This window comes from Numida meleagris, unplaced genomic scaffold (genome assembly GCF_002078875.1).
Source record: "Numida meleagris isolate 19003 breed g44 Domestic line unplaced genomic scaffold, NumMel1.0 unplaced_Scaffold252, whole genome shotgun sequence".
Lineage (NCBI taxonomy): Eukaryota > Metazoa > Chordata > Aves > Galliformes > Numididae > Numida > Numida meleagris.
This window is the reverse complement of record NW_018364327.1, coordinates 150,813-294,991: the sequence shown is the minus strand read 5'-3', so window position 1 is coordinate 294,991 and position 144,179 is coordinate 150,813. Positions and strand designations below refer to the sequence as shown.

Below are 144,179 nucleotides of genomic sequence, written 5' to 3'. Positions count from 1 at the left end.
TTCCACTGCCCAAAATATCCCTGTAAGGTTGAAGCAACAGCCACAAACATCAGAGAAACATTCCCTCACTCACCAAAAGACCCAGTCAGTAAGGTCATTTCTTCTGTTGCTCTGGAGTGTTCAGTAGATTTAACCACTGACATGCGCTTATCTTCCATAACACATTAAATATATACAGGAAAAAAATGTTCCATGCAAAAAGTAAGTCACCCACACAATTATAACCAGCTGCTCAAAAATGTATAGATCTAACTCAGCCACACATTTGCACCCACACTGAGGAACTGCGTGGATAAATATGGATTTGTACTGACAAGTGTCACTGAATTAACTTGGATTTCTATAAAACTGGAGACTGCGCACATGGTTTCAGTTGTTTTCTTAAAGATTCATACAGGCTGGGCTCCCTCTCAGAGCTGACTCCTGGTCACCTTAGAGAGAAAAAAGAATCTGGAGGTGAAACAGGAGGATCTCCTGTTACATTAGACTCCTGTGCTTAAGGTAGAAACTGATAAACCCTAACCACACAACCCCAAGGTGTCCTCTAAGGATTGCCATCCCACTCATAGCACAGAGATGTTCCTAAAAACCTCCCAGCCAGAGAGTTCAGAACCAGCAACAGGGGTATTTATGCAAAGTAAGTTGGAGGACATTGTATACCCCGGGCAAAATCTGACCATAAGGCTGTTCTGCATCACAAAACTTCATATTGTATAGAAGGAGGAGATCTAATTATTCAGATGTAGCTTCTAAAAAATCTATCTCCTTCTGCCTGCAGGAACTCAAGAAGTAGGCCCATGGGCTCAAGAAAAGAAGGCATGAACATCCAAATGAGACAGATCCTAGGACTGTCCTGAGTATCTAGGTGTGCAGTCACTGCTCAAGGATAAACGTGAACTCCTGTGCTATATAGACACAGCCTATCTGTTTGTTTTTGTGTGTGGGAAGAGATGAGGACTGAGATGAAAAATGTGTGTGATAAGAAAATCCCTGCCTTTCCCTGACTCACGGCAGATCCCTGTGCTATAACACTTGCGTACAGTAAATGTGTTTTCTTATTGGTTTTCTTCTCCCGTACCCTCCCTTCCTTGTCTCTTTCTTTTTACCTTTTCCTTTTTTGTGGCACACTGCATTGTCCATTATGTTACACAAGAGTTTTCACAGAGGCTTTTCTGACCTGTTGCTCTGACTGATCTGAGCCAAAAAGTGAGCTTGGTTATACTTCAAGACACTGACTGCTAACTGAGAAGCAAGAGAACCCAGCTCACGCCAAAGTGTACTTTTACCCCAAAAGTAAACTTGTTGCAGAATTTTTTCCTTTCTCCAGTCTCTGCCTTTTTATTAACTCTGGTCAAAACCTCGTCTATGTGCAAGCCAGCCTGAGCACACAAGTAACATGGAGGTGTACCATCTCATACCCAGGATGATTTTGAATGGAAGTATCTCAACAAGTGAAACACTCATCTTTTGTAGTTCAAGACTTTGTTTGACAACAGTGAAGCTTGCTTTAGAAAAAAAAGTCAGCCTTGTGGGTCTGCAATGTATCTCTGCAGTCTGACGATCAACAGCAATGAGCATTTTCTCCATGGTTTGTTGTGGAAAGCTGCACTCTAATGCTCACCTGGTATGGAGAGGCACAGCATTTAAATAAACCTAGATATAATAGTATGAGACAGTTATTGGTTAAATAGCATCTGCTCTCAATACATTACCCTTATTACAGCTAATAGGAAATACGCACACAATTATGGGATAGATACATCATGCAAGAACAAACAGGTTTAATCTCCCATCATCAGTGCCAAAGATTTCCAGATTTATATCTAATAAGGCAGACCTCCCCATGAAGGAAAAAGCAACCCAACTCATCATGTTTTTCCATGAAGGAAAAAGCTACCCAGCTCTTCATGTTTCAGTATTTTCACAGCACCACAGAATCACAGAATGTCTGAATCTGGAAGGGACTTCTGGGTCTGTCTGGTTCAACTCCTGCTCAAGCAGAGTCACCCAGAGCAGGGTGCCCAGGACCATGCTCAGGCAGCTTCTGAAGCTCTCCAAAGAGGAGACTCCAAAGCCACTACAGGCAACCTGTGCCAGTGCTTCATCACCCACACAGTACAGAAGTGTCCATTAGGTCAAACAGAACATCTTGTGCTTCAATTTGTCCTCACTGCCTCTTGTCCTGACAGAGCCTGGCTGCATCTTTGCGTCTTCCCTTCAAGTATTTATGGATGTGACCCCCTCCACAAGCCTCCTCTTCTGCAGTATGAGCAGTCACGGGCGTCAACATCCCAGATATTCAACATCTTTTCCTGCTAAAGGATGAGCATAGGGATGCTCATGCTATGCCCAGTGGGCTCAGAAACACTTATTGGATCAAATGGATCAAAAAATAGCACTGTCAACAGTTACATCTGGAGACCAAATATAAGATATGCTTAAATTTATGATAAAGATATATCTGTGTCTTACAGAGATCTACTCTCCCATGGCTCATCATTGTTACTGCTTCCATGAGGGCAGCCTGCAAGAGCCATTTGGCACAAAAAAAAAAAAAAAAAAAAAAAGGAAAAAAAACCCTCAACAAATCAATTCAAAAAATTTCAGAACAAAACAAAATATTTAAAAAAAAGTGAGAAAAAAAGAGCTTATTTTTTCAAAAGCTAATCTTTAACTTGCACTAAGTCTCCATTCACTGCCAGTCATATGAATGGAAAAACGATCAACAGGCTTCAGTAGGATAAAATTTGGTATGTATAAAAAAGATGTAATAAGCAATACAGAGATTGTATTACAGGTGGGAGAAATACAGTTTTAAAGGTCTGCCATTTTTCCTTTTGCTGGATGAGCCTGGCTGCACCTACGCAGTCTGAGGTGCCTGTTACCCCCTCATTGCCACACTTCTGCAGAAGAGTCGCTAGGTTTGTGTTCCAAGATATATAATATACATATGGGAACTTTCTCTTTACATAAGTATTACATTGAGAAGGAGGAAAATCACAGTTTTTATAAACCTCTTCACTTGGCACATACTTTATAGGCAATGAAGTTGCATATCTCTGCTAGTTGAAGTTTGAATCTTTCGTTACTTTTTTTTCTGGTTAGTTCTTCAGAATTGGTTTTTGTTCTAGAGGAAAATTTATTTTTTTATTAGAGAGGGATTGTACTGTCACATTCCAGGCAACAATGAAACATCTTGAGCTGCCTACGAAAATGCATCAAATAGGGCTGTGCCTCTGAGAAGAATGACTAACTTTGCTTTGAAAGGCTGACCTAAATTTAAGAATGCAAAAAAGGGAGAGAAATATAGATCAGTGAATATTCAGAAACCTGAGGAGTTGTTTATACTGTGATAAAAGTGCCAAAATAATGACTTTGATGACCTTTTTTTCTCCTATCATATTTTTTCATGCTGTCTAGGAGTCAGAGGGAGGCTGTAATTCTGTGGCCTGATTTACTCAGTTCTCGAACTTTGTTATAAACTACAGTGCAGGGAAACTCATTTCTGTTAGAAGTCCATCATCAGAAAATGAGGATTTCAGTACAGTTAATTGATTCTGGTATAATCAGACTAGTTTTTCACCTCCCTTTCCTAATCCCACAAGGCTTTATTAAAATCCTTTTCATCAGCAGCATAAGGTGTACAGCACTGAGGCTCTAAAAAAAAAAGAAAGTTTATCTCCTAACCTCTCATTGTGTATGTGTTTAATGGTATCTTAAGGACTCTAATGCTGAGTTCACAACTTTTCTTGGGCAGTTCCCAACACAGTATTTGTTAATCCAAAGAACTAAAGAAATAGAGACAGACATACACATGCAGAGACACAAGAATGAGATAGATTTAAAAAGCTGCTTGCAAACCAAGGTTTAACTATGCACAAGTGAAAAAATAAATGGCCTACTGGCATGACAGACAACCTAGCAGCTTTTTATTGGATGGAAGATGAGATTAGCTCTGCAGAAATACAACTAGATGCACACAAAATGCTAGCCGGCTGTGTAGTGCTATATATTGATACAGACATATTTTCAAATCCATACACTTTATGAAGCCAGACACAGGATTATTATGTCTTGCTTGCAATAGAAAATAATAAATGTCAGTATATGTAGGTATATAAAGCATAAATAAATATGATCTTTGCACAGTTATACTCTGATTTCTTTATTACAATCCTCTATTTTAACAACAATTAACAGTGGAAAAAGCTTTAAGTCATATCCAGCCTCTGGCTGTCTCCAGTTCTTATCCATGCAAGGCCATCTTGCAAAACTGTGAGCACCATTTGCAAAAACATTAAAAGAATAAGTGGCTTCGATCTCATTCGCATAAGTACTTTTGCCTCACAGTCTTAATACTACTAATATCATTAAGCCAACACCTAACCTCCACGTTAACAAATCACTGAATTCTGCAACCTCAGGAGCCCTCTCTGATACTCCATCTCATCAGCAGAATACCTCCTGCCTCCCTCACATGTAGTGTTTTGGGGCCCTCTGAGGACCAAGTGTGAATGATTTTACAAGAATTAGTCAAAAAACACGGCAACTTTTTCATTGCTCCTAAAAGAAAGTAGTTTCATTAAAACCCACAGTTCTCACTCTAAAAGTACTCTTTCTAATTTTACTCTTTTCCCACTGAGAAATTATTTAATAATCCAAATGAGAATGTTTTGATTTATAAGAGAGTTCTTTCCCTCCCTTAGGACAAAGACTTTCACTTTTAAGCATTTAGCACATGAAAGTGTTTCATTTCCATATGTGATGTGCTGTCCCATAAGGAACACTGGTTTTAAAAACATGATTTGTCCTGTCCCCTCACTGTTGTGCATTTGCCTCCACTGTGATAACAGTGGGGTTTTACTTCCACAGCAGAAGTCTTTTCTCAGAACTGGACAAATGGCAATTTCAGATATAAAAATAACACATTCCAATTCAACAAGGCACAGTGACTAGTTAGGTGTGCTTCCTATTGTACAAATCATGGAAGGGGATTATATTCAAATACCATATTAAACTCACCTTTTCCTTCCAGAGAATCAGAGAATACCTGAATTTTCCCAGGTTCACCTAAAATAACACAACATGAGACAAGCTTAGAAGTGAAAATATGTTTGGGTGTTTTTTCTTTTTTTCTCCCAGAAAACCAAAGGATTATAAGTTTATAAACATTATTGAATTACTGTTTTCTCTTCAAAGAATCATAGAATCATAGAAACATTCAGTTTGGTAAAGAACACTAAGATCATCTAGACCAACCATCTACCTATCTCCACCGTGCCCACCAAACCATGTCCATCAGTGCCACATTTACACATTTCTTGAACACCTCCAGAGGCAGTGACTCCACCACTTCCCCAGGCAGCCTGCTCCAATGCCTCACGACTAGTTCTGATATGAAATTCTGTTTCACGCCTCACAGTTGCTCTTATCCATTTACCCTTAACTACCATGATACTAATGCAGAAAGCAGCTTTGGTATCTACAGAGGTCTTTCCAAACTGCCTTCTCAAACCCTCACACACCACTGTTTTTGCTAGTTAATAAAGACACTGTTTCACTAAGAAGCAAAAGTCAGCTGGCAGCAATGTTCTGGGAAAAAAATAAATCACGAATTTTGCAGCCCTGATCTCTGGCAACTTAAGCTCACTTAGTTTCAACTAAATTTCACCAAAAATCTGTCTGTGCCACGCAGTTGATTCTCACTGCCACACTGCAGTGATAAAGCTCTGATGTACCACTCATTTTTACTGCCTCATGTATAAGAGACCTATGTTCTCCCATGTTTTTATTTGGTTTAAGTGTTCCACTGCACTAAATGAGTTGAAAGTAAAAGAGAAAAAGTCTTGGGACAGTATGAAGCTTTTCATCATGCTGTCAGTGGGTGGATGTTAAAATAGTATGGAGTGTCCCACAGTGTACCCAACAGAACACTGCAAAGTTAATGTAGAATCAAACTCACAGAATGGCTGAGGTTGGAAGAGGCCTCTGGCTGCATGTGGTCTAACTCCTGCTCAAGGAGAGACACCCACAGCAGAGTGCCCAGGGCCACGTCCAGGTCCAAGGAGGAGACTCCACAGCCTTTGTGGGCAATGTGTGCCTGTGCTCAGCCGCTCATACACCACAGAGGTCCTTCCAGATAGAACCTCCTGTGTTTCACTGTGTGCCAGTTGCCTCTTGCCACTGACATCACTGAAAAGAGCCTGACTTCATCCTCTCTCCATCCTCCCTTCAGGTATTCAAAGACATTGATGGGATCCCTTGTGCCTCCTCTTCTCCAGACTGAACGGTCCCATCTCTCAGACTGTCCACATGTCTATGTCTCTCTTATACTAGGGAGTCCAGAACTGGAAACAATTTTCCACGATTGTCCTCATCAGCACTAAGTGGAAGGATCATCTCACTCAGTATGTTGCCAAAAACACTGTGATTTCCGTCCTGTGCACCCTGATTCAATCTTTCTGGAAACTCAGGGGCAAAATCCCAGATACAGAAATGTCAGTTGGAGCTTTGTGATTAAATGCCATAGAGAGAGGCTTCCCTGAAAATTCTGGGAGGATCACATTGGAACAATTTTGCTGAGTCCCCCACACAAAGGTGCAGGGCAGTGGTAGGAAAGTGTGCAACCAGCTGAGCTGTGATAATTCAACGGTGTCAGTGCTTAGCTGCCTTGAAAATCTCTAAGTTTTGTGATTAACAAATGTGCAGGTAACACTCCGTGAGTCTGAGAAAAGTTATATGAGTTCCTTCAAAAGAGTGTGCTAGAGGCACTCTTTAATTACTACCCTGTTACTGCTCCTAGCTCACTGCTTTGTTAAAGCAGTTATTGCAAGCTCTGCTTCTCTCTCTACACGTATTATAAATGAGAGTAAATCCAGCAAATCCAATCTGCCCAGTGCATGCAGGTGAGAAAAGAATTTGGTCCGTTTTTATTGCTCTTTTTTTTATATACATATGCATTCCTCTTAATTTTTAATTAGAGTGTAAAAAATAGAGTCTGTTTTTTATTAAATCCTTATTTATGAAAACTGCTGCAAACCATGCACAGAAAAGCTCTAAGTGATTCTTCATTTTATCATGGTTATAAATACATGATTAAATTAAATATGACACAGAGAATAGTCAGAAATTTTAACAAGTGATTTTTTAAACGGGCAAGAAAGGCAGTAGAAATGATAGAGGAAGCATGTGTTTGGGTATATGTTTGCATGCATACAACACCCAAAAAGTAGCGCAGAAAATAAAAAATTGAGCATTTGAAGAACAAAGCCCCGTGGTGGTTTCTGAACTGCACCACACCACTCTCAGTCCCCTCATCAAAGGAAGAGGGGGAGAAAACACGATGAAAAAGGGCTCAAGGATAGAGATAAGTAAAGGGACATAGCTCACTGATCACTGTCACAGGCAAAACAAACTGAGCATTGGGAGATTAATGTAATTTAATTGCCTATTACTAACAGACCAGAGAAGTGAGAAACTAAAAGCAAGCTAAAAACACCTTCCTCCCACCCACCCTCCTCTGTCTCCTCTCCCTGAGCAGCACAGGGTAACGGGGAATGGGGTTCGTCCACATCACTTTGTCTGTGTCACTTTGTCACATCACTCTCTGCCTCTGTTGCATGGGTCCCTCGCACGGGATGCCATGTTTCCTGAACTGATCCTATGTGAGCTTCCCACATGCTGCAGCTCTCCAAGCACTGCTCCAACATGGGTCTGTACCACTGGGCCCATCCTTCAGGAACTGCTCAAGTTCACACCGGTGGCAGCTCCCCTTGCTCTCCTCCCCCTCTGCAGGCTCCTCTCCATGGCTGCAGTTTTGGGCCAGAGCTGCTCCTGCGGGGGCTCTGCATGGCCTGCAACCTCCTCCAGGCCTCATCCACTGCTGCACTGTAGGCTCCTCCATGGCTGCTCGTGGAGATCTGCTCCATGTGGTGCCCATGGGCTGCAGCGGGACAACTTGCTCCAACATGGACCTCTCCTGGGCTGCCCGGAACTTCTGCTCTGCACATGGAACACCTTCTGCCCTCCTCCTGCATTCACCTTGTTGCCTGCAGGGCTGCTTCGCTCTCATCTCCCACTCCTCTCTCCCAGCTGTTGTTATGCAGCAGTTTTCCCCTTTCTTAAACCTTCTCTCCCAGAGCACGCCCAGCATCGCTCATGGCTTGGCTCTGCCCAGTGTTGTGTTCCTCTGGAGCACCTGGAACTGGTTCTGATCTGACATGGAGTACTGCTGGGCTCTGCTCACAGAGGCCTCCTCTGCAGACCCCCACCAAAATCTTGCCATGTAAACCCATTTATTTTCCTATTCTCTTCCACCATAAAGCCTCAAAACACAGCACAGCTAAAGAATCAATAAATATAACACACAGCACACATTCCAAAAGAGAAATATATGAAATAAAAAGTCTTGTGCAGCTTATCTTTAGGTTTAGAAAGACATTCCCCTACTTGGAAACTTTGAAAATCCTTCCTGAGAGCAATAAAACAGGTGGAGGTATAGACAATGTCTGTTCCATGCACATTTTGGCAGCTGTTTACAAAACAGCTGTCTTCCAAGGCTGTCAAATCTTTGGGGATTTTTTGCAGTCATCTTTTCATTTATGACTCTGCTAGTGGAGAGTTTGCCCTATGCTGGAAATTAAATAATAATCACATGAAAAAAAAAAAGAAAAAAGAAAAAAAAATCATTAAAAAGAAAAATAAAAAAGCTCCAAGATGTATGTATTAGAAAGAAACCATACTTGTACAGCCTCTGTTGATTCTCACTTGTTTTTTTTCCATAGTGAATGCATACATAAGAGCCCTCACTTTCTCTCAACACTGTTGACAAAAGCTGATCGCAATTCATCCAAGCAATTTACAGCCATAAATGCTTAATAGATCAGTTTCTTCTTGACCCAGGTATTAATTTATAATTTTGCAGCCTCTAATGTCAGAAAAAAAAATATATCCTTCTGATAATTAAATGTTAACTGCATACTCTGCTGACAAAAGATATTCAGCATGACAGGACAAAGGGTTAAGAAATAAGTGACAAAAGACATATGAAGCCTTCCAGAAAATTAAATTGAATCCCTCTTTGGAAGAAAAATAAGAAGATGACATCATTTCTGGATGCCCCTTAGAAGCACAGGAACTGAGTTAGAGCTAGTATTAATCAACATAGCTAAGACATAGAAAGATAGAAAACTCAATGCAAAACAGGCTCAAGTTTGTTACCAGATTACTGGTAGAAATTATCCATCACGTGGGTTTTATTTCACATAACAATTGTTGAATTGTAAGGTGTTTTAAGAACAATTTCAATAAAGGGGAAAAAAAAAAGCAACAATTCTTTTCAGATTATATAGGCACAGCTTTAGATGTTTCTCAGCTGTGGGAAGCTGCACAAATAATATACTGTTTGTATGAAAAACATGAAGCAAGCTACCTAACTTTGAAACATCAAGACTTTTTTGCAGAAAGTAAAGCATAAAGTATGTTCTTGTCTGGTGTGCGTATGTTTATATATTTACATGAAACTTGATTAAAAAAATCCACTGAGTTTTTTTCTTTGCTGCCCTTACCCAACATCAGCTATTGCAGAATGTCTTTCTGGTGAAAATATGAGGATACGTATGAAATTGATTTAATGCCATCTAAAGGGACATTAATCTAGCTGCAAATTTTCACTGCGAGGACATGGTGCAGTAAATTTCTGCTAGTCTAACACTAGAGTTGATATTGCATGATATATGACACTTTCATTTGGAAAAGAAAAGAAAACTTTTCTTGAAAACCTTAATTGACTCCTGTGTATTTCTGGTTACAAATTGTACAGATCATAAAGGCGGTAAGTATATCAAGCAAGCCTGTGTTTTTCAAACACTTTGAAAGATGTACAATTAAGCTATTCAGCTTACTGTATTCTCTTCATTCTGCTTATAATATCTGGGAATTTACAACCTTAATTCATAATGTTTTCCTGTATGGATTTGTTGGTACAAAGAGGAAAAAAGTAGTAATGCCTATTCTCCCGATACATCCTTAAAAGTGAAGTTGAGAATCGTACTGCTTCATTAGGAAGTTCTGCAGTGATTCCAGGTAAGGAAAGGACCCGGGATTGCATTAACATTCCTTAGCAAGAGCCTAATTGGGAGTGATTTTCTTTTACTTTGCTTACTTGAAGCTAAATATTTTCAGGTAAGCACAGAGAGTGACAACAGATTTCAGATGCTCTGGGTACACACAGGGATAAATATTTTATATGAAACCATTCACCAAAAAATGTGTTGGTTCCATCTCCACTGCACTCCACAGAGATCAGGGCTTGGATCAGTCGATGGCAGCACAATGCCGCTCTTCCAGAGCACACCACCAGGCAGGTCTCACTGCCAGAAGGTGATGGTTAAAAACAGCTTAGGGACTTTTTTTTAGCTCCACTATGCTGGCTACTATATAAATTAATTGAGTGCTCACTTCGAGGGTGAGACATCAAGGGTAAAAGTCTTTTTCTGCCTAATTCAGACCAGTGATCATTGATCTGAATTTGAACATTATCTTATGTCTTTAGGCAGTCACAACCCTATTTTCTTCATCAGGGTGTTTTTCTTACTGATAGAAAGAATTGTTCTGTACCTCATTATATTCCTTTTAAACACAGATGGGAAAAAGCAAGCATCTGCAGGAGAAGCCTCTCATGCTAAAAGATACTTAATGTTTTTAGAAAATGTACTGACTGTTTGGTCTGAGATTGCTTTAGATCTCTGTGACGGTGTAGCTAATGACCCTTATACACAATAACTCTCCAATTTCTATCAGCATTTCATCCATTCCAGCATGAGTTCTGCCTTTCTCTGCATTATGTGTACATGTACATACACACACCAGATACCTAAATTTACAGATGAGACATTTACAGCCAGCCAGGCTTGCAACAAGACATGTTTTATTCATCCAGACTACTAACACAAAAGAGAGCTCCTGCAGCCTCGCTCCCTGTTCTGTGCAGCTCTTAGTCATATCTTCAGCTGCTGCAGCCTGAGTGAAAGGTCCCTCTTCCTTTTAATGACTCATTGAGTCTTATGTGGGAAGGCTTTTTTTCACCTTTTTAATGAATTCCTGGTAGCAAGTCACTCTTTGGGTCTGACTTCTGCTAGGTTGAGCAATTGGGTTGGCTGCAAAGATACCTTGGAGTTTACAGAGGTAGAAGATTTTTGTGAAGAACACCCAACACAATGACTGTCTCCCAAGCCTGACATGCCTTCTACAATCCTGACATGCTGCATAATTGGATATTTTTACTGTGTCTCTCCAGATGGAACAGCTGATATGGAGTTTTTCAGTATTTCCAGTGGTAGCCATAAAGAGCCTGATGCTTTTTTGCAGGAAGGGGACGTGGCCATGCCAACCATACAAATAAAAAGTAAGAGCTGTGGTGTTCTGTAACACTTTATTGCAAACTGTAAAAGTGATCCCCTTTGCATTTGCTAATAAAAGCAGACCCATCTGCAGTCTCCGTTCAGCCATTCCAAAGTAATCTGTCCCATGGATTACCTGAGGTCGTGCATATGCCACCTCACGAACAAGCGATGGATGTTACAAATAGATGGACCCTTAGGTCTTTTTAGGACTCTGCTGGGAGCAGTCCATTCTGAAATCTAAACTACCCAAATTGTCTTGCAGGGATCAGAAGTATATTTCAGCAAGAACTGAAAATGAAAAGCTCAGAGGCATCTTAAATAGACACTAATTGGCCTTAGCTTAATGGAGAAAGGACAATAAAATGTAAAAATGTCCAATTTCAATCAAAGAGTTACACAGTTGTCCACATAGATGAAATCAAATGTTTGGATAAAAATAAACAATGGCAAAAGGAAGTGAAAATGGTTAAAAGCAGTGTGATGTTTTTACACAATCTTCATTTTGTGAACTTTCTTTAACAACCCACAAACTGTGACCTTCTTGCAAAGGATATACCTGAAAAATTTCACTCTAAGGATGGAGATTCAGAAGATAACAAGTGGCTGTAACCAACAGTGAACAAAGAAGCAACCTCAGTGTTCACTGCTCTTGCTCCACTGGTTCACCCAGTACACCTCTAAAGGTTTGAGGTGATTCCTGTTGCAGTGATCCCTGTGCTGTGCACACCCTCTAGCCAACTATCCTGTTATAATGAAAAATTTGTTCTACCTCGTATTTACAGATTATTCCTGACACTATGGATTAGATGGAAATGAAAAATTGGAACCAAAATATTTTCTCTTTGAAGACCAGAAAAACTGAATTCTAAGTCATATTTCACATTTTGAAATGCAAAGTGTCAAATAATCTCACTTTGATGTTTTCTGAAGAAAAAGTTTTCATTGACCTTATTTCTTCATTAACATTGGATATTTGGAGTTCCCTGAAAGCCTTTTATACTTTCAAAATAATTTAAAGCTTGTATTTTTGCTTATGTTTGGCACATTTTTGTTTTCTTTTCTTGTCCATGTAATGTTTGTTAATGGATTCCATTAACTGGTCATTAGTTTTTAGCCATTAACTTAACTTTAGCTAAATCTTTTTTTCTTTTTTACTTTTTACAAAGACATAAGGCATGTCTGTGGCAAGAGTTTCTACTAGATAATCTCTGGACTAAGTATTCCAGCTGGTGAAGAGAGTCATAACAGAGGTTGGAAAGGACCTCAGCAGGCCAACTGGTCTGACCCCTTGCTTAAAGAAAGGCCAGCCAAAATCAGATTGCTCAACACTTTATCCTGCTGATTTCTGAATTCACTAAGGTGAGATTTCACAGCCTCTTTGGGAGCCTGTTCAAAAATGTGACCATCTTCCTTGTGAAGTTTTTCTTAATAACCAGTCCTAACATCTGTCATCTGCAAGCCTTTCCCTGTACATTCTGAGGAATAATCTGTCTCCACATTCCCTATAGCCTCCCATAAGATGTCCTCTCAGCCTTCTCAGGCTGAACAACATAGCTGCCTCATCCTCTGCTCGCTGGGCAAGTGCTCCAGCCCCAGCCACCTTGGTTGCCCTCTGCTGAACTCCCTGCACTTTTTTGATGTCTTTTACAAACTGGGGATCCTGCACTGGACACAGCACTGCAAATGTGTTCTTGTAAGAAAATCCACACCAAGACTATCTGCAAACTGATCATTTTCAATTTGCTTTACACAGAACAGCAGGCAAAGGTATTCAGTACCTTCCAGGCTCAGTTTTTACCCTGACAGATCAGGAGTTGTTCATGCATTTGTTATGACAAGTGACCCTCAGATTTCTGGCAGCATGAGTTGCCAGCTTTCCAGTGTTGTAGTTTTCTAAGCTTCAAGACTATCAGGCTGTCAACACCATGGGCTGTTGACCTAACAGAATTGTCAGCAGATGTCCCCACTGAATGCCTCCCAATCGTTGTGACTTTCTATCACATTTTTCTTTGGCTTCAGGATGCTTAACAGAACTGCAGAAAACTTCTCCAAGTAACACAGGTAACAATGACAGTAACAACAGCAGCAGAAGGAAAAAAGACTCATGCAATCAGTCAGGGAGGAAATTAGGACACTGATGTTGGGAATAGGAGGTATGGAGGGATGCTGCAACTGACAGGAACGTAGATTAAGTTTGAAAAGATTTTTTTATGTGTGTATAAAGAGGACAGCAAGGATATGCCACTTGAGACTATCTGTGCGCTCACCTTCTGAGATGGCTTCACTGTCAGCACAAAACAGACAATGCTTTTGAAAACGAAGACTGTGCAAGCACAAAAACTCATGGTTACCCAACCAGGCAGAATTCTGGCTAAAAGAGAAAGAAACAAATATTTCTTAGACTATTTAAAAGAATTACGAAGAGCTAAGTGAAGTTCCTGCAATTTAGATGTAAGCCAGTGCAACCTAGATATTAAGAACCGGATAAAACTGATGTAGAACTGCACAATACTGATGCAGATAAATGGATTGGGAATGGCTAAGCCAAATTTCATTTTCTGCATAAAGCACATATGTAAAACAGATGGAAGCGTGAGAATTCCTGAATAGTGATTTGGGATTTGTTTTAGCATTATCTTTCCAAGCTTTAGTAGCTTGGAGCCTGCCTGAACAATGAAAGAAATTTTTTTCTGATGCTGTTGTTTCACACTCAGATTTGATCTCCCTCTAACAGCATGTTATTGCTATGCACTAAGCTAGCAAGCCATATGGTAATCTGGAAGCAGGAGATCAGAATTATTTTTCTTATTCTACTAGTGACTTGGATTTGGACATTGTTATTGTATCTTTCTGAGCATGTTCTTGAGTTTTCTGTTTTGATGTGTGAGTAGTGGGTATATGCTAGCTCCAAGAATGTTCATCAGGTCTTGCTTTGATCTGAGACCTCCAGATACTACTCCAACATAGCTGAACCAGAGTCTACAGATGCTATAAGACTGACACTCTCTCTTTGGCTACATCCAGAACAACGAAATGGGACCAGAAACAAAGTGCCAGCACTGCCTGTAATTACACATACCTTTAATTATCTGCAAACTCTCTAGCTCTTTTGCAGATCACAGTCACAGTAGTCCAGGGAACAGCGTAGAACCGAATCATTCTCATGGCAGTTAGGAAAAGGGAATTTAGCCATACAAAGATATATAAAGAAGATTGGCAGAGACAACCTTCCAGGTTTCACCTTGCATTCTAAAAGCATTAGTAGCATGCTCCATTCTAAGAATGCTGCTGCCTAGTTCTGACAGTCATGAAAGAGCTTACTATGAAGGAAGAGAATGGCTTCTTAGAACTTCTGTCTAGGAGACAAAACCCTTTTAAAAAATAGCTTGTAATTCCTAATAGCAGGAGAGGAGAATGGCCACTGCACTTTCCAGAGAAATCTTGTTCTCAAATCTTCTAGGCATATTTAAAAAGCACCCTTTATCTCTCTATGAGATCTTACCTGTGATTAATTGGGGACAGTCTCAGAATGAATTGAAAGGTCTTGAAAGTAAGTATGCAAAAGCAAAATATAATTATTATTGTGCAGCATTCAGACATTCCTTTAAATTCTTGGCTCTTTTACAAGAAGAGGTGGTGGGAGGGAGGAGTGGTACATAACACAGTACAGAAAAGACCTGCACTGACTTTATATCAGTGCTTCTCTGCTGAATTTGGCTGATCTATTTACAGAAGTATGAGAGAAGATCCTGGCTTAGAGATTCTGTCAACAACAAAACCAATTTACTAGGGAGAAAACTGTCATTTTGTTTTTCACTGGCTTTCCCAGTTTTTTTCTTAATAAAACTTCAGAGAATGAAATCACAATAAATACAGATAACTCAGTAAAAAGTACTCCTCTGTTCAATTCTAGACAATTACATTCTTAAAGTCATTTTGGATTCCCACCTCTTTTTAAGATGATACACTGCATGGTTAGCTTGTGTCAAATCTATAGTACAAACCATCTAAAAAGCTCATAAATCCATATTACATATTAAAATACGAATTCAGTTCAGGAACATAAACCAGACTATGGGAAAAATCCTCTTTGTCTTTCTCTTAAAATATCTTAAAGTCTTTACTGACAAGCATATTTTTTCTCCAATGGCTTTACTGACAACCAGTTTTCATAGGTTCTCTTTTTTACTAGTTTTCAATATTTTATGAGAGTTAGCAAGCCCGTGTTGACATAGTGATAGGATATGTTATGACCGCCAATACTTAAACGTAAAATTTATTTTAGAAGCAATAGCTCCCTTTACTTCAGGCAGAAATGCAGTCCTGCTACATTATACCTACCTTGCATTTGAGCAGCATACGATGCTGGGTAGCCACTGAAATTTTTTTCATGTTTTCCCTTGGGTCCCAGAGCAACCATGTTTTCCTTTCTTTGCTATGTATTTATTTATGTATTTCCCCAGTGCTACCATAAGAAGACAGACAGGAAATAACATGGCTGAAAACAATGTTCCATGAGAAGGTTTTGGGTGTTGTACAGCATCAGGAGCTCAGGGAAGACAAAGTAGGAGCCATCTGGAAGCGTAGTGTCTTCCTGGTCTTCATGGCCTGTCATCCTTGTGGGACACAAGAACTGGGAACTCCTAACAACAAGAAGCCACATACTATGTCTGAGAGAATCACCCCATGCAGGCCCAGTTTCCATTGCTATGCTTAAGGAAAGGAAAATACATTCTGGCACTCTCCTATGGAAATGTTGCCTACTCCCCACACAGCCTCATTTTATAAATGGGAAAATGCCATTTAACAGAGATGATGCCATCTGCCAAATGTCAAAAAGAAAGTCTGTGACTGAACTGAGAATGGGAGCAAGGGTCTTCAAGACATGGAGTCATTGTATTTATATTCTTCCGGGACCACCAGCAAGAAATGGGATCTCCATGGACACAGCAAATACTCGGCTGCTCTACATAAGCCTTTGCTCTCCTAAGTCTTCCCCTTTAAAATCGCTGTGGCAGAGAGGATTCCCATGAAGAAGGGAGATTTCTGCAAAAGAACTAAGGTATCCTTGGAAACAGATCTTCTGAACTACGTTATACCATAGGAGAAATTCCCAACTACTGGACAAAATTTTGAACAATCACCTATAGTTACTGTGCTCTACTGCTTCAGATTCCAGAGTACTTTCAGCTTTAGAAGAACACAATCCCATCCCGTGATAAAATTTGAACAACACAAAATTTTATTCCAAGAATACAGAATCTCAGCAGAAAGACTAGAGAAAACATTCAGGAATCTACAGCTAGTACAACTGTATTCAATAACTTGTCTAATCCAGGGCTGCAAATTTCTCACACACATAAAAGATTTTGTACAGTCAGACTACCTAGGGGTAGCACTTAAGATCATTTTATTGTGTTTCTTTGCACTCTGACATTGCGGTTCTGTACAGTCCATGCCAATGACAATAGAAGAGAGCAGATAAGCAACAATATTAAATTTGATTTTAAATAAATATATTTAAAACAGATAAAACCAGAATTCAGATTCTTCCCTTGTTTTCACTCTTAGTGATAGAAAAACCTAACTCTTCCATTTTACTCCAGTAGATTGATCTAAAGAATCCCAGAATCCCAGAATTGTTGAGGTAGAAAGACATCTCTGGGCCCATCTGGTTCAACTCCTGCTCAATCAAGGACATCCAGCGCAGAGTGCCCTGGACCATGTTGAGGCAGCTTTTGAAGATCTCCAAGGAGGGAAATTCCATAATCTCTCTGGGAAACTTATGCCAGTGTTCCATCACTCACGCAGCATAGAAGTGCTTTCAAATGTTCAGAGGGAGCCTCCAGCATTCCAGTTTGTGCCTATTGCCTCTTGTCCTGGCACTGTGCACCACCAAAAAGAGCCTGTCTTTGTCCTCTTTGCATGCTCCCAACTGCCATGTATACACATTGATTAGATCCTCTTTGAGCCTTCCCTTCTTTAGGCTGTATAGTCTCAGCTCTCTCAGCCTCTCCTCGTAGGAAATATGTTCCGGTCCTTACATCATCTTGGTAGACCTCTGTTGGACTCTCTCCAGTATGTGCATGTTTCTGTTATACTGGGGAGCCCAGAACTGGACTTCTGATGAGGGCTCACCAGTGCTGCATAGAGGGAATGTGATGGCTTTGCAATGGGACATAACAGCTGTCTTGAGTGTTGAGCTCCTTTAAGGTTTGAAAATGCAGCCAGCCCCATGGAATTTAGTTGTTGCAGAATCAAACAAGAAAACAATGCCTGTCTTTCGTGCTTCGCTAGAGCTGTGTCTTTAAAGCCATGTTCACTGCCCACTCTTTGCATGGTCAGCAATTTCCTGTGCCTGTAATCTCTTTAATGTTCCTCCTTTCATTACCACACAAGTGTAATCCCCGGTGAGCTAAAAACCCTCATTTCTATGATTTTATGAGATACCCATTAAGAAGAGGTCATGGGAAGGGGTTCTGGTGTTTATTATTAGTAACTGGAGATATTATTTTACTGCTGCTTTACCTCCTTTTGCAGCTCTTACCTTAAGTTTAACACAGCTGCTCTGGGAGGTCATCAGTCATGTGAATTATAACCTGACTTTGAGAAGGAGGTTTAAGTACATCATGTGAATCAGTTGATTGATGGCCTGTTTGATCAACTCTGCAGGCAGGGTCCTTGCTCTGCTGAAAACCTGACTGTACAGCCAATACTGCAGCATCCCAGGTTGGCATGAAGATTCAGGGTCAGTAGCTGTACTGTAGTAAAATCCGCATTACTGTATAGCTGGCATCCTCTGTCTTCCCCTTGGCTGTCTTTCATTGTTCTCGTAACATCCAAATCGAGGGTCTTTCATCTGTTCTCCAGCATTCGGCTCAGGCCAGTCTGTCACCCTGTAATTTGCAAAATTCCTGTGGTCTGTTGTATCCACTCAGTTAACCAAGACAAAGGTCTCTGTTGCACTGTTTCATTTTCACAGGAGCAGATCAGAGTTCAGGGAAAAAAATTAGCTTGAATGTAAGGGACAGTGGATATATTACCAAAGAGTCAGTGAGAAGTCTACTTTTGTTTTTTTTTTTCTTTGTTTGTTTTAATTTGCTTTTTTGAAAGACTAACCCTGAGACATTTTTTTTTTTTTTTTTCAGAAAGCAAAGTTAGAGAAGCTTCCCGATGCCCGGGGGAGGGCAGACTTCACATCACCTATAAGGAAAGTCAGGAGGATGGGTTCAGGGGACCTCCAGGTTTTTCATCCTCACCACAGTCCCTGTGGAGTAAGTCATCCTGGAAGCTATACCCAGGCACATGAAGAGTAAGAATGTGATCAGAAACAGCCAGTGTGGATTCACCACAGCCAAATCATGCCTTACAAAGCTCTTTGTCTTATATGAAGAGAACAGCTGTGTGGATAAGGGAGACGGATATATGTGTTGGCTGCCCATACCTCAGTGCTGTCTGGGGGCTCCAGTGTCTCTGTGGGCAGCAGCCAGGACTGCCCTGTGCTGGACACAACTGATTCCAGCCAGTTCCACCCGGCTTCAACAGCTCAACCACAGGGCACAGCTGAGCCCAGCACCAAGCTGGTGGTGCCTCATGGAGAACAGATTTCAGCATGGGCACGGCCAAGAAGGAATCATAGAATCACAAAATGGCTTGGGTTGGAAGTGACCTTAAATATCATCTAGCTCCAACCCCCTGCAATGGACAGGGCTGCCACTCACCAGCTCTGGCTGCCCAGGGCCCCATCCAACCTGGTCTTGAATGTCTCCAGGGATGGGGCATCCACAGCTTCTCTGGGCATCCTGTGCCAGTGCTTCACTGCCCTCTGAGTAAAGAATTTCCTCCTAATACCTAATCTAAATCTTCCCTCTTCTAGTTTAAAACCAAACCCCTTTTCATAGAACTGTAGAATCATGTGATTTCAGAGGGACCTTAAAGGTAATCTAGTCCAACTCACCTGTAATGGAAGAGGTTGCTCAGAGCCCCATCCTATCAGACCACAGTGGTCTGATAGTCAGCAGTCTCACTGCTGTTTAAAACCTCCCTTTAGGTACTGGTGGGCCACTGTAAGATCTCCCCAGAGCCTTCTCTTCTCCAGGCTGAACAATACCAGTTCTCTCAGCCTGTCTTCATAGGAGAGGTGCTCCAGTCCTGTGATCATACTGGTGGCCCTCCTCTGGACCCACTCGAACAGCTTTACATTTTTCTTGTGTTAATGGCCCCAGACCTGGATGCAGTACTCCATACAGGGCTTCACAAAAGCAGAGCAGAGGGGAACAATCCTCTCCCTCTCCCTGCTAGCCACCCCTCTTTTGATGCAGTCCGGGATACTGTTGGCCTTCTGGACTGCCAGTACCCACTGCTGGCTCATGACCAGCTTTTTGTCCACCAGAACCCCCAAGTCCTTCTCTGCAGAGCTGCTCTGAATTAGTTTTTCTCCCATTGTATATGTATACCTGGGATTGCTCTGACCCAAGTGCAACACCATACACTTGGGTCAGAGCAATCCTTTGCTGAATCTCATTAGGTTCACATAAGACCACTTCTCAAGCTTATCCAAGTCCTTTCAGATGGCATCCCTTCCTTGTGTTCTGTCAGCTGCACCACTCAGCTTAGTGTCATCAGCAAAATTGTTGAGGGTACACTCAATCCCACTATCCAGCTCATTGTCTTCAATAAATGACAGTGCTGAAGAGCATCAGTCTCAAGATGGATACCTGGATGACTCCACTCAGCACAGGCCTCCACCTGGACACAGAGCCATTGACAGCAACCCTCTGGTTGTGACCACACAACCAATTCCTTACCCACTGAACAATCCATCATTCAAGTCCGTATCTTTCCAATTTAGAGGTAAGCATGTAATACATATCAAAGACATGGCAGAAGTCTAGGTAGATGAGATCAGTTGCTCTTCCTTTGTTTACTGAAGCCATTGCTCAATCATAGAAGGTTACCATATTGGTCAGGTGTAATCTGCCCTTGATGAAACCATGCTGGCTGTCAAGGATCATGCATGTGCCTTAACATAGGTTCCTGGTGGATCTGTTCCATGATCTTCCCAGGTACAGATGTGACGCTAACAGGTTGGTAGTTTCCTAGCTCTTCATTTCTATCTTTGTTAAGAATGGGAGCGATGTTTTCCTTTTCACATTCACTGGAGACTTCACCTGACAGCCACAACCTTTAAAATAAGATAGACAGTGGCTGGCCAAAAGTTATGGAGAAGCAGCAGAGGGGCCCCAGGCCCAAAGAGGAGGTCAGAAGGAGCTCCAGGCCCACAGCAGGGATTCCCCTACAGCCCTGCAGAACCCACCTGAAGCAGATCCCCACCTTCAGCCTGAGGAGGGCCCATGCCACATCAGGGGGACATTTCCTGAAGGAGCTGCAGCTGTGGGGAGCCCCACAGGAGCATGGTGTTCCTAAAGGATTGTAGCCCTAGGCAGTGCCCTGTGGAGCAGGGCAGTGTGTGAGGAGGAAGGAGCAGCCGAGAGGGGCTGGGGTTGGATGAACACAACCCCATCCCACTCCCTGCAGTTCTTAGGGGAGAGGGGTTGGGAATGATGGGGGAACACTGGGCATAGGAAAGGGGTAGGAAGATGTGGTTTTGATGTACTCCTTTGCTTCTCATCTTTTTGTTTGTTTTGTTTTGTTTTAAATTGCCATTAAATTGAATTAGTTTTCACCAGATTTAATCATTTTCTTCCTTATTACTTGGTGAATAATCTCCCTATCCTTATCTCGACCCATGAGTGTTTCATCGTATATTTTTTTCCCCATCCTTTTCAGCTGCCAGAATTGAGTGTCTGGGAGGGCATTGAGCCACAATACAAAGTCAATTCACCACAAAGTTGTATATGCTGGCTTTCACAAGGCCTTTAATATCGTCTCTCTATATTGTACTTTTAGCCAAATAGGTAAGATACAGGCTGGATAAGTGGATGGTGAAGCTGACAGTATATTGGCAAGAGCTTCAGCCTCAAATAGCAACGATAAGTAATACAAAGTCCAACTGGCAGCCTGTAACTAGTAGCTTTCCTCGAGGAACAGTACTGTCAGATTATCTATTCAAAATCTAATCACCATAAATAATTTTCCTTCAAGGACTGGAATTTCTGTTTAGCAGTTGTTGAAGTAAAATTCAGACTAGACATCACAGTATTCTAAAAACCAGCCACTCTGGAAGAGCTTAAAACATGATATCCTCCCATTTTTTTTTCTGTTGTACACCAGCTTAAGGGCTTATTTACAGCCCTTTTGCAATATGTCCATATACATCCAATGCATTTTGGACTGTCTCTGCTTTTTTTGTTGTTGTTGTTATCTCTATAGCATTGAGGATATTCTTTCCAGGTTTATTCTTGGCATATACTCAAACCAGTAGAGCCATCACTCTGTAGCACCATTATTTCTTACCCTAGTTTTAACCTTATTACTTCTTTTGTTCTCTGCAGTCTTGAAACTCTCTACCTCCAGCCAGCTCTTTTTTATAGTCAATATCTGTCATCATCGGGTTTTGCTGTTCTCCAGCATTTCTATCCATATAACAATATAATACGATAGGTAGCCCATATATGCTGATTTCATTGTTATTCTTCCAGATGCACAGAAGCAGTATTCAGAAAAGAGGAAAATAAATCTCCCAAATGCATTAGATTCAGAGATGGAGGCTCAAAGAATTGTGAGGGCTTAGTTCCCAACAACAATCTGTGGGGAAGAACCTGCAGGAGAAAATGCTTCTGAATTTTTCATAGTAAAAAAGCTGCTGTGAAAGAAAAATAACAAAATAGACTATATCCATCTCCTTCCCTACTTCCCACACCTTTGAAGGCAAAGGTGTCTGCTGCTTGCATGCTCTCTGTCTGGTGAAATTACTCTTTATCTCTGTATAGTCGGTAGCTCAGCTTCAACAGGGGACTGAAGTTCGTCATTACTGTATCCCCTTCTCTGCCTTTCCATTGTGGAGATGACAGATCGTACCCAAAAGCACAGACTGGATACTCGAGTCCCTGGCAAGATCTGCTTCATCGATGGATCTTCCAATCAGTAGGGTTTTTTAGGTTTTATACTATATAGAACACACATATATAATATTGTGATTTTTATACAATTACAGAGAACAGTGGTTATTTAGTTTGTTGTGAATGATGCCTCACATGTATTGTGCTCTATGCATGGATGTAAGTTCCATGAAATTCATAGCAATTTATATGCAGACACTACTGAAAATGTTTTTTATAGATATTTATAAATGTGATAATGAAGTTGGGTATTACATAAAACTACCACCAACAGCTTCTTGAGGAACCCAGTTCTGTCACTGCGTGTTAGGTAAGATCTGAAACATTGTATGGAGCTCCTCAGGAGGCACCAGCCTCACTGTGCCTTGTTCCTGCTCCTAGATCACATTTAGACAGGAGGTAGTGGCTCATAGGAAAGGATGCCTTGAATGGTGCCTGAAAAAGTGTCGTGGGCGTGTGATTTTGGAGCTAGACGCATCAGTCTCACTTAGACCTTGTGCTAGTTGTTTGCATCCATGTCTGGATCAAGCCCCAAGGCCTGGAATAATTGTTTTGTTCCTAAATCTTTAACTGATGCATTGTACCCAGGATCAGTCCCATAATTTCTTTGAAGGTTGCATTTTTCCAAATATTGCCTAATGGGCATGTCTCAAGTCAAGTCTCAGTAGGCAGCTTCCTATGGAGCTTGGTGATGGTCACTGGATGAAGTATCTATTTCCAGAAACAGCATCCTTGTACCGAATCTCATTGTAATCACTAGAATCTGTCCCACTTGCTAATGCAGAACAGGGAGGCTTGAGTAACAGGAAAATTGTCTTAATATAACAGATTATTGCTCCATGGGGCAATTTGTCAGTAACAGTTGGAAAGGCTGTGATCCATACTCACTCCTGCACAATCACAGCAAGGGAAGGGATAAGAGACAGCAATTTCTGGAATGAGGAGCAGGGAAGGGTGCAAAGAGCAGGATAAGCAATTGTCAGAAGCTCTTTGGAAAAATATAAACAATCTGTTAAGGAGGAGGAGGTGTGGGAGCTGAGCAGAAGCAAATTAAAATGATAATTAGAAGAAAAAAAAATACTGAGTAGCTGAGTACATTTTAGCTGGTAGAGCCAGGGATTTTAGATGTATTCACAGCAGACAGATGGTAAAAAGGGGAAAAAAAAACAAAACAGTAACAGCATACCCTACGATCAGCTCCTTAACATGAATATTTGGGATTTGGTTAGGGGTGGGAAATAAGGATCTGGCAGCTTTATACACAATTACTATGTTTTGTATCTTTGCAGCAGTGGAAGAGGGATCAGAGCAACCAGAGGCAAAAGCCCCAGCCCTGGTTTATTGTGAGCATGAGCTGGAACAGTGAAATAATCCTCACCATTCATCTGAACTGATATTTTAACTGCAGTTTTCACATTTCCTTGTGTAAAAGGTTTGGATTTCCTGTTTGCTCAGATACCAATGTCCCTGGGCACCTGGAAGTTTAATTAAAGAACATATGGTTTAAATAGATAAGTCATTTTGCCATGTAAATTATCGATACATACTAAAGAAGAATGAATGAAAAAGAACTCTAACACCCCATTCCCCGACCTCCGATAAGATCAAATAACAGCTGCTGCAGTAAGCAAAACAAGAAAGAATGGAAATAGTCTTCCCAGTTCGATAAAGCAGTGCATGTCTTCCCAATGCATCAGAGGTGAAGTGCAGAGATTCCCATAGTAACTGACTGCTCAGTGCACCCTTGAGGGATAGAGCAGAGAGCAATGCAGCGAACTGCTTCAGCTCAGTACCAAAACTGTTATCTATTGTCTTGCTCAGGGTACACAAATGGCCCATACGAACCAGCCTGGATATCTCTGTGTAGTGGCTCTGGAGTCTGAGATCTACATCTCAGTCCTCCAGGACCAGGGACACCTCGAGGTGTCCCTGTGACAGATTCTTTGGTAGGCATGCTTATATTTGGTTTGGTTCTGTTTTTCAGTAGTTAAACAGAGATTCTTTATACGGTACCAGCTTTCTTGTGGGATGTACTTGTTTCACCTGTCTAGTCTAAAACTGAGCTCAACCTATTGCCACGGTGAAGTCATCCCACAGACTTGGAGATCCCCAGATATATGAAAAATTTCCCTAAAAAGTCCCATTCCATGTGAGAATTCCACTGTCAGAGCTTCCACTGATTCAGTTAAGAGAAGAATCACAGTGTTTATAGCCCCCAAACCTGCAAATCCATAAGGACATCTGACTCGTGAGGAAACTAACCAGAGGCAAGCTATTCACACACTTTATTATTTATGGAATCATGACTTTGGATAGCATAACTGTGACCAAATTGATTTTAAATAGAGAAGCATTTTTACTGAAGACCAAAACTTTTGGATATTTTTGCTGATTTCAACAATCTTTTCAATTTGTACTGCTTTGCTAATTGGAGTGGTTTACAGAAGAATAATTAATTTAAGAAAAATGAGTAAATGTTTGGGCTTTTTGATGTTTACTTTCAAAATGAAATGGAAATTAAATGGGAATGCAAGAAAAGAAAAACCTTTGATTTCCCAATGCAGTCTTCCCTATGAAGATGATGGTTAGATTCTGAAGTGTCGCACTGTGTGCATTTTTGGCACATATCTGAGAATTACATTGCTTTTTGTTTGTTTTGTTGCTGCTGAAATACTGTTTCTCTCATATATGGAATAAAAAGGGTTTTCATAAGTGTGTAAGTCACAAATAGGTGTGGGGTCAAGAGGGAGAGTTACCCTTCCTATCCACAATCCCCCATAATTTGCCTTAATCCATGCTCAAGCGCTGAGTCTTTGGACACAGTCATAGCCACAAAGACCACTAAGAGAGGGCTGTAGACCTCCTGGCCCTGGCTGAGGGGCATGCAGAGACCTAGCTGTTCCTCCATCAGTGGTCATTGTAGGCAAAATAAGTCTCTTTTTTTGCTACCTGAAGTAAGGAGTGGAATGGCCTGGAGGATCTAACACAGGAAGAAATGACAGAATACGGTGGGCACCATTGCATTTACCAGAGGAACAAGCTTACTTTCAGAAGAATCTCTGAAGAAAATAAAGGCTTCAATTTCCCCTTGGCATCAGGCCTGGTTTTGCAATAGCCATTTCCATATTTCACTTGTTTCAGCTTAGAGGCTGTGATTCCATGATAGATCAGAACTTGCATCACTTCATCTCCCACTTAACTAATTTGATGAGGAAAATGGAACTGCTACGGTGGCAATTTGTGTGTATTAAAGAAAAAAGCTAATGCAAAATTTTGATTCACCAAATTTAAAGTCCATTTCCATTACACTTAATAAGTTCAGCCTCTCTCAGTTCATCTGTACTTATCTTTAAGTCTGCATGGCTGGGTGGCATTAGAAATAAGAAGATTATTCATAGTAGGGTGCTCTGCCTATGAACTTTTTTTAGCTCTCAGTAGAGATAAAGAATTTTTCCTCAACTGTATATCATTCCAAAATCACATGTGCGGTCAGCTTTTCTGTTCTTATAAAATCACATCTCACACCATCAGCCACAGACCTTTCAAAAAATACCAAGAGGAGTATAGTTAATTCAAACGGAGTAATCATTAAAGTAAGAGGATAGTCTGGCACGTGATTTTTTTATTTCCCTATAAGAATACAGTTATGAAATCCAAACCATAGGTCTTATTCATGTATGTAAGAAGAGGATAGCAAAGGGAACTTGCTACCCGAGTTCTGCCCGATTGCTGCAAATCCAGGCACAAACCATTTGGAGCTAAAGGCCCAAATCATGATGTGCTAATGTGCTACACCAGATCAAGGAAAGTCGGTGAGGAAGTGAGCCCAAAGGGAAAAATCTAGTAACAATTGAGATTCACATGGGGAAGGAGCATGCTAAAAGGCTTCCTCAGGAGATGGCCGCTGGTGCTTAAATTTAAGGACTGACTGGTGAAAGAAAAAAAAACTAATCAAAAAACAAAAAGCAAAGAGTGATTTAAAAAAAAACAAAAAACTTCTAGGCAATCTTGCAGCAGCAGGAACAGCTGGAGCTTCTCTGTCTGAGGAGTCAAGGAGAGGGAGTGGAGCCCTTAGAGCTCGTGCAGAGCAGGTGGGAAGGTGCTGCTGTTCTTTGCAGATGTTCCTTAGCAACAACCTTGAGCAGATGGGAGCTGAGTACCACCACACTCAGGTGCTGGCAGCAGCCCTTGGCCCCCTCATGTCCTGCCTCAGGCAGAGGGAGGTAAGGAAGGACAGCAAAATCTACAAGACAGCTCTTATCCAGGTGAAATGAAAGAAATAAGGGGATCATCATCCGCTTATACTAAGTTGAATCCTAAAGAGACTTCAAAAAATTTCATTTAAAAAGTTTGATAAACACCAACAACAGTGTTGTATTACATCTACAGTAATTATAAGTAATTATAGGAGTATTACATATACATCTGTCCATCCAATCATTCATTTTCTGTGGCTGAGTTAAGCAGGTTATCTAGAAATGGACAGTTCACAGATGCAGAGGATTTCAAAGAAAGTACACCTTGACAGATGGATGTGTTATCAAATTAAAGAAAACAGGTACCTTCTACAGGTCAACTAATTGATCTAGCACAGGGGGAATATGAAGAATCACCAAAGTTGAACATAGCTAAAAGTAGCAATGGAGCTGCCTGTAGACAATGTCCATAAGAGTACAACAAACACCACCAAGTTACACAGTCACCCCTTTTCTTCAAAATCAGGTATGCAGAACCTAGCGCTCTGATATCCTGCAGCGTGTTACTGCTTATGTAAGCATTGTCTTATTATTATTAAAGGAAAATAAATTATACTGCCTGTGTTTGATCTGGCACCATGCCCTTGAGCCTTGGTTGTAATCTGCATGCAGAAGCGAGGGGGAATAAAAAAACAGAAGGGCCATAAAACTTCATGGTCAATAAAGCACCATAACTGTCTCTTGGGGGAAGGAGAAAAGCCCTCTTATGAGAGTTTGTGTGCAATAAGAAGTGGTTGGTTTTCTTGCACATTCACAGGGTCAATATTTTGTTTGAAACATGTCTATATCCAAATTAGGATTATGTAAATCGGATTTGTGTCCTCAACGCCTCTTTTCTACCAATATCACTACTTATGAAAATCTGACTGACTAATTGATTATCTTAGGTGATGACCTTGATTAATCAGGATCTAGGTGAATGTCTTAAAGACTCAGAGATAGCTTTGTAGCCAGGAAAAACAGACCAACACTTGATTATGTATTCTGGTGAGTCAAGCGCACCCATATGGGATCTCATCTCCTGCGTCTCTGTTTCCCTTCTGCTAATCTAACCTCTTAGCAACATTTTAGCAATTGCTGTGGGTGAAACAAGCAGTGAATAGAAATGGGAAAACTGCAGATGAATCTGAACTTAATTCCATCAAAGCTGATGGATGCTTTATTCTATAAACTTAAAGGACACCAGTTTGGGTGATAATGCCATTTAATATGAAGGCTGCTCCAGAAGTAATACCTCCCATTTTATTATGGTGGCCCATGACAGAGGTGGATGTTTGTGGTACGGCAGCAGAGGTTGAACCTTCCAAACAATATTCCATTACATTTTATTGCCATGTGACAGATGGCAGCAGAGGGGCAGTCTGACAAAGTGACATCTGACATGGAAGTGCGTATGAATCAAAGGTGTGTAACTGAATTCTTCCATGCAGTGAAAATTGCACCTGTTGATATTCATTAACACTTATAAACGTTTATGGATCCAAACAGTGGATGTGAGCACAATGAGGCGGTGTGTGGTGCATTTCAGCAGTGGCAACAGCAACAGTGGGGCACCTCCACTGGTGCAGATGTTTACAAGCACAGCATACAGGGCCTTGTTCATTGCTGGCAAAAATGTATAGCCACTGGTGGTGGCTGTGTTGAAGAATAGTGTTCCATAGCTGAGAGTTTTCTCTATCAAGTAGTGTTATTGTGTTCTTTGCATTTGTTGTAGTTTCCATGGAAATAAATTGGAGGCATTACTTTTGGAGCAACCTCCATACAAATCATGGTTTGGTCCAGTCTCCCTCATATTGCATAGAAATCAACCTAATGAGACAGTAACAGGAAACTGAGAAATGGCCACATCTGAAACCATGCAATAACACTTCTCTTGCTATGTGCTGAAGAAAACAATACCACTTTGCCCAACTACCAGACCTGGTTCAGCCAATTCCTGGATGCTGGACTAAGGAACATGAGCAGGAGAGTCCTTCACAGAAGATCTAACATTTAGATTATTCTCTTGTTTTTCAGAGGAGAGATACCAATTAAAATTTACCTTGAAAGAGGATTGATTTTTGACTTTGAAGAAGATGAACAAGAGTGGAAACTTCAGAGATCCTGACTGCATGCCAGCCTGCTAGCTAGCAGACTGAGTTTTGGCTCCTGAGGATTTAAAAGACCACTCCCTGCCCTTATATTGTCCCACACAGCAGGTGAGGTGTCAAGAAACTGTGAACAATCCGAAACTCTGCTAATCTGGTGGACCAGTGAGTGGGCTGAAATGTTTGAGATAGATAGGCAAAGTGTTAGGGAGCACATGGGAAACATTAAATTAACCGTCTCCTCAAAACTGCACAATTCTGCTGAATTGGTCAATTCTGATAAGAAAGAAAGCTTCAGGCTGCTGCTGGTTATAGTTTTTTGTTTTTCACCTACATGAAAAAGGAGTTCTCATTTTGCCAAAGATATACTGTGCTCCAAAAGTAATGCCTCCTATTTACTTTCATGGAAAATACAACAGATAGAAAGAGTGCAGGAACACTATTTGAGTGAGGAAATTCTCACCTACAAAACACTACTTTTCAACATAGTCACCGCCATTAGCTGTGCATTTTCACCAATGATGAACAAGAGTCTGCATGCCCTGCTCGTAAAATTCTGCGTGGGCATCTGGAATGTGGCTTGTCTCTCATGTTGCAGTCACCACAGCTGAAATACATCACCCACCATCACAGTGTGCTCACATCCACTGTTTGGTCTCCATAAATGTTCAGTAATCACTGATAAATGTCAGTGGGTGCAGTGCCACCATACCACCAACATCCACCTCTGACGTCGTGGGCTAAGATAATAAAATAGGAGGCATTACTTCTGGAGCACCCCTTGTATCTACATTGACTTCTTTACTGTAAAGTAAAACAGCAGTAATTGCATTTCACGAAAGATTATTCCTAGCCGCCTCAATGGGAAATAAGTTTGGTTTAAACTGATTTAGAGGCATCCAAGTAGGAATTTGCAGAGCTTTCTTCTGTTAATTAATATCTCTTATTCACTTAAACAATAGCAACAGTTCTCTAAATGCATTATGGGCAGGAGCTGGGAATAGCAGCCAGTGCCCATATACAGCAACTTTGTCTCACAGCAGCATGTCTGTTTTCCTTTTCTTCAGTTGGGTAATTTAATATAGCTTCTCTCACTCCTCTTCACACCCACAAAGCAAAAGCCACTATACTGACATTTCCAAGGCAAAAACATGTAGTTTCTTTTCTTCATCATTTTATACTCCATCGGGGTGATCCTTTTAACTAGTAGGAGAGCCAGCTTCACGTTTCATAGAATATGCCCTTTTTAATGCAAAGCGTTAGCTAGAATGACATTTCAGTGCTGATCCTGAGAAAGGGACGTTGCAAAGTGTCTTTATGGTGAGATAAATCCAGTGTAGCATGAATAAAAAAATTTCCAGTGCATTTCCATTCTGATTACATATCTACTTGGAAAACTAGATGTCTTGTTTAAATCACCAGTCTGCTGGGTTCAATGCCATGGAAATTGCAAAGAAGCTCTGTTTTGCAGGACCTTCCATACTGGATCCATTGAACAAATGTGAATGTTCCAGCATACAGAGCTGATAAAGTTCATTGTGACAGTTCTCTGTATGGATTATGTCATTCTTCATACTAAACTGGCTTTTTCAGTCTTCTGTTTGGCAGGTTATGTCACTTGAATACACTGTAATTATTTTGAAAAAGATTTATTTTTCATTCATTATTTTTTCATTCATTTCATTACTTCAATAGGAAATCTATTCTGTCTGGTTGTTGTTTTCTCCTTTTTGTTTGTTTGTTTGAAGGATGAATAGAATTCTTTTTTAAAGGAGCTTTATATTCCATTATATGCTACAGCAGCCTTATTGTGCAAATAGTGTTATTACTTCTATTTTCTACTAATAAAAGCAATAACATGGCAAACTTAACTACTTCCTTCATTTTGTGAAGATTCTTCCTTTCCTAGAAATTAAATTCCACATATTCCCTGAAGATAAAGTGGAAATTTTTCTGCCAATATTGCAGTCACCAAATGGAAAATGATGTTTGTGGTACAGTTATTGTCACCAATAAAACAGATGGTGATCTGTGGGACAGGGAAAATCTTGGTGCACATCTTTCTTTGACCAGACCTTTGATTTACGGGTTACCTTCCTTTTGACGTTGTTCAGATATTACACAATGTCACAGTCATTGCAGGACACGCATATACAATGCTGAGGCTGAAATGAACAATCGCAATACAAACTTGAAAACTTTTTACATTTAACTCTGATTTAGAGGGAGGAAGGAATATGATTACAGAATTGCTGTTTAAGAAAGACTGTCAAAGGAAAAGCAAGTCAAAAACAGAAGAGGTCATTACCAGACGGCTTAATTCTTTTTTTCCTTTTTTTAAAAAATGATTCTGACATTACATATTTATTTCAGTTACTTATGGTTTTGACAATGTACAATCTCATTATGTGAAGTTCCCAGTATTTCACTTACCCCTTAGGGTAGATAAAAATAGCAGATTTTTTTTTTTTTTTTTTTTTTTGCTATTTCTTCTGTTTTGTTTGATATAACTTTTCTCTGGTTTTACTTTTAAATGTTGCCTAGTTCTGAATATTTCAGATGTTTTGACATGGTCTTATTTCAAGCCTCCTCACCCATCTGCAGAACTACCTCCTGCAGGAGTGAAGTGCAGCTTTCATGCCAGACTGCCCCACAGTTTCCCAGAGATAACTGTCCCTCTCCCTGCTTACCTTTCTGAAGTGAGTGTAATAGCACCCTCATTGGCATCAAAATGAATTAACAGAAGACTCCTAAATCCTTGTGTGACAGCATCATAGAATCACAGAATCATAGAATCTTTAGAGTTGGTAGGGACCTTTAAAGGCCATCTAGTCCAACTCCCCTGCAATGAACGGGAACACCACATTTAGATCAGGTTGCCCAGGGCCTTATCCAGCCTTGCCTTGAAAGTTTCAAGGGATGGGGCATTATCTCTTGTGTAAGGTAGAGACAAGGACCACAATACAGCCAAGACATGGAGCGTGGGGGATGATCCACCTTTCTCTCTCCAGTCAGCTTGTGGCATGGCCTGGAAGGACAATTGCACATAAACATGGGACTCTCAGAAATTGCCGTGGTACCAAATTGGCTGGAGGTCCATTCTCATCTCTGTTCTGTGCTATTTAAATGTATGGAAGAGACAGCTCTCCCTATTCTTCACCCACATATATGGGTAGCACATGCTACCCATCTCTTCAGGCAAAGCTCCATACCTGTGTTCAAGCCTCCCACCATGTCAGACCTAGACATGTGTTCTAATGGACATGTATCTACAGTGATCACTTCCATCCCATTACTTTCCCCATATGTACTTGAAAAAAAAAATAAATGTTCCATGCTTCACCCTTCCTTAGCAGTTATTTCCCATCCATGCTCCCTGATATTAATGGCCAAGCAGGTATTTAGAAGGAAGTGCATGGGTTCTCATTCCTCAGCTCATGTATATCTCTTTGAAGAAGCCACCAGGAGTAGCTGCCTTCTTCCTTTTACATTTGCTTCTGTACTATCAATGGTATACACACCATGGGTGATAAACTCTTGCAGACTCCTGAGCTGCTCTTCACTAGCAGTTAAGTTCGTTCTTAAAGTAAAGAAATAAAACTTCTTATAAGTAGAAGGAAATGACCTTTATTTGTTGTATGTCTGAGTAAACTGCATAAAAATAACGTGAAGTCTGTGCCATGAGGTAAGCAAAGATGGTAAATTTAGGCTGACACTGTGTCCTTAATTTGAACTGTTCAACAAGAAAGTATAAAATAAAAGCAAAGAGTTGGCCTTAACTCAGGTTCTTTTGGGATTCTCATTCTTCTATATGCTTAATATATCTTCAGGTACTTCCAGAGCTGCCTATTATATGAGACAGAATTACTGGGAAAGCAGGAAAGCTGAAAGACTGTCGCTGGGGATCAGAGCCCCTTAGAACTAGACACTAAAAAGTGAAATCACAGAAGAGTCCTTGCCCAGACAACTCAGAAGTTAAATGCCAGAAGGGCTGCAATAGACGAGCCATTCAGACAGATGAAGGGGGGGGAAAGGAAAAGAAGATCTGGCTGAGTAGATCTGAGAATAAAAAGAACAGAGGTTATGAATTCCAATATAGAGGTTTTTCCCGCATGTGGGAGTGAAGGTAAGGAAAGCATCTGTAAGCTTGAAAAAGAGTGAGGGAAGTGAAAAACAAGCATGTGGATCTTCTGTTCTTAGTCTGGAATGGACGTTTGAGTGACTGTGGGTTTATGTAGTCCATTCAGTTTTAAGCTAAGCATTCTGATATTAAAACTATTAAACGAAACACCTTAAAATAGTGCTATCAAATAAAACTGACAGATGAGTAGTGGCCTCATTGATGCTGTAAGAGGGATAGAGTTACAGATTGATATACCCAAATTATATGTCTATCTTTGCAATAGGGCCCAGTGTTGTCAGTACTGAGTACAGAGAGCTAGACATTGATTCAGTTGTCTTAAAAGTAGGCATCTGCTTTTGTTTAAGAGACTCTAGAGCATCTTGCTTTTCCCTTAGACTGAGGAACAGGATATTGGTCGCCCAGCATAAATTGTGTGCTAGATCTACTAATCTCATCCACATATCTTGACAATATAGACACCTATGCTTAAGCAACGGAATGGAGAAACAGACAATACATTCAGGGGAACCTAGGGGGAAATTACAGTCTCTTAAACAGGGATTCAGCTTAGTTCCACAATTGGATAACCACACTTGACAGCTACCCAGCCTCCAATATTGCTCTAGATGGATGTAGAGCTCTAGCCAATGCTGTGTCATGGATATTTAGATTAGATGTTGGAGGAAATTTTTTACTAAGAGAGTATTGAGTTGCTGGAAAAGGCTGCCCAAAGAAGCTGTGGATGCCCTGTCCCTCAAGGTATTCAAGGCCAAGTTGGATGGGGTCCTGGGCAGCCTGACCTAGTGCCTGATTTAGTAGTTGGCAACCCTACCAGCAGCAGGGGGGTTGGAACTGAATGATCTTTGAGTTCCCTTCCAACACAAGCCATTCTATATTTCCATGATTCTATATCACGTGGATATGTGAAATACCGTAGGGCATCAAAACAAGGACTAGCTGTCTTTGGGACATCAACTGCAACCTCTGATGCTTGGTCAGTTCAATAATGCACTAGGTCTCTCTGTCATGACTTTGGTCTGGATTTAGTTGCCTACAGAGAGGCATCTACTATGGTCTGAGATTCCACAAGCTGTCCTACTTGGCCTCTACTGGCCTAGAACCTGCCTGGCCTAGATAAGCCTAGAACATCTTAAATGGCCTATGCTTTTGAGAGACTTAAGAGACAGCGATGATGATGAGAAATCTAGAACACCTGTCAGTGAACATTTATATTTAAACTAATAAATGTTTTCATTATTTGTGGAAATATGTAAAGGCAGGCCTAAATGAATGTACTCCCTTAGGAAAGGTGAACCCCGATCTTAGCTATAATTAAAAATGAAAGTCTCTGCATGTGAGGGGAATGTTACAAATTTTCCATCCATAGAAATAACGTTTAATGGAGATCAATTATCTTGACATGAGACTCCACAGCAGCAGACATCCCACTATGCAACTTGTTTTGCTGCACACATCTTTTTATAAAATAATAGAATCATATCCATCAGTATCTTTCTGATGTGTATTTGTATTCTTGTTAAAGCAAAAGAGAGAGATAACAGAAGCAAGCAAACAAACAAAACCCTCCTGCAGTCAATGCTTTTAATTACAATTCTCTGTGAGGGATGACTACTGATCGTGAGTTGTTGTGGGTTTTTTTTATGCTTCATGGCTGCATGACAGTTTCACTGCTACGCTACTAACCTAATTGTGCTCTCTTCCTCAGCAGAATGAGTCCCAGCTGAAAAGTCAAACATCTCTGATGAGAATTCACAAAACTCCTCATGACTTCCTCCTAGCATCAGTAAGAAAAAAAAAATCTGAATTATCTTTCAAGTTAACTGAATTTCTTTTTTATCTTATTTGGAATATGGAAAAAAAAATTACTGTACTGAATAAATGCTTTATTAAAGTCATTTTGGTAAGTGCATTTTAACAGTGTAAAAACTACTGACAGCTTAAACTTCTGTGTTAAAAAACAACACAAACTAAGCTTTAGATAAATTCCCTTAAGCTTACTAACACATAAAGGTTTTTTAATTTTTGATTTTTATTTATTATTTCATTTCAACGAGTTTTAGCAAGTAGTTTTCCATCCATTTAGTCCCAGCTCCAATTTCAAGGTAAGATGTTGGGAAATACAATGCAATTGTGTAAAAAAATATCAAAACTAAGTAGTAGTTCAGCATGACAAGACAACATATCACTGCCCAGCTGGGATGCCAAGAGGAAAATCAAAGCAAGCACTGATGTTCGTAGGCTCCTACACAACATGACAAATGTATGCTGTGATCTCAAGAGAAAGGAGGATGAGCTCAGGAAATGTGTAATGAATGGTGCTCTGTCTTTGAGAGTCAGCAGCACTGGGAGCAACTGCGGTTCCAGTAAAGCTCCACTTCCTACAATGTTTTTATATTGAGCTGTTGATAATCAATAGCAAAAAAAACTCCTGTTCCTATCTGTTCTACTGGAAAGACTCAACACAGATCTCGTACAACACGTTAGTGGCTGATGGAGCCTTGGAGCCCCTTCTGGGAGCCAGCAAGGAACAGCAGAACTTACAGGTGGGAATCCATCTTTCCTCATCTGTTAAGGAGATGCTGTGTATTCTGCAGTTTCATGATAAATGATTCCCCATTTACAGCAAAGGGAGGCAAGAGACATTTGGCAGCTGGGTAATCCCAACTAAGATGACTCCTAAGGGAATTTCTGAGACTGGGCACACCAGAGGGATGCAACTGTGGGTGACAAGGAGAAGAGTTCAGGAATGGGATGTGCAGAGAAGAGATAGAGATAGCGATGTGGTGGCAGGGTAGGTAGCTATCATCTTGCTGAAATTCAGATAGATGACGTCAGTGGGTCTTCCCTTGTCCACTGACACAGCTATAGTATCATAAAAGGCCACTAGGTTGGTCAGACAGGACTTACTCTTGGTGAAGCCATGCTGGTTACTCAGATGATGATCAGGGAGGGGGGCCTGAGGAGACTACCACTGATATTTACCCCAGAAAGAGGAAGAGGAGGTGGGGAAGTAGGTTGTACCCATCAAACAGTTGAGTTGGTCAACACCATTCTAAGCAGCAGCATGGCATTAACTCCTGTGATTAAATGGAGGCCTATGCACAGATATAAATAAATTAATACATAACCACCTTTTCCACAAACATGAAAGATGAGAGTGTTTAATTCAGGCTTGGCTGTTACTTTCTTCCCTGCATAAGGACTGTGCAGAGTGAGGACCACTGTGAGATATAAAGAAGCACTGACTCTATTAGCTTTTAGCTATTCACCGTATTAATCATAATCCACCTCACCTTTCAAAAAGTAAATAACATCTTTAAGATTATCAGAGTCAGTTTCAAGAAACATTTTTCTTATTAAGAAAGCACACAGGACTGGGAAAAATCAATAGAAGAGTTAGACTGGCCTCTGCGTAGAGGGTGTTTGTGATCACCCGTAAGTCACTGTAAAAGACGACAAAGCTGCCACATCATGGAGAAAAGTAATTTTACACAGCTCAGGTGAGTTGAAGTTTCTGTCTTCTCCACTCCGGTAATTCAGTGCACCACGTGTCTCCACCAGCTAAACGAATCTGCGAGCCTGCCAGAGACAGATGGTCACCACAGTGATGGAGCTCAGTGTGCTAATTTCCACTTTATGGGCCATGACTCCTTCTAGTTTCTTTTTAGCAATAAAGAAAGGAATCCTAACTCTTCCTGAGCTCTGCAAGTCAGTGTGTTTGAGCTGCAACAGCTCGATGTTGCAGGTGGTTGGCTGACTACATCCATCTGGGGAAAGGAGAGCATTCTTGTTTCAGCTGGTAGGAGGAGACTTGAGTGATCTCCATCGTATTCATCACCTGGCTGACACAGTCCACCTCCCTTACTTTCCCAGTCACCTCAAATAACTGCAAACAGCAATGGAAATTCAGTGAATTTGATATAGCTTAGACTAAAGATATCATGTGCAAAAATGTTTTAGTTTCCAGTATGATTTTTCTATGTAATTTCATAAATATGAGAATTTAAAAATTAATTAATTATGCTAAGTTCAGAGGTGATTTTGAGGGGGTTTTTACTTCACTGTTTATTGTTGAGGGAGGAAGTAGATTTTTATCAAAAAAGTAGCGAATCCTGAATTTTCTTAGTAGGTGTGTTATTCATTTGTATTACAACAGAGCTTTAGAGGTTGCAGATGTAATGGGAAGACCACTGGTTCTGAATAAGAAAAGGTAAGTAGCTATTCCAGCAAACTATTTGCAATGTAAGGGAAAGCTGATAAAAGGAACAACAGAAGCAGAAAAGTATCAAACAAGTTGCCTCTGGATTTACAGCCTATCTGTATTAGAGAATCCCTCCCTTTGCCTTCCATTTAGTGGATGCTTATAGTAGGAATTACAGTACCTCAATTAAAACAAATATATATGTGTTAGATGTTATGGACACTGAAAAAAAAATGCTTCTAAACAGGAAACAATGTGGGCTTGTAGAAGTATCAGTTATGATCCCAACTTCAAATATGTAGGAAAGCCACTACTTTTCCTTCTGTCTTCTGTATCTATTACGCAAATAGAATAAAGTGTTCTACCGGTGACTTTCAAATAGATGCCAAACTTCACCTAGATTAATGGGCTATTATTTTCTGTGTTTGTCTTTCTACTGTTGTTAATTCTGACTTGAAGTGTAGTTACTAATGATCAATAGGGCCTCTAATATGCAAATCTTTACATTATTAAAAGTAATGACATGCACAGAACACAGCATAGCTGAGACTCTACTTTGTTAGCTGTGTTCACCAGACAATTCCATAACCTTCATCTGTCCTCTGTGTGTATTTTGGTAACTAGCATTGAGTGACTATCTAAAGTGAATACTGTAACCTGTATTGTGAAATCAATCAATATTACTTGCAACCATTGATATTACATTCTGAGGATATTTAATTGTATATCTTTGGAGCACAGGGGTATTTATAGAACGTGTCAATACATTTAGCGGGCTGAAATGGAAAAATAAAATTTTATTCCATTTTTAGTGGTATAAAACTTTGTCATGCAGTGTAGTAGAACTTCTTTATCAATATCTATGCATTCCATGAAAATAGAATTCTGTTCAGAATCTTCCCAAATTTGAAGCAAAATTCCATGTATTGCTGCAAATTTCCTGCTGGTGAACCAAAACAAGGGTAGCATGCAATTAGAATAGGATTATTTTAAGCCAACTTCTGCATTTGCTGTAATCTGTATAATTAGATCAAGATCAATTTTCCTAGGCAGTGAAGCACTTTCAGTACACAGTCCTGATTCATCTGTGAAATGGGCCCAATATATATAATGACATCTTGGCTTGTATCAGAAATACTGTTGCCAGCAGGAGAATGGAGGTCATTGTCCCTCTGTACTCAGCTCTGGTGAGGCTGCACCTCAAGTATTGCGTTCAGCTTTGGGCCTTTCAGTACAAGAAAGACATCAAGACCTCGAAGCGTGTCCAGAGAAGGGCAACAAAGCTGGTGAGGGGTCTGGAGCACAAGTATTATGAGGAGCAGCTGAGGGAGCAGGGATTGTTTAGCCTGGAGAAGGAGACTCAGGAGTGATGTTATTGCTCCCTACAACTACCTGAAGGGAGGTTATGGCGAGGTGTGGGTTGGCGTCTTCTCTCAGGTAACTCAGGCTTGATGTTGCACTGGGGAGGTTCAGATTGGATATTAGGAAAATTTTCTTATCCAAAAGAGTGGTCCAAAGGTGTTGGAATGGGCTTCCCAGGGAGGTGGTTGATTCACCATCCCTGGAGGTGTTCAGGAAACATTTAGATGTTGTACTGAGGGATGTGGTTTAGTGGGAAATACTGGTGGTAGGTGGACAGTTGGATTGGATGATGTTGAAGGTCTTTTCCAGCCTTGATGATTCTATGATTCTTTGATTCTATATAATGTATAACATATAACATACATAACATATTAACACATTAATGTTATTTATAATTAATATGTGTACATATTTGCATAAACAATGTATAGAATATAATATTTATGAACAACACCAATTCTGGTAGCACAGACATTTTTTGTTCCAGTGTTTCCTATGCTATGTGTTATATACATTTAAAAAAACATTTAAGGTTTTTATGAACTAACAGCAAATAGGATTGTTTTTAGTGAAAGACTTTGCTTTTGGTTTTCAGTATGGTCAGACAGTTATGCTAGAAATGTATGTATGCCTGGGATCATTCTTTGGCACAGAGTGGCTTGTATTTGTACTGTTAAACTTTTCTAGCCTGCAAAACTGGGTGAGCACATCCAAACTGTTAACTGGGAATGGACTCTGGTCTGTGCTGATTCCCAAAATGTGTCCAGGATGTGTTCGGGAGAGCACCAGCTGGCTGCAGCCAAAACCATAACAGGAGCCATTTAACATGACTGGCGATCAAGTTCTCATCCCTGGGAATGTTCCCTGGCACTGTTCAATTAGCTAGGATAGATGTAGTCCAAAAGTCTAAACTAATTTCTGTGAAAAGAGACAGTAATTCAGTGGTGGTGTTTCATTGCCATATGCCGACACCTTTGGGGTCTGGAAAGGAAATAAAACCATCCTAAAGAAAGCTTCATTGAAGGAATGCTCTGAAAGACAATGGGGAAGCAATTTCAGGCATCACTTATGACATAGCAAGCTGCATGAACATGAGCAAAGGAAGGAAAGATGAGCCCATAGGAGTATGTCATGATGGAACTAAGCTTCCCTTACTTCCCCAGTTAAAGCAGACTTCTGGATCTGGTATCGTAAGCCTCTGTCCAGGACACAGTAGTAGTGAGGAACAGTACAAGAAACAGGAACATGTTATTTTTGGGAACATTAGCAAGTAAGGCAGGTGTACCACATACATGCTGAGGCCTTGTAAAAGCCAAGCTTTTCCAGTAAAAAGGCAATTGTAAATGATAAATCCCTCTTCAGATTGAACTACTTTCCTTACATACATATTTAAATATATGTTGTCTATAATGAAATGTCAACTAGTTCTACCCTCAGCGTGGATTTGCCAATGTAGTAAGTGAGCTGACTTAATCCATCTTCTTGTCACTGCTGTTTTAGGGTAGCACATGCACTGGATCATAAGAGAAGGAAGAAACTGTACTGGGACACTTCATTTTGTTATTGCCATTGCATCCTTAACTGCCAGGCCTCTAAGGCCAGCAAATGTCTGGATCAGGAGAAGATATTGCATCAGCAAGGAGGTAAACAGCTTGTGAAAAGACTATTTCTTGCACTAGGCCTCTCTAAGTTACGAAGTACTGAATGTCCTTTGAAAATGGACAGATCTGCAAAGATAGAGGCAGAGGGTAAATTCTTTTCATGTTTACTGGGACACAAGCTGGGATACGACAAATGTATTATCCTTCACCTGTTAAATGGGACAACCAAGTTTACTGACTTCCTCCAACACAGCTCAACAGTGAAGAGAGGACTAGTTTTATAACATTCTCACTGGATGGAAAACATATACGTAAGGCATGATGGACACAAAAGTAACCTGATGGCATCTCAACAAGTTCTCCTTTACCAGGACAAATTCAAAGTATGCTTAAAATTACTGCATCTCAGATGTGCCTCACTGCCCACTTGTGTATTGTTATTAGGAGAAGTTGTCAGAACATGATCTATATACCCCATTAGCTTTAACCAACTTCCATTCACTAAATTGCAGGAGATGGATAAAGGTCAATTGGTGGCTGAGAAAATTGAGTTTAATCACAGGCCACCTAAATGAGGAAAGACATTACCATCTGGTATTATATAGTAAATTAAATGGACTCTTCTCTGGCCTGTAAAGGTCATTATACATTGTAAGGCAAAGGTTGTGCTGTGGAAATGCTAATTGATTTTTAATATTGGCTGCTGACTTTCCTGTAGAGGGTGTTGAGTGCCTCTTGGGAGTGCTAGCTGACACTCATTCCCAATTCAGCCATAATTCCCGCTCCAAACCAGTGAAATCAGATAGACTTCCAGCTAAGCTGGAAAAGGACTAAGGACTCAGGTAATAAGCAAGACTCTGGCAATGACAAACTATTCAACTATTCAGCCTCTGTCCATGCTGGGTGATACCATTGCATCTCATCTAGAAAGCAAGCTAATTACTTCCTCTTACTCATGGGTTAAGAGATGGAAAGGGCAAGTTACTATCCATCACAGAACTGATCTGAGCACTTAGTGTCAAGTCCACAGAGTTTTAAGTATTTAATTCACATTACATTTCAAATCACTTAGATGTGAGTGAAATAGCTCAATACAGAAAAGTCAACAAACTAGAACAAGTTCAGTGGGGGCCACTGAGATGGTCAGGGCTACAACACTAGCTCAGGAGAGAGGCTGAGGGATAGAGGTTGTTCAGTTTAGACAATGGAGGAAAATGATCTGCGAGTGTTGGTCAGTGATTGGCTGAACATGAGCCAGCAGTGTGCTCAGTTGGCCAAGAAGGCAAGTGGCATCCTGGCTCATATCAGAAATAGTGTTGCCAGCAGCAGCAGGGAAGTGATTGTCCCTCTGTACTCAGCACTGGTGAGGCCGCACCTCGAGTACTGTGTTCAGTTTTGGGCCCCTCACTATAAATAAAACAGTGAGGCCCTGGAGCGTGTCCAGAGAAGCACAACAAAGCTGTGAAGTGTCTGAAGCACAAGTCATATGGGGAACGGCTGAGGGAACTCGGATTGTTTAGTCTGGAAAAGAGGAGGCTCAGGGGAGACCTTATTGCTCTCTACAACTCTCTGAAAGGAGTCTGTGGGGGTTGGCCTCTTCCCCCAGGTAACTAGTGATAGTACAAAAGGAAATGCACTCAAGTTGCACCAGGAGATGTTCAGATTGGATATTAGGAAAAACTTCTACAAAAGAGTGGTTGGGCACTGGAACAGCCTGCCCAGGGAAGACATGGAGTCACTGTCCCCGGAGCTATTTAAGGAAAGAGCTGATGTACTGATGGACGTGATTTAGTGGGCAATATTGGCAGTACGTGGATGTCTGGACTAGATCTTAGAGCTCTTTTCCAACATCAACGATTCTATGATTCTATGACAAGAGGTTTCTTTGGGCAAACCTTACAGCAGGCCCTGATGCCTGCGGGGAGACTGTCAAGGAGATGGACCAAGGGTCTTCACAGTGATATGCAGTAAGAGAAAACAGCAGGTTCAGACAAGATATAAGAAGCATGTTGTGTTTTGTTGTTGTTCTTTTTTTTCCAGTGAGGACAGTTATCCGGCAATGGAGCACGTTGTCAGGGGACATTGTTCTATCTCCATCCTCAGAGGCTTTCAAGATCTGCATGTATAAGGCCCCAAGAGATGTTGTTGGATCCCGCTGCTGGCCCTGTTTTGAGGAGGAGTTTGCAATAGAGACCTCCTGCGGTCAAAGGAAGCTCTTTCTAGGCAGCGCTGCTTTCCCGTCTGTAAAGAAGAACGTTGATAAACTTATTTAGTGTTTGCATACACCCAATAGCCTGCTTCTGACTGCTGTCTTCAACAGCAAGAAATGCTTTTGGAACATATATGGTTACTGAATGCATGCAAAGCCCAAATATTCTCAATGTCTTTTAATTAGTCAGCTTCCTTTCAAGGAAAACCTGAAAAATAAAGTACATTATTTGGAAGGATGTGTTTGCCAAGGCTCTGGTACAGCAGACTGCCTGGCTCATGGACATGAACTGTAATGACAGAGGAAACCTCTGGCAAAGCATTGGCAAATTCAGCCCTAAAATGAATTCTGGAAGGCTAATCATCATTTGTATTAGATCACTAGCATGTAGAAATAGACACAATCTGTGATAGAAGGAGGATAGAAGTTATTGATGAAGTCGTTTTGACAGAAAATAACAACAACAATAAAAAAAAAAAAACTTTGCTGTTTCAGAAGTGTATATTTCCAGGAGAAAAAAAAATAGCAGTGTTTCAGCTTTCAAACTGGAACTTCTTTAAATGACACTTCCTGTAGTTTAGACAGCATTACCATTTATGTTCAACTTGTCACAGCTTTGCACAAATGCTCAATATGAGGAAAAAAAAAAAGAAAAAAAAAAAAGGAAATGAAAAAGCACTACCAGGGCTTAAAAAGAAGAGAGGAGAACAAAAGACAGCTTATTCCCAGTGCAATCCAGGCTCCTTTTTGTCAGATTTAAAGAATTTTATCCAGTTTCCCCATTAATCAGCTGATAAAGGGGACCCACATTCTGACAAGAAGCATAAGATAATGTCAACATTATTTGCAAACTGCTACATTATAGTGACAGCCTAATGTTTATTACTGTCAAATTACTGTCATTTTATTAAAAGGACGAAAAGATCTGGCTTTGCTGAGCACAGCTCTCAGTCCCACTAGACTAGTGAAGCTGCTCCCTCTTCCCCCTTGCTGTTCTCTGTGATGGAGCACGGTATAAACATTCCTCTGTACAGACAAGACCGTGAGCATGGAAGTTAATGAACAATGTAGGGACTTTTAAATACCATGAAACCTTTTTATCTGAATCACTCTTTGTTTTTTTTGTATATATTTTTTTTTATCTCCTGGACTACAGTTTATTCTCTTAATAGCTATTCTCCCAGTAGCATTTGTGTACTATTAGGGCTACATTCTGCTAGCCTTACAACATTTGAAAAAACATTTTTCTGCTGTGTTCAGTTCTGGTTCTTGTGAATTGGCATGCTTCACAATTTTAGGAAGCATCTCCATGAGGTGCTGGCACAGGTTGCCAGAGAAGTCGTGAATGCCCCATTCCTGGAGGTGTACATCCAGGTTGGATGGAGCGCCGGGCAGCCTTATCCAGTCCTTGATTTAGTGTTTGGCAACCATGTCCACAGCACAGGAGTTAGAACTAGATGAGTTCTGAGTTCCCTTCCAACCCAAGCCATTACGTGATTCTGTGATAACCTTCTAGATTTGTGTCTACTATTGAAATAATGTCATATTCTCATTACCAACAATTTTCAAGTACAAAATAATAAGACTTGGTAACAAATCTGGGCTAATTCATTATGAAGGCTCAAATGAAAACATGTTAACTTTGTTTTGACTGTGTTAACAAGAGTGTAGCAGAAACTGAAAGCTGGACCAACCTCAGAATCAGTGGCAATTTCCTATAAGTCTTATTGCTAAGAACTGATACAATGCTTACACAAGGAAAGGAAGGGCAGATGCTGGCTCATGTGCTCTTCTTAAAAAGGTTTGAGATTCCTCTATCCATCTTTGAAAAGAATCATTGTATTTGCATGTTTTCAGAGAGGAAGGACAGATGAGTCTCCACTGTTGAATAGCCATGGGCACTGCTAGCAGGAATGGGATTTCTTATGCTGCCCTCAATGTATTTATAACAATATTTTAGTTAATATTTATTTCTTGCAGTTGAACTTCACGTCAGATTACCACCTTTGTAGGTTAGAAGAACTTTTTTTTCTTTCAACTACATACTTCAAAAAAGAGTGTCAGAAATACTTCTTGTTCTGTGCTTCACTGGTTTGTGTCCACAGAACCACTCTGCTTGGTGTGACCCTTGCCTCCAAAATTTGCTTTCACAGCTAATAATAAGCAGACTGCAATTAGAGTTGGTTCAAATGAGAGTTAAAATGATTAGTTAAAAATTTCAGGACAAAGAAAATAAACTCAGGACATGCCTCACTACACACAGGTGAATACAGTGCAGAAATACTTGTTGACTAGCAAGTCCCACAGATAGAGACTTTAATATGACAGGTGGGAAAGAGAAAGCATAGAAGTGAGCTGAGGGTTAAGAGTAATTGGCTTTGGCCGTCACTGGGAGACCTGTTAAGAAAGGACAGACTCTTTTGTAGGGACAAGGAGAAATGGTTTCAAACTAAAACAGGGGAGATTTAGATTGGAGAGAAGGCAAGAATTTTTTATAGTAACAGTGGTGAAGCAGAGGAAAAGGTTGCCCAGAGACACAGTGGATACACCATCCCTGGAGACACTCAAGGTCAGGCTGGACAGGGCTCTGAGCAACCTGCTCTAGCTGAAGGTGACCCTGTTCATTGCAGGGGAGTTGGACCAAATGACCTTCAAAGGCCCCTTCCAACTCAAATGATTCTATGGTTCTATGATTCTACAAAGTATTCCTAAGTTAAAATACTCTCAACCTCCTTTCTAGCTGGCTTTCCAAACCAGGCACTATTCATCCCATAGAGTTTAAGTAGCTAATTTACCAAGGAATTTCATGTTTGTGGAATCACCACAGCAAAACAGAAGCAAAAAGGACTTTGCTAGATACCTGCACACAAGCAACTCTTGCCTCTTTCCACCACTTCCTCAGGCCTGTTGCACTGTGAATCAGAGGATCCACACTGTGGAGACGCTAAAAAAGTAAGGCTGGTGAGATAACAGGGGCTACGGAGAAAACAGAATATGAAAGAGAATCTTACATGCATGGAGATTCTCTGTATGAAGAACTTTTCTTAAATGAGTTGTCTATACATACGGAGCTATCCCAAGGGCTGATACTGAAAACTAGAACCAGATCAGGTGGATTTTCCTCTGTGCCAAGGAGTTACCTTGTACATCTCACATGGCCAAGCTGGAATGGGCTACCAGCATCAAGAGGACTTCTCTGCTGTCTTCATTCCATGTTATGGGAAATGATCAAGATGGTGTTTTTTCGTTCTTGAGGAAAAAAATTTTTTTTTTTTGAACATCTCATTTGCCTTGTAGATTGCTTGCTTATTGCCTCATTTTACCAAAACATTTAGGTTTAGTTCTTCTTCTGGTGTAAACTGGCAGTCAGCTTAAAAGCTACAGCAGGAATAAGCACAAACTCAAACTAAATTTAACTAATTCCAAGAAAAAGCAAGGGAGCACATCTGACAAAATCTTCAGAGTTCTTTTTTTTATCAATATCATATACAAATGACCTCCAGAACATTGAAATTTAATTGCAAGCATTTAGTAAGCTTAAAAGTCTGTCTCTTCCAGATGAGATCAGTAAATTCTTCAGGGGATCAGGGGAGATTAAAAGAACCAGTCCTCTTCTCAGGTTTATAATAATTTAAGGACCAATATCCATATCAATATCTGAATCATTGCTCCTAAATTTGCAGATGTCTGAAAAAAGATATTAAAGTGAAATAAGGCAAAGGAGTAGGAGCTCTTCACTCCCAGGGAATTTCACATGCTTGAAGAACAGCATTTGCTTTGCCTGCTGCTGAAATGCAGCTGTCTCTGGGGCAGAGAGAAGCAGCTGTGTAACAACACATAGCAATGCCACACAGGAACTTGTCAGGAGAGGAAAAATTGCACATGAAAGTACAGTGGGATCAGGAATTTTGCTAGACAAACTGCACTGTCATTACCCATTCAGATTATCAGATTACTGGGACAGAGATGGGGATTAAGTTTCCTATACCACAGGGTCTTTAAACACTCCTGTGTGGCAAAGCTTGAAGTCTGATATCTTATTTGAAGGTTGGCAACCACCACCTCATAGGGCCCTTTGCTCTGATACTGCTGCTCTGCTGATGCTTATGCTGTACAAGTGTCATAACTACAGATATGTTTTCACTGAGGAGCAACATTTGGTTACAGATTGAGAGTGCTAATAACTTGAGCTGTTTCCAAAAAGGTTAAAAAAAATTTAAAAAAAAAAAAAAAAAAAGAAAGGAAAGGGAAGGCAGCCATCCAAACATCTATCAAAGCTGCGCAACCCGCCGAGTCAACAGGGACCTGAACTGAGATGATAAATAACTGGCTCTGGGTAGACATTAGAGGACTTAGCAACAAACTAATAGGAACAATACATTCATGGACACATTAAATGAGGCAATACTGCTCTAAAGAAAGTAAGTAATACATTGCAATTGGCTAGGATTTTGTTTGTTTGTTTTTAATATATACTAAGAAACTTTTTGAAAAACAAATGCTTGAGAATGTTGCCTGCTCTTGAAATGTATCCGTAGCAGAACAAAAGATCTGCAGGGATGATTAATAAGTAGCTCTGTTTCTCAAGCACTATCTGATTAACAGCATTCCCACTTACACAATACTCCACTTGAATTAGCAGAACAGGATTGTCAGTGAATGGCACTAATGGGACTGGTAGCAGAGCAGCATAAGGGAGTCAATTCTTTCCTGCAAGCATATTCTGATTATCAGGGACTTATTTGTAATCATCTCACTTACAGTCTGCATTTGTACAAGCGAGAAGGCAGAAGAGGGAACACAGACTTCATGTTAAGAGTGATTATTCATTATTAAATTAACTACTATTTTAACAACTGCAATTATTTCAACAGCAGTACGTGCAGGTTGGTAAGGAGGTGTCAGCTAACCTCAGACAACCAAATGAGGGCTCTAGCCTAGGAGGAGTGCTCCCACATTCCTTTGGCGAAGTCACACCTGGCAGGCCTGTTTCTCCCTTTCTTCCACTGCTCTCTCCCATAGCTGTCCATAGAGGAAGCAATAACAACCACAGGTCCAGACTTAAGAACACATTATGTGGGTCCAAAACCACCTGAAGCACATAAGCCTCTCTATAAAGTGGAGGAATTTACTTCCCCTGACATTGTAAATACCTTTGAAAACCTCACGGATTCTGATAGCATCCTACAAGAATCAATCAGAGGTGCTCTGAACAAAACGGTTATAATGGTCTTATGCCCGTTGGCTGGGGGAGAAAAAAAGATGTGATTGTTACTGACTTGATGAGAAAAAGCAGTAACAGGATGCTGTATATTTTTAACCTTCTTCTTGTGTATTTTTACAAAAGGGAAAGAAGGAAGAACCTCTCTAGTTTCAGATTCCTCTCAACTACCTTGGCTTGTGTAAAAGTCGAACAATTAGCCCAGTGTACTAGGTAATGAAGAACAGAGGAATATTTGAGTGAAGACGCATCTCCCTATCCCTCCCACTTTTTCCTATCTGGGGAACTGATGGAAAGGTTACGGAGTAAATCCATGCAAAGGCACATCTTCACAGAAGCATGTGATGGACAAGAAGGTGACGGGCAAGAGCAATTATGAATGTACCAAGCACAAATCACTTTTGGCCATCCTGGTTGCCTTCTGTGGTGAGATGACTGCCATGGTAGACTTGGGAAGGGCAGCTGATGTCATGCACTTTGATAAGAGTGGCAAACTTGTAGTCAAACCAGAGACAGAGTGGTTGAGTGGACTCCTCAATGATGGGAAAACTAGGCTGCACTGAAAAACAGCTGGTCATCTGCAGTTCAGGTGTAGTGGTCACTGGGTTAAGTTTTGGTGACAGCTAGTTCCTCATGGCACATCTCATTGGTGTGCCATACCAGAGCCATTAATGGACAGTAGCACAGAGTGCTCTGTAAGCACGTTGGTTTAGAATAAATTTGTGCCTTGGGATGGGGACCAGTTAAAACAATACAACGCAAGGCAAGGCACCTCTTCAGGTGGATCTTACTCACAATGACTTAATACATTACAGAATCACAGAACGGTTCAGGTTGGATGGGTCCTCTGTAAGTTATCTTGTCCAACACCCCTGCTCAAGCAAACTCTCTACAACAGGTTGCCCAGGACTGTGTTAATACAGAGAACTACAGTTCGTGCAAACATTAGGGAGTTGTGAGTCAGTGTCATGTTTTATTCTTTCTACATTTTTTTTCTGTTCTGTTTTTAATCGAATGATTTTTTTTTTTAAATTGGCCCAGGAAACACCAGGCTTGTCCTGAGGGAAAAAGCATACTTTCAAAATATGTATCTTTGGAAAAAGACTTAGGAATAAGTTTATTTTGAAATGAAATAGTAACTCTGTTCCAAACTCTGAAATAACTGTTTTTCTGGGAAAAGTTGAGTTTCTGAAGAATATCAAAATTAAAAATTTCAATAAAAATAAAAAACTTATTGGCACATACAGGATTATCCACTGAAAGCTGCATCAATGAAAAACTTTAAGCTTGTTTTGGCTCTTTTTCTGTACAGTGCAAAATGATCTACGTGCATTACCTCTTCCTTAACACAACAGAATTTGAAAGTCTGCAAATTCCTCAGATGTTAAGAACCATAGGAATATACAGCCTTGGATTTCCATTAGTGGAAGTGCTGCATGTTTTCTGTTTAGTTAAAAGATTTCCTACCCATATTCCACAGAAGAACTAATCTTATTTATACAGCTCTGGATAACTGGAAAAGTACAATGAAGGCTTTTATTTTCTTTCTATGAGGCATCTAATGGTTATTGCTGGGGGCTAGATACTAATATTTTAGCTACTAAGCTGAAACAGGAAATATTTTACTTTCTTTGTGCTAAGTTTTTATGCATAGAAATTCAACTACATTTTCTAGTCTCCAGTCTTCCCTGTAGCCAATCCTATTTAAATCTCTCCTTTAAGCAGCAACTAACATTTATACATAACCATAAATTTCCTCTTGTACAAGTTGATTCAGCCAATGTTGAAGCTAATCCTTAGATTTAAAGTGCTTATGAGCAAAGAAAAGTATGTAGCAATGTTTAACAGAAGGCTCTGGAAATGAACACTAGGTATGGAAACACTTTGATAAACACACAAGCCAAAAAGGCCACGTCACAAGCAGGTTTGAAGTGGAAGCCATCAAAAGACAAGTCTTTTTCCACTAAACCTTGGATAGAAGGAAGAGAGGACAGTGGGCAATAAACATGGTTATTACTCCTACTCTGTAAAATCCCCTCTATACTGTGTACCAAACCACATCTCCCACAAATTAATATGAGAGCTGTTTTCTGTGAATTTTCCCAAGTTTCTATTTATTTCCAAACCATATCAATGGCCATTATTTTCAGTGTATCAACAAATCTAGATTTGGAACTGAAATATAAGTGAGAATCACCATGCCTCACTTCAGACATCTAAAGTTTAAACATCCAAATGAGTCCAATCACCCACAAAATCATGGGGAAAGAGCCTGTTGCTTTCAGAGGATGAGACACCTGATCCCAATGTACTTCTGTGTCAAAAAAGATGAGTTATCATTTGAGCTGGTTTCTCTTGGTTGACTAAGACAGGAGCCTGAGCAACCAGTCTACAGCTTGCCATCTGAGTTTTAGATGCATAAATTGGAACAGAAAAACCCTCCTAATTTCTTTCCTTTGACAAATGTACGGAGACTTCAGTTAAAATAACTAGATGCTTTAAAAAAAAACAACCAACATAATTCATAGTTAACAGTATTTCTAAATGTTTATTGTATGGGGAACAGCAGCTGTGTTCACATGTTAATACCAGTAAATACTGGCTTAACGTGGATTTTACTATTTGAAAAAGCAGTAAGTGATGTGTAGAATTACTATTTTTTTTAACATACCAAAATAGGGAATTGTTAATAAAATGTATTTTTACCATCTCAAGCCATCAGCTTGAAAATCAGAAAAAGAAAAAAAGGCTTTCTTGTGATGGTTTGAATTTTTATGCAGTCATCACGGATCTACAACTTTAGATGCAGTTATTAGATCATTCAACCTATTCTCCTATGTAGAAGAACACACAGGAGCTCGTACTCCTTTATATAGCTTGCTGCTGTGGCTAACCACTCTCATGTGAGCCTAATTTCTCATTTAAAACTGCAAGCTTTTATACCAGCATTAGTTCTTAGTTTTTTTCCACTACTAGATTAGAGTCATTTAGTACTTGTTATTCTATCCCTGTGCAAGCAATTATAAACCACAATCAAGGTTTTCAAGTCGTTCACAGTAAGATTTTTTCTGTCCTTTGAATTATTTTTCTGAAGAGCATTTACCAAGTACTTTAGATTATGTATACATGCATGTAAATACTATTCAGGAGTACACAGTGACCTTTCAACAATGAACTACTGCCAGTAGCATTACGAACATTATCTGCTTATACCTTTGAAGGCTACCACTAGAAGTTAATGAGGTTACTACTGCTATTTGAGGGATTCCAATGCGAGACTAGCTAGTACAGATAGCACAGTTATCAGAGATCATGCTTGGCTCTCACATTTTGCTCTTACAGGACACCCCTCTGACCTAGGACAGATCACTTCGACTTCTTAATATCAGATATATCTAATTCAAGAGTAAACCCCATGGAATCATTTAGGGAATACTGTATGCGAAAAAGATGTTGTTTTGAAGATTAGCAGCTATTACATGGCCTCCCAAACTGGCTTGGGAAAGCTGTGCTCTGGAACATAGAAGCTTTCTTCTTCCATTCCAGAGTGGGAAATACAAATGGCTTTTAGTATCGAGATTGCTTTTTAAACTACCTATTCTTCCCCATCCAGAGTTTCCCGTTAATTAATATGCTTATTCTAACTTCCGTTTTCTCCTATCTGTAACAAATACAATAAAAAAAGTAAACGCAATTGATGATCACCACCATAAAACGTATCAAGAAACTTTGCTGCAATTCCTTACACATTACAGCTCTTTCAAGAGGAACAACTGCCAGAGGATCCTCTCTGCTTTCTCAGCTTCTGCTGAAGCATATCAATCTTAGAGGGCCTCAGCTGCTGACAGAACAATAAGAGAATAAGTGAATCATGAAAAAGTACACACTTATTAATATGCTGCATAACTGAGAATGTCATCCCTGGTATATTTGAAATGTCTAATTAAGGCTTCTGTTCAAACCATCATAATTTAAGAGGCTTAAGTGCAGTAAAAAAGGAAGTTATAAGCTGAATATGGTTAATTTTTGCATTTGGAAAATTCCAGTCAGTAAAGCCAGACGACTTCCAAAATGCACATAGACAGAATTCACCATAGTTAACGTATACTTGGTCCTCTCATTGGCCTGTGACCCACTATCATGAAGAGTCTAATGAGTTTTTGAAACAGTAAGTATTCATATTGCAATATAAACATTGCAAAATCATCTTGCAGATGCCCAAAGTTCATGAAAAGTTTGTTGAGCAGAGCAATTCTGTAGCAGTCTGTTGACACTGGAGGCAAAACACTCTGTGTCTATGGATTTATAAGCTGGTAATTGAATTATGAGAATTAATTTCAAAACAGATGCCTCTTTCAAATACATCCTCAATGACAGCAGTGAATTCTATAGAGGTGGAGTCTGCATCTTTTCTCTCAGCGAGAGATACACAAGAAATAGACACTTTTACAAAAAAAAAAAAAAAAAAAAGAGGAATGAGGAAACAAAACAATATCAAATGAAGATGCTTGTGGGGGTCAGATCTTTCACAGGCAGATCAACAGCATTAGCACAAGTTACCACTTAAATCTTTTGCCTTAGGAAGCAATGAACAACTGAGTTTGTAGGCTGCTGCCTGAGTCAGCATTTGAAGCAGTTCAGAATGTTTTCCATTGGAGAGGAAAGTCACTCTAAGGTCAGTAAAACAACCTTCTCTTTGACTCCACGAAGGGAGGGGCCAGCATTTCACTTCAGATGAAATTCTTCTCTCTTGATGTTATACTTTATATAAAGATAAGGTCATTTAAGCTATGTTACTCCAAACTATTCTAGGCATAATGAACTGTGGATAACTATTTAGTTTTGCAAAAGCAGAAACTGACTCCATGGGCAGTAGGAGCAGAATCTCATTTGCAGGACCAGCACAGTAGCTTTCTATCTTGAAGTAACAGGAGTTATTTTGATATCTGGATGTAAACATTTCTGAGAAATTTTATCTCATACCCTAATTAAATCTAAATTATTTTTATTTCAGAAATCACAAGTATGATGAAAGCTGGAAATTTCCATAAAGCCTCTTCCCTCATTTGCTATTCTTAGTAATGTCACCATTTCATACTCTCTTAATACTTTCCAATAAGGAGACTAAAAAAGAACTATACAGCAAAGCAGCTTTATTTCTGCCCTCGGCTAAAGTTTCTGAGCATTTTAAAGATCCAAGTTAACAGAGATGTGCTCTCAGCTTGTAGTCGCACAGACAGCCTGCCTGAAGACAAGCACCAATGCACCGCAAACTCATTCAAGGCTGCACAAACATTTATCATCTTAGCAATATGTGCTTTAACACAAACTGCCTTCAATAATTTCCTTTACCATAGGGGCTTTTTCCCCCATTAAGCAAAATGCAGCTGTCTTGGAAAAAAATTGCTGAGCTAGTGAAAATAATTCTCAGCCCCTTCAACCAATTAATCTTTTTCACAAACTTGAAGTCAAAGATACTCTTGATTCTTCGTGTGCATTTGCTCAGCTGTGACAGCATTAAGGTTGTTGGACATCGGTTACTTGGAAATTTTACCACTCAAGGGCAGATACAGTCCCATTTATCAGTGTATTAAAGATAATTTTAACTTTTATAACTCTTTATTTTCATCTGAAGAGTTTCCATTCGCTTACCCAGAAGGGTGAGTAGTTCCAACTTGAAAAATATACTCTGCAACATTCTTTAGAAAGATGGATAACTAAGGTTTGCTCCAACTTATCCAGACACAGGCTGTTTCCTAAATTTATGTACCTAAATGTGGTGAGACTTTATCATAAGACACCGAAATACACTATTGGAAAGACCAGGATGCAGATTGAAGCTGCAGGCTCATATCCTTACTCCACACCTTTAGGTAATTTAATGTTATGACCTGATAACAGAGAACCATAGGGGCTGCTGTATCATAGTAAAGGTGGGAGTCATCAGTGACAGCATAGGCAGGATGCACCCTTCCTTTCCAACATGCATATATGGTTTTGAGGTGAATGAAAAAACCTTCATCTCTTGCAACAGGACCAAGATTTCACTCAAAAGAGATCACAAAAAAAATATATGACTCCACTTAGTACGAGCAAAACCGAGCAGTAATGAAGTTCAAGATTCACAGCACAAGTTTTTAGTGAAATCAAGTAAATTGCTTTTTTTTTTAACAGAACAGTTAGATAGCCTGCAGTCAGCCCACTTTGACTCAACCCTATCAGTTCTTATGTTAGGCTTCTCAGTAACTGGAAAAGATACCAAAATTACAGGCAATGCCAGATAGCTTTTATAGTGCCATATATTAAAATAAGTCATACTAGCAAAACATTTCAGCATCAAAACTAGGAAACTCTTGTTGTTGACTTTGGAGTGAATACCTTACTCATTAAACAGTTCACAACATTCCTCAAATGAGATTGTGCCAGCAATCCCACTGTCCACTCCAAACAGCAGCATGTCAAATTGCATTCTGCTTATCAAAGTTCCAGTCTCCCAACCCCCTCCAGGATCTACACGTAATTTTTATCCTTGGGTAGCACTTAAAATGTTAGGTGCTGTTCCACACTGGAGGCTCCTGTCTGTCGGTGTGAAGAGAATCCATTATAATCCATCTCTTGTGCTTACTCAAATGTTTTTGGATTTTACTTGTAAAGTGTGTTATTTATTTACTATTTACTTATTGCTTGCTGTGGAAAACATTGCAGAAATGTAGTTCTAATATAGTGAGAGATGATGGCAGGGAAATTCTTTCCCAATTTTGAGAGCAACTGGTAAAATCAACTTAAGTATTCAAACATTGAAAGTAGACATTTTTTAGACTATAATAAAAGCTGTTTTTCTTTTTTCCAATTTATTACTCAAGATATTCACATCAGTGTAAAGGTTAACATGAAATCTTAATATTCCCCAGATGCCCAGTAAATTTCCAATCCATTCTTCAATAGACCGTATTAGAAAATAATATATGCTGAAGAAGAGCCAGTTGGTGTAAAGACTTTACCTGACATTACCTATTCCAAATAAATGAGACAGGCCCAAGTTATATTTTTTGGTGGACAAATGAGACTCAGTGAATATAAGAAAAATACATCTGATGGACATGTAACAAGAATGGGTTACTCATGCTTTGCAAGCAATATTTAGGAAAAAATCCACAAGGACTTGAATTATCAGAATTTTATTTCTGTTACAAATTATCACAACCACAATTAATATAAAACAGAAAGCACTGAGTAAACAGAACTGTAAGATAAAAGATTAATCTAGGTGTAAAAGCCTCATCCAGGACTACTACTAGAAAACCTGTGATTGCATATCAGAGAAAACAGTTCTAAGCAAACACCAAGTGAAAGAGAATAAGCAGCATAATACAACTGACAGGAATTAAAACACCATGTTATACAAGTTTCTGAAGGAAACTGGATTATCACTACTACCCATGAGTTTTGTTTGGTGTTTATGATTAGCTAATACATAAATTTCCAGAAGAAACACTGATCTTCAGTTTAATTTATCCATGTTGTTCATGTATCAGACAATCTATTTCCAAAAGCATATTTAAACTCTAGTCATGAGAATTCACACACGCTTATAGTTGCCGTGTAAGGCTAAAAAGAGTTGCTAAAGGAATGTGAAGTTGCATTATTGCTTTGTAACAGGAACTTAAATGAAAACTCTTTATTGAGCTCCAAGTAAAACATTTTGAGTCACTAAACAAATAAGGGTTCATATATACAATTATTTTAAAAAGTATATAACATTATACACTTTAAGGCTTTAATACAAGAAATACAGAAACAGGGTTTTCATATTCCGAAGCCTGTCTCATTGTTGCCTAGGCACATGGACAAGTACAATGTTCTAAGCAGTCTGTAATTAACATGGCAGAAGTTCCTGAAAAAGAGCAAAACAGAATTTATTTGTACACAACCTGAGACGAGCAACTACTAGTTTTCTGAAGACAGTCAGATTACAAGCAGTAGGATCAGGCAGTAATGTGTACAATAAATATACATAGACTAAGACAAACCACTACAAAGACTGCTGTCATTGAATTCAATGCAAGTGTGATAATAGGTTCAATAAAGGCAGCTAATTAAGTCACTATAATCATATAATTTGACCAATAACAAAGCAAGTGACCTGTGTAAGACTATAAAATCCTGCTGGAGTGAATAAATGAGTAAGTGTTGCTAGATTAAATTTTATCATAATAAAAGAAAGGCTCTCTTTGATTTAGGCCCCTCTTTAGATTATTTTTCTCTCTGTTCTAAACTTAACAAATTTTATTTCATGGATTAGTCCAAAAAGAAAAAAAAACAAATGCAATAGCTGAACACAATACTACTGCATGTTATCTCAAACTGTCAAGATAAGTTTCATACAGCAAATTTGCAGTTTCTGTGAATATCTAGAATTTTAGTTTTAAGTGATGTAAACAAATTTTCATAGGAGCAATAACATGTATCAAAGTGAAGCACTGAAAGAAGGAAGACTTACTGGATTTAACATTCAAACTACTATGCCCTACGTAAGCATACTTTTTTTCTTAAATGTATTTTGAGCTTCGCTTCTCATTAGAAGGGCAAATAAAAAAGGACTCAAATGGTTGGCTCTTCTGTCAAGGTGGGACAGGTACTCAATGGCAACACCACATGGCTGGGGATGACTACATTTCCTGTCAGATGCAGATCTGACACATTACCAAGGCCAACATCTCTGACTATAGAATGAGTGTGCTTTTAGTTATGAGATTAGTTTACTAACATGATATGGCAACATCCAGTCACGTGCCATCACGTCACACAATAGTGGCTGCAAACATCCTTTGCACGATTTCACAGGGACGCCTGATTTTTTTTTTTTCTTTTTTCTTTTTTTCCCCCTCCAAACAGAACCAAGAAAATTAAGGTTTATAGGACTTCAGGACTGTAAAGCAGAGAAACTGAACATACTCATCCTTCATATAGAAGGTACTAACAAAGGATGGCTTCAAAAACTACAACTTGGATAAGCATTCCAGAAGGCTGAATTCACTTCTGAATCATTCATTCACTTACTACCCATTTTAGTTTTAAGCCATACAGTTTCACTGTATATGCAAATGAATGCTTAATGATTTATGTAAAACATCATTGCCTTTCAGTATATAAAGGGGGCAGTACGAAAGAAGGGGACAGACTTTTTAGCAGGGTCTGTTGTAATAGAATAAAGGGAAATGGTTTCAAACTAAAAGAGGGACGATTCAGATTGAATGTGAGGAAAAAGTTTTTTATGATAAGGGTAGTGAAGCACTAGAAAAGGCTGCCTGGAGATGTGGTAGAAGCCCTTCCCTCGAGACACTCAAGGTCAGGCTGGATGGGGCTCTGAGCACCCTGGACCTAGCTGTAGGTGTCCCTGTCCACTGCAGGGGAGTTGGATTACATGATGTTCAAGGGTCCCTTCAAATTCGAACAATTTTATGATTATAGGATGTTGAAGGTATCAGTAGAGATTTGAACAACTTCACTATATGTATTTTAAAGACATATTCAGCTTTGCTGCAGCAGTTCTAGCAGCTACCTTTTCTCTCAGTTATTGAATCTTTGCCCTTCGAACCCCAGTCAGCAGATATCTTCAAGCTTTCCTAACCTTTATGAGATCTTCTGCTTTAAATCTTTGTAGTAGTCCCAAAATTGTTCTAAAGGCATCTTTGTGTGAACAAAAAATTCCTTTAGCTTGTGACAGCACACTCCTAAATATACTGTGCAATATAACGTATAAAATATTTTGATGTATGGAGCTCTAAGTCATGTCCACTACAGGCACTGAGTGCATGAGGTTAGCAGTAATAATAACCACTCCAAGTAGAAAACAAAGAAAATATCTGTGCAGAATACAGTTAAATTATTTCTTACTTTATGTACTGAATTTATCAGAAACTGCACAGCTAGCTATTCCATAGCTAATGTTTCTCAATGACTTGTCCTCCATTTGTGCCAAAATCCACTTTGCTTCTTGTGCAGAAATGTTCCACTTTAAATCTTTCTACAAAATGCTTTATTCAGCTTTATAAAACCATTTTAGATGCGCCTGCTGACCAGATCAGGATTTTAAGTTCCCATTTTGAACATCACTAGCATAAAAATACATTCACGTTCTTTCACCTTCTCCTGTGATGAAATTCTTAATTAGCTGAATGCTGTCAAAGGTAAGTAGACCTTTTATTTCCCAGTCTCAGATAAATTTACACAATAAGCAAACAGCCAGAGGACGGCATCTGCACACCAGTACAGTTTAAAGTCCTGTTTAATGACAATTGAAAATCATGCCTTTTCCCAGAGGAATTGAAAACGGCCAGTGATTTTGATTGTATTCTATTTCAGTACCTGTAACCATTATGTAATATAAAGCCTTATGTATAAAAAATTAAGGACCTGACCAGAAGCTCCATTATTTATCTAATAATTTCAGAGATGAGTAAAGATACTTACCAAAGCATCAGAAGATTATGGTTTTTGTTTTTGTCTTCACTGTCCAAGGAGTTGAGTTTCCTGACAAGAGAAAAAAATATCTTTTTACTAAATCTGAAATATTTTCAAATGAAAAATAAAGAAAACAATATAAATCAAACTATAGTAGAATCTTAACAAAGCTTTAGATAACATTTGCAATGTTTAAGTTACTCGAATTTATGGAAAAATAATATATTACGAACTACTGGTTATGAGGTTTTACAGTTGTTTAATAGGGAATAGTTTGTCCACATTTAACTATCTAAGCTAAGGATTTTAGATTACTAACACAAATTAAACGTTTTAAAATGAGAATTTAGGTGTTCTTAAAACCTTTCCTACAATCTGAAATGAAACTTTCTAAGTTGTAGTCTCCCTGTTTTTATTGGTTATACTAAAATAAATTAGTGAGATTAAAATCTTATTGGATTTATTTACCTTTGCAAATGAAGACCGTTTTAAGGGTTACACATCCTCTGCCTCTGACGAAAGCGACCTCAATTAGTCAAGTCAGAAAGTCTTTAAAAGCTTTGTGTTTATTGCTTCCAGCACGGAGCGAGGTGGTCATTAACGTACCAAAATTCTCATAAAAATTCCAAAGTTGCACTAGTGAAAAAACGCTCAACAAGGTGAAAACTAGTCACATCGTTTTCAGAAAATTCATTATCTACTTTAAACCATTTTTTGCAAAAATATTTTGATTTAATGTGGCACTCAAGCAGATCCATACCATTTGGATACTTTAAACAGCATTTATGTCTATGGTGAGTATATAAACGTACATTTAGGTTTATACCTTTTTTTAAAAAAAAAAAGTTGTGCAATGTTTAATATGAGCCTTTTATGCTGATCGCTGTTAAACGGATTTCTCCCTGTTTACTACTATTTATGAAGTTTTATTATAAGATAGAGCATAAAATTAATCTCACACACACTGATTTTCTTTCAAAAGTTTATTTAGTATCAAGCAAGGGTAAAACTTTGCTTAACACTACAGAACATTTCAAGACTTGAGTTACAAAATACCACATTATTTGCATTTGTAATTTGCTTCCCTTTTTACGCATGTTTGCAAAGAGAAAAACTAGCAAATGGCTGAAAATAAAAACTAAAAACTAAGTTGTTGAAAACCTTTAAAATAAAAGGTTACGCTTATGTTAAAAGAACGGACTAACATATTTAGTAAACCTAGTTTAACACTAGTTAATCAAAGGTTATTTTTTTGATCACCTATTTTTCAAATACAGTTTGGAAATAACAAAGTTCCTTGTTTTACATATCTTTCTGTCCAGGTTGTTCTTTCAACAAAATATTTTAAGCTCAGTCCATCCATTCAGATTTTTAAGGGCTTTGATTTAATAAAAAGGGATTGTTCATAGAAAAAATTACTTTGAACAGTATACAGGACTGGTGGAGATTGGATATTTCACAACATCAGACAGTACAATCAGTATCTCGCATATGGCTGGTCTCTGTAGACTCCTTTCGTCGTCCTTGCAGAAGGTGCCTTGTGTCTTGAGTTGGTCCATTCTTCTTGCCCTACAAGAAGGGAAAACACAGTTAGATCCCTTTCAGTATTCTCCACTGCTGTACTTTTTTCTTAATTGTGAAATTAATGGCAACACTATTTACTGAAACCAACATATACAAACTGAAGTTTAACACTTGGTCAAAAAAGTGTTGATGCAACAGACCTAAATGAGCTACCCTACTCTTTCAGCCCGTAACAGTATGCAGTGTGACAAGACTTAGGGTGAAACCGTTTAAGGCTCTGGCATTCAGATGAGTCTGTGTAGCACAAATGCAAAGAAATGTCAGCTACATTAACAGACTAATAATTATGCTAGAATTAAATAATTGAATGATTTGAGTTATATTTAAGTGACTCAGATATAAGTTCTTTCTGATCAATACCAATTTAGTCTTAATTCATATATGCAATCTAATAGTGAAAAGCCACAACTGCACTGCAAACACTTGTGGCTTCTAAAAATCTCAAGGCAACATTAGACTTCACTGAACACTCACTTCCTCTAACTGACAAGGAATAAGAAGGTAGGTTATAAAATTAAGGAGCAAGATACATCAGTTGTTTGAATTTTGACAACAAAATAAATTTGACAAAAATGTGTGCTATACTTGATGTTTCATAATCCTACCATTTTTATGGTAGTAGATAATGTGTTGCTACTTTTTCTTAATATCTTATTAAACAATCAGAAGGCAGTGTCAGGCATTAATAGCAAGAAGAAGATTCAGGATGAAATGCAGAGTTTAACAAAACATGACTTAGATATGCTTTAAAACGTAAACACAAATCAGAGTACCATGTAATCCCTGAGAAGAAGGAAATCCCAAAAGCAACCATGCACCTTCTAGATCTGTTTTCTGAGAACTGCTCTGCCCTAGGCATACAAGTGTACAACTGAATCCAGTGCTATCCAGAAACTAAATAAAGAATTCAAATGACTAGATAGAGTAATCTAAAATGCAGGCATTACTGTCTCTTGTTCTAGTCAACAGAACAAAAATATTATGGTCAACAAAGAACCTCTGTATTTCTTTGAATGATAAAGCAACTTCCTCTGATGGCAGATAGCTGCCATCGGCTCTACACATAATTAGGAAATACATAATTTCAAGAGTCCAATTTCATCATCAATAGATATATAATAGCCTAATTCCAGCTACTTTTTTTAAAATAAAGAAAAAAGGAGGTTGCCTGTAGAGCCTAGGCTACATATCACTCTGAGGTGGGTGGAACATTTGGACTAGTATGTAAAAGGCACGCATTCAAATTTCACTGTAAGGCTGGAAAGAATTAAACTTCACCTTAGGCATGTTCCCCAGCCATCTGGTAGCAGAGTAATATGCATGAAAAGCAAACTCTGGGGCTTTACAGTGAAAGCAAGGCTCGTATTAAGCAGAAGAACCCTGGCCACACAGTAAAGGCAGCTGGCTAAGGTATAAGAAATAAAAAATATTCTAGCTTTCAAGTACTGCTGCAAAGAACAGTTTACATATAAAAAGCAGTGTTATTTAGTAGTAGGAACAGTTTGAAGGGACTACATTCTCCTTTTCAAGTACCTGACTGAGTACAATAAAGAGTCAGTACTTTTCATCATGAAAAAAAGTACTTTCATCATGAGAAGTACTGTACTTTTGCATTCTTGAAATACTCTTAGAAATATCATACTTTCTTTGGCAAAGTTTATTTTAATGAAAAATAAAGATTTCACTTACGTATATCTACCTATATATATATATCAACACCAACTGAAAGTTATGAAGGATAAAGAAATTTCAAATGATCTCTTCTTTGAAGATGATGAACTGACTTTTAAGCAAAAAGAGCTAGACTGATCAGATGATTATGTGGAAACTAACACATTAGGTATATTTATAGAATCATACAATAATTCGGGTTGGAAGGGACCTTTAAGATCATCTAGTTTCAACCCCCCTGCTATAGGCAGGAACACCTCCCTTTAGACCAGGTTTATCAAGACAAGGATCTTAGTTGAGGTCATTTTTGTTTTCCGCAGGAAACACTTTTAAATACAATTCAAGTAATACTCATAGAATTCTTTTGAGTTCTAAAATCCCTGTAACATCCACTACCTGGAATCACAACTCTCACACTATGTACTAGCAATCCTCAAATGTTTGCTATTTGAATGATCTAGATTTTAATTTCTCTGATCTCTAGCCAGAGATTTAATATTTATCCCTTAAGCAAAGGTGCCTTTTAACATGCTTTATGCTTCTAATCCGTAACAGATTTCTTTAATTAAACCTGTCACTACAGCACTTCTACCTCAAAAAATGTGATCTTTACTACTGGCATATGGTTTTTGCTTCATTACACATTGTTTTGTCTCCAGATTAGTAACTCACTGCCCTCATGTCTATTAGCCACCTAAAGTACTTCCACAACCTTTACCTAATGACTCTGCTTGATTTCACAGGACTGACGCATGACAATGAAATAATGCAAAAAGACCATAAAAGATTAAAATGCACTCAGTTTGGCTCCGAGTCAGAGAAGTTCAGCATATTCTTTGCTGGTATTGAGTTTAACATCAGTTATGTCACACTAGAAACATTTACTTTCAGCAGCAGACAAGTGTTGATCTAAGGACCAATACCTCTTTTTTTCTTTAAATCTCACTGGATGAGACATGAAAATGGTATTTGCAGCACTATTTAGATTATTCTCTTTTAGTTTACTTCTTTGATTTCAGATTCATATGAGTACACTAGCTAATAGACCACAGAAGCCTCCTGCAGTGTTTTCCTCAATAACCACATGTGGAGCTCTGTGACAGTGCAGGATTTCCTAACAGCTGTTAGCCTCTGCAGAACTGAAGTTTGCCTTATGGTAATTCTACATCTTTGATTATATTATTTTTTCAGACATCTTTACTACTGTAGTCACTTAGCTCAAAGCTACTCACCATATGATTCATATGTTTCTTCACTCAGTCCATGGCCGTAGTCATAGTAATCTGCTCCACTGTACAAGAGGAGGGAAGCAGGAAGGAAAGGAAGAAATACAGCAGTTACATTTTAAGAAGCAGTGCTTACCATTACATATCCTGACTTCAAAAAAGGAGAATCTAGAATGTAAATGTGTCCTAAGCTAAAGAAACAGCATTCAAATGACAATGCAGTTGAGGTCCTCACTGTTCATTAATGAGAAAGAAAACTAAACCATATTTACATCTGTTTAGGTGGATTTTTCCATCACTGAGACCATAGTCCACAGTGCTAAACACTGATGTGGGAATTTTATATTTATTGTTACACCTATTGATGGGAAAGTTGAAGATCTTAATAGTGCCAATGAAAAGAGCAGCACGTAATGTTCTGAATCAAATTCCTTTGCTATCATTGACTATTTCTTCCTAGTGGTTTGCATTTGAATCTTTGAATTCACAGAAAAAACAATAAAGGATAAGCGAGGGTTATACACCTCCTACATGTTTGCAGAGTTTAGCATCTTGAAAACAAGACAGACGTGCACAGATGCAAAGGCTATCACATGAATGAGTAGAAAAGAAATGACAAATGGAATTTCCAAGCTTAAAGCAGAATTCTGTAGTCATTAGCACTCAAAAATCTGTATGAATATTATAACCATGAACTAAAACAGTCTTCCATTTCATAATGACATTTTCTATTCATATTGTAATCATTGAATGGAACCTGGAGGACAAGCACTACTAAAAGAGACAGTTCTACCATCCTTTCATATTTTATAGAAGTGTAACTATGTATAGGCTGTTACATAATGGATGGAATGGGCAATATGTAACAAAAGTCTATTAGACACTTTTGCAGGACATCAAAAACAAATGTCTCTTTTCTTTCCTATTCTTTCTAACCACAGGCAGACCACAAAGATGATAATTGGAAAATAAATACTCCACAAACCGATGTCACCAAATCTTTACCTGCTGGGTAAGGAAATCCTTGTAAAATATGATCACTAACAAGTAATTGCAAATATTTACAAAGTGTTTCTAAAATTAGATGGATTGTTAACAAAATATAAACCAGAGAAAAAAGGCAATTTATAGCCTTAACATGAACTAGCAGATAGAACACTTAATACAAATAATTCTTAAGTCACAAACATTTCTAAGCTGAACAAGATCACTACAGATTTTGTTTTTTAACCAGCAACTTCTGAATTCCACAAAATAATCCAAGCCAAATATAGTAAAGCCCAGATGTGTGCAAATACATATCTGAAAACTGTAGCTGTTTTTTAATTGCTGATGTAAAACTTCCTGAACAAAAATGTTCAAAATGCACTATGAAAACCCACAAAACATATCTGTACCCAACAGATATATTGTATGTGGTTTGTCAGCCCATGTGATACACAACACAGAAACAAGGTCAAAGTTTGAAGCTTAAGAAATAACAATATTTTCCCTGCAGCAGCCAGTGTTAGAATAGTCTTTATTCTGACAACCAACCTGAAATTGACATTCACTATCCTTCTACACAGTACCTGATTATTTATTTTAAAACTGTCAAGTTTAGAGGCCTGTAACAGCTGAGCCCTATTCCCGCATCTGTCAATCCTGTCAGAATGACTTCTGCAGAGTTTCATTTCATAGACCTAAATATCTATTAAACAAAAAGTGACTCATTTTACATTATGTAAACTACAAAACGAATAAACATCTGAAAGGGAATCTTCTACTTGCACTAAAAGGATATCGTGACTTATCTATATTAATCAACAGATCCTTAATAATCTGTATAAAAAATAGAAACAATAATGGGAACTGAAGTTGTGCAGTGAAATTCAATACTTTTAACCTCAATTTTTTCTTCTTCTCATTGAGGAAAGCCAGCTTTTTTTCTTTTTTTTTTTGAACCAGACTTCTGTAATGCTTGCTAGGGAAAAATCCGTACATGGAACTGATGGAAGGCAGGGCGTTTTCAGAAAACAACCAAAGAAAACTTCCAAATAGGGAAGGCCTTTTGTTTTAATAGTAGCTTCACAAATGTCACCTTCGTCCTACAGAAATCACGCACAATAGCAAAGTAGAAAGAATAAGTAAGGATCTTTCTAGCAAGAGGTCCTACATGACAGACCCTGACTGGTAGGATTATATCTGAACAGAACTTTTCCACAAGGACAAGCCTCTTTCCTAGCCCTCCTCTCAGATCTTCATGCACAGCTGCCTCTGATATCAAAATCCATCTGTCAACAGCAGACAGGAATAAGCGTGTCCTAAATATTATCGTCAAGACAACGATCATCATAGTGAAGCTTCTCATCTCCACAACTGTCTTGAACATTAAGTTGAGTATATGTTATTAATGCTTTTATGGATCATTAAAATAGATTCTGTAATCCAGCTTACGGTAGGGTAGCATGAAACCAGGACATCAAGAGAAGATTCAAATCCTCTCTCGGATCTTACAGGTATATGTTTTATTTACTGCACAGCTATACCACTTCTTGGCAGAAGTTTCTTTGGCTCATATTCTCAGCCTGCATCTCATCTTATGTCTAATACAGAGATAATGACTTCAGAAAGCAGTTCAGACCTATATGTGCAAGCTCTATAAAACAGGAGAAAATGATGCAATCATTCTTAAACTACATCCCATTTTAATCTCATAATACAAATAGCAAATCTATTTCCTGTAATCCAAAAAGATGACCACAGTGCCCTCTCAAGGATTCTCTTAGCTATCACTATTTAGAAATTACTTTTATGGCAGGAAATGTAATATTTTTCACTTGTTTATGAAGGCATTTCACCATTCTTCAACACATCTGCATCCTGCATCTACCTACCAGGCCCAAAACTAGGTCTATGTATTTCTAGCAGAACTGTTTTTCCCAGAAGCAGTTTTATCTCATAAAATGCTACTAGTATCTGTAAACACATTCAAGCCATTTACCCACTGCATTCTACTAGACATGTGTTTTATCTCAAAAAGGAAAACACAAATGACAAGTAGAAGGAGTGACTAAGGTGCACAAGGCAAGTAAGACTTCTCAGGAATGGCAGTAGGAGGAACCTATGGTGTTACAGTGAAGCCATAAGCAGACTACACTAACAATCCATTCCTAAACATGGGAAAGGCTAAATAAAATGTCAACATCAAACCAAAAAGCACCAGTAGAGAAACTAACAAGTTGAGCTACTGGCATTTTGGTTTAACCTGTGGATTAGAACCAAACCCTAACCACCGCCACATCACATTTGTCTGGCTTGCAAAGCAGTCTGAGGATGAGTGAACAAGACTGCTATCAAAGGAAACCAAACCTGAAGTCCTGAACAATCCAGGTACATACCAATGTGTTTCAACAGCTAAATGAGAATAGAAATATGAACCAACATGAACAATAATGCTGAAGGACATGTTTTCTTCCCCACACTTACAAACAGACAAGAATACTCATTACAATGGATGCAGCAGGGATAATGAAGATCTGAATGGTACCAGTTACACTTTGTAGAGTACAGTCAGGCAGTCCTCCTTCATCTTGCATTAGAAAGATGAATCCACCTAACTGCGAAGGCTTGTTCATTGGCCTTCTGTGGGTCTGCGTTGTGTGTTTCAACTGCATTACACATTGCCCTCATCTGATGTGATTATATCACAATAAACTTTAAATTCTGATGGGTACTAACCGATCGTTTTTCATTATATGGCATCTAGTGCCATAATTGTACAACTTCATCTCCCAGTTTTTTTTCTAAAGTAAAACTCAGGAAGGAGAAAAAAAAAAAGACCAATTTAACGTTTTTCTGCAACTGTCTTCCTTTTCTAAGATTTGCCCAATTGAAAAGATATTCTCCCACCAATGGAAACAGATAAAATTTTTCTTCCCTTGCAAGAAAAGCAAATACTTCAGGATAGCCTCTAAAAGATAAAGCTGCAATCTTCAGTTGCAACTCATAAGCATGTGTTGCATAACACAGAAATGTGTCCTGAACTGATGAAGACCTGTTTCTCATGTCTCTGTTACATGACTACTATTCACTGGCTTCCAAGAAAGCATGAGCTTCCAGTGAAGTTCCTTCTCCATCTAACATCAGGGAAGTCAATCTTACCTACGTATATTTTTGAGTCTACTACAAGTGTGAAATTATGATGCCATCCTTTTTCTAGCTGTAAAAGTGCAATGCAGTCTCTGTTCCTTCCCTATCTTTCAATGAAACTGGCTACTACATACGACAACTTTAAACTTATTTCCAAGTGAATAATTTGTAAACCCTGGAAGCCTGATCATCCAGCTTTTGTCTCCAAAGATCATGCATCTAGGATCCCTGCTGCTGCATACTGAGGCTTAGCAACTAGGTATTTCCAAATTCATTTAATCTCACTAAACGTAACATCTTCGTAGTCTTCATTATTGAAGCTTAAGTCATCTTCTTTGGCCTAGCAACTGCGTATTCCCAAATTCGTTTTACCTTACTCAATGTAAGGTCTTACAGTCTTCATTACTGAAGATTAAGCTACCTTCTTTTTAAAAACATACCCTAATTAAATTCAAGCACTAAAATCAATGTATTTTTAATTTGTGACCAATTCCAGAAGTAACCATTAATATCTTTGCAGCCTTTTATATTCAAAAAATATTCACTGTTAATTATTTTCTCTCCTTATTAAGTATTTCTTACAAAGATCCTATTTAACCTACTGTTTTCTCACACAGTTCCACCTGTATAATCCGCCAAGGAAAAATTCCTAAGTCCCACCAAATACTTACCCTCTTTAATTATACTGTACTAATTCAACCATACTCCTTTTAAGGTGCTGTACAGACACCTAAGTAAAATTAAATCATTCACACAAAATGAAAAAAATAAGTCTGACATCAAATATTTGTTTTCAGCTTTCTCAAGTACTTACAATTTTACACTAATTCTTTGTACAGCTTTAACACCACGCAAATATTTTTCCAAGGTCTCTGGATCATTTTTTATTACATGCATTTTACATGTTTTCAAAAGACTGAGGAATAGTCACAGTAAAATTAAACAGAAAAACAATGACAATCTAAAATTAGTTTTGGTATCTAAAAATGCTTTAGTTTTAAGTATTTAAGTATTATTACAATTTCAAATTAATTATATTTTTTTAAAAAGTGAAATTTACTAATGCCTACATTAACATTCTGAAAAACTTTCCCCATTTTTTGGAAGATACAATGTGAAATATTCGTGTTATGATTTCTTTCCCCTCCGAAGTTTACTTCCATCATTACACTGAATTGGCTTAGCTTTATTCCTGTGTACTGAGGTTTCAGATCAGTGAGTTTTGTAACTTTTTTTTTTAATTGAAACACACGTGCTAGAATCACAATTAAAAGTAACTGTGCCATTGAGACACTAATATTTTATCTTCTCACGCTGGCACAGATGACAAAAATAGAAATTATGCATCTAAAGAAGTACCTGAAGAACCAGATCTGACAAAATGTAGAAAGTAAAAATCTCTACCAAAAACATGAGCATAAAAATTAAACAGGAAACCACATGGCAGGGATTTTCAGTTAAAAGATGTATTTGCTTGTTTACCCTAATGCTTTTGAAGCTTTATTTGTGCAGAACTATAGCCTACAACAAGCTTCTGTGTACCAGGTGCTCATAAGCAACAATAAAGAAATTGCAGAATAATGGCCATTCTCACTATCCCCACACCACTGTGAATTGATTTGATCTAAAAGTCGGAGCATGAAATACTAACTGCTACTAGCATTAAAATCCAGAGAACCACATCTCGAAAAGCTACAGTAACAGACACTGTTTTGCATATAATGCATATTTATAGACCCTGGAAATGCTTGACTGCTGACAAACTTAACTTAATGTAAATTTAAAACATCGAGCACCACAAACAAAATGAGAGCAATTAACCTGGAAATGCCAACAGCAACACCTAAATAAGGCAGCTTCAATCCATCTACTGAACTCTTTGTGAAATTCCTCCGTCCATAAACAGTAACGTTGCCTGCTTTTGTATAACTACTAAGCACAGTTTAAGAATATTACTGAAAATTTGAGTTCCTCATTGAAAATGTGGAGGAGCACATCTCGGGACCTGGGCAAGAAACACATCGTCAGAATCAGTTTGTTGAAACTAAGGTGCCTCTTCAGTGTCACTAAATGAGCGACTGAGAAACCTGGAGAACTTTGGTCAATCACTTCACTTGTATTAATTCAGCATGAAGTGAGCAACGCCATTATTTGATTTTATACCTTTTTTTTTTCTTGATGTGACATCCAGTCATTTTTTCTTCATTAACTACCACAAGCTACTAACCACAAACTTCCACAAACTTTTCCAACCATTGTCCTTGTGCATAGTCTTCTGCAAAAAAAATTGTCTTGAATCAGTCACTTGATGAATGGTGAAGAATAAGGCTACACTGCACGGCATCCATAACACTGAGTCTTTAAACATGCTTAGCAGTTGCCACATGTATATTTCTTTTCTCAAGCTTTCAGACAGACTTTGTAAAGTTGCATCATACGCTGATCCTTCAACACATTAAGGAATAAGCACACTGAACTAGGAAAGGTGGACTGAAGATAATTTGTAAATTCTCTCAAAAAGTTCAGATTAGCTTGACAGGATGGCTCTAAATCTTACAGGCAAATGGCAGTTATTTGAATGCGTTGCATTTTGGTGTAATTTGAAGTGGTAGCAATTGTTCAATACGCAAGAAAAGTGACTGAGAAACACTGCTTGAGGCAATAGCACAATGGTTGTTGCTGAGAGAAATCTGGAGGATTAAGAAGGAAATGTGGAAAGCAGAGAACAGCACAGGAAACTAGACAAAGCCAGCAATTATTTTAAGTGCTAACCTTTCCCTTTTTTAATCAGCGTTTAGATTGAATTCTCCTGCAACAGTGTCAAGATCACTCAGTCTGAAGATCTAAAGCAAGTTTAAAATAATAACTGCTGCAAATTAAATACCAAATGACTATATTACTACAGGAATGAGCTGCTGTTTTTGCCCCTGAACAGGCACAGGTATGCAGTCACACAAACCATTTCTCTTATAGTAGAGATTGCTGATCTCCACTGTAGGTAAAAATAATGAAAACAGTCATCATTTTTTTTTCCTGAGGAAAACTTTTCAGTGCTAGCAGAAAAGCCTGAAAAGTTACCAGAAACTTCTGAGTGGCACAAGCAGACAGATGGGGTTCTCTAGATTATTTTTGTGTGCTACAGTAACAGCATTATCCATTCTCTTGATAGCAAACTTAAAAGCAAACAGTAAACCTTTAATGCTGTTGGAGAGGTAACAAACCCACCCCCTTTCTCAGCAACCTTATCACATAATCTGAATTTTAGTAACAAACCTCATTCTCTGGCATGTTAACTCTCTGCAGCATCTGTCACTGCTATGAATGGTTGATCATAAGTACCTCTGTAGTCATCTCAATGCTATTAAGCAGATGGCAACGCTAAATCCGAATGATGTAGTACATCTCCCTAGTGGACTTTGTTTCCATACACTACCATTATTCTACAATTCCTCAGTGATAAATCTTATGTATTCTAGAGAACATTTAACAGTGAACTGACAGTGCCAATTGATTTATTAGCATCCGTTTCTCTTTGCCCTATTATCGTATTCGCAAACACTTGTGCAGATCATGTATGGAGCCACTAAGGGACAAAAGCACATTTGCTCAATTTGCAACGTATTTCAGAGATTTAAAATTAACAGATTTTTTTTTCATCACATGAAAAAAATCTCTAAGTTGATCTACCAACTTAAATTAAGACCCCATTACATTCTCTGGTTTCCTACACAATTGTTCTCTACATTTTCATAATAAAATTGTTCTAGCACTAATATCAGACCACCAAAACGCTCACTACTTTCTGCAATAGATCTGAGCCAAAGATTGGAGTTATTGATGGATTTGGGAAGTCAGCTCTGTTGTGTGAGCATGCACACACATTGTAAGGGGGGCTGTGAAATCTACATGCATCTGACATACACGAGTGTCTGAACCCAAGAGCCCCACAAGGAGATGCCGCAGTAGTATCACGCACTTACAACTCACATTGTACTCTAAGATCCCCAAGTTTCCGACGTAGCTCTTCAATATTTAATTACTATATGCTTTTATACGACAGATTTCCTGAAGGAATTACTGACTGCATAATGTGAAATCTGCCCCGCATGACCAACTATCTTCAGTTCTACTTTTGCTGCTTTCTTTAGCTATGCATTATGCATCTCCCACAAATGATCACAGCTTCTGACCAGTTTTCATTGCTCAATAAGTAAAACTCTTTGCTGCTTCAATTGTATGATTTTCAGAAGTTGAGAAATTTGTGTTAAATTCATTTTAGATTGTTTAGATTTTTATGAAAGCACTGAATAGCGTTTAACCGCCTTACTAGTTTACCCTGGTACAAATTTTGTCTAAGGATCTTCTGCAAAAAATAAAACATAATTTAGTCACATCTCTTCTAAAAATCAGTTAAGATAACCAGTGAAGCTCAGTGCAGCTCCAAGGGATATCTTTTTAAAGTTTCCTTAACCATAACAAATAATTCTGATAAAAAAAAACATCCCCAAGCACTACAATCTAGGGCTTTGTCACATGAACAAACAACTGTGGATAAGAAAATGTTTTAAATGAAAGCAACCTCTACAGGATTACAGGGCATTAAGATGGATCGGAACTTAGAAAGAACTCTGATGTTTCTCTCCTTATTAATGCTGTGACAGGCTTTAACTAAAGCTTCACATTGTGTATGACTTACATACTTTCTTGTACTTGACAACGTTAAATAAAACACCACTGAAATTTAAACAAACATGATGTGGTAGCATCAAACAAGTTACAGGAAAGAAGAACTGTTTGCAAACAAATGCAAATTCTGAGCTACCCCAGTGCACACAGAAATTCACAATACGCTGTTCTTCATATTCTCCCCCATCCTAGTCCATCTCAAATTTGGCCATTTTTGGAAATTACACTAAACATGTCGAAATTAAAAAGAATACCAGAGTACTGCTGTACTATACTGAATGGCTGAATTTGAAGAACATACTCCTGCACGCAGACATCTCAGAGATGCAAAAAACAATTTAGAGCTATTTCAATTCTAGTGCGAATTTCCATTTTTAACAAAGGAATCACTGAAATAAGGAAAATCTTTAAAAACAGAGTAAGTATTCAAACCATCGCAACTTCATCGCACAAGAAAATACATCTGGAAACATTAACCATTTCTGATAAGGTGCAGGAACAGAATTCATATACTGAAGAACTACTGCAAATGATTTAATGAACGAAACTCATCTTTTCATTTTACTAGTCATTTCCCAAATTTCATTGTTAACACAGAATATTTTTAATATCAGAATATTCTGGAGAAATCAGTACCAAAAGATACACTAAAATACTATTACTTTTTAAAAAGATTATTGCTTTCAACATACAAATGGAAATAAGAATATGTTTGTCACTAAATGTGTTTTAAAGATGTGAACGCCCTCTGTGCACAAACACCTTTTCTATCCATGCAGCATAGGGTGGGTAAAATATCAAGAATGATATAAGTTTAAACTACGACAATTCTATTTTCCATAATTTCCTTCCCAGAAAGAATATTGTAATGCAACTAAATATGATAAAACATCTCTTAGTGGTTACAGAACAACATTTTGCAATACGGGCTACTATTGATATTCAAATTAAAGCCAGCGATGCTATTATTCTAGGTTGCTCAGATGGCTGTTGATAGTTACGACTTTTTGCCTGCCAAGACAATCCTAACATTCTTTTTGCCAAGCCAGAAAACATGCAGAGAATGAGTGTCCATACCCCAAGAGAAACGTACAAGTGAACCATTTTTTGTTTTCTTTCAGCATTCTTAACAAAATTATGGGAAAAAAATGAAGCAATCATTCAAGAGATGAACTCAAAACATAAGTGTACATAGTATTTTGAAATTACAGGATAAATACACAGAAATCATCTTCTTCCATAACAAGTTTAAGCATATATACATAAGAATATATAATATCCATACATACACACATCGTTGTTAGTTCTTTACATGAGCAGTTTCATCTCTTGGGAAAAAAAATGCTAATTTTAGTTCAAAGGAAAAGAAATCCTAGTGAAATCCTTAGCACGAAAAAGAAGCAAATCCTAGCAATGTTTTCGGTTTTGGCTCACTCAAATGACTTAGTAATGAAATCTGATTGCTGTGTGCAATAAACCCTGTTACCCAACACTAGAAGCAGTAAAATAGTACAGAATTACCACCATAAAAGTTGAGGACTATTTTGGTAATTTTCTTTCTAGAAAAAAAAAAATCTATTACCAGCATCTGGTCTCTAAATGCCTACAGAGCATTGTATTTTGGAGGTCCTACACTGCTGGTGTCATGTCTTTTTTTTTTTTAAAACCATTTTCAGTAGCTTACAACACTCTATAGGAATCAAGTACCATACATACAAAGGTAATATTTCCCTTGTGTTAGTTCTCAACAATACTGACATTGGAACTTTCCATTAAGATTTTTCACATGAAGTTGATGTGCACAAGGAAATATTTATAAATACAACAAAATTTAAGTGGGGTGTGTTAACACTTAAGTAAAGCAGATGTCAGTTATAAACAGCTTTGATCTCAATTTTGCTGTGAACTGTTCTGTAGTCTTTCAGATACAGCTACACTGAAAAAAGTATTGTAAACACTGTTGAAGCTAAATTGTATTTCTCTGATTCTTTCATTAACAGATGTCCCGCAGCATCTCCCTTCCCTTCTGTCTTGCTTCCACTGGGCAGGGTTTGAAGCTCTCATTATTCCAAGCAACCAAATTACACCTCAGTAAAGCATGCGCAGGAATTCCCTCTCCTTTTTCACATGTGTCCACTAGAACCTCATAATGGGGATGATCAGCCAAACTGCGTAACAGGTGATGTTTGGTATTAACTCAAATTGCTACCTAATACAAGTAGCTGGTACTTCACAGCTTTTCTTTTTCCCCCATTGCTGGGAACTTGGGCACACAATTTTTCAATGTAATTCCTGGAATTTTCAAGTAACTTCTTTAGGAAAGCAAAAATCAAAGAAAATAAATCACTTTCAAGATATCACTTCTGTTTCTTTTCAACCACTCAGTAACTGACTTTCATACTGGTGGTACTAGAGACAAAACACAGCAGGTTATTTCTAATAAGTCTTTTATTATATTTTTGTTGTCTAAAATGAATCTGAAAAAATCTAAATAAAATTAATTTTCCAACTGTACAGGATTACACCTGTAGGTACTGCAGAACTTGAAACTTACCTTTGTGCTTGAGTACTATAGCTGTTATCATAGGAATCATAGCTTTGCTCATCATAAGCAGTTCCATAGCCATCATCGTACTCCTGAAAGGATATAAAAGAAATGTAATATTAACCCCAAAAATACTTCACAAACAAGACATGAACTCAGTCCTAAATTTGAAAGATTATACTCCCCAAAAAATAGATATGACATACGTACACCTTAAAATGGCAAAATCTTGATATTCATAGAGACTAATTCCACACATATCTAAGATTGTACAGTAACTTTGAAATCATCATGAGCTACCGGCAGCAACATGCTTCAAAACAGAACTTTTAGTTAAACACACTGGCTTGTGCAAAGAACAGTACAAATGCCTCATGTCTCCACATACTTGAATTTCAAGCATGAGAGCTACAGAGCTTCAAGAGTTCTGGGAAGCACCTCAGATAGGAACCAAAGCATCTGAGTAAAAGACTGTAGACTTGTGTAACTGACTCTTTATACTGGACATCAAATTCAATATTCCTATGTAGACATAAGAGATAACACTATTAAGAACCACAGCTTTACTTCAAATGTCTTCTGTACACTCTTCAGCCTGTGGGAGTTTAGCAATCATAATTTAAAACACTGGAAGTAAGGAATGCAATATTGTTCCTCCTAAAGTTTAAGAATATAGTGCAATACTGCTTTTCTCAAAATAGCACTGCATTTCAAGCTAAAGAAAATAAACTCCAGCTACATGCCATACAGAAGTTTAATACAAAAATGGGTGACAATGATGCTGTAGTTTCCTTAAAAGATGAAATGTGGAAAAATAAAGAACTGTCACTAATTTACTACTGGATAACACAGTAAGCTGACCTGAGCTAAGCTAATGACCAGTAAAAATAGTACTTCCTTTTTAGTGATACGGGAGAATTAGGAAATCCTATCCAAATATCCCAAAGGCTTCAATGAATATTTAGAGGTATCTTGTCCAGTTTCACCAAGTGAGAAAGCCCTTTGAAAATAAAGGGAGCCAGAGAAATGAAGATCATGTAACACCATATAAATTATGTTTTTTGAGAAAGTGTGCATCAACCCTGGAAATATAAGAATAAAGTATCATGAAAGAACAATCTCTCTCCTAGGAAAATAAACCTTTTAAAGAATCTTTCAGTAATAACTGAAAACAGTAAAAACCACCACTTGTGCCAGTTAGATAAAGATTGTTGAATGCCAGTAGAAAACACCTCCAGTGATCTCAGTCTGACAGCCTGCTATATACTGGAATGAAAGCTTTATATAGCAGAGTCAATGACATCCTCAAATCAAATAGGAGCTGTGAATTTGCTATCTATGAGGCTTTCTAGCATTTTCCCTGTCATTTGAAATTGCTCATATGGAAAACCGAGCAATCAGCCAATCAATGCTGCGTCACCACTGCTAGAACAGTGACCAGTGAAGATTGTTTCCCAGAAGCGATTAGTAGAAGGATGTCTATGAATATTTGCAGGCACAGGTGAGTGACAGCCTATTGGTATGTCTGGAAGGGAAAACAAGGATTCCTCCAATTGCGTACTGAAAAGAGATGCTTGTCTAAAATGAAAAGGAAATTCATTGTTTTCTCTTTCATTAATTCACTGTCCTGAAACTAAATATTAAAACAGAGTCTTAGCATTTTCTTTGCCTATCTGATACAGATATGAATTTTCCTTGATGCACCAGACGCTAAGCCCACAAAACCATTGCCTCTTGGCACTTAATTATGAACAAGCACTTTATTACTTATTGATGCAATGCACAGACATCTGCTAACAATACAGTCATTGATCAACAGCAGAAGCTGTCTGAGCCAATGTATTTGCTTTGTTCCAGAGCACTTACATGACATTTGGGCTCCACTCATAGAATCTACCAACTGTGAATGCTTCAACCCTAAGTGGGAATCCCAAATTTCAAACCATGTGCACATATCAGTGACAACAAATGAAAGCAGAAGACCAAAATTAACCTTTTAACATCGAAGGAGAATTGGTCCTATGCTTCACATTTATATCAACTATTTTAGTAAAAACGTGCAAGGAAGAAAAGGGGAAAACGATACTTCTCTGAAGCTATGGTGTGTCTATGACTTCTCGCACACAGAAGAACAAAGTGAAAAGGAATGGACTTATCAGGCCAACAAAGCATGCAGCAAAATGAAAGCAGAATTTTGGAAAAGCCCATTTTTTGTATCACACTTGAGTACCTGGTGTTACCTTTCTCTTCCACAGAAATTTTGATTGGAATTCATTACTGCCAACTATTGCACATGCTAATTTCTGCAGTAGTGAATCTACTATCTCTTTCATTATTATTATTTTGCTGTAGGTGACCAAGCCTTGATAGAAAAATAGCTGGATTCTGTTTTTTTATATGTAGGACTCCTGTCATTTACGTATGATGTTGCTATTACCATCATTTGCTCAAACAGATCGATTTTAGTGGTGTATTTACATATATAAAAATCACAAATTTACATTAAAAAATAAACATCCAGTGCCAGATGCTGCAAAAATAAAATATTTTTATAGAGCTGCTGATGATATCTTGTTAACAGAAAAGATTCAGATTTCAAAATATTTTATACTGTGCACTTGAAATATCAGGGCAGAGGAGCAACTGAAGTCTCTTTCAGAGCTAGGTCTGACATCGTATTTTCTGTCAATCATACTGGATTTGAAAACTTCCCCTTTCAGGAAGTCATTAACAAGGCTGGGCAAAGTAGAGTATTTTAATGCAGTCAAAGCCACACTATTTTTTATTTTTATTTCCGAAAAAAGACCTCTTGTGACTTCAATAAATGTTTTATTTAACCTTAGTTAATACGTATGTGAAGGATCCTCAGCCATCTGACATGCTTCAGTAATATAAAGCACGTAAACATTAATATATTTATATAAATATGAAACATGTAAATTTAACATTATATATTCAAATATTATAAAAAGTATAGAATATTGGTGTATATTTAAGTATATCAGATTCACTGGCCAACACTGCTGCAAGTGAGAAGAAGAAAAATTACATCTCCATGCAATTATTTCCACTGCATTTTTACGCCTGAGTTTTGTCATGTTTCAGTTACTTCTAAAATATTTTCTATTTAAAGCCATTATTACACTTCATGTCGCAGACAGCACTTGCACTCCTACTGCCTATCAAAAGCAATACAATGGGCTTTCCCTGTACTCCAATTACGCAAGACTAAAAAAACGCTTCTTGCTGAAGATAATCAGTAATCATAGAATTATAGAATCATAAAGGTTGGAAAAGACTGCTAAGACCTCTAATCCAACCACTGATTCATCACCATCATGCCCACTAAATCACGTCCCTCTGTGCCACATTGCCACTTTTCTTGAACGCCTCCAAGGATGGTGACTCCACCACCTCCCTGGGCAGGCTGTGTCAATGCACTACCACACTTTCTGAGAAATTTTTCCTAATACTCAGCCTGACCCTCCCTTGGTGCAACATAAAGCCATTACCTCTTGTCCTATCACTAGGTACAGACCCCCACCTCACCACATCCTCCTCTCAGGTAGTAGTAGAGAGTAGTAAAGTCTCCCCTGAGCTTCCTCTTCTCCAGACTCAACAATCCCAGTTCCCTCAGACACTCCTCATAAAACTTGTGCTCCAGGCCCTTCACCAGTTTTGTTATCAGTGAACTTGTATTTCACCTCCCAAAAACAAAAGCACATGAAAGAACATTTTATCTATGAATGGAAACACTATCCATTCACCATCCTGCTTCTCAGAACAACCCAGAAAACCAACTCTCAAATTTAGTCTGATAAAAAGGCACCAAATGTGCTGTACAGTTTATGCTTACAGTACAAAAATGTAGAAAATACTGAGCTGAAAAGGCTACAATTGTCTTAAAAGTGCAGATACTTTCCACAGGACAACTGAAATATAAACAAGAATGGTAGCATGAGTGACTGTCCTGATTTATATGTTGATCTTAAGACTTATTTTCCAAGTAAGAGAACAAGTAGAAGTATAAGGCAGATCTTCTGAAATGATAAGAAGCTGTTCTGTAAAATTTCAAACCTTCTTAATAACTACTCTATTAAGCTAGCATCACATTACATTTCCTCTTAAAGAGAACTTCTGTTTGCAAATGTCATTAATGACAATTAATGACAGAGCCTGCAACTGATGTAAATCCAGAGAGTGGAGAGCAGCACAGAAATTTTTCATGGACAGAACCAATGGCAATGTGAAAATGTTCAACGTTCAAGTATGTTAAACACTAAGTTACAGTCACAGGTCAAATGGTAATAAAACTAATAAAAGCGATCTTTGCCAAAACTTCTGCACTACCCCCAAAACATTATGAATTGTGCTGCTAAGTCTTGCTCATCTGTATTTCTTACTAATAACCAAGTACTTGAAACATACCCTTGTTCATGTGGAATAGGAAATAGGGGCTTTGAATTATAACCTGCAGGCAGTGACAATGACAGACTAGTGCTTGGGACATCTTTAGGTGAAATTCACAATGTTTCAAAGAAAGCATGGCAGAAGTAGGAAAAAAAAACATAGGGTAAAAATTTCATTTTAGCAAGAAGGCCATTTGCAGAGCTGAAAAAAATAATCAAATCAATAAGAAATAAATTCCAAGCTCTCTCTCAATATGAAAATCCACCCAAGGGGAAAAAAAATAAATAAGGCTGATATCACTACAATGTAAAGGTTTCTGTTTCCTTTCACCATCATTCTTTGAAATTAATACTCACACCAGTACCTTATCACCAAATGCTGGTGCAGTGCCTACCTTTCAGATAAGAACTATCATATTCAGAAAAATACTGAGCGTAGAGATGGACTTGACAGAGAAAGCACAAGGTAATATCAGCACAAAGCAATGAAGAATTTTTTTAGGCAAATTAGAATGGTAAAAGGAAGCAACAGCTGTTTTACTGTGTAAAAATGACATCACCCCACCATTTAAACAACAGGGAATAGCGAGCTATGAGGACAAACATGGGCAGCTAGTACCATCTGAAGTCTGAGTGATAACGTTCAGAACATTTGCAGCAAACAGGCACAGGCTCTAAGCTCTTAGTTTATACGCTTTCATTCGTTTTCATTTAGGAGCCCACATTCAACCAGAACCAGCAAAGTATTTCTGAAATTAGAGAGTTGTACTGGTGGGTTCTTTTTCATACACGTTAAAATAAAATAAAGTAAATCAGAGGAGTTGCTAAAGAATATAGGCAGCAGTATTTAAATCAAGGCCAAATTTTTTTTTTTCCTTTATACAATGGCAGGAGTCAGTCAGGAAGACTCACACCTACACAATTACATCAAGTCACAGAGGTCCAAATTAGGATTAGCAGCTTGAACTCTGAAATAACTGAGGGAGATATTTTATATATACAATACGGGTTGTGTTTCAAACTCAAGATAGGCAGGCAAGAGAAACTTTCCAGCTTTGTCTCCAAAATATTCTACTGTTTCCACAGTCAAAAAACATGTCTGAGTTCATGAGAAAAATCAAAAGATTTTCCACTGTCTCTTCGGCCCATCTTGAAAATCCTAAACAGTGAAGTTAAACAAACAAAAAGAAAGAAAACAAGCAATGACCTGTGGGACTTAGCATCTGTAAAACTTTTTTTTTAGTATTTATTTTTGCTTGACCTACTTAGCACGTAAAAGAACACTGAAACATTTAAAAAAAAAGTCAAGAAACAATGTTTTTATGTTCTGATCTTCCTTTCTAAAAGCCTTACCAGAATTTACCCTAAGTACTTCTGAAAAACCACAACTCAGTAAACACATTGCTTTAAAAATCAAGTAAGATTTCAGTGTAAACCACAACATTATCAACAAAAGGGAACAGAAACAGAAGGGACACAAAGAGTATTTCTGTAATCCCTAGAGAATGAAGTTACCAACAAATCCTTTCCCAGGAACTGAAAGCTTCACTCACAAAACTAAGTAAATAAGAACATATGAAATTAATTTGATTAAAATGATTGCAAGTTATTAGGAAAATATCAGAATTCACAGTCACATAATGGCTTGGGTTGGAAGGGACCTCGAAGATCTAGTTCCAACCCCACTGCCACAGGCAGGGTTGAATACCCAGGTAAATCAGAACATGGTGTAATTCTTGAAAAGTGAGATAAAAACTATATCAATACAGGTAAAATTTCAATCTTTTACAAAATCTTATTACTTCTGTGTTAGCCCTTAATTTGCCTAATATTTTGCCCTGCATTCCAAGAAATGTTCACTTGGAAATAAAGACTTAATGTTTTTCATATGGCATACAAAGACTTTGCTCCCATTCCCAACAGATCTTTCCTTTTCAACAAGAAAGAGTAAGTGAGCAAATTAATGTTAATGAGAAGAAAGTCTGGTTTAAAAGCAGCCTGCCCTAGAAAATCAACATAGCTCCAAGAAATTGCTTCCACACTATTCTCTGTGTAATCTTCAGTTTTTTGACATCTCCCAAACTTAGTGTGATCTCAGTGAAGAGATGCAGAAAGGATACTTACAAATTAGAACGCTGTGTTAAAAGGGTGAACTTCAAAACTTTTATCAGCTAAATTCCATATAGTCCCTGAACACCTACAGAATGGTATTAAGACACTCAGTAGGTACTGAAGCCACCTAACACAAGATGAGTGGTAAAAATGAAGGCATGAAAAACATCTATTGTGGTCTCAATCTTCTTGGTATTCATGAAGCATTTAGACAACAATCTTAGATATGTGGTTTAACTCCCAGATTGCTATGTGTGGAGCCAGGAGTTGGACTCTGATCTTCATGGGTCCCTTCCAACTCAGGATATTCTATGGTTCTATGACTGTGGTATAAACAGTTCTTTAGGAATTGACGCATACACTCCCACACTCATTGCCCTAAACTCATCACCATTACACCTGGCATTTTTCACAAAGGAAAAATGACTTGATATTACAGCCAAACTAAGCATCTGCAGAATTAAAGTTGAATGCTGGAGATTAAGCCTGAGAGAATTTGAATAAACTTTCTAAGAAGATGCACTAAAAAAATAGGCTGATCAGCTGAATGGGCTCTCACCTAGAAATATTAAGGCTTTGCATTCATTCCATTCACTAATGGATACATACATATTTTATATTAATCACTGGGCTGTGAAATGGAGTCTAGACTTTTGTTCTTAGCCATCCAGCCAAACATCACTTGTAAACAAACCACCCCCACCTCCTCCTTCCCTTTAATCTTCCCACAAAGTTCTCAGAGTTCCTTCCAAAACGGAAAGGAAGGAAATCACACCTCATGACAGAGAATGCCAGGACAGCCAGCAGCATGGTGATGAGCACATGCTCTCCAGAGAGAAGTGAGAAAATGGGAATATCTGCAACAGGAATCTCTACTGAAGGCCTTCTACTGCTTTCAGTGGAACCACACTTTCAATTAATTCAGACTTATAGCATCACATCTGATCTTTTTTTGTGTAGGATCTCGTTATCCAGAATGTTATTATGTCCTTTGAGTTTTCCCCATTTCTCGCAGGGAACAGTATGAGCATAGCCTCACACTACTGTAGTGCATATAACTTGTAGTATGAGTATAGCCTTGTAGAATAGTCTTAGTATGACAATTAAAGGGTTAAGTCTGAATTCAATCTGAAGCACTGCTTTGTCCACCAGTAAAAGCGACGTATTTCTGGAAACACCCAGAAGCGTGTGCTTCAGAAATTATAAACTAGCAATTTCTAAGCTTTAGGATCTTCCAGAATCAGATGATAACTAAACACAGATTATAAAATGTAGATTTTCAAGTTTGTTATCAGCATCTATTACACATCAAAGTGTTTTATAAATTCCTTGAAGAACACTTCATTTTCAAATTAAAAAAAAAGTAATTGTAAATTGTTCACATCATTCTTTTTCAAGTTACAATTTACTCAACATTAGAGAGGCTCCTTGACGCTCTATCTTAATTCAGTTTCTCATTACAGAATGTTTCAATGGGATTGCTTTCTGCTTGAAACATTAACTGCTAAACATTGTACATGTGGCATTAGGAAAAGCTGCCACTAAGGTAACCCTTGTCTGAACAGAAGAAAGCATCAATAAATTGCCAGAAACAGGACTAAAGCTCTGCCATCTCTCCCACACTCAAGGAGGAACGTTTAGAACTGACTGCTTTCTGAAGTAGTGCTTAAGCAAGTCTTGTCCATAACACGCTAGACTGCCAGGTTATTTTTTGGTTCCACAAACAATGTGCTTTTAATCCATGTTTAAAGTTCAGTATTTAATGCCTAAGAACTTACTATCAGCTCAAGTAAATCTCACGTTTCATTTAACACCTTTAAGCACTCAAAGAAACACTTGACGTGGCATCATAAATATATTCAAACAGTAGAGAATTGAAATACTTAGAGAATATTTGCAAAACATTTTTGTTAAACGAGAACAGCAGCAAATAAAGACCTAATCTTGAACAGCTTCAGCCACATTGCTGCATCACTAATGTGTAAAAAAAAGCCTCAAAGTTTTAAAGCTGGTGGGAGGACAACAACAAAAAGCACAGAGCAGAAGTTGTTACTAGATAGTACTTGAGATTGAACAGTTACATTCTTATCCTATATTTGGTTGAATATTAAGGAATCAACGCTAGAAAAAAAAAAGTAGTACTGTTACTTATTTTCTGTTTATTGAAAATTATGGAAAAGATTAAAATCTCCTGGTAGTAAAAAAACAATTCCTATTCCTTATCTTCATGGAATAAATAGCTTAAAAATACACGAAAAATATTTTGACTTATATATTGCATATGTTTGGTTCTGTAAATATAGCAACTCTCAATTAAGAGAACAGCATCCCCGAGACTATCTGCAAGTGCTTCAATAAAGCTAGCAACCATATAGGATGTTTTCCCTTATCCAAGTATTATAAAAATAATCCTGCACATGGTTCTACCTCATACTAGGCTTTCTCCTGACCCAAGCATGTGAGGATTTAGAAACGGGAGGTGTTATTAGCCTTCTGAGAAAGTTTATCACACCAGAGCAGAGAGATTAGACCCACCATTATAAAGTCAGTTGGCTGCAGAGCCCTGAATTTTTCCTATCACATAAACTGATGCTACAGCTATTAAAAAAACAATGTTAGCAGAAGATGATAAGGAGCAGCGGTTTAGTAGCTTCAAAAACTTCATCATGGTCCTAGCAATATGATGAAGTCCAAGAAGAACGGGCCTTGAGGCTGAAAGCAATAGCTAAGTGAGACTGCAAAAATGGAAAAACTACACTGAATTGGAAAAACGTGCAGATATTGCTTCTATTCCAGTACTTGTGCGACTTCAGCAGAGAAGGCCACATCCAGCATCCAAGAGCGTTACAGGCCTCTGAGAAAGCTGACTGAGAGATGAAGGCAGTCTACCTCCGTGTAGAGCCTTCTGTAAGAGTTCAGTTCTGTGCTCCAAACATGGGCCACAATCTATTCCTGTTTGATTTTGAACCCATGTTAACTACCATCTATGTCAAAATCAAAGAGTTTTTGCCCCTGGCATCATTTCCCTAGTGTGAAACACTGCCTCCGAAATTAACTCTTCAGATTTTTCAGACTACTGTAGATATTTTCAATTTTCATTTTTTTAATTTATTTTTACAGATAGTTTCTTAAATAATAGAAGATAGGAGAGAAATTAGGATAGACAGGAGGCAAAACTGAGTAAACTACTGTTAAAGATTCATTGGTCTGATGCGTTAAGGACTATGAAATAAGTCACTAAAGAGAGTGATAAAGAGGAAACTGTTTATGTGACTCAATGATGGCCTCATTTTCTGTCACACCGTGTACATAACGGTATGGCAGAGAAAGGGCAAAGATTTTTTGTACTGAAAGCTCCGCATCATCTTAGATTACAGAATTACAGAATCAAGTGGTTGAAGGCTTCATCCACTACATAGCTTGCTTCCTTCTAAGCTTGCATAGTTTCACACTGTTTTAATGTACAAAGTAGAGATCTGTTAGCCTGTGGAAATGAAAACCTTCACAAATCTTTGCAGACATTCCAGTCGACAATGGAGATGTTTCAAAGGCTGCTCTGTAACTTCTGCAGATATCCCGGTTTCTGGGATTCAGAAACTGTATGCCACAGATACTGCTTAAGTAGTTTCTTAACAATATTCACAATCTATTGTCCTCTCAGCAAACTGTGATACCTTACCCAGCTTGGATATTTGGGTTTGCAAAACAGCACTTAATTCGTACCAGAAATTAGTAAGCAAAAACTGAAATATGACTCTTATGATGTCACCGTACTCACTAAAATATACAGTTAAGGCCCTTTGATTGTATGCTGAACAGGAGGATAAAGTACCACGCTTTGACACAACATACAGTACTCTCATGGTTCATGTTTTCGTAAGACTTTTCTAGCAAAGCTCAATTTTAACAAAGGAGATGCAAAATATGCTATTTTGAAAATGAATCTACTTACATTGCTTCATCAGTTACAGCATAATACATTTACCCTTGTTCAGATATTTGGAAGATAAGTGATCTAGTTTTAGAGAATGTTCTTTTTAGCAGTTATATAACATAGCACTGTTTTTATTTGTATTTCCTAATCATTCTCTCAAAAGAAACATACATCAGGATACCAATTCAAAAGGCTGTTACTTCCATGCCATACACTTCTGTGCACACATGCTACAAACAGGTATTTAAAAATACAAAATTAATCAGGTCTACCTTCTATTTACCTTCTACCACACTGCTACCCAGTCTACTACATACGCTCTGGAAATAGGCAGAATTGATTTGAAAGGACTATCACGACTAATTGATTTCAAAGTCTTACGAAATAACCACCTACTTGCATTATCCACTTTGAACAGTCAAGTCAGGTAAAGCCAAGGGACATTTGGATAGGTTGTTTAACTACAAGATTCCATAATATTAATAAATTACACTAGTTTCTCCTTCATTGTTCAGGTATGTGAAAAAACGTTCTTGCTAGCAGTATTAAACTTGTACCTCCACAAAGTAATGGTACATAGGACCTCATGTTTCTGACTGATGGACAACAGTTGAGATTTGATTTGAAACTTTTGTGGTAAGATAGGAGGTAGGTAAATAAAAAAAATAAAATGGAAGAAGACATCTGAATAGAAAGAAATGTTTTCTAGAACTACCAAACTGTGTTTTTGCAAGCTTGAATAAAGAGATACAAAGTCTGGACAACAGAGTGTCCTGTAAAAAGGGCAGAAAGAATTTTAAGATATATATAACACCAAAAGTATTGACCTTGAAAATGTTTTCTATTAGACAACCTATTTTTATTAGTATAGCTTTGATTTAATAACCTTTTTTCTTTATCCCACTATTCTGTAAGTTCAGTACAAATTAAATTTACCCTTACAGTTCATAACTCTAATTTTCAATCATGTACAAAGTATTCTGCTATGTTTAATTTTTTACTGCAATGAAATCAAGATAAATATGCAAAGGCTGACTGAGGTGCACTGGATGACTGTTAAAGTTCTTTGGATCAATTCTGAAGCATTCGTAAAATCATTTTAATTATCTAATCACTGAGCAAGTACTATGGCTATAAACATGGCTCTGGACTAAAGAATAGAACATTACTCTAAGTTCAGAATTAAACATCTACCAACAATGTGATTTTTCAGGTTTTTTAAAGCAGAAACTTGATACATTTAAGAACTACATAAATATTTTGCTGAATGCACTGTGAATGTCTTTATGATTGTACATAAAACCTGAAGCCTTAGCAATTTGAAACAGTTCAAGCTGAAGAAGGCAATGAGATTATAACATTCTACGTAGATTCTGGGTGCAAGACTTCATTAGGTACTATTTGAAGAGGTTCTGCTGGGCTCTGAAGTGGTAGTTAGACCCATTCCTTCAAAAATCCAAACACCTCATGTTAATAGTTCTAAGAACAGCTCAACTTACATATTCACCATACGTCTCCTGCGCTGGAGGCGGTGGAAGAGGCCGGTAGCCTGCAGGTGGAGGTACTCCTCTTGCTCTGGGTGCTAGAAGTCCACGGCTACGACTGACTGGTCCTCTACTGGGAGGCACTCCTCTGGGCGCTGGTGCCCCTCTCGGTACTCCTGCAGGTGGTGGAGGCACTCCTCCACGGCCCCTGTGAATACATGGATTACTTACATAAATATCCCGTTGGTATCCCTCTCAGTAGCTCCCTCCCACAACAGCATGACAACTGGGCTTTGCTACAGACAGACAAAAACTATGAAAGAGCCATTTTAGTTTGACATTTTTCTATATGCTTTAATTCAATTAAATGCATTATGCAGTAAATGATAGAAGATTGAAAACTAGACATATGATTCAATGATGAACTTCTCAGTAGTTTGAGCCATTCTTTTTGCTGATCACATACAAAGAAACACTCAATTTGTTGGAATCGATCATCTTTACTAAAATTTGATTTATAGCATGTGAAATCACAAACACAGAATATCAAGTTAATTCGAATTTGTCACGCTATCTCACACACAGGTCCTGCACAGAGGAATCAGTCCCATCTCCCTTCTCATCCTGAGCAAGCTCCGAAATGCAATTCAAAGATGACATTGCATGCGAGAGCTTGAATGGGTCAGAGTAAATGATTTTTCTTCTGGTTCTAAAGAAGTGATTTCCAGCTGTTACAGGAAACTTTCACATTTGTAATGAATGTGACAAGTGCTTAATAGGACATTACCTATATGTGTATTCCAGGACAAGATATAATAGATGTATATAGATAAAGTTTTAAAAAAATTCTGAAGGGGTAATGAAGGTTAATTTGCAGTCCATTAATTTCAACAATTCTATATTTGAATTACTTCTATATTTCCATATTGAAGTAAAAAATCAGATGTAAACAGGGACAGTTTGCAGAAGTATTTGACCCATTTACAGGTAGAGTTCCCTCCTGCCTTCCTATAGTAAAGGCAGATCCGTAGAAGTAAAACTTGCCAAGTTTGCATCAATTATCCTCTTTTGAACAGGATGTCTAAAATATTGCTAATAGACATCTCCTTTTTAAAGGAGTCCATTTTCCCTCCATTTACTATAATTGAGTTTAAATGATTGCTCTGTAGGCATACAGACTTAAGACACAATTATTGTCTAATGTAACAGTTACACAGAAGAAAATGAACAAAAATTCTTCACAGCCTTCTCTACACATCAAACCATCATCTTATTTCTTGAGCAAGAACTGGATAAAAATATTCTGTCCTGATTTCAGTAGTTATTTCCAACATAACCAATACTGCAGAGTTAGATCCAGATCTAGTTTTCAGATTTCCTACTCCATTTCAATTAAATTACATAACTAGAAATCACTGGAAGTATAAGATCTTTAAGGTCCCTTCCAACCCAAGCCATTCTATAACTTTTTAAAATAAATTTATCAGAAAAAAAGTGTAATGCTTTAGCAGAAATAATTCTTATTTAAAAAACTACATAAATGGTGAAAGAATGCAGAAATGTAAACACTTGCTAAAATCAGCATCTAATTGCTTCTAATTACTGATCAAAACAGAGAGAGTAAGTGATTTAAAACTGTGCTTATTACTTGTTTTTGGCTAATCTGTAGAATGCCTCCTCAGGACAGGGTACCAGCTGCTTATTTGACTTCATTGAAGTGGGGGCAGGGGTGAGCAGTGATGTTCCCAGACACAGCCTGCTGAAGTAATATAAAGAAATAGCAAATGTGACACTTTCCAAGCGAAGCCAAAGAAAGGGAAATGAGTCTACTGGCATAGACAATAGTCAATACCAAGTTTAAAAAAAAAAGTCAAAAGACTCAAGAATCACAAAATAATATTCTTCATTGCATCCTTCAGGTTGGGTACAAGTGAAAGAAGGAAGAATTTGGACATGCTGAAAAACATGGAAAAACATTTGAAGGAGGAAAAAAGTACAATTTTTAGAGCCTGCATAGGTTTATTCTTGGAGAAGTACTATAACACCAGATACACGATTAAAAGGTATCTTCTGCATTTAAAAAAGTTAACAGGACTGGTATAGTGATGGTAGGAAATCACACTTATATTAGGAGACCATTCATATATGAAGGTTTTTTGAGTTCTTGAGAACTCATGAACAAATTGAGAAATATAGTACTGGCCTACACCACTCGGATTTTAACTACACCAGGATGGGAAAGACTATAAAAAGGTGCAGAGGCAGGAAACCCAGTAACTGGAGAGTTCAATTATAACCACGCAGACTGAGCCAATATCCTATCAGGGTATGATGCGAAGAGCTAACTTTAGGAAACTGAAGAAGATATCAGGAACTAAATTTTGACTGACAGGAACAATAAGAGAAACTGACATACAATACAGAGGAAACACTTCCACAGCAATCTTTTCATGTCTTTACAATAAAGAACACAGGTTCTGTTATTGCTTAATTGGAATAAGGCATAAATTATGTTTGAAAATATTAAAAATATGAGAGCAAAATGTGTACATGCAGTATGGGAGGAAATTCCAGAACATCCCATGTTAAGTCACACCAAATATACAATTGTCAAAAAAAAAAAACAAATTTAGAGGGGGCAAAAGGAGTTCAGTAAGGCTAGCAGAGCAGAAGAAGGAGAGGTATTTAAGCAGGTGTCACTTGAAAAGCTGAAACTATCTTTGAAATTTTGGGACAAAGACCATTAAAAGAAGTTTAAAAAACTCAAAAGCACGTCAGGTAATTTATGGCATTTTCGAAAAGCCTAAAACAGCTACAAGTCTTTCAAACACTCTGGAATCAGGAAAGTTGCCAAGAGTCTGAAATCATCAGTAAAGAATGCAGAGATATTTATCTGTAACATCCATTAAGTTTTTTGCTACACAATCAAAAAAGAATGGAAAAGGTTCTAAAGCAAGAGAATTTTTTCTTATTAGGAATGCATTAGATGGTGCAGCCAACTGTCTCAGAAACAAGTTACAGAACAAATAAAGCAAGTATAGTATTGTACTATCTTTGTACAAAACGTAATATGAGTTCATATCCTCAGCTCCTTAATCTGGAGCTGAATGCCAAACTGAATGTCAAGGAAAGAAAAAATAGCAACCAAAATTCAAAGCAGAAAACTAAGAGGGTGCAGTTTGTGTGTGTGTGTGTGTGTGTGTGTGTGCGCGTGTGCGTGCGTGTATTAGACATACACACGCAGCTGCACATCTCCTAACATTATGCTAAGTAACGGATTTTGTGTTATACCTACCCATAGAGCATTTGTATTTAACACTGACGTAGTGATCTATGACCCAGTGAAAAAAAATCAAACTATATTTTAGAAAATGTAAATAAAGAATAAATAGTATATAGTATGGTATATATATGGTAACACCACTATGTTTATTTACCATTCTGTTTTCTCATTTGAAAATGACAGTAAAGAACAACTTATATATAGGAAAAAATTAAGTAGATTAAGGCACTTTGGACTACAATTGACAACTGAGGACATAATGTGACAGAATCCAGTAGAAACCAACAACAGAATGGAAATGATTAAAGAAATATTTACCAATCATTCTCAGTGTAAGAATGAAGGTACAGCAATTAAGAGGGATTGTATATTAAACTAGATTGCCTTAAGGTCAGAGTTGCTATGACTGCTCCTGCAAAGGGTGTACGTTGAATCACGAAATGGCTGAGGTTGACAGGAACCTCTGGGTCCGTCTGGTCCATCCCCTGCTCAAGCAGGGACACACAGCGCAGGGTGCCCAGGATCAAGTCTAGGGAGCTTCTTGAGGTCTCCAGGGAGGAGACCTCACAGCCTCTGGGCAACCTGTGCCAGCATTCAGTCACACAGAGCGAAAAGATTTCCCTGAATTTCAGAGGAAGCCTCTGAAATAAAATAGTCATCGTCTGTGATTCCTCACATTTATGATACTGCAAACATGCAAGTATATACACACTATGGGAGACAAAAGTTTGCCTATTTTGCCACATTTATGAGGAAAAACTCTACTCTTGAATCTTATATAAGTGCGCTAACCAGAATCCCCTGCATTTCTCTGGATGAAGAAAATTCTACTCCTTAAGTACATATAAACTGTATTATCTACTAAACAGTTTGCAACAGTTAAAAATAGTACTTAAGCACACACCAAATCTTAGCTTGTAGCCAGGTGCTATGAACATGACCTCCAGCTGTATTTTTAAGAAAAAGTGACAGTCTATGCACTTGAGGCCACTGAGTCCTGTTATCAAAGAAATACTCTACTGCCCCAAAACGATCACTACAGTCATGCTAGAAAGCACTTTAACGCTCCACTTTTATTACCAGCTTGGTTTAGATTTTCCAGATTGTATTAGTCTGGCAGTGGTGAATCCAATGAAAAAACCTGTGCATTTAGTGAGGATGTAAATTTTGCTGTTCAAACAACTGATTTTATTCCTATTGCTTGGTAAAATAACTTGTAGATTTTGCAGTGAAAAAAAAGTCTTTCATTCCTATTCCCAGTGCCTAAACACAACAAAACATCATACTTGATTTTGTTTTTTTTCCTGGTACAGTAATCTGTTCCCCAGAATAGTGTGTGAAAGTAACATAATTCACTCACTATGTCATGAAAAATATTTGGTTGGAATCTGAATAATACCCCATAATACCTTTCTAAAAAATAATTTATACTTGTAATTCAGCATGAGAAAAAAATACAAGCAAAAAACAATTTATATGAAGCAATTTTCTTAATCTGCTGTTACGAATGCATTGAAGAATGAAAGAACAGACCTTTCAGAAAAACGTTCCACTGTGCTACAGCACTGTTTATACAGATAGTATAGTAATTATATAACTTTACTATATGAAAATCCCAAAGTGCACCTCACTGTGTTCAGATAAAAATAACTAGGCCACTGGATCTTGTAATTTATTATCTTTTGCTTTTTGATTCAAGAGTTTGACATGTGGAAAAGCACTCTAACAAAACTCGTACTATTCAGAACCAGGTTATACCATAATTAGACTTGGAGACATGAACATTTAGAAGTAATTCACAGGTAGTATTTTGACTGCCAACGAAGTAGCATTTTACCAGCTCATACAACTTAAACACATTCACATAACTACTTAAACACTTTTGTGTATATTAGTAATAATTTTTATAATCACTACCACTTTACAGTAGTCTTATATAATTTCCATGATTTATTTTCAAAAAATAATTATTGTGCTTGACCACAACAGACATAGCTTGTATCTAGCCCATCCTACCAGTTTCCCTTGGCAATAGCCCTGCTGTCTCATCTTCTCATTTATCAATGTTTTTTTCCTCTAATTACATACTCGATGCTATTACAAGCTTCTCCTTTTATTCGATGACTGTATGACTTACTACTCCAATTACAAAATCACAGCTCAAGTTTGTAGCTTTTCTTATTTTTAGTAAAAACAAATTAAATTAGTACCTTCTATATGAAGCTCCTTTTCAGTACCTCTGCTCAACAATGGGAAGTATACAGAAGAATGGATCCAATACGAAAATACTTGTGAAATTTAGGACCAGCTTCCTAAAATGTTATTACTCAGAGTAAATGCTTGGAATTCCTTAATTTTAACATTTAGAATTCCATGCATCTGCAATATTTTAAGTCAATCAGTATAGCATTATTTTGTTAAAAGACGTTGAAATATTTCCTTATTTGAGTAAAGGCAGCTACAGTAAATGCTCCTCAAACAGGTAATTTTGTCTAGGTTTTACAGTTGACATCTGAAAAGTAAGAGTGCATTATTTTTAAGTGTGAGCACCAAATTATTGAACACTTCAATACCCAGCTCCCCACCAGAAAGAGCTAGGCTTCCTGCCTTTTCATCATTAGAACATTTATCTGGCTGAGGGTAGAAATTGCATGAGAAATCGCAGAGTCTAATTGCATGACATTCAACAAGGCTAAGTGTCAGGTGCTGACCTGGGTCACAACAATCCCATGCAGCAGCGTAAGCTCTGTAGTCACAAAAAAAAAAAAAACAACACACACACAAAAATAATAATAAAAAAAACACAAGGCAAGAAAACCTGGAACTATCCAGAAACTGTGAAATAAAAATCATTAGGAAATGACTTACCACATACAGGGATACCTGTGCACAAGCTAGAATTTTATATGAAAGAACAAGACATTAATTTCTACAAAGATAAATTTTTGTATGGAGCTGAACATACATGTAGAAAGTTGTCATAAAAGAAGGCACTTGGTAAGATGCATTATCTCCAGTTTCAAGATGTCTGATAAGGAGTAAAAATGGCAAAAATTAGTATTCAAGTGAAACTATTCATGAATAATGTATTATAGAAAGGCTTAATAAATTGCGAACTTTAACACAGTTATCACATCCTCATTAGGATGTTATAAGTATTAAAATTGATGTTGTAAAAATATTCTGCAGATTATAAGGAGAGATTAGAATTGATTTTTTTTAGACTCAATTTTAGAAGTCTTCCCAGGCTGTCTACTACTTTGAAGATATGCAAGTAAAATTACTTATCCCGAAAGCTTTCCTTCAGCCTCTCTTAGAGGTCTCATGCATGCCTGTTACTCAAACTGTCTCACCACTGGAAGGCAAAGCCTTTAACCAAGTCTTACTTCAGTGAAAATATTACTCACTGAAGTCAATTTATGCTAAAAGGAATCACAGCGTTACAACTGAGTTTGAGATCTTGAACTCAGTGGCTGTAGTACCATTGCGACTGAGATATAAGTCTCACTCAAGTAATCTTTTCTGCTAAAGCAAAGCTTCAGTTTCTGAGGGAGAAAAGAAGAACTAAAATTTAAGACAAGTCTTAAAGAAAAGGACACAAAAAGCCAACAATCTTTCAGTTTTCTTTAGACCATATGAAAAATGGAGAAGACAAATACAATTTTCGGCTGCCATCTCCAAATCATATGCTAATAAAATTTAAATTTACCCTGAAGACACTTCAAGAGCATGCCAATTCAATGAACTACAAAGCAATGAGAGCTAGATAGCAGTACGTATATCTTGCATAAAAAAAGGAGTCTTGAAAAAAAATAATTTACTGAAATCCAGAAGATGAAAGTAGAGCTAACTTTTAATTGTACTGAAATTCTCAGATAATTAAGTATGTATGTAACTAGATACTTTACAGCAGAAATTAGTTACAAGGAATCTCAGTGAAGAAGATGGAAGATCAGAACGAACCACTCATATTCTGTATCACATAAACACTAGCTTAAGGATACATTAGGAATAAGAAAACATGCAAGAGAACTGCAAATGTCTGTACTGAGCCCTCAGTATCTGTAAAAGAGCTCTGACGGATCTATAGAAAAGTTGAAAACAAGATATTTAACTGAAATAAATCAGCAAACAAAAATAATCAAAATCAAGTAAGATCTGATTTGCAATACTTTTTATGGCTGATTACAGTGCTAAAGACAGGAATCTCAAGATATAATTACCACTATTTCAAGTAACATTAAAATAAAAAGAAGGAGAATAGATATATTTGCTTATCATTACTCATCTAAGAATAAATCAACGAATTTGTGTTCTTATGCAAAAGGCAGTTATACTCTTACTAGATGCTCCCAAATGTAAATTCCCTACTTTAAGGTCCATTCTGTATTGTGTTAACAACCACTGTCAGGACAGACAATGGTTGTTAACACAACACAAACAGATCTTGTCAAGTGCAATAATTTCTCAGTACTTCTTCTATCATGTTTAAACTAAACTAGAACACTTCAAAACTGTATTCTGAAATTATTTTAGAAGCTAAAAATGTAAGTTTCAAGCTTGTTGTAATTAAGAACCATAGTGGCATGATAAGGAAAATAGATCATCGTAGAAAACTGTTACACTTAACTGCAGCAGTCACGACCTACTATAAAAGAAACTGTTATGGAGTTTATTTAGTTTTGATTTCGCACTTCAGGACTCAGAGGATTTAAAGCTGTCATCCCAATACTTCAACAAAGACAGGGAGTTTCCAGAGTAAAAACAAAACATCTCCTGTGTCAAAAAAATAAATAAAGCACAAGAGGCAGTAAACTTGCCTATTCTTGGGTCAAGCAAAGCTACTTTTTATGAATAACGTTCCAATAAGAGAAGCCAAAATCTGAGTTCTACTTCTACAACATTTCTATAAGACTACTTTATCACAATCCTGAAAATTGACTGTAATACAGTAAAGAAAAGGAATGTGTATATTCCATGGATTAGAAAAATCACTCTGAAATCTGTAAGTCAAGGCAGGACACTTTTTAAAAACCTATGAGCTCCACAGGGCCAAGACGTACACCTAAGGAGCTGCTGAAAGTTAATGGTTAAGCAAACAACCACAGTAAGACTGAACATCTTGTACGGTGCACAGTGTTTCTTAAAGTGTATCATTCAAGTTTCGTAAGATAAGTTTCAGCAACTAACTGTTGTTAGTTCAGTTAATTCAGTCTAAACTGATTAGACGATCTTTGAAGAATCAAGATTATTTCTCTGTTCTTGTTTTTGGGTGCTATTGTACATTGGGTAGATTGGTGTTTTCTTTTAAATGTTTGAAAGGATAAGCTTAAAATATACACATTCAAATGAAATTACATTGCAGCTGAGACATCTACCTGGTCAAAGCAGGAACTGGTACTCCCCTTGCTCGAATAGATGGCTTTCCACGAACTACTGGAACCTCTGCATTCTCTGAACCACCATTCAAATACGTTAACTCTTGAAGCTGCGCCTGTCTGATTTCATCATTGTAGTCCTGAAACAACGGAGGGTAAAGGGGGAAAAAGCACACTGTTCAACCACCGTACCAAGTTACAAGCAGCAAAACAAAGCTCCTAAAAGGACTTCCTCTTAAATGAAAAACTTGAACTTCCCACTGAAAAGTTTAATACACAGAAGAGTGCTATAAGCATATTTCTAGAAGAATTCTATGCATTAACGGCAATTTGTGCTCAGGTCATGTTTTTCTTCCCCACTGCATATTACCTGGAGGTAGCTTTATCACTTAAAATGTGAATTTTAAAATGCTGCAGACGACAGGTGAAAATAAAATAGAAAAATCAAGGTCTCATACTCTGAGCTGAGATCTAGTCTGTAGTTATTTAAGATGGATAGCTCATTAAAAGCAGGAAACATCTATTGCCTGATGTTGCAATGTGGTACAGAAGAAATACACTGTTGAGAACAGCCCTCCATGAACAACGAATAGATTAACCACCTATGCTTTTAAAATCAGGAGTTAAGGAGGAAATAAGAAATGAAATTCAATCACAAATGTTCACTGTTCTTTCAAAAAAAAAGAACTCTAAAATATTCAATTCTACAATAAGCAAGGGTGAACAAACTGAAGACAAATGATTTGTTTCTTATTCAATATAAATATTCACACAAGATCTACAAAAAAGAAAGCTGAAGTAATTTATATGGAATTAACATGGTTTTTCTCAAACCCACAGGAGTCTTTCCAAGGGATTTTGTGCCAACTTCCAAAACCGGCACATCATAGGAATAAAAGAGATAGCACAATGAACTCTTTAGAACTGAACATATTTTTCTGTCATTTCCCTCCACTTAAGATGAGCCAAAGAACAAATACACCAAGGTGAATCAAGAGAATACTTTATTCAGCATCTATACATAGACACTGAGCATCAAAATATTTATAGGTCCTCTAAGAATAATGAAGCAATGCTTCTGATAAAAATCACTCTTCTCTTCTGCAAATCTTTCCATTTCAAAGAAGGAAGGTGTATGGGAACTGCTGAGTCATGGCCTGAACCACTGATGGAGCACCTGGAGAAAAGACCTGGTCAGCCCTCAGAGCACAGGAGAAGGCAATTCACCTGTGTGACCGAAGGGGTGGAGCCTGGCTCCACTCCTCTTAGGCCTCATTGAAGGGCTGACCGCCACTACCCCTTTGAGACTATTCTCTAACTAGCATGAGAAACCATCTGGCAAAGAGGATACAGAATAACTGGAAGAGTGAATCAACTGAACTGTTTCAAGAACTGCATATTTGAAGCTTTTGAAATACAAACTCTGTTGTAAAACAGAACTTGGGATCCAACAAAATCACACTACCACAAGGAAGGGGCAACAAGCATTGTTCTGATAACTACCAAGTAGAAATCCAGAATGAATTCTGGGACAGATCAGCATCAAGCACAACACCCAGAAGTCTAGCAATTGAAAAGGCTATTGACCATAAAGTCTGACAAGAACAAAGGGACTGGGTAACTTAAAGGAAAGAAAGAATATACTAAAAGGCAGATAAGAGTCAAGGCAACTTGATGAGCACAGCCAAAACAAATGATGTCAGAAGCTTTTAGGTCTTCCCTTCAGTCAGTCTGAAACAGTTATATGCTGCTGCAGGTGTTGAAGGCTCACCTTCAGTGTAAAAGTGCTTGTCTGTAGATCTGAAATGAGTTGAGCAATAAACCCATAGCATTTCACCATACTCAGCTGCAAGGATATTTTGTATTTTACACTCTAGCACCAACTGTGATTGCGTATCAGACCTGACATGGAAACCGAAAGACTTCCATAAATCAGGATCAGCATCTAATATTGGAATGCATAGTTAGCTGGCACTGTTAAGAACAAAAACTAAGGTCATATATTGAAAGCAGGTCGTCTTTCTTAGAAGAAAACTGATAGTTTGCCTAGAAGCCACAGCAGATATTACAGGAAATAAAATCAAATAGCATTTGGCAGGAGTTAACCCAATATTTATTACTTCTAGAAGGGACAAAGCCAGTCCTTATTGCTTCATGGGGTTACTGCTGCAGGCAGTTGAGGAACAAGAGATTACACCTTTTACAACTACTGCAATAAGATTGCATTTGAAAAGCCAAAGAGAAATTAAGAGAGTGTTGACTTGATCTTATATTTCATAAGAGATCATGTAGTTCAGCTCAGTACAATCAAGGCAGTTATCAAAATGTGACTAGAAATGTCTAATCAATAAATGGAATTGCTCATTATCAGTCTAATTTTTCTGGTTTAATGGACGTACTAAATATACGCTAAGTATATTTATTGTGACATTAGGTAAATTAAGCTCAATGAAGAAATAAGATTTGCACAGGAATCAGACACACACTCTCTACTTCCAGTGAATGTAAAAGGCGTTTCTTATGGGCATCAAATGTGGGCATTTTCATCTAAAGACAGCTGTTTGCCCACTAGAGCAGACAATCTCTTTACATCTTACTGAAAAGATATTCAAGCCTTCACACAAAACTTGAATCATGTAAATACAGTAGCCTTCCACATTAAAACAGTTCAGCATTCCTACATATATTCTGCTGGGTTTCCCCTACCTCATCAGTTAGTTCGTCTGAATAGAAGTATATGAAAAGACGTAAATATACATCAAAAAAGCTACTTGGCACTCTTAGATTTTTGATGCGAAGATTGGTTATTCAAAAACAGAACATAAATTGCAAACACAGAACGGTTTAGGTCAGATGGAGCTCTGGGTCCAACTGCCCAACCCCTGACTAAGTATGGACGCCCAAAGCAGGGTGCCCAGGCCCATGTCCAGGCAGCTTTTGGAGATCTCCAAGAAGGAGATTCCATAGCCTCTCAGGGCAACCTGTGCCAGTGTTCTGCCACTCTCACAGCACAGAAGTGCTTCCTTATGTTCACATGAGACCTGCTTTGGTTTGTATAAGTGTAGTACTGGAGCGTATGAACTACTTTTCATTAAGAAAGGTGCAAGTCAGAAGAGCCAAGAAGCACACAGTCAACTCAAGTCACTTGTGGACTTCCAGCTTCATGGATCTAGATTGATGCAAAATGAATCCCCCAAAATACATACACTCATGTTCTCAGGTTATCAGCACCAATTGCTTCACCCTAGAGAAGAACTTGCAGATCTACTCAAGCTGTAGTAGCCATACAGCACAGGCATCTAACTCATTCTTACACTACTACAATGACTATACACAAGTATCTATACTACTGCCACTCTAAGATATGCACCTTTGAAAATTTTCCTTACCTAAATCTCCCACATTTCCAAGATCTTGTACTAATCAAGAACAAAATTTAGCAACATTATCAGCTCGGTATAAGAAGAAAGTGATATCAATACACCTTGAACAAATATAGAAACCAAAGCATGCTCTTTCAGTAAAACTGATTTCTCTAAATTCTGGTTAAGTCCAGCACACTTTCTGAAGAAAATTGCATTACACATTAATTAAAAACTATTTTTCCTGGGATTATCAAAATATTAGGATAATAACTTTGATGGATATCAAGATAAAATACCATATGAAATGATTATTATGCAAAATGTTATTACTTTGATTGAAGACTAAGAAGGAAATATAGGAAAAAAAATACTAACAGGGATGAGAAACTTCTTGATTTCTTCTAATGCATGTCCCATTCTGGCATATGCTTCTGCTGGTGGAGCAAAAACTTCAATTAAAACATGCAGGTCATCATTTAGGTGGAAGTATTTTGCCTCTCCACTTTTTCTCAGTTCTTCCTCCTAAGAAAACACAGAAAGGTTGTTTTTTTTTCCATTTAATAATTTTATTAAACATTTTAATGTAGGTGTTAGAATTGGTTTGGATGCATTTACACTGACTGTCTGTTCACATTTAGCTATCGACAACTAAAACGCCTAGAATTTTATACTTTTCTAATACACTTCAGACAAGCTTGTTGCTAAATATCAGAATATTATCAATTTGCTTATCAGCGCTAGAAGCCTAATAACCCAGAATAGGACCCAGCAGCTCCTTATCAAATACAGAAATGGTAATACAAAGGAGAAAGCTTTCAGTTTTCCTCAAATGCACCAGTTTTATGTAGAAAACACAAAGAGAAATAAATAAGATGAGCACTGCCAAGGCAGCAACAATGAAACTGCTTGTTTTGGTACCTGCGTTACTGTCAGACAGAAAAAGCAGCGTAGTCTATTTATCTATAGGAACAAATAAAGCTTCTCTCCACATTTTAAGTATTATATTATACAGAACAACGTACTTCATTATTTGTCAGATATCACATTAAAGTTTCAATTAGAATTCTTCTATGATTTTCTAGGAAATGCATGCATTGGTCACATCTGAGATCTTGCCACCTTTTCTGACCAGTAACTTGTTAATCAGCAATTAAATTCTGAGCTCCTCTCCAGTGTAGACTGGTATTCCTTCTCACACAGAAGGAAAAACACAAAGTGGTTTTATATTTCCGATAACATTGTAAGCCACAAAAGGAGGCCAATAAAACTTGGTATACAACAGGCAAGTAGTATTTTAATTTGTATCAGTAAAAAAGTACAATTCACTAAGCAGGTGATGTGATTGTCTTCACACTGATTTACACTGCCTTTGTTTGCTACAGCTTGGGTTACATATACACTAACAGTAAGAATGAAGTTGGTTTGTTCAGACATATATGAGGCCATAGATTTCTGCTGTGTATTTGGATACTGTCACCATAACCAAATATCTTCCATTAAAACAACTGCAATCAGATGTTGGCTTAAGTTGTATACAGCTTCCTAGGGCTGTGAATTTTTTTTCCTACTTGTACTTAATCTGCTTTCATCATTTGTTATTCTTTGTCTATAAAAATAGATGTTATTAAATGTTAAGTGCTCTTTTCTGTGAAAAATCTTTGTTTGTCTTTATCTAGAAGTCTTTCTAAGGTGAAAATATTGTGACATTCACTTGGACACTGTATATTATAATCAGTATAGGACTGACCTACAATGAGCCACTCCTAATGCCACAGTTACTTTCCCAGGAACTCTAGTTTGGGGACTATACATACAGCTTGTAGTAGCCTCAAAAACAACTGTGACAACGGGCTCCTTACAGAAAACAGTCTCCATCTGAATCTAATTAATACAAGTATGTCTGATGTTTATTATTTACTCCCTGACTTTTTTTTGTCACAGGATTTTTTCATCTCCCAAAAATTTTAGGAAGAAATTCAGGTATCTTAACCACTCTCTACTAAAATATTCAAATCTTACCTTTGTCTTATCCCTCATAGAACCTTTTCCCAAAATAGACATTTTTGTCAGTGTTTCTTCCTGCAACCGCTTTAGAGAATTACCACGTGGGCCCAAAAGCTTTCCCACAAAGTTAAACTGTAAGAAAACAAAAAGACATTATGACCATTGGATTTCTAAGCACAGAAATGAGCAAAATTTGCTGAAACAACTTTTTGTTCTAGTTGCAAAAAAAAAAAAACAAGTGTTAAATCATAAATGACAGTCACTAACTACAAACACATAGGACATTAACAGCATGTTAGGGATTACCAGATGCCAGCTGAAACCTAGAAGTATCTGAACTCAAAGAACTTGCAAACAGCATAAATAAATGACACATTCAAGGCTGAGACCAGATGTGCTCAAACTGCAATTCAGTTTTTCAGCAGTTGTTACCAGGTATATAACCATAAAAACAAAGCTGGCAGCAATCCTTCACAGATGCAGTAGCACCCAACAAAAGTTCTGAAAATGAAAAAATGTGAATTGCCTTATGCTGCCTATAAGATTTATGAGGTAATATAGCAACTCATATAATATACCCTACACTAAAACACAGAAACAAACAGGGAATTAAATCTAGAAAATATAAGCATATAAGTTCTGCCTCAAACCAAAATGAACGTTCTTTAAGACATTCTCAACTGTTACTCAACCCCTTATCACTGAAGTTTACCAAAACCAGCTGCAGTTCATAACCAGGGCAAAACACTATTAAGGTAACAAAGGAGAGGGCAGTGGTGCATCACAAATATCAAGGAAAATTATTACTCGGGGAAAACCCATTTGCACAAAACATCAAAACAGGCCACTGTGAATACCTGGTGCTCCTTCAGCCCAGAAGGTGATTCAAAGGGAAGATGAGTCAAAAACACAAATTCAAAACCCCACCCAGAGAAATAAAAAAAAAGGATCTGTCTGCTGTCACTTAAGGACACAAAATTGGGTTCAGTGGAGCTGGGAGGCACGAGAGATCTCCACAGCATGTATATTCTCAGATGCATACTGAGAAAAAAGCTATGTAAATTCAGTAGTTCGCCTTTGTACATCTTTACACTGCATTTTGGAAAGTATATAAAATCTGAAGGGTAGTTAAATTAGTTTTAAAATCTTCTCTAAAGTAAAGAGACACATATTTGATTTTTTTTTTTCTGCATAGTAAAAAGTGCCATTAAACATGAGATACACTTCGAAATTTGTATGGAACAACATTTACCTAAAGCATTAATTTAATCCGTTATAAATAATATCCAAATTTGGAGATTACTATTCAGGTATACTTACTATCCCTTGTAAAGCTTTATAAAACCATGATATTCACAAACTGTTGTAATCTAAGGTGACCCGCTTATGGTAACAGAGTTTTAGGCATAAGTAATATACAGCAACCCAATAACACAAATACCTTTAAACTACTTGTTTTTCTGGCCTCATTTATGCAACTGTTTTTCAGTTGTCTCTTCCTCTAGTACTGTATCATTAGATGGCCACAATGAGCTCATTTGATCTCCCTTTTCCTCTAAACTAATCCAACAGCAGTTGACAATGAGGCAGTAGCAGCTCTAACAAACTCCATTGTTGCTACAATGGAAGCGCTGATGGAAAAAGAAGTCCAGCTATGGTTCTCCTACAATGAAGAAAGTCTACAGCTCCAGTTCAACTACTTCAATTTGAGACAAAAAGAAATGCAAGCAATAAAAAGGCCTATTAAAAATGAAAACGTAATTCTTCTCTCTTTAGTACCTGCAAGCTCAATTCCCGACTTAGAAACAGGATACAGCTTGAATGAATGGCCATGGATGACTGGTCCCCACAAGCTATTGAATAAGGCCTTTCATGAACTAGTCTTTTCTGAAACTAGCAGATCAAATCTCAAAAAATACTAAGGTGACACCTTTAACTCTGCTATGGTACCTCATTTTATTCCTTACAGTTTTTTTAGATACTGTCAAGGAAAACAGATTAGAAATATGTTGCCCAGAGTAATGGAAATCTCCCGTGCTGAGAGCATTCATGAGGTCATCCGAAGGTTGGACCAGAGATGTCTCAGAAGTCCCTTCCTACACAGACTTTTGACTTTATGATTACAAGGGTGTAACTGCAATGAAAGCATTCAAACTACTTGCAATCATTTAAAAAAAAAAATAAAAATAAAACCCAAACACTGAACTTTCAAGTCAGCCTTGTCAATTTTCTTAAATAAATGATCACTACTTTTGAACAGAAACTTTATGGTTAAACTCAAATGGAAACTTTCACGTAATGGAATACTACAACTTTACAACATTTCAGGTTACTCATGTTTTCAGTAAAATAGTCTTGTAAATTAGGAAAACAAGTACTACATACATTTTTAAAAGATTTTTCCATTTACAGTAGACTATGTTAGAAATATTTCTAAACATTGATTAGCTGCAGTCTGGTATTAGGCAACTTTTAATCTATTTTACTATGTTTTCAGATGGAGTTTTACTCAAAAATTATCACAATTTAGGAATAAGTAATTTAGTATTTAACTATTCAGTACACAGTGCTGAGCATTTAATTGAAACAAACTACTGGACCATTAAAAACTAAAAATCCTAACATACAAATAGAAGTGCACGCTTCTAACAACAGAAATGAGTTCTACTTTCAGGTGTCATCTTCAGAAAAAAAGAAAATAACTAGAAGGCTCTGGAGCTCTGAGAAGAATTTTGTGCTAGGAAGTAGAGCTGTTCACTCCTGCTGTTTAGTACCAAATAGCATGTGTGTGTGTGTGTATATCATGTGTATCCAGCGCTTCCTTGACCTAGAAAACTAATATCTTTGATCAATGTATTTTCTGCAAATACAAGAAAACCTCTAGTACGGTCAATATACAAGTAGCTACACAGATGACATTCTAGACATCACATTTAATAAACATGAAATATATTACCTGTATCCTGAGAACCACTGATCTAATCTTTTCTGTGCACTCAGGCTCCAAATGTTAGACTTGACACCTTTGAAGCATGAGAAATCTGTGCTGCAAGACTGAAATTCTGCTGATTTGAAGGTATGGTACCTTTAGATATAGCTAGACATCACTAGGAGTTTCTAGAAATGGCTTACTACATAGTCTTTTTACTCCCACATAAGAAAGCTAGGAAAGGACAGACTTTCCGTAAATAGAACCCATTTGCGATTGGATAAAATCTTTCAGTAGAGAAAAGTCACTTTGAACGGGTACAGGATTTCTTGAACTGATGAACATTAAGCAGGAAGTATCTGTTCAGAAAAAGCTTTGCATAAAATCTCACTAAGATACTGAAATGCTCAAAAAGATAACTACTAGATCATCTTCACTATACAGAGTGTATTATTATCCTCAGTAATCAACAACTGGGACTGGAACCTAAGGTAAAATACTGCAACACGGTAGGACAAATTTTCATCACAAAATTAACAAATCCAGCCTAGTTGCTGGTGGAACATAACGAAGTAAGCCTGGCAAATGCAAGCTAGTTCTTACAGAAGTTCCTCACATACAATGTTCACAGCTGCTTCCTCCCATGCCTCACATTCCTGAAGTTCTTTTGTCCTTCTGAACACACAAAAAAAGCAAATTCTGATCTGGTATTGAACTCAAGCTCAAAAACTCTCTGAATTAGGCAATGAATAGTAAAAACAAGGTATTTGTGCAGCTGTGGACAAGTAAGATCAGACCAGTCGCTTGTTATCTCTGGCTCAAAATCCAAGCTGCCAGATTCTTCTCTTCATTGACTTCTCAGTGCAGCACGATCATATCTAAATTGCACACTATTAGTCCAAATTGCACTCAAGTTAGCTAGTTTCAGCTCAACTTTGTATTAAAACAGTCAACACTACTTTCCACTATTAACAAGTGTCAGCCATGAATGTTATTCTGCAGTGTGGATAAACCTATGTTAAAACAAGAGATATCTATACATTCAAACAGCTTCCAGGATCTTAGGTATGAATTAGGATCTTAACATGGATTATAGTATATAAACCTGAGGGTAAAGCCTTCATCTCTGAACTGCTTCCAGAATAGCTCAGAAAGCTATGCCAGATACAGTACCTTGGGAAACCAGATAATAGCAAAAAGTTGAGACATGTTAGTAAAAAGAGTACCAAGATTGAGAGTAACAGACTCAGGAAGAAGGGACTGGAGAAGACACTAGATATTGTCAAGTTAATGCCAAAAGACACTCTCCAGTAGTGAGTGGATAAATGGTACCCTCTGAAGTCTCAACATCAGTACTAATAAATGCAACACAGACTCGTCTAATTCCTTAGGTAAGAGATTCTGTCTGTTGGCTGTTGATGTCCACAAGCCCAAAAATATAGGTTAACTATACTGAAAGCATGAATTTGTTTCCCTTGCACAGGGACATTACCTTTAAATAGTGTAACAAAAGAATCTCCAGTATTTTTTTTTTCCTAGTAAGAAGATTTTACACTAATAGATAGAAGTTAGTAAGGTTTCTCATTCCTTGAAGATTGTTTTCTTTCTAGATATTCCTAATTCCTCATTTTAAGTATTTTTGCAGATTAAGGACATCATTGCTTAGCTCTTCCTTCAGAATCATCACATCAAAATATGTCTTTAACAGCCACCTAGATACGTATTTCCTTACCAAAGCAATGCTTGAAGCTATTTCCTGAAAACAGTTGTGGGAAAAAAAAACACTTCTACAAAAATCACAAATACAAATGAGACATTTGCTTTCTGAACATTTAATCTTCTGTATGAATTTCAGGAAAAAAAGGAATTAATGCCAATGCTGCAGCATGTTCAAGTATATATATTACAGGAAGTGGGACATAATAGAAGAAGTAATCCTCGTTTATCCCCATTAAGACAAGTCTGCTGAGACTAGTTCATCCAGCTTAAAATACTTAGTGAAAGTACAAATATCAGACCAAATGCTTTGCTGTAAAGCTCTAGCAAACCAATGCCAAAGCTATAGAAAGTTTTCTTGGCATATAAGTTTTCTGCAATAGTTCGCATGTGATAGATTCACTAGGAGAAAAATTTTTTTAAGTTATGATTCAGTACACTTTCCCTTACAATGACCTGGAATCAGAAAGAGTTCAAAATTTTCCTTCCTCATTTCAAGAGAATATGGTTTCTATAGGAAGGTAAGTGCTTCAATCATTCATGTTGTACCAAACTGCATTCTCCTCTGCACAGCTCTCAGAACAGTAATAGATCTTGAAACATCTATCCAACTTGAAACTTGGTTGATTACAGCAAAGTTATTCAACAGTTCTCTAGTGTTAAATCTAAGGCTTGTTCCTTCATGTCACTTCAGGTTATATACTTTTATTTTTTCTATTTCTCATTCCTACTGAAAGAGTTCTGTCCCAAAAATTTATTATAAAAGTGCATATTCTAAATAGTCACATAATTAACAGAGCTGCTCTGAAAGTAATACCTCCTATTTCATTATGTTGGATCAGAATTTCAGAAGTAGATGATGGTGAAATGGCATCAGAGGTTGATATATTTCAATATTAAGTTTTGTTGCCATGTGACAGATGGCAGCAGAGGGGCAGTCTGATTAAATTCCTCTTGACATAGAAATGCATATGAAGCAAAAGCATGGAACTGAATTCCTCCATGTGGAAAAAATGGCACCCACTGACATTCATCAATGCAGAAACAATGCAGATTATTTCTTAAGAACTTTTGAGAGATACTCAGTATTTAAATATAGTTCTGTAAGTAGTTTTTGAAATAGTAGCTTGTCAAAAGACGGAAATAATTATTCCTGCAGTTTTGATAGATTCCATGGAAAATCATCATCATTCCATTTATCATCCATTAAAGCTATTTCTCAGAACACTTGAGTTTACTAAGCTGGCACAACAAAACCAGATTTCTGAGATTACAGGCTATTTCACAATGCACATTTATCAGATATGTGTGTGCTTGGGGGGATAATACCCTCCTGCCTCATCTGTACATATGTAAGCCATGAAATTTTTCAGAAGTTCAGGAATTTCATACAAGCAGTAGGACAGATTTAGAGCCCCTTCACTCTCTTACAGCCACATCATGATCTTCCATTGCCAGCTCTCTTTATTGCTGCCTTTATGTCTGTGCAAGTTTAAAGATTCACTTTTCAAGCATGACATCCAACAGAAGTTATAGGGTTTTTCACACTTGACCTGGAGTCAAGGATATTCAACTGATGAAATAACAAAATATATTAAATCACCCTAAACTCCAATGCCTAACCTCACAAGATCGCACTAAACTGACTGCAAGCTAGGCATCCAGCATCCATGCAAACTCCAACGTATAGGTAGCAATCAGGAATGGAATTCTACCTTAAGAAGTTGGCCGTTTTCCGTTGAGGCTGCATAAAATCCTAACTTTCCCACTTATCCTTGCTTGTCATACATATCTCAGAATAGGACTGCAGACATTATTATCAGAACATATAAAAGCCTAACCTAAATATCTCAGATTAATTCCTGTATCTCAGCAATTCAAAACTTTCAAAGGAATCCACCAAGCTAGACCAACCTGAATTACTCCTAACAAGACTGTATACAATCAGATTTTGAAAAGACTTGATGGGACCTGCGGCCTACAGAGGAGTTCTGTCAGTTTTGTCTCACCGAATAACGCTGTCACCATATTGTAATATAATCACTGCATTTTTTAATGATACGAGCGTTTCCAAGGAATGCAAATGACGATAATCCAAATGCACAACCAACCTTGAGATGAAACTGAATATAACTCCTTCAAGTATCTTAAATTATTTCATAGAAATAACAAAACCAGGCTGTTCTGGTTGTTCTATCACCTTCTGTGAAGATTCAGATAGGAATCATACATCAACAAGGTTTGAGAAGACCTCCATGATCATCTAGTCCAACTGTCCACCTACCACTATTGCCCACTAAAACCAAGTATGACATGCATTTTGTCCTTAAGTTCTTCTGGGGTTTAATTGCAGGAGGAGAAGTAAAAGGAATAGCATACCACGTCTCCTACTCCAGAGATATTCAAGACCCATCTGGGCATCTTCCTGTGCAACCTGCTGTAAGGAATCTGCTTTATGGGGAGGTTGGACTCCAGAGGGCCTTTCCAACCCCTAGAATTCTGTGATTCTGTGACCTATCTCTAGTATAAGAAATCAGGCAAACTTAACACATCCACATCGATACTCAACTGTTGAACTACTAAGCAGAAGACCAAGAACAAGGAGATTTTTTTTTTTTTCAGAGAGATCAACAACATCCAAACAACAGAAAATGGGAGATACTACTTTTCAACCTGAGGTCTACCAAATTCCCTTCAGTAATGAAACCAGCAGCTCTGAACTTTAGTTGAATAGCTTTCTGCTGCAGTTAACCTGTCACCTTTAGGCAAGTCAGAGGTAATGAGGCTGAGTATGCACAGGGCACAGCCATGATCCTGAGAGAATACATCTGACAGGACAGGTAATGTGAGCAGTCATTACAATGATGCGTTGATCAGATCAGAGCTAGAACTGTCTGACCTACGTTGAGGCTATTATGATTTATTCAAGGAATCAGAGTTGGAGAGGTTTTAAAGAGGGAAAGCACAATGAAATACTCAAAGAGAATTCAGTTAACACTGTGTCAGCTTTAGTGAGGTGTTTAAATGGTGAATAGTGCACTGGTGGGCTGATTTGGTGCACGGAACTCAAAAACTAATTGGTATTTCATTGATCCCATCTACGAATCTAAACAGCACAGACATCATGACTTAACAGATTCCACTGGCAAACATTAGTAGAATGGTTTTTGCTTGCAAAATCATTTGTAGTTAGTAACATTTTTAGATACTATACCATCTTAAGGATTTAATAACTTCAATAATCCACTTTTCCATTCCCATTTAAGCTGAAAAAGCTGCATCATTTCAGAGTTGAAACAAGCTTCTTTTTTTTTGTCACCGTCTGGATACATAAGTCTGTCAGAGTCAACTCAAACTGGTACTCCCTATGCTTGATGGATTTATCAATTATCATAGTACCTCTGTCAGCTCTAAACACCAGATTCTCACTTCGTTAACAAAGAGACTACATCTGAAATACTAGAGGTATCCTTGTCCAGGATTTGTACACTAACTGACAGCTTTAGCATGGACTGTTGGCATATATAGAGAAGAAAAACTGTGAAGAGAACAGCTCTAGATTCATTATTTACACGCAGAAGAGCTTTTTATACAGCTGTCATCCATATTTATCTGCCTTACATTCCATGTTTCTGAAGCATTTGTCACTAAGACTGATCAGCAGAAAGGAGAAAATTACTCACAAATCAGAATCAACCTTCAGCCATTTTTGTGAGGTACTATCAATTTGGCATCCTCTTCAAATGACATATTTGCATTAATTCTAACACCTCTTGCAGGCAAAATGGTCTGGCAAACCACACACAAGCACAGAAAAGCACGGCCTAGAGGCATAAAGCATCATTTCAGGCTTTTTAAGAACCACATTATGTCTTCTGCTTAAATTCTGCACCACCTGAATATATAATAAATGCTTTCAAAGAAAAGCTCACCAAAGTGTCTGGAATCACTTCATATCTACCCCGGCAGACCTGATAAAGCATTCCTAATTCAACCCTCCTCTGAACGTATCTAACAGGAATAGAACGAGTACTTAGAGCAAACATTACAATGCAAAAAGTCTTTCTCCCCTCACCTTCAAGGCAGTCAAAGCTAGTCATTCACTGCAGACAACAGTACATCAAAAAAAGGCTCTCAGTTTGTCATGTTGAAGCTATGCCACCTTGTACAAAGTATTTAAATTACAGTTCCAAAATAAAGCAGTAAGCCTAATTCTAGTAAACAAGATGGCACACAATTACAGCAACTGTTTGTGTTTTGGGTCTCTCTCAGAGAAGACCAAGAGTGCCTGTGACAAGCCTGAATTCATGCCCACCTCCCAGACTACTCCCACACAATGAGTAATTTAATTCCTTTTCACAATATTTAATCTGTAATGAGCAAGCTTTTACAGAATTATCCATTTATATGTAATAAAACTGAACTTTCTAAAAGAAATATTGAGTGTCTTCCTATCCATTAGGGAGGGAAAACACTCTTCAACTAGAAAACACAGCTTTATTCCCTTCAGTAGAAGAGATTTGTCTGAGAGGAGTTGCCAGTATTCTCCATTCTGCAGATGAAGTGGAGACATACAAACTCACATGGGAAGTTTGTTCTGCACAGCAGCTGTACTGTCCCTTGTACTCTGTGCCTCTAAACAGAGAAGCACAGGATTATAAAGCCCTATCTTTTGGATATAAATTCAGGTTTCTTTCCATAGCGCAGACGAGGCTTGACTCCAGCTCAGACAGCCAATAAAAAGTCCACGGACCAGATTTACTACCAGCACACAACAGAGCATCCCTGTCCTTTCAAAAGACAGTGTGGGCTTTCCCAGCAGCTATTCTAAACAAGAATTTCAGTATTTAGATCCTTAAGGAAAGTTGACAATAAAGAATCTTTCAAAAGGCACTTCTCCTCTTCATGTCACTCTTGCTTTCTCTCCTTTCAAACTCAACTCCCTACACACCTCAACATTTAAATGAAGAAAAACATCTTGATTAGAAATACCATTCATGTAGCTTCCACTATTTGTTACCTTCCCTTTGCAATTCTTTATGTAGTATTTATAAGTCTTCCTAATCATTAGATAAACATGGAATTCTATGTCAGAATTCCAAAAAGGTGCCCACATGTAAAGCATATGCAAGCATACAAATTCACTGAAGCAATATTTCAATAAACTTTGTTCAGAGTTGAAACCCCTGCAAGTCTACAAGAAAAACATTGACAGTGCAAAGAAAACTATTTAGAAAGAAGTCTTCCAGGCAAAAATGGAGGAAAGGAATGAAGATATGAGCAGAAACAGAAGCAGCCTTGAAATTTCCAATGAAAGGTATCTCAAGGAAGTAAGAAATTACAGGATCATAGAATGATAGGACGGCTTGGGCTGGAAGGGATCTAAAAATCGTGTAGTTCCAACCTTCCTGCTATGGGCAGGATTGCTAACCACTAAATCAGGCATTAGATCAGGTTGCCCAGGTCCCCATCCAGCCTGGCAAATTCTAACCATTTTCTGTGTTTGCTGTGTTCTTTTTTAAACATTAGTATTTACATTTTTGGAGACAAAAGAATCAAGCTCCACAGAACACTGAATGTCTAAAATGCTTCCACACAGCAGTGTTCAAACATGTGATCGTAGAGAAATATTAGGAATTCAAAAATATCAACAAAATAGTTTGTATTTCCCCTAGAATACACTGCCTAATTTCAGAGTGTGCAGACACTCAGGTCAAGACTAACACTGTCTGAATCTGAAGACGAGAAAAAAAGAAATTCACACAGTGAGTTCCTTTGGCAGTGCATTTTAAGCTGTATTTTTTGTGTAAAATAAAGTGTGTTTCTAAGCCCAGAATCAGCATTAATTTAAATGTAATTATTTTTTTTTTATTCCAAAAAGGATTCCATTATTCTGAAGATATGATTTACAATTTGTTTTCAACATGTTTTTTGTGTGCTTAGCAACATCCTTCTGCGCATTTATTCCAGGAAACAATCCTACCTTAGAATTCCCATAGAACAGACTAGAGGACAGTATTGGCTGGATGGTTAACACTACCATAAATGTAAGTCATTCCCTTAAGATATACCACCAATATCTTTTTATAAGCATTTGGTTATAGATAATTAAGACATTGAGGCCCTGGAGCATGTTCAGAGGAGGGCGACGAAGCTGGTGAGGGGTCTGGAGCACAGGCCTTATGAGGAGCTGCTGAGGAAGCTGGGATTGTTCAGTCTGGAGAAGAGGAGGCTCAGGGGAGACCTTATCGCTCTCTATAACTACCTGAAGGGAGGTTGTAGTGAGCTGGGGGTCGGCCTCTTCTCTCTTGTAACTAGTGACAGGACAAGGGGGAATGGCTTCAAGTTGCGCCAGGGGAGATTCAGGCTAGATGTAGGAAGTACTTCTTTTCTGAAAGAGTGGTCAGGCACAGGAATGGGCTGTGCCGGGAGGTGGTTGAGCCACCGACCCTGGAGGTGTTCAAGAAACATTTAGATGTAGTGTTGAGAGACACGGTTTAGTGGGGTTATTGGTGGTAGGTGGATGGTTGGACTGGATGATCTTGTAGGTCTTTTCCAACCTAGCTAATTCTATGATTCTATGATAATGAAAATTACACTTACCTTAGGGAATTGCTTTACTGGAATCAAAACTTTCTGTCCCAACTTCATATTTTTATTGATGACCACATCAATATATTTTTCTTCCTCCTTTCCTTCTCCTTTCTGGTATTTTTCAATTTCTGTTGAAAGAAAAATGCTTGTTATTTTCTTAGTTTAATACTGCTGTTTCATAGCTCAGAACCTTCAAAGTCAATATAAATTAAAAATAATAACTTCAGAAATAATACTGTATAGCATGACACTATTATATATAATACCCATTGTGTGAGTAAATAATGTTTTTCATTTACAGTGTTTTTAACATTTATGTTCAGATCAGTATCTTAAATTATCACTGCACGTGTTTAAAATAATTTTTTTAATTTAATATTTAGGATACGCTTATGTATCATACGGCTCAAGCAAGGAAAAAACCATTTTGTCTTAGATACTTTACTTTTTAAATTCAAAAATTTATTGTGTAGTTTAATATTTATTACATGTCATAATGTATACAGTTGTATATAAAGCTATATAAAGTATACAGTTGTAATGGTGGTTGCCTACTGCACAAGCACCAATTCAGGTTCTCAAAATTTCAGAATTGCAACTAAAGCACATTGGAATAGCACTAATCTGATATCTCCAGGCACGACCCAAGATGACAATTAGGAATGAGATTTAAAAGTAACGAGATGAGAAGAAACTCAGGCCTCCTCTTCTGCAGACTAAACAACTCCAGTTCCCTCACAGCTGCTCTTCCTAAGTCTTGTGGTTCTCTAGTTCACTTAACCTGAAGGCTTCTGAAAGAAGAGTTCTCCCCAGCTATACTTTCAAATCTTCTCGGCAAATCCCTAGAAAATTTAATCATACAAATTCTAACAGTGTACACATTTGGGAAGATCCATATTCTGTAAAGCAATGTTCCTCTAGTGTTCCTTATACTGCAACACACTCAAAAAAAACTCTGAATCTCAGTACACAGCCCTGCCACACGGTGACAACTGAAAAGTATTTCAACAGCTGAATCTCAGCAACAATGGAATTTATGTGGGTTTATGGAAAGTTAAATTGAAATTCATTTCCAGATGAAATTGAGACTCAAATTTTAGAGAGCATGATGTTCCCACTCATAGAAAGCAGGTGAATGACGTGTTAAGAATTCTGAATCTCTGAATTCATCCAGTCCTGAAGTGCAGTACTACTGCAGTACTCTGAAATATAAATGAACTAGTTCCAACACCTCCGCTTCCTCATATAACAAGGACAACGAGGGTAAAGCTCTGATTCTTTTGGATAACAAGATCAGACACTCAAAGGTTTATGTTTCAAGAGTGCAAAACAAACTATGACATGGATTTTTAGCACTACAGTTTGTACACGCTAAGTATAAATACTCAAAGCTCAGAACTACGCAATCAGAAGAATGAAGATCTTTAGCAAGATTTTATACCATTTACCAAATAGTAAAATTGTAATAAAAAGAGATCTACTCTTATGACTGAAGCGAATACAACTATAATAAAATTTAATATTAGGACGATAAGTTGTTTAGAAAAGCAGAATAACACAATTTGACTGCATTCAAGATCCAAACGCTACAAGACAGTGCATTAGTTCCATTCTGAACCAGATCAGTGCACACAAGACTCCCAGTAGTTAGACAGATACAAAATCATCTTTAGACATTTTCAGTAGCTATAATTACTGATAAAGTGAAGTCATCTTTTTACAGTAATCTAAGCTCACAGAGTACAAGTTCCTTTAAGATTCAAATTCAGAAGTTCATCATGTTTTTATCAATGGGTAGATAAGACTAGAAATTCATCTTCTCCTGCAGAGAACACATTACAGCATGGTACATACTGCAATCCTACCCTGCCCACCAGAACAATTTTCATTTAGAGATCTAGGAAATTCTAAATTGAAACTGTGAAGTTGCAAACTAATCCTTGTTAAAGGATATTCATGGAAAACACTAATAACTGTGACACAATTCAATGAGACGTTTCAGGAACATTCGGAGGTCTCAGACTTAGAAGCGTTTAAGTGCTCCGAGTGAGGTCCTAAAAATGTCTCAGTAACATTCCACAGGTGACCAACTGCATAAATTCCTTCAAAGCTCAGTAGAATGTTACTCACAATTCCTATATCTTAGCTCACACAATCATTTGAGTTTGGTATTAGAAGAACTTGTTGATGGCAACCTCAACGCAATATTTACTCATGATTTTTATTTACTTAAGACAATAAGATTTAAAAGGTCATAGAAACAGCATCTTCTTGCACTAATAATCACTCAACATAAGGCGACCAATAAGTTTTGAAAAAAATTCGTCTGAAGAGCTGTTTTAGTATCTCCAACAAGCTATATACCTTTATTGACTACGTTAAGAACAGTTATTCCCATATTTACTCTAATTCCCACTGCTCAAAAAAGCTTCCATTTGATTGAAGAAGCTACTGAAACTCATGAGATGGACAATCAACTGTTAGCAAAATGGATTACATTTTCCCCTACTTTTCTTCAAATTCAAATGAATTCTTTTTCTTCTCAGCAGCCATAAAGTGCACTGACATAGCTTTAGAAAACAAGAATTTACTCATTATTTTCAAATTAATCAAACCAACCTAAAACTTCTTGGATGTTCACTGAACTACTGATAAAAGTAAGAGCAAAAAAATTTACCACAGATTTTCATTTTTCTTCTGATTTCATTACACTCAAAACTAAGATGAATACGAAATAAAATTAAGCATTAGAATTAAGCATCGAATCAGATTTGCACAAGTCACTTGCTATATATCATCCACGTACATGAAGCTCTAGATAATTAGGGAAAAATCATGCCAGATCACATAGTAAATCCAATCAGATTTCCAAGGTCAAATGGACAGGAAGATTTGCTTTTTCTTAATCCTTAGATTACATTCACTGCTGCTTAGCTATATGAAATAATGACATCTCTGAGATCACAAATAGTAAATGAACATGTGATTAAAGCTTTTCCTAATACTAGATATTAAAATCCCATGCTCTCAGATCAAGGATACAACTAATGCAGTAGTAGAGGAATTTAGCTGGATGAAGAAATAACTGCATGGTTTTGTTTTTTGTGTGCATGTGTTTTGTTGGTTGTTTTTTTTTGTTTGTTTGTTTTTTGCTTTACATCTAATCATAGCAGAGATCTAAGCAAGGATTACTTCTCAGTTAATTCACCAAACAACATTGCTAGATACATTAGATAATGACAAAGTAGAATTGCTTCATGTTAATCTCAAGATAGAATTAATCTTCCTATAGAAAAATGACAAGCTAGAATTCCAGGTCCCTCTGCTAAGTCAATCTAAGTACCTGCATGTAATGCAAAATGACATGATAGTGTGTACTTGTCTCTCATAAATCAATTTGAAAATCAATGCAAGACAAAATGCCAAACTGAAAGTAAACAAGTGCATCTTGCATTTATACTTAATACAGTGTTTACAAAACAACAGAAACAAGAATCGGCTAAGTAAGTCTGGAAATCCTTAAGGAAGGATATCACTTTTCCTCTGATTCAGGAGTTTTACTAGACACCTTATTAAATCAAAGTTATTTCATTAATTTTCCTACTTCAGATCAGAAGTAGGTGAAGAATACAAGGTTAAACTTCTAGGACATTGAAATGTCTTCAGAAAACAGGGTGCTGATGAAAGTGCACTGTAGTTCCACTAGAAATAATATTCACATTCATTTCCAAAATCAAAATATTTTAAGAATGTTATCGTTTCTGAATGCTCTTAAATAAGGGGTGATGGCAAAAAATGCTGAAGATGTTTTGGAAGCTACTAACAGCACAACAGCATACTATCGCATATTCTAAGCAGATCTAGTTCTGGACTCCCCAACACAAAAGGGACATGGACATACTGGGTAGAACTGTTCTGCCTCGAGAAGAAGGTTGGGAGTGATCTTGTAAAGTGAGGATGCAAAGAGGATGGAGCCAGGCTCTCTTCAGTAGTGTCTAGTGCAAGGACATAAGACAGCGAGTGTAGATTGGAAGTTCCAATTTACTCTTCCAATTGGAAGTGAACTGGAAGTTTGCCTTAATCTTCACAAAGCTGTGTGGATGACAGCACAGCCACAGGTTTCCCAGAGAGGCTGCAGAGTCTCCTCAAAAATCTCTAAAAGCTGCCTGGACATGGTCCAGGGCACCCTGCTCTGGGTGTCTCTGCTTGAGCAGGGGGTTGGAACAGACGGATCCAGAGATCCCTTCCAACCTCAATCATTCAGTGAATATCATCTTGTGAAAGCTAAAAAAAAAAGAAAAAAAGAAAACAACCTTTGCTACTGGCCAGATAAAATACTGATCTAGACGGACATATGGCCTGACAGTACAGTCATTCCTTACTCTTTCACGTTGGGGAAAAAAAATAAAAAAAACAGTAAAAAAAATAGTACTACACTTCAGCTCACTACGTTGCATTTTTATACAGACCTACATTAAAGAATACACATAAGCTTTGAGAAAAGCAAGCTACGCAAGGAGAAAACGAGTATTCTCAGTAGCAGCAGAATTTCAGAATACTTTAATGTAGAAAGAACAACGACAATATCATCTGCCCAGTTTCAAACGTTCTACAACTGTTCCAGCATAGAGCATCATTAACTACTTCTGAAGCAGCCCTTGGGATTAAAAGACTACATTTATACCATATGTGAAGTTCTCCAGCATTCCATACTATTTTTCTTATTTGAAAATTTTCACTGTAACAAATCTACAGTCGAATTGCAGGAGATTTACATTTTAAGGTTACCAATTCTGAAAATGCTGGCAAATGCAAATTTGAGAACTAGAGTAATCAAGAAAATGAAAATAGCCTCACAGACTTCAAAATAATGGACAAGTATTTGTGGTATGGTTACATCTAGATCCATTCTGAATGGGTACAAAAGACTTGAATGAAAAATACTATAAAACTGTAAATATTCAATGCAGCTGCTCTACTATTGTACCCATCCACATTCATTATTTCATAAATTCCACCCATATTCTTCAGTCATCATTTTAGTACTTCAAAAAAAAATGATTTTTAACACAAATTTAGCCTCAACAGTTGTTCATAATTTGGAATTGGTACAAAATGAAATATTTCAATCCTGAACTGTGTGTAAGAAACATAGAAATTTATTTTAACAAATTACATTACAAACATTATTACAATAGGTGAATTCAGAACAACCATCTTTCTTATGCCATTGCCGTTGTAAAAGCAATTGACAATGAATCTGATTTAAATATACAATAAAATGAGTGGTTCATGCTAGAATGATGTCTGCAATGTTCAACATACTCAAATTAATAACATCCACATTGAAGGACTTAAACCAATCTTGGTAATAAATTGCATTCACAGGCATTTTAAGTTCTCTTTTCCAGTCTGAATACAACTGTCTGCACAGATTTGAAAATACATTTCAGTCACCAGTATGACAAATCTGAATAGGCTTTTTATTTATGCAATTCAAAACTAATTGAACACTTATTACCTTCACACCAAAAATGCGTATAGTAAAATTTATTCGGACTTATTAATGTTGAAACTATTGTAAGAGAAGTAATAACTAAGATATTAGCAGATGTTCATTCAGTCTCAGCTCAGAAAACCAAGGTGTAAACATAGGCTTCAGCCCCATAGTCCCACACCACTTCACTGAAAATTATTTATCTCATTGTGAGTAGAGCTTTGGAACTCCTATAATAAACTCATATAATATATATATAATATTTTTATTATATATATATAAACTCATATAATAAACTATAAAATTGGAACTATATAATAAACTGCAAAAATTTCCTAAATGATTCACCTAATGTTGACAATTTTCTTCAAAGAAGAATGCTTGTACATAGGTAGTTCAGAAATCCACTAACTACAAAAATATCAACTCCTTTGTTCAATGACTTCATAAAAAATTTTGAAGGCAACTCAAATATACATACCCTATGTGGATCACTTTGAAAGTAATGCCTCCTATTTATTTCCATGGAAACTACAACAAAGAACACAGTAACACTATTTAATAGAGCAAATTCTCAGCTACAAAACTCTATAGCAACGTAGTCACCACCACTAGCTATGCGTTTTCACCTCCATACTACACTCGTAAAAATCTGCACCAGTGGAGGTGATTCACTGTTTCACAGCTGGTATGACAGCATCATTGCTAGGATAGTCTTTCTCAAGCAGTCCACCTTTCAATGTGATAAGATCCACTCCTCGGTCTCCATAAATGTTTAGCAAGCATCAGTGAGTATCAACAGGTGCAATTTTTTTCTGCATGAAGGAATTCAATGACACATCTTTGCTTCACACGCCCTTCTGTGTTAGACACCATTTTGTCAGACTGTCCCTCTGCTGCCATCTGTCACACAGTAACAAAATGTAACTGAATACTGGTGGGAAGGTTCAACCTCTACTGCTATAACACCAACATTTGCCTCTGATGTTGCGGACCAACATAATAAAATAGGAGGTATTACTTTCAGAGCAGCCTTCATACATGTGACATAAACAATACCTAATACCCTACACAAGGTGAACATACTGTACTATCATGAAAAAAAGACTTGATTTCCATGTCCCTCTCTGCTTCAAAAATGTCTCATGTTGCTTCCTAAATACTGGAAATAACACTGGTACTTGAGCAGGGGATTGGACCTTCTGAAGTTTCTTAAAGCCTCAAGTATTTTGTGATCCTGTCCTCTATGTGAAAGTTTTCTGAAAAGTGACCCTTGCTGCCTTGTGTTTATCTACTACATTTACCATACAACAGACTGCACAATTCTCTCAGCAAATATACATGTATATATTATGCTTTCATATGATAGCACAGGCTGTCCACAAATAACGACTGACAAAAGGCAAAGCTCTGGAAGCCCTCTGAACTACCTAGACGGTATGGTTAAGAACAGAGGTATTAATATTAAGTAATCTTTATGTTTAGAAGACTTGCGATATTTAAACAATCATCCTAGTCTAATTCCCTCCAAAAGCAGCGTGTGCAAACGTGATAATTTGCAGTAGATATAAAGCTACTTCACGTGCAGATTTCAAATATAAATTGGTAACTATTTTAATTCATAAAGGGATCAGAAATACAGATCATCTTATGACTTAGGGCATAGTGCTTACACAAAATGAAGTTATTTTATACTAAGAGTTCTTACAAAAAGCTTTTTCAACTCTACCATTTATATGCATGAACATGATCAGATAACCCTTGGACAAGATTTTACTTGCCATCTTGATGAGTTATCAAGGACCCCTATTCTTTCTTCCTCATTATATATATTGCACTTTAATAGAATGGACTTTTTTTACTGATTCTTTTGACACCATTCACAAGAATGGAAAGCATAAAATAGACCTCATCTGAAAAGCTGAACACAATGTACAGCTTTTAATATGCATAAATCACAAGTCAAAATATTGGGATGTTGAAACAGTTACCACTTAGCCACAGCACATCTGTTTACTAAAGACTGAAGCACACAGAGAAGCACTACTTGATCCCACATTTAAAGCTTTTTAGGGCACTGGCAAAGACCTCTGAAGTCTGCTGACAGATTTAAACAAACTACATTTAATACTTGAAAGATACCTGTGCAGCAGTTAGTCCAGCATTAAGCAAGATTTATGCAGCAATAAACAAGAAGTATCATCTTCCCTTACTTCTTCAAAAGACATTTTCAGAAACTCTAGAGCTTTGCCAGCAACCCCCATCCCAATTGACGGAAGGCTATGGTACAACCTCATGCAGGTATCAGCAATATGCCAGATATGCTATTGATAAATTCTAATCAGTACTGATGGATTATGGGAGTCAATATCATTTAACATCTTCAATAACTTGGATGATGGAACAAAGCGAAACTTCAGCAAGTTAGAAAACAGAAATATTATTACCATAATTAAAAACTGGGAAATGTGATTTAAATACCAGAGCTCTGATGCCATTAAGATGTACCTTGACAGGCAGACAAGAACCTCATTAAATTCAAAGGGAAGCACAGATCCCATATCCAAGGAGGAAGAGTTCCATGCACCATGACAAAATGGCAATCAATCATACAGAAAGCAGGTTTGCAGAACAACTGACATGGGAATCTACTGAATGAGCTGAACGTGCACTTGCAAAGGCCACCATCATCCTAGGCAGCACTAGAACAGCAGTGCCAACAGTTTTAGGGAGGTGATCCTTCCCTTTTAACTCAGCACTGCTATAACCACATTTACAATAGAGTGTTTCATACTGGGCTACTGATTACAAAAGAGAGAGAGAGATACCACACAAAGTCTGCTTGGTATTATACACGAAGTACTTGAAAACAATCTGATAAAACTCCTAATTTAGAGATGTTTAAAACCCAACTGGACTATATGCTGAGAAACCTGCACTAGTTGCTGATGTTCTGAGAAGACTGAGAGGGGCTCTCATCACCTTTTGTGATGAGTGGGAAGCAAAAGGATGGGGCCAGGCTCTTTTCAGTGGTGTGCAGTGGCAGAACAAGGAGCAACAGGCAAAAATGGGAACACAGGAAGTTCCATACAAACACAAGGAAGAACTTCTTCACTCTGAGGGTGACAGCACTGGAACAAGTTGCCTAAGTCAACAAGTTGAGAGAGGTCATGGAGTCTCCTTCCCTGGAGGTTATCAAGACCAGCCTACATGCCTACCTGTATGACCTGCTGCACAGAGCCTGCTTTAGCAGAGAAGCTGGACCTGATGATCTCCAGAGGTCCCTTCCAATTCCTATAATTATGTGATTAGTTGGATGGTTGCAATCAAATTGTTGTGGAGTCTAGTGACAAGTGGCATTCCACTGAGGTCTGTACTGGGAGTGGCATTACTTATTTCTCAAAAGCATGGCAATAGGACTGAGTGCTCCCTCAGCAAGTTTGCTAACAACACCAAACAGCGTGGTACAGTTGACACACTAGAGGGAAGAGATGCCACGCAGAGGGGAATGGCTTGAGAGTTGGGCTTGCATAGATCTCATGAAGTTACAGATCATCTTGAGTGAGATAACACGGCATATGCAGTACAATCCGGAGATCAGGCCCAATCAGCTTGGGTTCACGAAAGACAGGTCCAGCCCAAACAGCCTTATCTCCTTCTACAACCAGGTGACCCACCTGGTGGTGGAGAGAAAGGCTGTTGAAGTAGCCTACACAGACTTCAGCAAAGTCTTTGCCACTGTCTCCCACAGTATTCTGGAGAAGCTGGCAGCCTGTGGCTTGGACAGGTACACTCTCTGCTGGCTAAAGAACTGAGTGGATGACCAGGCCCAGAGAGGGACAGTGAATGAGCTGATGAGGAGCTGTGTTCACCAGGGTCAGTAATGGAGCCTGTCCTGTTAAATATCTTTACTGACAATTTGGATGAGTGTATTGAGTGCACCTTCAGTAAGTTTGCATATGATACCAAGTGGGGTGGGAAGCGTTGATGCGCCTGAGGGTAGGAAGGCCCTACAGAGGGATGTGGACAGGCTTTGATTGATGGGCAGAGGCCAACTGTATGAGCTTCAACAAAACAATAACAAGATGTAATGCTACAGGCTTGGTGCAGAGCAGCTAAAAAGCCATGCAAATGAAAAGCCTTAGCAGGATTGGTCAAGGCTCAGCTGAACATAAACTAGCAGTGCATCCAGGCAGCCAAGGCAGCCTAGGGCAAGTTGGCTTGTATCAGAAACAATGTAGCAAGCAGAAGTAGTGAGGTTACAGTTCCCCTGTACTCAGCTCTGGTGAGGCCATGCCTTGAGTACTGCTTTCGGCCCCCCTCTTTGAAAAAGACATCAAGGCCCTGAATAGGGTCCAGAGAAGGGCTACACAGCTCCTGAAGGGTCTGGAGCACAAGTCTTATGAGGAATGGCTGAGGGAACTGGGACTATTCAGTCTGGAGAAGGGGATGCTCAAGGGAGACCTCACTGCTCTCTGCAACTCCCTGAAAGGAGGTTGTGATGAGGTGGAGGTCAGCCTCTTCTCCCAGGTAACAGCAATAGGACAATAGAGAATGGTCTCAAGTTGCACCAGAGGATGTTGAGATTGGATATTAGGAAAAATTTCTTCTCAAAAAGAGTGGCAAAAAGAGTGGCTAGGCATCAGAACAGGCTGCCCAAGGAAGTGGTGGAGTCACCATCTCTGGAGGCATTTAAGGAAAGGATAGATGTAATACTTCCAGACATGGTTTAGTGGGCAATATTGGTGGTAGGTGGATGGCTGGACTAGATGATCTTAGAGGTCTTTTCCAACCTTTATGATTCTGTGACTCTTAAGTTCAGCAAGGTCAAGTACAAGGCTCTATACTTCAGCTGAAGTAAATTGACATATACTTTGTGAAATTTTAAAATACTATAGTTTTAGTGGATTTATGGTTGGTTGTATGTGCCACAGGAAACAGCTCTAAAATATGGCTTCATATCTCTTAAAAATATAAGTGTTAAGTGTGATGCCTCAGTTTCACCACTGTTTCAGAAACCACATTATCTTATATAGCCATGTGATTTATTTCAGAAATGTTACTACTTTCACTTCAATTTGGCTAAATGGTAAATCTTGCCTTCTACAGAAAACAGTTTTCCTGTTGATGATTTTACCCTTATGGTTGTAATTTCCATTGTTGGAACACAAAGCAAGCAACACACTGAAATTTAGTGGGATGATTCATGTGTCAAGTACACCGACATTCAAGGTGAGACAAAACCAAAGCTGAACTGGTCATACTGGCTTGAGATTTCAAGGAGTGAGTAATGCCAGAAAATGCCAAAGCTACAACTGACCACAGCCACCTACCTGCCCTGCCTACATAAACCCACAGATTCAAGTTCCTGTTCTATCACTTCTGTCTGCCAAGAAACAATATGGAAAGCACAAACACCAAGAACCTGAGGCATCATTACTTGGTGATTCAATTACATTTACATTTCTTCAGAACTAGAAAGGAAAATTCTGATGCTCTCATTTTCAAAAAAAAAAAGTAAGGTATTTTCTAAATGAGAGGGGAAAAAAGAGCTGCCAAAACCAAGTGCTTCTATTCAAGAAATGCAAGGTGTGGCCTTGTAGAGGATGAAGGTTAGCTGAGAAGAAACTCAGTATGTTATGTTAAACTGTTCTGTTTCCCTTCTGTAACAGTGTAAGAACACATTTGAAAACAAAAGACCAAAAAAATCATAATGTGTATTTATTGTCTCACAAAAGCATCTGTAAATAATGGTCCTTGTATTGAGATAGCATGATCAATACATTAATGTGTGTAAGTTTCACACCTCACTTACCTTAATTCACTGACAGTATTTTAGAACAAGTGCAGGAACAGCTGATTTAGTTATTGTTTTTCTAACTATAACGCTTGTATGTGCTGCTTAATATAAAGCTAAAAATAAAGGCTCTTAAACTGAATAGGATCAGACTGCCCATTAACAAAAAAACTGGAAAGAACATTTAACCAAGGAAAGTTTAATTTCTCATCAAGGCATCAACAGAAGTCATCGCAAACATTTCCGCCAGATTCCTGACATGAGGGTTTAAATACTTAACAGTCAGTGTTTCAGAGAAGAAAAATAACCGAAGTGTTAGACTGAAAATCCACTGGATATAGATGTAAACAAAACTACATTCTCAGAATTAATTTTTATGATAGCATCCATTTCTGAAGCTAAACACCTAAACAGGTTATTATTCCTACTTACTATAGCTCAAAAATATGAACACAATTCTTAGTAAGAGCAGAGGCAGAAAAAGCTTTTTTTCCCATTAGTTTCGTATAGCTTCCATTTTACCCCTTACATAATAATTCTATTGGCAGTACCCCTTGACAAGAAGCAAGGGATTAACTACATAGCCGGCCAGAAGCATCTATTCTCTTCAATCTATTTTTCTGAAGAGGCCATCTGCTCTTATTTCTTAATTTCATGTCCTAGCTTGAAATCGCATTCACTATTCTGTTAGGATTTCAATTAGTTGCATGTAAAAGTTTCTACCATGTCAGGATGGCTGCCTTGAGGATGAAATGCTCTAAGGTAAAAAAGGGGAAAAGGGGTTATTAGCAAAAGCTGATTGACTGTAATTTATACAGCTCAAATAGCTAATTAGTCATCACTGGAGTGAAGGGAAAATAACCCTCTCTAGCATTTGTTTTATTACAACACAGCCTGACATCCAATACCGACAAGTGTGTACAGCCAAGTTATAAGGTGCCGAACTTGAACAGAAAAGGGATCGCAGTTGTTCTATCACAGCTCTTTTCAGATGATTGCTCAAGGATTTCAAACCTGCTTTGGTAAGGGCACCAAAACCTCCAAATGACGTGCCAAAAACACTTCATAAAAATACTGACAAGCTATCTCCACATGATTAGCACCATTTGCATGGACTTAATGAATAATGAATAGCTACTTCCAAAGAATTTACTCACTGTAAACTACAGGTTTGAGCTCTACCTAGATATCACTAATATCCTTCTAGCCAAGACAGCCAGCCACTGGAAGCTCTGGTCATTGCTTTGAGTACATAAGCAGAAGAAAACAACGCCCTGAGGACCTACTAGTTACTTAAGTACAGCAAATACATTATGTTAACAATGCTGAGCATACCCACTGAAGTCTAGAGAAACTATGATTTACTTGTTGAAGGCAGATCATATCAATTTCTCTCTATCAGATGTATTATTTTAGTAATCATTTGTTCAGAGTTCTCACGGAACTCATCTCAACCAGCTACTTGCCACTTATGTGATAATGAAATACACATCAGCATTTTTAATTAACCTTATACTGAACTGCGAACTATTATTTGGTGTTTCAAACAAGGCCCGTTATTTCAGATGTGTAAATTTTTAAGCGCATCTATGAACATATGATTTATAAATAACAATGATAGTTGCCCTGCACTCTCCATTTAATCAGTGATAATTATGTGATATTCTAAGAGCTTACAGTTAAAAGGTTTGGTGAAGCGTTACTCTTAAATCTCAATTTAACACTTACCAAATTGGCCTAAGCCTTACTAGTTAAAGCATACATCAAGAGAATAGCACAGGTCAAAGCTATTTCAGTTCCCATCTACAACTTAATTGCATTTGGAAACCCCGAGTCCCAAGTAAAGCAGCTCTATTATAACGTCAGCATGCAGTCTGTATGTAAGCCTCTGCTTGTGATCAGTGAGCAAAGAGACAGAAGTCTATGGGACAGCAGAGCAGTCAGATGCAAACAATGCTGTTTCAAAGCAGGCCAGTTAGAAGTTAGAGCCTTTGTACCCTGAGCATCAACTTTTCACATTTACATAGTTAAACTGAGTCATATTAACAAAATGATTATAACAAAATGATTACCTAAGCACTGAAGTCTCATTTAACCATACGCTGCCTTTCTTCAGGAGGGACCCACATTTCCAGAAGCAGATAGAACATGTTCAGCTACAAAAGTCATGGTGCCAGATGAACACCGATGGCATACAGCACTCAGGTTCAGCTCCCTGCTTTATTTGAATAGGACCACCATCACTTTCCCAGTTTTGTTCTCGCACAGCAGCAGACGCTCGTTAGGCTAAATGCCGGCTCCCCCTGCTGACACGCTGTCAGTACGAGCTACAGCAATGCTGTCATGCTGATGATATGCGCTGAATCTCAGAATGTTGTTGAGAAAAAAGCTGTAAGTAACAACTGCATGATGGCTCTAATACTTGGTGACTGACCGCTAACAATACCATTTCTTGATAGAGGTACAGCAACCAAAGAAGTTACCTATTTTCAAAGCTACTACGATACTCCTCAGTTATCCTATAGCAAATCCTACTGGGGAACACTTCTTTCCAAAGTTCTCAGACTAGCATTTCATAATCACCTGAGAACCCCAAATTGAAAGAAAAAAGCGAAGGCTGGAAGTGTTAGAAATATATTCATTCCCTCAAGCATTTTACTGTACTCATGAAATTCCTGATATGTGCTTCACACGGACTTAACAGGTTTCTGCAGTAAAACATGTTTCAAAAACACAAACATTAAGTTTTAAGATACAAATCTTCTGTTGCATGCTTTCACATAGTAGGCTAATAAAAACCTTTATTTTTTCCAGACCACAGTGTAATAAAAAGTGTACGCTAAGCAAAAAGAATCTTTAAAAAGGTGCTGAATAAGATGAATAGGATCACAGTAATACTTTTCAGACTTCAAGTCCAAGAATTAAGGACCACGTTTCACCTTCCAGTCTGTGTCTAGGATATGATTAGGAGAGCACTAGAAAATATTATCTAGAGCTGGAGGTATCACTGCAATAGCAACATATCTGCTGTAGATCCTCCACTGAAAGTGAAGCAGATTAGCTTCAAAAACCAGGATCTAAACAGAGGAACTGAGTCAAATGATTCATAAGAAACTTTGAGAAAATTCTCCAACCCCCACAGAACATTTGGGAAACCCTCGTAAGACATCAGAGCTGAGTTCCACGTGTAATTCTACCCTGAAAACAAGGCAACTTGCTCCTAAAACCAAAGCAGGCTGGAAGTAGGCATGAAACTATCAGATAATTAATATAGCGAAAAACCACTCTAGCTTTCTGAACTTCTTTAACTGTAACAGAGTGAGATTGGAAGGGACCTTAAAGATCATCTTGTTCCAACCCCCCTGCCATGTGGACAGAGTTGACAATAATAATGTTTAGTTATGCTTCATATGAAGTGATTTCAAAATGGTTGTAACAGTTAACTTAAGCAAAATGGGCCAAACTTTCCCCTATTTCTGTGCATACATATCTATCCCAGTAGAGATTTCTTATGTAGAGAAGAAAGCAGCTTTGACTTACATTATATGTGTAGAAACTAGTCTCATCTGTAACAGCAAAAATCAGAGGAAAAGACCAAAACATGCATGCAGCAGAAGTCCCAAGGGTGCAGAGGAGTGACAAGTCCTCCCATCACATTGGGAACAAACTAATCAGAAAGTCATTAAAAAGAAATTCCTTTGGTTTCTGTATTTTTTTAAATAATACCACTACTATCCCAAAACAGGAGAAAAATACAGCTAAAAACATTAAACATCTGCTTTCAAAAGCACAGTTACTGTTCCTGGATGATCAGGAACACTTCAGTACAAATGCATTTACACAGAGCAGTCAATGAATGCAGCTGAATCTTCAGTGTCAGAGCAACAACAGCAATTTTGATTTCATTCTAGATCTGCCTAGTCCACAGAAAGGAATCCTCCCCTACTGATTATTCCTTTTGCACAGCCCAAAATTCACTGATAAAATTGAGGAAAATTAGTAAACTCTCAAAGGATTTGAAGTTCAAGTTTTTCCACTATCACTGCACTATACCAGGATCAGCACATTAATACTTCTAATACAAATGGAAATTTGTTAAGTGCAAGAGCAATAGGCTTGCTGGAATTATTCCTAGTTGTTTAGCACGTATCTTGATATTGGCAGTTACCTGTAATAACCCTAAAAATCTAGTCAAGACTGAATGTCCAGAAATGCATCTATTTTAAAACAAAGATGTTAAGAAACCATTTATTTTTAGTGTCTTATTTAACAGCTAGGCACCCAAAGTTAAAATACTGTGCTTCAGTTCTCACTTCATTTTCTGCTACACCTTTCACAACTCTGAAGGGTCTCTTTGCACCTTTACCTCTGAGGAAGCAGTTATGCACACAAATTGCAAGTTAATGATCATTTTCACAAACAAATCAGAGCAACAAGAAGATTACAGACTTTTTATCAAGGCTGTAATATATTTTGTAGGCTTTTCTATGATCTTCTTGAATGTGTTTATATTAATTTTGAAGTTAATTATGCACTTGGAACTTCTGCTCAGCTAGGAGTATCTAACTTAGGTCATTCTCAGAACTACCATCACTGCTATGTAGCACCCAATTTGCAGAATACTTTGAATCCTTAGAGTTGGAAGGGACCTACAAAGGTCATCTAATCAAACTCCCCAGGGACACCTGGGGAACAGGGACACCACAGCTAGACAAGGTTGCTCAGAGCCAAGTCCACCTAACCTTGAATGCCTTCAGGGACACAGAACCCACCACATCTCTGGGCAATTTGCTCCAATGCCCGACCACCCACACTGTAAAAGACATTATCCTTATGTCCAACCTAAATCTCCCCTCTTAAAGTTTGAAATCATTTCTCTTTGTTGCATTACAACCCTGCTAAAAAGTCTGTCCCTCTCTTTTCTGTAGCTTCCCTTTAGATACTCAAAGGCCATTCTCAGGTCACCTCAGAGCCTTCTGTTCCCCGGTCTGAACAGCCCCAGCTCTCTCAGCTTGTCCTTATAGGAGAGGTGTTCCATCCCTTGGATCATTTTTGTGGCCCCCCTCTGAACACACTCCAACAGGTCTATGTCTCTCTTGTCCTGAGGACTCCACATCTGGACACAGTACTCCTGGTGAGGCCTCACCAGTACAAAGCAGAGAGGCAGGATCACCTCCCTCAACCCACTGGTCACGCTTCTTTTGATGCAACCCAGGATACAGCTGGCTTTCTGCCTGTGAGGACATGTTGCTAGCTCATGTCCAGCTTGCCATCCACCAGTACACCCGAGTCCTTTTTGGCAGGGTTGTGCTCAATCCTCTCATTCCCCAGCTTATACTGATAGTGGGGGTTGCCTCAATCCAGGTACCAGACTTTGAACCTTTTTACTTCTCAGTTACCTATCTTTACAGGTCAAGGAAACACCTAGATTGAAAAAAGTCTTCAAGATCATCAAGTCCAATCATCAACCTGACATCTCATCACTTAACCACGTTCTCTAGAACACACCACATCTCTAGGCATGGAGACTGCACCACTTTCCTGGACAGCCTGTTCCAATTCTTGACCATCCTCTTTTCTTCATATCCATTCCAGATCTTTCCTGGTGACATTTGAGACCACTTCTCCACATTTTGTCACTTGAGGAAAAAAAAAAAACGACAAAACTCTCCTCACTGCAACCTCCTTACTGCAACCTCCTTTCAGGTAGTTGTAGAGAACAATGAGGTTTCCCCTCTTCTCCAGAGGATACAATCCCATTTCCCCCAGCCACTCCTCAAGTTTTGCTTTCTGGTCCCTTTCACCAGCTTTGTTGCTCTTATCTGCAAACACTCAATAAGACCACATTCTTGTTGTAGTGCGGGGCTCAGAACTGAACACAATATTTCAACTGCCTTCTTACTAGTGCCACATACGAGACAATTCCTTCCCTAGTACTGCTGGCCATGCTGTTTATGATGGAGGCCAGGACACACTTTGCCTTCTTGGCCACCTGGGCATGCTGGTGGCTCACACTGAGCCAGCTGTTGCCTCCAGGTCTTGTTTTGGTTGGGCAGATTTTCAGCCACTCTTCCCCAAGCCTATATCACTGCATGGGATTGTTCTGACCCAACTGAGGAACTCAATCCTTAGCCTTGTTGAACGTCATGCAGTTGGACTCTGTCCAGTGATCCAAGCTATCCAGATTCCTCCACAAAGCTATACTACCCTCAAGCAAAAACAGTCCTACTCAAGCAGATCAGTTCAGTACTTTATCAAGATGCACCATTTGCCCAGAGTGTCTATCCTTAATTTTCTATCACTATTAATAACAAACATTAAGCTCAGCTAAGAACAGCCAGCCCATTTACTGTAAGCTATTAGTTACATCAGTTACCAGCTAATCCATTTAAGGATACTTTTTACTGGAATTGCTCAGTGTTAATTAGTAGTCATGCAGTACCACACTTCATAAAGACCGCTCAACTCCGAACTCTGGTATTTAACTCCTCCAAAGAAGGGCTTGACTTTGTTTCTTAATCACACCCCAATTTGAAATCAGACAGAGGGAACTCAACAGCCACAAATATCAAATCGACTCTAAGTACATGCAAGTGGAGTAGAGCAGGCCATGGGCCAGAAGAGCAGCCATTCAATGTTGTGACTTCTCTGATTTCTCCAGTAAATAAGTGCTCAGAAGGTTACCATTTTAATTTGCATGGATGGTGTCGAAAAGGATTGAAAGTGACAAACCATGTCAGCTTAAATTTGAAACCTTTAAATTTGATCTCTCTCATTGACTGCCAAAGTAAGTGTGCAAGTGAATTAGAAGTCAGCTTTGGTCTCGATGTGATCATGGGTGAGCAGCTGCAGGCTAGTCATGCTTCAGAGCAGATGAGCCCAGGGTGAAGTATGTATGATTATCTTTAGCTGCATTTCCCAGCTTCACTGTTAACATGACTGGAATACCTGATAAATCAATTCTCCTGCCTTTTAAGAGACTAGACTCAATCCTAATTGTTAACAAGCTACAGCTTTCCTAGGGCAGTTTCACTGCAGAAAAAGCAATGAGCCAACCACAACAAATGTCTGCTTCCGAAGCGTTAGAGTAGAGAAGATATAGACTGCATGAAACAAGAGAGACAGACACTCTGATGGCTTCTTCAAGTTCTTACTACTTTTTAAGTAATGTTAAAAAAACAAACAGAATCTAAGTCAGTCTTGCTTGTTTTTATGGGGGTGCCATCAAGCCATACCCATTCATATTTCTGAATTTCTCTTGCATTATGCCTGCCATGTAACCACTGTAAACTTTCAGACTATTGTTTTGAAATCTGATTGCTAGAAGATAGAGTTTCTGCTTTCTAGTAAACCGCCAGGAATGACAACTTACACGGCCTTGGTCTGAAAAAATCTTTCAGTCTGAAGCGTGTATTACAAAATTAACTCATTCAAGATCACTTGGAACATACAGAATCCCATCAGCTTTTTTCCATCTGCTTTACAAAATGCCTATAGCCTTCAAAGAGCATTTTGCCAGTCTCCAAGAACTCAATACTCTAAATGAGTTACTTCTCCTTTGCTTGTGGAGGCTGCAATGAAAAACAAATGCAATGTGAAGCTGTACAGCAGTAGAGGATGTGCAGCACCATGAGGGATTGGGAACTGAAGTTACCATGCATGTTTGTCCTATGTCATGTCTCTCCTCAAAGCAGGAAGATGACTCACCAGCAAACAGATTATTTATATCACAAAGTAGGCCTATCAGTTCACAAAAAGGTGCACTTGATAACACATAGAATTCTAATTTTTCACAGCTCATTTGTAAAAAAAAAAATTAAAGAAAATCCTTAGTAAGCACCCAGAAACTCTCACATCCCTGGATAGATTTATTCAAAATCATTAACACCTATGGAAGCATAATAAATTAAGTTCCTGCTTTAACAATTTTTACAATGCAGGCACAGAATAGCTATAAACATAAGGTAGGTTAATATTCTCTACAACGCAGGAAGCCAGTACACTTCTCACACGATCTATCTTCCCTGATTTTTAGGAAGGTACTGGTTTTAAGAGATGTCGATTTGATCGCTGAACTCATGAAGCCTTGGACACAAGTCAGCAAACCTGTGCTGATCACACACAGTCACATGGCTCAGCATAGTGATCTGGCATACAGCTAGCACACACAGCCATCTACTGATCAGAACGCTTGTTATTCCTGTATATCTTGTTCTTGACAGGAATTTAAAGGTAGCCTTGCCAACTGAAGCAATACCTTAAGTCTCAATATAGCTAAAATAATATCTTAAGGGAGAATTCCTGAAGTCCATCCTATGTCGAAGTAAAAGCCGTCTTTCAGACAAGGCTCTGATGCTCATAACCTCTTAATGTAAGGATTTCAGCTACCTTAACATTAATTACTGGGTTCCTTCCACCTAGACATTTAACATTACATAAAACAAGCACTAGACACCAGTTTTCATATCTTCCCATTCCAAAACATTCCCCATATCAACATGTTTTTAGTGAGTTTCTGGCAGCATGCATTCTCACATCCTTTACCCAACATTCACAAAATACTTGCCAGATCAGCACAGGTCCATAGGAGGATGACAAAAATAAAGCAGCTCTTATCTTTTACATTCTTACAGTACCATTTGTGAAGTTATTACAATCAATGATACACTTGAGTATTTAGAAACACTTGCATGCAGTGTGAATAGCTTTCAAAAAAAATACTGCAAAGTACAGCTACACAATGATAAAGAACTAGCTTTACTTCAGAAGTATCACTTTTACATTCAAAAATAATCTTCCAGTTTTTGCATATAAAATGAGTAGCTGACAGTTGTAACTTGGAAAAATACAAAGACACATAATACATATACCAAATTTTTGCTCTTTCACAGAGCTGTATCTTTCCCAAGGTTCTTTGCTTACAGAACCTTTAAGATAGTAACCAGGCAATATTCCAGTTCCCATTGCCTGGTACCAGCTGCAAATTGATCTTACTAGGATGGACACAATTATATATGAGGAACATGCCTGCTTCCAACCTATAGCGTGCTTAAAGGTTAACAGAAAGAAATCATTTCTAAAGAGACTTAATGTTCAAGTATACAAGTAAACCTAATTCACAGCGGAAAAAATAGTCTAGTCTCCTTCAAAAGATTCATATTGCACTAAAATTTAAGCAGTAGTTGAATATATCAATACTCTTTAAAGAAAAATCATTAACAGATTTTGTGCCCCAAAAAGGACAGTCACCAAATGCTTGAACAGTGTTCAGCACCTATCAAAAAAATCAGTATTGCAACAGTACTGCAATATACTATGAAGGAGCAATGATAAATACTACCTTCAGTTTTAATGCTTTCAAAACGCTGAAGATTTTTATTAGGGCAAGGGGAGACAGACACCTCAATTCTGAGAGATCAGCAATACTGCCTATAAAAGTATTCCGGAAGCATCCTAGCCATCTCTGTATTGTTTTTCAAGTGACTCCTCTGAAACAAGAAAGCATGTCAAGCTCTTTCTGTATCATTTACAATTACATAATTTGTATATATCCAAATTATAGTTTGTAATTACAAGCGTATCTTGCAAATGTGTCCACTTCTGTGTGAAAGCTGTAATTAACAGATTTTTGAAGTCTATACACAGACCACTTTTCCCTAGCCTAGAAGCTGAATTTCAACATGGGTAGTTATTTCAGCGATTTGGCTCTTTTGTCTAAGCTGAAGTGCGGGTGCAGCATCTCAGGAAGACTGGGGAGTTCAGCCATAGAATTCTCATAAATCAACCCTAAGTTTCTGAAGAAAGTTGGCTTACTTACAGTATTTCAGTTAAAGCAAATGCAAATCCTAAGTGTAATGCTATTAAGACACCAAAACACCATTATGTAATTAAGCTGGTTATTTTAAGCACTTAAAGCCACTGCTAAGATGTTCTCACACACCTAGGCTAAGCTAAACTTTGAAACTTGCTTCATTCTAAACGGAGAAACTAAACCAACTTTGGTTTAAAAAAAATAGACAAGCCACTTCATTTGCCTTACTGAACTATCACACAAAGAACTCACTGAACCTGACACATGAAGACCAAGGAAAAACTGTACACTTTGCCACTAATAATCGCATTCACTTAACTGTGAATATCAATTGAAATAAATGAACCAGCCACTGATAAAGTTTTGTTAAACATCTTTTCTCAAAATCATGAGTTTCCCCACTTCTATTAGCCAACCCACCTTCCTTGGTTCTTCAAGAGTACAACTGCCTAAAAGGGTTTTAGATAGCAGTTACAGAAAAACATGCAAAGTGTTCAGATTTAATGCAAAGCTTCCAATGTAAGCAAAAAAAACCCAGTGAGACTTAGAACCATGTCCATCCACTTTTTTCCATGGAATACATCACTTGTTTTTGAGCTACAAATATGCAGGTAGATACCAAGTATTATATGATGCAGACAGGTAGATGTTTCTGCCTTTTAATTGCTCATTCAAATGAGAACTACAAAAACTAACAGTCTAAAAAAGTAATGATTCTACAGTGATAACTGGAGAACAGTACGTACTTCCGTAAGTAATACTTCAAATAATTTACATACTTCTGTAACTTAAGTCTGATTGTATGAATTGTGTAAATGTTCCACCATCACTGATTTAAAGTAACTTCACTAACTTGCAGCCTTAAATTCTCAGCCATCGAGCTAGCTTTTAGCATTTCTTTAACAACAAACATGGAAATAGAGAGTTGTGTTAACAAAGAGCTTTCTCCCACTATCAGTGGCGCTTCTACCAACGCAAAATTGGAATAAATAGGCAAAATATCAACAGCCCAAGGGCAGGCAGCTGCAAGTCACATAGTGTAAGCATTCCACAACTGAAACTAAAAGTATGTCCAGAACATTTTGGACAGCAGTTGAGTGTCCTTCAGATTTAGAGATTGGCATTTGCAGCCGATTACACATCAAGCAGCATGTCAATGCACTGGAAGAAGCCACACTGATTTAGCCCTATCCCTGTAACGTGCAGTACATCACACAGCTTGGCAATCACTTCAATTGAAGCAAAAATCATTTTGCTGCCATTGAGTTACGCTGGAAGACCAGTTCATAACTAGCTTCACCCCACCATCCCAAACACTCAATAGCGTTTACCTATTGAGCAGCACCCGTAAATCTGGAGATGTGTAATGGGCAGGTGATTTACACGAAGCCACACAGCCTAAGTCACATGGCGCTGCTTTTCTACTCAGCATTACTGAAACAAAGAGCCAGCACGATCTGACATGTCAGAGGCAAAGGGATCACTCCTGATTATCGGGAGCTGCACGTTTGAAAAGGAGCACGTTTGCTGTTTTGGGAGAAAGCAACCGAACGCATTGTTTGCTTCTTAATATTGGAGTTACAGAAGCACGAGTTCCGAGACAAAGATGTAGGTGCGTGACAGTTGTCCAGAACCTACAACCAGTAAGCTTTCACGCTGGAGCACCTCGGGGTAAATGAGGGAAACACCTAAGGTGTTAACTGCCCCAAAACTTCAACAAATCCTACACAACAACTCAACTTGGAATATACTATAAATGAAACAACGGAAGATTATCTCAAATCACCCCGGACCGGAGCATGACTGCGGGAAGCCGGCCCTCACCGTCCTGTGGGCAGGACGGGGGTGCGGAGCCGTGCAGCACCTCAGCAACAGCCGGGAGAGAGAACCAACGCAGCGCGGAAGGATGGAAGGAAGGGGCCGCCGCTCGCCCGCCGCGCCCCTCACCTTGGTTGACCAGCCGCAGGGTGTGCGTGAAGGACGGGTCCAGCGAGTCCTTCTCCGCCATCAGCTCGGGCAGGTATCTCTCGTCCATAGCGGCCGTAGCGGTCCCGAGCGGCAACGGAGCGCCCGCGGGGAAGGAGACGGCGCGGAGCTGGGTCCCGGGCGGCAGTAAATCCTCGGAGGCAGCGCTTCCCCCCGGCCGCCTCCCGCCTGGGGCTGCGGGGACGCATCCAGAGGGAAGCGCCGCGAGCCCCCGGCCGAGAGCGAGTAGGGAAGGGGACGGCCCCCCGGGCGCGGGACGCAAAGAAATCCCTCAGTAGACGCGCACGGGGCGGAGGAGAGCGGTTAAAAAAGAGCTCTGAGAGCCGCTGAGCCCAGCTGGGACGCGCCCCTCCCGTGTACCCGCGCGCCGAAGAAAAACGTGTTAAAAAAAAAAAATAAACACAGAGACACCCGGCGCCGAAACCAGCACCTCCCCGGCGCTGCGCCGACTGAGCGAGCAAATCCCGCTGTTCCAGGTCTAAATACCCCCGTCAGGCCACGCCCCCCAGCCGCGCGAAGCCACGCCCCGTACCCACATAGCCACGCCCCGATGCGTTGCTCCGCCCCCGCCTCTTCCCCATGGGCGGTGCTGCTTCAGCCCCCTTCCGTGTCGCCCCACCTACTTCGGTGACGACTCCCATTGGGTACGTGGGCTTGTCAGTCAGGGCGCGGCCACGCGTTGCGATTGGTGGATACTCCAAAGCCCCCGCCCTCACCCCCCTCCCTCTCAGCGGGCTGGGCGGGCTGCGGTGGCGATTCCTCACGGGGCGCGGTGCGGTTTATCTGAAGGCGAGAATTTTGTTTTTTAAATGAGAACTAAAACCACGATTTTAACTTTTTTATCCCCCAGACAGCAGTCATTCTGTTTATGCAGTGACAAAAGCCCGTGGAAATGAGAACATCTATGCTTCTCTGTAACAGCACAAAAGTACCAAATCACTGAAGACAAAATCACGATGCTGAATTTTGGAATCACTTTCACCCGATAAGCTGCAATGAAAACGCCACTAAAAGTGTTTTTTCTCTGTGGTGATAATCAAATCATTTCATGCTGGCTTTTGTATTTTGCACAAAATAGATTTGCAATGCGTTTTGGTCATATCCTGCAAGGTGAGGAGAGAAAGCCCTGAAAAAATGTGTGTGAGAAATCACTCCGAGTTAGAAGCAGAGGTTAAGGCTCCTTCCTGAGAGCTGCGTGTGCTCTTTCACCCTTAAAACAGAAGACAGCTTGCTTCTTGTTATGTTTTATGGACTGGAATACCTCATAAAACAATGTTTGCTGTGCTACAGTATAACATCTGCTTGATTTACATTCCCTTTCCAACCCTTCCAAATAAATCTGACCCAGCAGTAACAAGAACCAGAAACAGATTTACAAAAATATATTCTTGAAAATTCTACTGCATTACATCAAACTTATCAGACATACAAGCGTACAACAAACATGCAAGCAACTGCAGAAAGTTGGATTGCAATGAGTGTTTTATTTCAGTCTCCCATTTACATCTTATATATATATATAAAAAAAAAAACCCTGAAAGGCAGCCATCTGTTGTGAAAGAGGCAGACACACACGAAGGTGACACAGGACAATATGTAGGAGTGTAATCTTTATTGAGTGACCCGGAGCAAAATAATCCCTACCTTTGCTAGTAAAACTAAAAATGTATTTACAGTCCCTCTATAGCAAACAGACCCTCAGAAAGAAAAGTAGATACGTTATAGAAATGGCATAAAACACAATGTGCTTTTCTTGGAAAAAGTCATATTCCTCCTGGTAACTGATTAAGTAAACATTTGATGTTTCTGAAAACCACAGTAATTCTTCCCAAAGTATAACAGTTCTCCCTGACATAAAATATAAAAAGACGTACTGGATGACTGTAGACTTGTTTTTCACCAGGTCTATAGTAATGTATGAAGTGTAAAATTACCGCATTTTATCCTACTGTTGAAACTCAAAACTTGGACATGAGAAGTACTGTACGTTATTTTCTCAAGTGAAATTCACTAGGATGTAATAAAAGTAGGAGAGGACAGAAAAGATGGGAAATGCAAGCTACAGAAAGCAGCTTAGGATATGGTTACCTGGAAAGCCTCCTCAGCATAGTTCTTACTGTCCAAAAAAACAGGAAGCACCAAATCCTTAAGGACTGATTGATTCCTGCTGCAGAAATCTCTAAAAAACAGGAAAACCAGCTTGATTAAGGAACTGCCCAGTAAATATTAGCTTTACTTTTCATAGAGTCATAGAATGGCTTGGGTTGGTAGGGATCTCAAAGATCATCTAGTTCAAACCAAGTTCCAGTTCCAGTTGCACAAATGCGTACAAGACACAAGTCTGAATTTTCAAAATTCACATTTCAAATGTTTTTACAACTACTCTCCAACAGTAAAATAAATAGAATTTTTATGCTCGTTCACTTTGCTGTCTATATATGTGCATAGTAGTCTCAGAAAATTATTTTAGTAGGTGTGTATTGGTCAGGAACCAACATCAGAGTAACGTTTCTTAAAGCACCAGTTATCTGACCTGGCAGTGTGTCTGTCTTCACATGCAAAAATGGTAGAAGCCAGAATTAATATCCACATGTAATAGTAGCATTAGGACATTTTAGTACCCTTGCTATCTGCAGTGCAATTCACTTCCTTACTTCTTGTATCTTTTGACGCAGACAGAAGGACATGTTAGAACTGTGATGTGTGTGAAGAGGCTCTAATTGTGCTGCATCCTCTCTCTGGTACCTAAGAGTTTCAGTATAACTTGTTGGAGGTACATTTTCCATATTTGCTGGGTCAGCAAAACAAGCAGTATTTTCAGGATTAGGTCTTTGTTCCTAATATTCTAAGTACACCTAAATATTCATGATCCTGCCCGAATTACTATCCACTCATTTTTATTTCTTGGCTGGTGTTGTTTCATTAATTCAATGATCTTATCAATCTACTGCTGACCACGGTAGACTTTACATAGCTTTAATATAGCTCTTACTTCTGATTTACTGATTTGAAGCTCAAACCATAGCAGACTGCTAAGAAATTATTATTTGAGCCTTCAGCTCATTGAAATGCATACAGCTGAACACCTATAGAAGCAGGGTTTATTTTAGGAATAGTTTGTCACAAATATCTAGTGAATATGTCCTTGATATGACTCACCACAGTTCTGATTAGCATGTTGCTAAGTAGGTGTTGGCTTCCTTAGTATTCCAATACATCAATTGTCAATTTCTATTAGGCATATTGAAATTATCATTGAACCTTTTTTCTCCAGTATTGCTGTGGCTGATTTCTTTTTTTTTTTCTCTTTTACTTGCACTTGGTCTAAAGTACGAAGAAACAGATAAACATACTATTAATGAATCACAGAATCATAGAATCATTAGGGTTGGAAAAGACCACTAAGATCATCTAGTGCAACCATCAGCCCATCGCCACCATGCCCACTAAACCATGTTCCTCAGTGCCACATCTATCCTTTTCTTGAAAACCTCCAGGGACGGTGACTCCACCATCTCCCTCGACAGCCTGTTCCAACATCTCACTATTCTTTCTGAGAATAAATTTTTCCTAATATCCAACCCGAACCTCCCCTGGTGCAACTTAAGGCCATTACCTCTTGTCCTGTCGCTTGTTACCTGTATGAAGAGACCGACCTCCACCTTGCTACAACCTCCTTTCAGGAAGTTGTGCACATATCATGCAATGTTTTCAAAAGCTTTCAAAAGCTTTGAAACTCCCTAGTCTGATTCACCCCTCTGATTACTATCCTTTACTGATAGCTCAGGCTGGCAGTGATGAAGATGCTCACTGAGAAATGCTCACTGAGAGCAGCCTAAGCGCTATCAAAGGGGACTTCAGGAAGCTGGAGCAGTTAGTAGATAGAGCAGGAGTACAGGTGGTGTTTTCCTCTGTTTTTTTGGTGGCAGGGAGGAACACTGAGTGGACCAGGAAATCCCATCTGATAAATACATGACTAAGAGGCTGGTGCTACCGCAGGAATTTTGGCTTTTTCTACCATCGGGCAGTTTATTTGGCACGTGGTCTGATGGCTGTGAATGGGATCCACCTGGGTCAAAGGGGGAAAAGAACTGTGGCCCAGGACCTGTCCGAGCTCATTGACATGGCTTTAAACTGGGTTTGAAGGGGAAAGGGAGTGTTAGTGAGCCTGCCTATGACAAGGTGTGGGATGGCATAGCTAAGTTAGAGGAACAAGGTCCTAGTAGAGGCCTTCAACATGCTGCATCTTATGATGATGAAGGCAACAGGGAGACTAACTTCAAATACTTCAAGGGAATTTAGGAGTTATCCTCCAAGAAGGTGACAAGGCCAGCTACTTGGCTAAAGTGCCTCTACACCAATGCACACAGCTTGAACAGGAAGAGTTGGAAGCCACTGTACTACTGGAAAAAAACGATGTAGTTGCTGTCACAGAAACCTGGTGGGAGGATTCCCACGATTGACAACTGATGGCTACAAGCTGTTCAGAAGGGACAAGCAAGGAAAGAGGAAAGGAGGCATTGACCTTTTCATCAAGGAAAGAATAGAGTGTGAAGAGCTGTCCCTGAAGAAAGGCATTGAGTGAATCAAAAGCCTATGGGTCAGAGTTAGAGACTGAGGCAACAAAGAGAGCCTTGTAGTTGGGGTCTACTACAGGCCACCTGATCTAGCAGAGCCTAGTGATGAAGCCTTCTTCCTCCAGCTACAGGAGACACTCCAATCACAGGTTCGTGTCCTGTGGGGGACTTCAACCACCCTGACATCTGCTGAAAAAGTAGCACGGCAAGCTGTAGGCAATTCAGGAGGCTCCTGGAAAGTATCAAGGATAACTTTCTGAGCCAGGTAATGGACAGCCCCACCAGGGGGGATGCAGTGCTGGACCTGTTGCTCACCAGCTTGAGGGAACTGATTTGTGACATCAGGACTGGAGGTTTACTGGGCTGTAGTGACCATTTAGTGGCGGAGTTCACACTCTTCAGGGATATAGGACAGGCAAAAAGCAAAATCAGAAAGCTTAATTTTTGGAAATCTGAATTCCAGCTCTTCAGGGAGTTAGTCAACAAAAGCCCCTAGGAATCTGTCCTCAAGGACAAGACAGGGGAGCAGAACTGGCAGATCTTTCAGGAAGCTTTCCTTAGGGCACAAGAGGTCTCCATTCTCAGGTGTAGGACATCAGGAAAGGAAGGCAAGAGACTGGCCTGGCTGAACCAGGACCTGCTGGTCAAACAGGAGAGCAAGAAGAAAATGCACAGGAGGTGGAAGCAGGTTCAGGTAACCTGGGAATAGTATAAGAATGCTGCTAGACTGTGTAAGGATGGGGTTAGGAAGGGCAAGGCCCAGCTGGAACTGAACTTTGCAGGGGGCACAAAGAAGGGTAAGAAAGGCTTCTGTGGGTACATCAACTGGAAAAGGAAAGTTTGTTCCAGTGAGCAAAACAGGCAGCCTGATAACAACAGACAAGGAGAGGGCTGTCTTCACTAGCAATTGCTCTACACACAGCCCTAGAGTGGAAGTTGGGAACTGGGGGAATTGGCTGGTGTAGTCGCCAAGCCACTCTCAGTGATATTTGAAAAGTCATAGCAGTCAGATGAAGCCCCTGGTGACTGGAAAAAAGGCAATATAGAATCCATTTTTTAAGAGTATTCTATTACACACATTTTAAAAAACAATTATATGCCTCTTTCATGTTGTATGTCTTTTTTGTTGTTGTTGTAGACTCAGCATGGAAAGATTTAAGGATTTTTCAGTATTTTTGTTGAATCAGAATGGATTTTGTTTAATTTCCGCTTTCCATGTGTACCCATATCTGTTACATTAAAAAAAAAAGAGGTAAAATATCCCTAATGTGGTAAAATACCACACTATTTGGTAAAATGTTGTAAAATACCACATTATGATAAACATAGTTTGGCATTAATCAGAACAAATAAATGACTATTTTTTTCATTGTTTGGTAGACAATGAATTCATCTGTGAATTCATCTGGACTGTGATCTCAGTACTATTTTCATCTTTCTCTTAGTTGCTCTACATTTCTGTTGGCCTAAGTTATCATCCTCACTATGTACTTAAAGTTTTATAAAAAGAAACACATTTTTAATGGCTTTAAGCACTAACTCTGGAGAGTTTGATACCCCCTCTATTCTTGGACATAATTAAAATGATTAACGCAGCCACACCTGCTTTCTGTTGACTATGATCCAATTTTAGATTGTACCACCTAGTATTTTTTCCTGACATTATAATTTTGCCATAATTTTGTAGTTTTTTCAGTACTCATTGATAATGGCTAATTCCAAACAGTTCCTCTAGTCTATCATTTAACTCTTCTTAAAAATCCCATGTGCAATAGTTACAATAAAAATTACTTCTTGAATTGCTGTTTTCCAGAGAGCTGAAAAATGTGTCTCTACTCTCTGCTTGGGCTGACCTGCTGGCATTCACATTGAATGCCTAATACATGCAGTGTGTGAGAGCTGGAGAGATGACAGATGACATCAACTGTAGGAGGTAAATTTTAGCATTCCTCCTTATTTTTCTTAGAAGCACTTTAAAAGATAACGCACTGTATCACAACAGCTTTCTCATTTCTTGTGCAGTAATTGAGACGAAACACCGCAGTGAGTTCATCACCTTTTTCATTATATTCATGTGAGGCGTGATCTACAGGGCTTTTTTCTTTTGTTTACACATTACTGCTAATGGCAGTTGCAACAGTCCGAATAGCTGTGGAACTGCATGCACCTTGATCATATGATCTGCCTGCAAACATAATGAAGAACTTAATATTCTGTTATGAAGTATCTCATAAGATTAAAGACTCACTTCTATTTTTTTTAATTAAGGTGCAATTATTTTACATCTTTTGTCCCAGTATTAGTTTTGTACATGTTTTTATTAAATACCTAGACTTTGACGTTTTCCTTTATATACTTGCTAATATTTCATATAGTTTTAAAGATGCAAAAGACATCAGTATCATCATGGTGATAGGACTTTTTTTGTATACTTTTTTTCTCTTGTGTCATATTTGAATTCCATATATACTTTTTGTATATGTATGAAATGATTTAAAAATACTTCCTGGACACTTCTTTCTTGATCCTGTACAGCAGCTATAAGGAACATTGCATTATTGCTAAATTTCTCTGCTAGGAGCTTTTGCCAAATTGTGTGCATTTTGCTTTGCTGTTTTCCTGCGTAGTGTGTCTGTAAATATGGTTTACTTTGTACACTTTGTGACTGTCTTATCTACTGCTGAATAATCGACGTGTACTAGAAACCTGGATGCATCTGGTCTTTCCACAAACCTCCTTCACTGCACTGAATGTGGGTGGTGCCAAATCCATTGCACCCTTATCGTTCTTATGTCTGTTGTTTTCCTGGTCACGCCTCTTTTACCACATTGTGTTGTGTGCTAATGGATATTTTCTTTTGCTTTCAGGACAGCTTCTTCCACTGTGAAACTGTTTTTGTTTTTTTTTTTCGCTTATGCAATCTCATTAAAAGCCTATCTTTCACAGACAGTCTTTCCTATGTACCATGGCCTTATAAGCCATAACAGTTGTCTTACTAAGACCTAGATGTATCTCAAAACATTTGTCTTTGTGCAGTGATGTTTCCTTTAAAAAGAAACAGTCCTCAATTCAGAATGTTAATCTGTTTTTTCCTGTCTCTTCTTAGAAGTTTACTGGATAACTGAAATTTTAAAATACTTCTGCCCAAAAAGTACTCAATTAGAGAAGATAAATGTTATGAACCCTAAGCCTTGAAAGAAATCTGCTGTATTAGTATGTCTTCTACCTACCACTGTTTTCTTCAGTAATTCTTTGCTGATCTACTCTTGGACTATTCCTTTCATTATACTGCATGAAAACTGTAGTTAATCTTCTCATAATATTATTGCTGAGACTGCTCAGAACCTCAGAGAGTCAGGGTAAACTAAAGTTATATAACAGAGACCATTTGGTGATATTATTTTACTGAATTTGCCTTTAAACAGAGTTACCTTAGACACAGTAATCATGAACAGATTTATAAGAAGCCATTCTCAAGCTTCTGTTAAGGGGAGGATGGATAACAGCAAAACGTCCATCTTTCTTTTGGAAAAAATCCAAAATTGCAGCAAGTAGTGTCTTTTTTGTCCAGGTACTCAGTTGCATCAGCTACTACTAGAATGAACCAGAGAACACTTTGTGATGACTTTGCAGGCTATCGTGAGACCAAAATGCACTAATGAGGCTTATGAGTGACTTTCAAGACTCTGCATATCTAAAGTGAAATTTTGAAGAAAAGTAGCAGTCATAGGAGACTCCCACAGGAGTCACTGAAAAAGAAATAAAATTTATACACAACGCATTGTAAGCAGTTCATCTTCTGTTTGTGGATGGGAGGCATGCTCTTTCTAAACTTTGTACAGGGAACAAGATGAAAGGAGATGAACTCACCATGAAAGACAGCAAGATTTTAGCTCCTGCTCAAAGTGTTCAGGCAAATCAGTACGTGAAACATCGATTTTATAAGTGCTCTCACTCTGTCAGGCATGTGTGCTGCAATTAAAGTATCAAGCAGTGGAAAATGTTCTCACAATCGTATGTTCCCGGTATCTTTTGTGATTCAGAGGGAAAAAGGAAGGAAACAACCATCAAGCATTTGTAGTCAGAGATTTGCTCAACTCACTAGCAATTGCTGAATAGGCTAACGTGATTTTATATCTCGTTCCAAATAATGTCATTTGCACTGTTAAGACAAAATAGTTGTGTTTTCTAAGACCCAACATTTTCAAGCCAACTATTGATACCAGATGTTATATAGGTATCTCAGTGATTCATTCTGTAATGTCATGAAATAGGCAGCCAATATATACAAAAAAAACTGTTTTGAAAAAGCTTAAAGTTCTGTATATCTTGATAATATTTATGTAGGGCGCTCTTGAAAGTAATACCTCCTATTTATTTCCATGGAAACAACAATAAATAAAAGAACACAGTAGCACTATTTGATAGAGCGAATTCTCAGCTACAAAATGCTGTTTTTCAACGTAGTCACCACCATTAGTTTTGCATTTTCATCAGCACTGAATAACAGCCTGCATGCCACTCTTATAAACATCTGCACCAGTGGAGGTGCCCCACTGCTGAAACGCACAACCCACTGTCTCTCTGTACTCAAATCCGTTCTTTGGTCTCCATAAATATTCAGCAAGTGTTGATGAACATCATTGTGTGCCACTCGTTCCACATGGAGGAATTCAGTTTCACATCTTTGCTTCATACATACTTCCATGTCAGACAACATTTTATCAGACTGTGCCTCTGCTGCCATCTGTCAAATGGCAACAACATGTAACCGAATATTGGTGGGAAGGTTCAGCCTCTGCTACCATAATACCAACATCCACTTCTGATATTGTGGACCAACATAATAAAATAGGAGGCATTACTTTCAGAGCATCATTGTATATTGACAGGAAAGGTCTATGGTGGAAAGACAGAGTTACGCAAATATTATAGTTATGAAATTTTTCTCACAATGAAATCATTTTTTAAATCTAAGACATTACAAGCTTAATTTCAGGACTAATGCAACTTCTGCTCATTGTGTTTTGGTCTTATACTTTGAAATAACAAGTATCTGTATTTTTTTTTCCTAAATTTTTGAATTAAGCAAATTGAATGTTATCTCTGTATAAGAATTTCTTGCTTTGTAGTCTAAAGTTTAGACAGTAAGTAGATTAGCAAAGTTCCATTTCAGTACTAGTCTGATTTCAGTTGTAGATTTTCATTTATATCAGACATGAACTGAAATTTAATGCTCTGCAGCATAGTAGTAAATTAGAACAGAAATCTTGAGTTACATTTTGTAATAATTATATGAAATATTTAGCATTATATTTATTTCTGTATTTAAGGTAAATTAATCTGGGTGGAAGAATCAATATAAATTGTTTATCAGGTTTCATCCTTCCATTAGTTATCTCACTGCTGGAGCAAAACAATGTTTTTCTCATGCATTGTTTGAATTCTGAGTGGCCACCAAGTCAGGTAGCATTACATGGAGACAGGGTGAA

General features: G+C 38.2%; 1 protein-coding gene and 1 long non-coding RNA gene across 5 annotated transcripts; both read right to left on the bottom strand.

Annotated features, from left to right (window-relative positions):
• Positions 1-1,322: 1,322 nt before the first annotated feature.
• Positions 1,323-14,651, bottom strand: LOC110390971. Its single transcript, XR_002433930.1, has 4 exons — positions 14,482-14,651; positions 13,670-13,773; positions 5,023-5,070; positions 1,323-1,621 (listed from the first exon to the last, which is right to left on the bottom strand). It is a non-coding gene; the product is annotated as an uncharacterized LOC110390971 (long non-coding RNA).
• A 40,015-nt stretch (positions 14,652-54,666) lies between these two features.
• On the bottom strand, positions 54,667-134,575 carry KHDRBS3 (KH RNA binding domain containing, signal transduction associated 3). Of its 4 annotated transcripts, XR_002433929.1 has the most exons (12): positions 134,072-134,574; positions 111,029-111,147; positions 99,796-99,912; positions 98,152-98,298; positions 94,412-94,551; positions 87,399-87,509; positions 85,766-85,958; positions 73,821-73,903; positions 62,456-62,514; positions 59,388-59,537; positions 57,978-58,037; positions 54,667-55,398 (listed from the first exon to the last, which is right to left on the bottom strand). XR_002433929.1 is itself a non-coding variant. In XM_021382604.1 (10 exons), the coding sequence occupies exons 1-10, from the start codon at positions 134,157-134,159 to the stop codon at positions 59,446-59,448; spliced, it is 1,146 nt and encodes a 381-aa protein (XP_021238279.1). In that variant the 5' UTR covers positions 134,160-134,575; the 3' UTR covers positions 58,937-59,445. The 4 variants fall into 4 exon arrangements, 3 of the variants coding, with proteins under 3 accessions (XP_021238279.1, XP_021238278.1, XP_021238280.1); XM_021382604.1 differs by lacking the exons at positions 54,667-55,398; positions 57,978-58,037 and having other exon boundaries at positions 58,937-59,537; positions 87,399-87,506; positions 134,072-134,575; XM_021382603.1 differs by lacking the exons at positions 54,667-55,398; positions 57,978-58,037 and having other exon boundaries at positions 58,937-59,537.
• Positions 134,576-144,179: the final 9,604 nt, after the last annotated feature.

What these genes read in the sequence shown, in the direction of transcription:
- KHDRBS3 (XM_021382603.1), bottom strand. Translation starts at nt 134,159, where the DNA reads ATGGACGAGAGATACCTGCCCGAGCTGATGGCGGAGAAGGACTCGCTG. An exon ending in TCAAGAAGTTTCTCATCCCT is followed by an intron (nt 94,552 to 98,151) that starts GTTAGTATTTTT and finishes CCGTTGTTTCAG; the next exon opens with GACTACAATGATGAAATCAG. An exon ending in AGGAGACGTATGGTGAATAT is followed by an intron (nt 73,904 to 85,765) that starts GTAAGTTGAGCT and finishes ATATCCTTTCAG; the next exon opens with GAGTACGATGATGGCTATGG.